The 144,179-nt window shown below is 38.9% G+C and overlaps 2 protein-coding genes across 2 annotated transcripts in view; one reads left to right on the top strand and one right to left on the bottom strand.

Annotated features, from left to right (window-relative positions):
• ACER2 (alkaline ceramidase 2) overlaps positions 1-1,258 on the top strand; it is an 18,727-nt gene extending 17,469 nt beyond the window's left edge. The window contains exon 6 of the mRNA XM_041485529.1: positions 1-1,258. This exon is cut by the window's left edge and continues 1,987 nt beyond it. The gene's annotated coding sequence lies outside the window, so the exon portion shown is untranslated.
• A 28,521-nt stretch (positions 1,259-29,779) lies between these two features.
• Positions 29,780-135,369, bottom strand: SLC24A2 (solute carrier family 24 member 2). The gene is made up of 10 exons (XM_041485524.1): positions 135,245-135,369; positions 132,580-133,633; positions 79,766-79,804; positions 78,598-78,706; positions 55,010-55,105; positions 53,294-53,379; positions 39,699-39,830; positions 32,687-32,776; positions 32,105-32,271; positions 29,780-30,063 (listed from the first exon to the last, which is right to left on the bottom strand). Exons 2-10 carry the CDS (start codon positions 133,489-133,491, stop codon positions 29,814-29,816), a joined length of 1,881 nt encoding a protein of 626 aa, XP_041341458.1. The 5' UTR covers positions 133,492-133,633; positions 135,245-135,369; the 3' UTR covers positions 29,780-29,813.
• Between the last annotated feature and the right edge of the window lie 8,810 nt (positions 135,370-144,179).

Below are 144,179 nucleotides of genomic sequence, written 5' to 3'. Positions count from 1 at the left end.
GTGTATGTAATGATGTTTGTTACTCTTTGAAACACAGCTGTTTTTTCCTTTTCCTTCGTCTCCCCTGATTATGAAATGCTCAGCTTCAAACACTTCTCAGGTATTAAAAGTTCTATTACTAGATCCTTATACAGATAGGATGCTGGCTGGAACCCAGCTAAGTTTTCTGATGCCTAACATGGCCTTACTTTGAGTAAGACTTTTTGATAATTTTTGCTAAATTATTATGTTATGGTAAGTAAGTTATTTTCAGTATTGCTTGGGAACCTAATAACTGCAGACATAGTGTACTATTCAAAAAGGTTGGAGCCTTTCTACTTAATATTTTGTTTGAAAGCAACCTCTGACTCAAAGGGCTCTAGTTAAACTGCTGTCAGTTGCTATCTTCTACTCTGCAGCATCTGCTCACAAAGAAGTAATTTTGTAATTTAAAAAGATCTCAGTAGGACATTCAGCTATTGAAGAAGTAAATAAATGCGGATAACAGGCCAAGAATCATCTCCTGTATTTTTATTGTCTAGTCTTTTTACCCTTTATGGGAAATTTTGTGAACAAAGGTTCACAACACAATGATGTGTTGCTCAAAGCTTCACTGTAGAACTGATTGGAATATTTCTCTGTAGCAGCAGCTCACCACTTTTAGATTTAGCTATTGCACTTTACATTAAATTTGTATTACCATATGTAACTGAAACTATATAACTACACTTACTTAAAAAAATAAAAACCATGCAATTTTTACAAGATTCAGTTTTACAGATTGCACCTACACAATAATATTAGTACTCAAAGAAGTATGTGATTGACATACAGAAGGATAGAGTATGCACAAGGATCATACAGATTGATAGAGTATGCACAAGGAGCTGTATTACATTGCAGTACAAAGTTATTTATATGCACCTGCAGGTTTTAAAGGCCCAGAATGTTTTCTTTCCCTGCCGGCAAGAAGTGAGTTAGTTCCTGGTGTTTAGCTTCAGTTAGTATTTTAGTGTGTTTAGTGGGATGCAATACTGTGTTGAGTGTACTGTAAATATTGACATGTGATATGCATCATCCCTTTAATGTTAAATTTAAGTTTTTTTATGAAAGGATGGTTAGTTTTCAGTGGTAGTAAACACCAATTCTCAATCAGTAACAACTCAAGAAGTACTATGTAAGGAGTGGTGTAGGTCTGGAGGTTTCTTCTGTCTCTATTTAAGTCTGTATACTAAATGTTTGTGGAAAACTTGTAATACTTTGCAGCATTAAACTGTATTTGGAGCAAATATTGTTTGCTTCTTCATGTATCGTGTTTGTGGAGAATAATGCAGCTGCCAGTATAATGCACTGAACTATAAGGATAATTGTTTCCTTAAACAATTATCAGCAATTCTGACTCAGAGGAAGAGAGAGACTACATTAGATAGAAGATCATTAATTAGTGAGATAGTGATTACTTTGCATATCAAACTGTTTTTTTAAATACTTGAAAACTGCAATCCTGTGAATCAACAAAGACAAGTAGCAAGAAATGGTTAAAAATGAGTGGCCTGTATTTCCACAAATAGACGAAACTAGGTCAGAGTGTGTACATCTGGGAGAACAAAGTCTTCAGTGTATGTTATCTAAGATTGCCCTTCAAACTTAAGGGAGTGAGATTGTGGCTACATAGTGGCCTTGCACCTGCCCTTCCCCTCCTGCTTCCCTTTTACCATGATTCCTCTCACTTCATATGAAAGACCATTTTTGAGACATTCATGAATACTCATAAGCAATTATAATCAAGCTAGAAATAACTGTTGTGTGAAAGCATAGCTGTAATTCAAGAATGCTACTCACTCAGAATTAATGTCTGTAGCTGCTAAAAATTCTAAAACAGCTGGTGGGTTGGTTCATACATTGTGTCACTCAGTCTGCTCCTATATGGAATTTATGGACGTGGTTTCCCATGGAGACGAGAGGAGCATCATCATACTACTGCACTTCCCTTATAGCTTCAGAGCTCCATGCTTATTTTGTCCAAATCTGCCAAAGGCAAGAGCCTTGGAGGTAATTTTCTACAAACTGTGCAAAAGGTGGTCAGTTAAAAAAGCCAGGCCTCTGAGACAAGCTGTTGTTAAAATAATAAAGAACTTACCCACGAAGGAAATCAAAGTAGTGCTCAGGTTCTGGTTTCGGTTTTCCTGTGGTTTGTACCAGCTACAGCAGCTGGAGCTCCTTACACATGGAAGGAATTTCACATGCTTCTGTTCCAGAGATAGAGGAACTACTTTCTTGTGTAACACACAGAGATCAACATTTTGCTCCAAACTTAAAAGGCAGAAACTCCCCCGAGAGGCTGGCTGGCAATGTCTTGTATTGCTATGCTCCAGGCTGTCAGTTAACACAGTGCAAGCTGAGAAAGACTGCAGTTTGAAGGAGGTGACTTTCATGTCACAAACTCAGGAACCACAAAAACCTGTTTGTAAACTTCCAGCATGTAGTGAGGAGGTGAGTAGGTGTTGGTTAAAAACAAGTTGTGTCTACCTAATTTAGTTTTCCTTTACAACAGGGTATTTTCTGTCCATGTGGCTATAGAAGAAGCTGTACTGTTAGATTTTGACACATAAGCATTTTAGCATGGTTTGACAGGACATTATTATATTTGCTAGAAAATCTGTTTTTGATAGAAGTTCTGTCTGTGGATTTGAGTAAAATTGTTTGAATAGCTGTTCCTGAGCTGTCCTAGGTGATCCATTCTAAAATAAGAAAAAGGTGTAAAGTGGACTTCAGCAGAGTCCCTCTTGGGTCACCTTTTGTTTAATTGCTCAGCAGTGCACACATAAAAGTTACTGATAAAGTCTGGGAAGATTTGTGAATACCTTGAGAAAGAAGTCTAAAATTCCAAGGTGGTTTGCTGAATTGTGAAAAAAACCAAGAACAAAAAACAAGAACAATGTATTGAATCTATACAGTAATTATTGACAATGCTGAATGCAGAATAACTAGGAAAGGAGAATTCTTAGTAGAAGAACTGAAGGATTATTGTTTATCAGGAGCCAAATATAATAAAATAAGACATCACCTCATTAAAAACAAAAAACCCAAAATCATTCTGAAAAAATCCCATAAGACACGAAGAAATCCTCTCCTTCAGAGAGTACCAGTGAGGAGCAATTGGAGAAGCTGTAGGCATTTGTATAGGACATGGACACTGCTGATCCTGCCTTGGGAGAGGGATATGGAGTAGTTGATTGTAGCAGCATGGGGATTTAGATGGTGGATGCTGCTACCTATTTCCCAATAAGCATCTCCTGTGGAAAAGCCACTTGGGTAGGCATTCAGACAAAGAAGTCAAGTCCACACACCACACTCACCACATCTAGCTCAGTGAAGAGAGGCAGAATGCCTTTTGTATGATAAATTCCAGCGAAGGATTATTCAAGCACGACAAAGGGAAATCAGCCACAAAAGACTGGGCCATGTGGTCTGCACAAGGTTAAGTAGGGGTCAGTAGCCAATGCTCTGAGGGCATGGGGGCAGCACAAGGGGCAGGGCAAAGGGCATTGGCCTACAGGGAAGACAGGGCTGGCCACTAGGGATACCACAACCAATGAGGAAACAGAGAAAGGAGAAACTACAAGAATTTGGGACATACGGTGAAGGCAAACTGCAGTGGATCAGTGTTGCAATGCTCCATGGGGAAGCCTTTTCTTTCAGCCAAGGTGGGAACTCTATGGTATATTCTTCCAGTGCAAGGCCCTGGGGATTTCCCTGGGGGGTTCAAAGCATTCCCTAGTTGGTAACAGTCTGGAGACTCAGAGACTTATATTTTTTTTCATCTTGCTGCTGTGTCCATGGGCTGGGCAGAACGGATTGTGGGCAGAGGTAAAGATGAGTACTTGGCCTGATTGCAGTGGCAGAGAAATACCACCTGTACATAACAGCATAATTGTGGGCATTACTGGAAAATAATTGCCATTGAAATTTGTGTAGATCCTTAGGTTAGGAAGAGCCCAGGAGCACAAAGGTCAAGGCATGATCATGCTTATGCGAAATCTGCTGTGACACTGACAGTTTACAAAGCACAGTCTGTTTGGAGAGCACAGAATACACAAAATCACACAGAATATTCTGACTAGAAAGGGACTCGTAAGTATCATTGAGTCCAACTCTTAGGCAAATGGCCTGTGTGGGGACCAGACCCTTGACCACAGTGTTATCAGCACTATGCTCTAACCAACTGAGCTAATTTTTAAAAATGGAAAGTCCCAAATGGCACTGGATATGTTGACATCAGATGGGACTCACTTTCCTCAGCAAAGGAGGAAGGAGGAGTCTGCTTTGGAGCTAGCGGGGCTCACTGGCAGAGCTTTAAACTAGACATGATGGGAGAGGGGGACAGTATCAGCCTTTAAAATACCTTTTTTCCCCCCAGCCCATCCCCCTTTCCTACCAACAGTGCAGGGAGACAGGGCATGGTAGTTTTGGGCAGTTTGTCACACAAGAACCTTTTCTGTTCACTCACGGAGACAAGTAATTTCTCTGCTATGGTGTGGGGTTCCTCCCACAGGCAAACAGTCTTCACAAAAGACTGTTGTGGCATGGGTCACTTGTCCACGGGGTGCAGTCCTCAAAGAATAGGCTGCTCTAGTTTGGAAGGAAAGGCCCTCTCTCTCTCTCTCTTTGGTTTTCCCACTAGACCACAGCTTTCTCTAGCATCCACCTGCTCCAGCATGAGCACTTTTCTCATGGGCTACGAGTGGATCTCTGCATTCCCCATGGGCTTTGTGCATTACAAGGGGACAGTTTGTTTTACCATGGTCCTCACAATGGCTTGCAGAAGAATCTTGGCCCTCACACTTGAAGCACCTCCTCCTCTCTTTTCCACTGACCTTGGTGTCACCATGTTGTTTTCCCTCACATGTCCTCACTTCCTCCTCTGACTAGAAGAAAAACTGCTGCTTATAGGCACCATTGTCAACAAGTTCCACTAATTCAAAGATTCTTGCAGGATTCTGCAGCGCCAATAAGTTAATTTTGTCTAGGTTATGTGTCGGGGAATCACTTGTCATGTTTCTGCTGCCAGCCAGGTGACCCCACCGCCATTGCACAGGCAGTGGTGGCTGCCGCAGTGCTGGTGCTATTGAACACCTCTCTTCATGTGGGGCGCCGGGAAGGGAAGCTGCCACCACTGCCACCCCTGCCCTTTCACCTGCAGCATGGCTGGCTAGGGCAGCCAGGCAGGCAAGGAGAAGCCACGGGCTGCGCCGAGATGGTGGTGGCTGCCGCAGTGCATTGCCATGCACCACACTGGGGATGGCTCCCGGTGGTGGCACTTTGCCACCCCTGGAAAAGAACTCCACCTGCACTGTTTAGGTTTTCTTCTTAAATACATCATCACAGTGTTATCAACATCACAGAGGTGTTATCAACCTTTCTAATTGGGCCAGCAGCATGTCTATCTTCAGAGCCATCAGAGATTGGCTCTGTCAGACATGGTGGAAGATTCTAGCAGCTCCTCACTGTGTCCTCAATTTTCCCAAAAACCAGGCTGTGCCAAACCAACAGTTAACTCTGTAAAACTTGTTTTTCCTGTAGCTCATGTGAAACATTCTTAGAATTAGAAAGTGATCTGTTTAATAAATACTAAAGAAGGAAAATATCAGCAACCTACAAAACCAAGAACAAAATTCTAAGGGAGTTGTTTTGATTCATATTCTTATATAACCTTGGTATCAATGAGGACTGTGGAGAGTTCAGAGAATATAAAAGCCCTGGAAGTTTTCTCTGGATGACTTTCATGGGACTGGATGAAAGGTGAAACATATTTTGATCAAGAAAGAACAGTGCAGTATGGTCACATCATGAAAAAGTATTGAAAGACACATCTTCAGCAACCATACAGGTACGAAATAAAAGCAAAAGCACTTGGATTAAAAAAATATGTATTTAATGAAAAAAGATAAAAGTTACTCGAAAACACTACATACACTCAATATTTATATAATTTGGTGTGGGACTTCATTCTGTTTGTAATGTATCATTTGTGACCACATTGTGTCAGGTACTCTTTCTCCGTGAAAAAGGAAGTTACAAGCCCTTGCAGATGCTAGTTTACAGTGATGAGTGACATGATCTCAAAAAAACATGTTTTCTGAGAGAAAGAAAAAAAGAGTGCATATTTGAACAATGAACTAGAGGGCAAAATCTGCACACAGCTGGGTATTGTGTTTGTAAAGAAGTGATACCTGTTATTGACATTAATGACTACTTGGAGAAATTATTTAACAGCTGGGATGAAAAACAAGTGCCTTACTAGACATTTGTGGGGAAAAGAGGGCTGTGTGATGGAGGTGACTGTCTGTTCAGGGAAGATGTTCTGCTGACAAGAGGTAACTGCTAAGTTGTCCATGAGAGATGTGGGAAGGAAACTGTGAATGATGGGCTTACTGGTAGGCAGGAGGGGAAAAGTCACAAGCAGACAGCTGCCTAGGGAGAGACTATGAAGGGAAAAACCTAAAACAAAATGTGGGTGTTGTAAGAGGACTGCAGAGGAGGGAAGATGACCTAGTTTTTAGTAGAAACCCATACAGCACTGCAATGTGATTCTCCACATGAACACATTTTGGAGCGATGCACTCCTTATAAGTCTGCCTACAGAACGGTGGTCTGCTTCTCTGCTGGTGGTGCACCAAGCAAGGATTGCAGTGGCCTAGGCAAACAAACTCAGTGTTTCCATATTGTGCTGTCAGAGCTGCACATAATATCTCCACAGTGAAGTGGTGCGGTCTTTCTCACTGACCACAGTATCTGGACCACATTTGTTAATTGCTAAGCTGTTTTGCTCAAAGGAGGGAAGTTGATCAATACAGCATCTCAAAAGCAGGCTCAGCCCTTCAAAAGTGCCTCAGGAAGGTTTTTGCCTAGCCTGTTGTTCAAAAATTCTAGTACTGTAGTAGCTACATTTTCCCTTTGTTCCAGTCACACAATCAGAAGAGACTAGTGGACAAAGTGCAAGATTTGTGCAGTATGAGGAAGAAGGATATTGCAGGGGAAGGCTTCCTGCTGGTCCTGCACTTACATGTCTGGCTGAGTCAGGGCTTTGATGGTGCAGAAGTCCCCTGGGTAACATGCTAGCTAGTTTGTCACCTTTGTGAACCGAAGTGAAAGGGATGGATCAGGCTAAGGGTGAGAAGATGCTAACTTAGGCTTGCCTTCTGAATTTAGCTGTAAAAAAACCCCTAAAACCAACCAACCAAAAGATACAAACCACAAAGAAAAAACAAAAAAGAACAACAACAACAACAACAACAAAAAAACTACCCAACTCCCCCCCCCCCCCCAAAAAACAATAAAAAAAGGCACAGCAGAAGTCAGTCAATATGTTAGTGGTGCCTATTACATCTTACTGTAGAAATAGAGAGGTGTAATCACAACAAGACTTTTACTAAGCCACTTCTGTAATCTGAATAAACCCTGATCCTGAAAAATAGAGTACATAATTTGGACTATCTTTGTAGTACTGTTATGGTATTTGAAATAAATAAAGAGGTGGTGATGTGAAGAAAATTTTAATTTGAAAGTTGGACTGAAGCAATCTGGTTCCAGAGCCCACATTAATTTTATAAATGGAATGGTTTACATTGGTTACTGTAAACTCTTGGCAGTTATTAGGACCACTGGAAGAATGAAATGTTAAACCTGTGAGCAGGATTCTCTATCTCTAGATGCCATGACTTGTGGTTTTCCTGGTAGTCATGAAGCTGCAGTGTTACAAACAGCTGCTGAATTGATTTTTTTCTCTGTGTTAAGGTGCTGTCTTACCTTTGAAAGTAAATCCTCCACTTAGCTGTGATGAATGCCTGACCTCAAATATACCTTTTAACTATGAATATCAGAATTTAATTGTAAAATGTGAGAGTTTTTTTGTTTTTTGTAAATGTTTTTTGATTCAATATTTTTGTACTTGTGTCATGAGGTGAAATCTTTTCCTGAAACAGTGGCGGGGGGGCGGGGTGCAGCACTTGAATGTGCTTTCTAAAGGGACCCCTTTGGAATTTTCCTCCCAAATCTGCCCTAAACCAAGACAACTTGGAAAACTGAGAATAAATATATGTCAGTCCTCAGACTGCATGTAACATGCTGTTTTATAGCTGATAATTATCTACAATATGAATAATAGTAAAGATAACTTAAAAATGCATGTTTTATCCTCATCAGCAATTTAGTGCGTTAGTTTTTGCCGTAAGGGTCTATGACTGTTTCTAATAAAGCCGAGCATTTAGATAAGCAAATAATGCTTACTATTTTAGTTAACCACATTTTATTTACATATTTACAGTAGAGAAGAGTATAACCTGCTGTTATTGCTATTTCCTTTTGGAAAGGTTAGATGTGGTGTTAATAATACAAGTCACTCTGAGATCTTGCTGATTACTGCAGCAATCAAACCTATGGTATAGGCAGGACATTGGCAAATATAACATAGTGAAAGATGGACCAGGGGAAATCACAGAAGTCTTTTTCCCTATTGGCATTTGTGGCAGATAGAAGTATTACATCACAGAAAAGACCCTGTGTACAGTATTAGTGATGTTATTTCTTGAACCTAAACAGCATTTAGGAAGTAATTGCAACCTTGGGAATTTCAGCCCATTTAGTATCTCAGCTGGAATGAGAAATGGAAAGGGCAGAACTGCAGTATTAGCTGTCATTTTTTTATATCATTTAACTGGAATATGTGGGTGATAGCATCTTGATAGTGTGAAGAAAATGCATAGAAAAAAATGCCTTGACTGTGGAACAGCTTTGAAATCACTGACACATTTGCAGCTGAATGACAGTTTAGGTGCTTGCTCCAGGGGACCTCATGTCAGGCTCTCTGTGAGAAACCAGCTCTTTGCTCCTCCATTCATAATGAAATATATGATTGACCCTTAAACTGTTCCTAGCAATAACTACACTGTCAGGAAAAAGTGAATATTCTAACAGAAAAAAAAAAAAAAGTGGAAATATTCTGCAGTGGTCTCATTTTTTATTCTGTTTCTATTGCTCCTCTCTTCTCTGACCCCAAATGTTCATTTTAGGAAAAGGACGGCTCATACAATAGAAAACTGTAAATGTAAAGCATATACTGTACATGTAAAGTATAGGTAAATGTAAGCATATATGGCATTATTTGTGACTGTATAAATGTGCAAGTGAAAAATTGTACAGTCCTGGACCTTGCTTTTATAAGGCCAAAGCTTTAAGAAAAATGGGCAAGATAGTCAGTACACACCATAGTACCTGGGTGCCAAATTCATGCTAGCTGTTAGAGTCTTGTTGATAGCATGCCAGATAGGTTCTCTGTTAGGCAGATTATTCATTCCTTGTGTGCTGTGTTTTAGTGGAGAACACCACAGAAGCAGCTTCTGAGAGAGAAAGCTCCTCAGAGCTTCTACTGTGTCCAGCAGAGCCAATCTCTGAAGGCTCTGACAATGGACATGTTGCTGGCCCAATTAAAGAAGTCGGTAACGTCTTTGTGATGACATATTTAAAAAGAAAAAAAACATGCAGTGTCCTTCTCCTTCAGAGGGATGGGAAGGTGCCACGGCCAGGGCCCTCCTGGTACCGCGAGCAGCCGCATGGTTGCTGGACCCATGTGGCCGGGGCGTTGCAGCCAGGACCACGCACCTGGGGCCATGTGGCCAGCGCCATGGCTCGTGGTGTAATTTGTCTGCTTAGCCACTTTTAACCAGCTGTGCTGCGAGCAGGAGGGCAGAAGCAGTGGCAGCAGCTTCTCCTTTTCAGTGCCCCACATGGAGAGGGGCACTGCTGCGGTGTCTGGCACTGCCCGTCTGATGCCGGTGGGGACCACGTGGCCAACAGCAAGGGGGATGGTGAGCAATTCCCTGATATGCAGCCCAGAGGAGATCAGCCTTTCAACACTGGAAAACCCTATAAGAATTTTTCAACTGATGGAACTTGAGAACAAACAAACTTGCAGACAACAATTTTCTCCCAAGTCAGAGAAAATAAAAAGTGGAAACACGTGAGGAGAACAACATAGCGACACTAAGGTCAGTGAGGGAGAGGAGGGAGAGGAGGTGCCCCAAACATCGGAAGTGAGATTCTTCTGCAAACTGTGGTGAGGACTATAATACAACAAACAGTTCCCCTGTATTTCTTGAAGTGCGGGGGGATGCAGGATTCACCCACAGCCCATGAGTAAAGGTGCTTATGCTGGAGGCAGTTGATGCTGAAAAGCTATAATCTAGTGGGAAACTCAAACTGAGAGAGAAGATAGAGGACCCTTGCTTCCAAACTAGAACAGCTTATCCTTGAAAGACTATCCCATGAACTTCTGACCCATGCAGAACTGTTGTGGGAAGACTGTTTGCCCATGGCAGGGACTCACGTTGCAGCAGGTCGGGACTGCTACTTGTGAAAATTAAAACCACTCTGGAGAAGCTCACAGAGAACTGTCTTGCATGGGAAGGACCCCACAGCACAGCAGGAAAAAAACCCCTCCTTTCCCTAAGTGAACTGAAGAAAGATTTGTAGAAATAACAAACTGACTAAAACCCCATGCTTTGTCTCTCCATGCTGTTGGTGAACAAGAGGGAGGGATTGGGGAAAAAAAGGTGTTTTAAAGGTTAAATTTAGTTGTCATTATCCTATTTTAATTTTATTAATAAGTTTAATCTATACAATTTAAATTTGAGCCTATTTTGCCCTTAGAGTGTTTCTTCCTGATTTTTATCTCAACTCATGAGCCCTTCGGGTTTTCTTTCCCCCTCCTCTGCTCAACTATAGCAGAGGCGAATGGGTGAATAATTTTTTCATTGGTGCCTGGCTTTTGGCCAGTGTCAAATCACCTTGCTTCAAGAAGGAAGGCTTTAAAAACAAATACATGGGTGAGAATTATGATGCAAATTCATCAGGACATTGCTAATTGGATACTAAGAGGAAGACAGGTTGCAAGGATTCTCCTGCTTTCAGTCAGCATTGGGGAAAGGCCTTTGGAAATGTCTTCTCAGCGTAATTATCTACCACTAGAGATCCGTGATGAAATCACAAGAAGTGGCAGATTACCACACAATTCTGTTGAAGTTTATCACTAGAGAAAGAAAATTTATATCTTTTGTCCCCCAGAACCTGCTTAGTTGAATTTTAATCAGAAGACTAGGAGTTAATCCAATAGGCAACCATTGGAGGAGGAAGACTTTACAAAACTGTTACCCTCCATCAGTATTAAGTCTGCAGTTCAAATGTAAAGGTTGGCTGTCTTTCTGTAGGTTTCTTTCCATATGTCCTCAATAGGAGAAAACAGATGTCAAATTTCCTTCTTGATATAGTCCTGATAGCCTTTTTAATAAAGACTGTGGAAAAACTTTCTAAAATGTAAGGCATTTCTCAGTCTATTTAATGTCTGAAGTTGCTTAGTATCCAGATGAAAAATCCTACCATGTTAAGCAAATTAAAGTCTCTGATAAATGTAAGCCTTCAGTGTTGTCTAAAATCTCCCCCAACATATTCAGGATACCCATATACACACAGAGGAATGAATTGAATGTTAGAATCATCATAGAGTCGTAGAATGGTTTAGATTAGAAACAGCCTTAAAGATCCTCTAGTTAGAACCCTCCGCCTTCCACAAGATCTGGTTGCTCAGAGCCCCATCCAACCTGGTCTTGAATGCTTACAGGGGTGGGCCATCTACAACTTCCCTGGATAGCCCGTTCCAGTGCCTCACAACCCTCACAGTAAGGAATTTCTTCCTAATATCTCATTTAAACCTACACTCCTTCAGTTTAAGATCATTCCCCCTTGTCCTATCTCCTATCACTACACGTCCTTGTGAACAGTTTCTCTTCAGCCTTCTTGTATGCCCCTTTAGGTACGAGAAGGCCACAATTAGGTCACCCTGCAGCCTTCTCTTTTCCAGGCTGAACAGCCCCAACTCAGGCTGTCCTCATAGGAGAGGTGCTCTAGTCCCACAATTATCTTCATATCCTTCCCCTGGGCTTGCTACTGTAGGGCCATGCCCTTTTTATATGTGTGTCCAGCACTCCAGATGGTGTTATCACTGAGAATAGCAGAGGGGCAGAATCCTCTCCCTCGCCCTGCTGGACACACTGCTTTGGATGCAGCCCAGGATGCAGATGTGTCTCTGGGCTGCAAGTACTGCAGTATAAAGCAGTGTAGTGTACAGTATTGCCAGGTCATACTGAGCTTCTCATCCACCACCAACCCCAAGTCCTTCTCCACCCTGCCTGTGTTTGTACTTGGTATCGCGCTGACCCAGGTGCGGAACCTTGCGTTTGCTTCATTGAACTTCATGAAGTTCACACAGGCCCACTTCTCAGGCCTGTCAGGCTCCCTATGGATGGCATCCCTTCCATCCAGCATGTTGACTGCACCACACAGGAGCCTTGCTGGGGGTGCACTCAATACCACTGTCCATGGCACTGATAAAGATGTTAAACAGAGCTGCTACGAATACTGACACCTGAGGAACACCACTCATCCCTGGTCTCCACTTGGACATCAAACCATTGACTGCAACTCCAGAAAATTCCTTATTCACTGGGTAGTCAATGTCTTTCCAACTGAGACAAGGATGTCATGCATGACTATTTACTCTTTAAAACAGGAGGTGGTTTTTCCCCTTTTCCCCCTTTTCCATTCAGTGGGAACTTCACCAGACTGCCATGACTTTTCAAATAAGATGGATAGTGGCTTAGCCACTTCCTCAGCCAGTTCTGTCAAGACCTGTAGATGTATCTCATCAGGTCCCCTGGACTTGTGGACCTTCATTTTCCTTAAATGGTCTCATACCCGGTCTTCTAGAGCAGGCAGCTCTTCATTCTCCCAGTCTCTGATCTCACCTTAAGCAACTGGAGCATTTGCTGGTGAAGATGGAGGCAAATAAGCTGTTGAGTACCTTGGCCCTCTCCATGTCCTGGGTAACCAAGTCTCCTTCTGATAAATGTCAGGGTGTTGAAGTTCCCCATGAGGACCAGGGTTTGTGAATGTGAGGCTGCTCCTTTCTGTCTTAGAGGGCCTCATTGGCTCAGTCTTCCTGGTCAGGTGGCCTGTAGCAGACTTCTGCTATAAAGTCACCTGTCCCTGCCTTCCCTTTATTGCTGACCCATAAGCTCTAAGCTCTTTATCCAGCTCCTGGTGCAGCTCCATGCACTCCAGATGGTCACTGACATAGAGGGCAAGACTGCCTCACTGCCTCCCCTGCCCGTCCTTCCTAAAGAGTCTGTTCCTTCCATTCCAACACTCCAGTCATAGGAGTCATCTCACCATTTTTGTGTGATGCCAGTAAAGCCATAGCCTTGCAGGTGTGCACTTGTTTCTTGTTCCTCCTGTTTATTCCCCATGTTGTCTGCATTAGCATAGAGACATTTAAATTGGGCTCCCAGTGAGGCTGACTTTTTGTCTGGAGTGGCTGGAATTCCTTAAAGCTGCCCTTCAGATGCTCTCCTGCTGACCACTGTATTGTCTCAACGCTCTGGGCATGTTTGAGGGCTCAGGCATCTACTTATCCCATTGCAATGGAGCATGATACACAGGTCGGGTTTTTCTTGTTAAAAAATTAATATAGTTCTTGCACTCAGGAGACTGACTGTATATGCAGCACTGCTAAACTGTTAGCCCTGCTGGGGAGCAATCACCTGGGATAATAATCAGTCCTCCACCCCCTCCTCCCCTTCCACCCCTATGGCTGGCACTGCCACTGAAATGGTGCCTACCTCAGCCCCAACCTGGGGTCTCTGTGTAGGAGCTTGTAGCAGGCAATCTGTGTCTTCAGAACCATACCCTCCAACACTCCAAGGTTTTGCTAACCCCAACCCTTGCATGACTGCTGCTACAGAAGAGGCTTTAGTTACTGTAAAAGCCAGCCAGCTAGCCAGGCAGGAAAAGCAAACATAGGGAGCTCCACAAGCTGAAGAAGTTTAACTTAGAGCAGTTCTCTGCCTTACAAATTGAAAGCCTTCATGTTGTTAAGGTATTTATAATGTCTCTGTCTCTCTCTCCCATGAATTCTCTATGCTTAAAAGTGCAGAAGGTCATTGACCTCTTTTTAAACAGGCACTTGATAGCAACTATTTGCTCTGCACTGAGGTAGCTGCTTCCATGTAGCTCATGGAAACTGGATTGCCTTTGGGATCTTCACCTTTCTGTCAAATCTGAGTGAAACTAGCCAATGAGTAAAATACAAGAATATGTCGTCACTGGAAGAGGCAGGCATCCTGTCATATTTTCTAAGGAAATCATATCAGACTTTTAAAGGAAAGAGAGATAACTGAGATACTGGGAAATATGTTTCTGTTGATCCCCTTTTGTTTTGACAGCAACAGACTACATACCTTCTGGATATTTCTTCATTATGCTTGGAAGACTGAGGTAAATGTCTAAAATCAGTAATTACCATTCCACAGGATGCATTTCGTCTTTTTTTTCCCTACAGCAACACAATGAATTTGAACTTCTGTACTGTCTCCCTAGCCCTTTTGTTCATGAGGAAGTACTGCACAAATTATACCCATCTGAGTGTAGTTTTAATCTTTTGTTGGCACTAATGGATTTATCTTGCTTTTAGTTCTCCTTATGCAATCTCTGAAAGCAACAGTCCAGCAAGTAAGACACAAAGTCACTCTTTTAGACTCACTCTTCATGCATCTACTTCATCTCTCACTGTGAAGAAAAAATGGGGATTTTGCTATGTCTGAGGGCAAGGCCAGTCCTGTAGACACTGTTCAGACTGTGAAATAAGCTAGCTTGGTTAACTCAGGCTGCACTACAAAATTAAGGGAATGGAGACTCCAGTAGGAGTAATGCAGACCAGTTTAAAGGAAGAAAGAACTGTAGACCTGACAGAAACAAGACAAGGGACCTTGTCATGAAGAAAACTCTTTCCCTTTTGTATTCTCTCCCTGACCTATTTGCAACTACAAGATGATCATCACTCAGGCAGCACAGCTGTACTGTCTGTGGCTTTGAACTGAGGGCTTTAGAGTGCCCTGTCATTGAAGTCTCCTACCTGAACTTTCCCCAGTTGTCCTCCTGACAAAGGCACTGTAGGTAAAATGAATAGATTGTTCTTTGCAGCTGCTCAAGGAGCATTTCCCCCTCCTTTCTGTTAATCCTATGATTCCCAGTATTGCCCTTGACCCAAATAACATCCTAGAGGAGAACTCACAGCAATTCTTCAGCTTCAAGGACTGAGCACTGATTATGCACAGCAGAAATACCTTCCTTCAGACAGTCATCATCAATTACAAAAATGTACTATGTGTTGCTTTAGGTGAGTGTCTCAGGAAGGAGAGGTCATCATTCCTCGTGGGTTCTCAGTCATACTGCTGTGGACAGCAATCTGAAATGCATGTTAGAGCTTGTGGTATCAGATTAAAGAAAAGTCAGTAGCAGAAATGCTATATCAGTCAAGTTGTCACCAAAACTGGGAAAAACAGAAACTCTCCAACAACATGTTTTCAGTGTTAGAGAATCAAGGCATTACTTTATTCTGGCCAGGTTGTGCAACTGATATCATTCCATGCTTCTTTACCAGACTTTTCAAATACCTATACCGACAAAACCTAAAGAAATTCTCATACATTTGTCTTAAATTACACAGTTCTTAGTATTCAATCTCCTTTGGTTGTCATTCCCTTCACCTTCAATGCTACTTTGGTCCTCATTTTTTGGTTCTCTTATCAATCTTTTCCCAGATCAGGTGTCTCATTAGGGGGTGATGTTTGGGGGTAATGTTCGTTAATGTTCATTTCTATTTTGTGCATCTTCTGGCTACTCCCAATCCACAGATCTTAAGCTCATCAGGTCTCTCCCTGAGAACAGAGTATTTTGTAGAGAAACTTCAGTTCCCCTGCCTCTGAGCAAAGGAGAACAAATCCTTTACTAAAGTTACATTAAATAATATGGAAAGTTGTATAATTTCCAACAAAGTCACCTATCTCAAACCTGTTTTGGCAGAGGAAGCTCTGCTGTTTGCCATATGTTGCCCTGAAAAATGAAATATATAGTGATTTCTAGCAACATTTTTTTTTTTATGGTCAAAAAATGCTATCAGCCAAATAAAAACATAATTGTTCTGCTAGATTTTGATTCTGTGCTATCACTTCCTAGTTGTGGGGATGTAAGGGCAGAAAGATGTCAACAGGGCCTGTCAAATGCAAGGGATCCAAGCGTTTCTGTCCCATAGGTTTCTATATCTCTTCTTGTCATAGTCCACAGAGAGCAGATACCTTATGCCAGGACAGGGTTTTGTTTAAAGCAAATGTTCACAAACATAAAGATGAGAATCTCTGGAAGATGACTTTCAATGGAGCAAAACAAGAGATTAACCATTTCATAAATCAGAGGAAGATGAGGAGCTGTAACCTCAGGAACTCGCTGTGCCACTGTCCACATGTCAAAAAATAGGCAGGCAAGAGTTGTTACACCAGGAAAACATTTATTACAGCAATCTGATGAAGGTAATGCAAAGGAAGTGTGTGGAAAATCACACTATGAAAAGCCAGTCCATAAAGGAGGCAGAGGAGTCCTGCAACTTCATTTGTATAAAGGGAGAGCACTTGTCCACTGGGGCATAGTCCTGTGGGATTTCCTTCTCTTGAGCTTTCAGAGATGCAGCTTCCTTTTATCCTCAGCTCTCAGCCACATGTTGCCCCCTTCCTTTTCACATTGGCTGAGGTACTAGGAAGGTACAGCCTTCCCAAACCAGTACCACATATTCCTCCCTTGAACATGTAATTTTCCTCCAATGTTTAAAAATTCAGGCCATCTGGGTTCTGCAATAGACTTTGTGTGGACCCATTTGTCTATTAGCCTAAAGTTCAGGAGTCAAACTAACTAGGTTCTGTAACAAACTTGTGCAGCTTGAAGGTCATAGAGACATTAAGATCCATTTCAAAGACATTAACACCCATTTCTCCTGAAGACCCTCACCCATGGAATTGTTTGTAAAGAGATTAGCACCAATCCTTCCTATCAGAAGCAGGGCATCAACTGAATGCCTGAAAATTGCAGCATGAGCTATTTTCCAGCAGTGCCTGTAAAGCAAGTTGTCAGACATGCTGTAACGCCAACATCTTCTGGTTCATGAGAGACAGGGACAGGGGAGGGGGTGAATTAAAGGGACATTGTTACATGAGGACAAGTCTTACTTGAAGTGAAGGACACTAAGTGCAATAAAGGCCAGATATATTTTTAACAATTTTTTTGTAATTCTGGTGGAAATAAACATACATTTGCACTATTCCCAATATTCTAAATAGCTGGATGCCTGGAATGGTTTTGTTTGCAATTTTATATTTAAAAAATTTACCTTATTCCACAGCAGATACTGTTGGAAATTATGCAACTTAAGAAAAAAAATTACTGTATCTTTAGTAAAGGGTTTGTTCTCCTTTGCCCAGAGGCAGGGGAACTGAAGTTTCTCTACAAAATACTCTGTTCTCAGGGAGAGACCTGATGAGCTTAAGATCTGTGGATTGGGAGTAGCCAGAAGATGCACAAAATAGAAATTATCATTACCCCCAAACATCACTCTCTGGGGAGGTCAGAGACACCTGGTCTGGGAAAAGATTGATAAGAGAACCAAAGAATGAGGACCAAGTCAGCATTGGAGGTGAAGGGATCAATATCCAAGAGGAGATTGAATACTAAGAACTGTGTAATTTAAGACAAATGTATGAGAATTTCTTTAGGTTTTGTCGGTATAGGTATTTGAAAAGTCTGGTAAAGAAGCATGGAATGATTTCAGTTGCACAACCTGGCCAGAATAAAGTAATGCCTTGATTCTCTAACACTGAAAACATGTTGTTGGAGAGTTTCAGATTTGGTGACAATATCTCCACATTAGCATGCAAAGCCGAACTACCAAGCAAGAAATTCATGCCCAGTTATTGTCTCCCAATTCCACAGAAAGGCCAGTTTAAATGCACTCACTTGAGTTCACCTAGTTGGGGTTAGACTGCTTTTTCTGGTGCCAAAGAAAGATGTTATCTTCTCTGACTAACTCTGCCCCCAATAAATGAGAAATGGAGGAAGAAGTACGGTTTAGGGTAGAAAAATTACTTCTCCTATATGAATTTGACTTTCCTGTTTTTTATTTCTTTCAAATTAGCTGCATATTAACTGAGATTAAAACCAGACAGCACTGTAGGAGAAAGAGAGAGGTTCATTGAACCTTCTCCCATTGCAGAGTTTCTAGCTCTGTGTAGCTTGACAAGCTTCTCAAAGACATCATATTTTTATTCTGCTGCTGACTCATTGGTCAGAACACAGATAAAAATCAGCAAGGCATTCAGATGCAACCAGTCTGGACAAGTTGTTCCCTGCAGTCTGCTGGCAGGTTGCATGTTGCACAGTGTGTTTGTGTGGCTCGGAATGTTGAGCAGACATGTGCTTTCACCCAGAGCCCTCCTGGAAGTGCAGAGACCTTCACCGTCCCTTCCCCAGGAAATGATGGGATTCACTCCATTACTTGGCATGGCACCAGAACACATAGGGAACAGAAGGAAATCTGTTGAATCTCAGTCTAGAAGGAAAATACAATCCACAGCTCTTCAGAGGCGTATGGTGGGACTGAGGACATTCACCCCATGTGAGTGTTAAGTGGGAGGACATTCCCTACATGGGTCCCTCCGACAAAAGGCAAACTTCCATCCAAGCCCAGCTGCTCTTTATTGTACCTTGGGCTGGTGCAGGAGCCAAGAGAAACCTAGAGATTTGTTTAGGTAGCAGCCCTGTATTGGCAAATGCAATAACTGTTTACTGCACTCTTTATGATCTCTATCACTGCCCTTACTCTTTAACGTTCAGCATTGAAATCAGCCCAGAGGAGGATGCTTTTGTTGCAATGAAGGCCAGCAGGGGTTTTGACTGGAGAACAGCTGCTGTAATGCTAAATATATATTTGGAACAAGGACATGATGAGATGTACTGCCCTGCTTAATGTCCTTGCCTGGCTGTGCCTTGCTCTCTTCCTGCATTAAGAGTTTTATTATATCTCCTTGTCAGCAGAGATAATTGCCTGCAAATGCCCGCAAGCACACCTGCTACCAGACACTTTGCTATTAAGGTAATTCCAAGAAAATGAAAGCTTCAGCAACCATGCCAGCACAAGTTATTAATCCAGATAAGCCACCTTCCATGCACTGAGGACATGACCTGTTCAGTCCTCCTACCTCCCCTGACATTCAAAAAGATTAATGTTTCTCTGGGAGATCACTGTGCTCACCTCTTCCTGATTTTGTGGCAGACCTGGTGACTAAGGGATTTTATTTATTTTTTCCCTTTTCCAGAAGTGTCCACTCACAAGGCATGCATGTTGGGGTCTGTTACTTTAGCAGCTCTAGACAAGTTGGTACAGATGCCAAAGCACCTTCAAGCCAGTAAGTTTCTTTCTGTAGGGCAGGAATGGTAGAGCTCACCTGGGCAGGTGAGGCAGTGGGTGCAGGTACATGGCATCACCTTCCTGTTTGGCACCCAGACTTTGCACAAACCCACTGTGAAACAGCTGAGGATGCCCTGCTTCTGCCAATTGCTCTCTGGTCCTTCCACAGTGCCTGGTGATCTGGTGGTGCCTGCAGAGCTGACCTTGCTACTCTGTGTTTAGCTGCCAAGTGATACTACAGACAGCTAGAAGTGGTGTCAGCTGTGGTGCCAGCTGGGACAAACTGGCCTTGCCTGGCCTGAGACCTTCTCACTCTGGGCATCACCTGCCTCCACTGGCTGGGGGACCATTTGTGACAGGAATTCTATTGGATGCTGAGCAGTGTGAGGAACAGAGAGGATAGGAGTGTAGAGGGATCCAGGGCAGTAAAAACAGGCCTGAGGACAAGGAAGGTTTGGCTTCACCATGCTTGTCCCAGCTCTTCTCAGGACAACACCCTGGCATGTTTTAAATAGGTTTTTAGCAGGACAGGTGGTAGGGAAAAGCTGTCCAGGTAATTTCTTTTTGGAAAAATTGCATATTAACAAGCATGAACCCTTAGCAATTTCTGTTTCCAGCCAGTTTTTGGTAAAAGCTTTGCTGAAAGTTACTCTTCTGAGTGGAAAGTAAAGTGAATTTTAGGGAATAATTTTCCAAAAATTCATTATATAATATGACAGAAAATGGGTTTACTAATACTTTTGACTGAGGCACAAATGTTGAATCCTACAGCACATTAGCCTCGAACAAGCTAATTTTTCCAACAGTCAAACTGATTTTTCTTCAACTGTCTTGTGTTTTGTGAACTTCAGTGAAACTCTTTAGAGATAGTTTTGGCCAGCAGTATGTTCTGGTTCCAGAGGATCAGACTACAATCTCTTAGTCTTGAAAATCCAGCTACCAAATTGGCAAGAGTTGGCTGCTCCTGTGAGAGGCAAATTCTGACCAGCACTGTGGCATGGTATCAAGGTAGGCAGGCAAGGAGGCAGGCAGTACATGACAAGAGCAGGTCCAGATCTTCACAGGGAATTTGACAATTCTGGAAGTAGTTTCCCTTTTCCCTCATACTAGTTGGTAACAAAGAATAGGAAATAAGTGGGGGTGAGGAGTGGGCAGTGGGAGCATTTTTTTCACTACACCATTTACAGAATCACTGAATTTGGTTGGAAGGCGTCACAGGTGGGCTCATCGAGTCCAGCCTCCCTGCTTACACAGTGTCCCCTAGAAGATGTTACTTAGGGTTGTACTCCTTCATTTTACAGAAAAATTAAACAGGGCTGCAGAGAGCCAAGAGGGAAAACCATCTGTTACATGTCCTTTTAGACATAAATTGTAACTGATTTTTATGTCAGTTTTTCTCATAGTCTTCCCTCCTGCCCTGCTCTCTGGATCACAGTGTTAAATGCACGGTCCAATGAAGTGGCGTGTTTTCCCATGCCAGACAGTGCCCACCCTCACACCCACCTCCTCCTCTGCCCCCTGTGCCCCAGTCAGCAAGCCCAGACCTGCTCTTTGCTCCGACACAACCCCACCGCAGGGAATCCTCCAACACAGCAGAGCCAGCACATGCAGTTTCACATTTTTAGCAGCAGTTGGTGGAAAGTTGTAGCTGAGGGCGGTATTTGCTCATCATTTTTGGTGGACAGGCAAAAAGTGATTGCAAGCAACTCAAGGGTTTGGGGGACACCTCTTCATTTGTAGTTTCTTTCATTGTAAAAGTGTTGTTCAAACATCCTATTTGCAGTGCTTTAAACTTACAGGATGCTGGTAACTTCTCTGACTATACTCATATTTAGCTAACAAAAAATGGTTCAGTTTGGGTTTGATGCCTCAGAAGCAATACTGTAGATTTACAACTAATTGCTAGCACTTCATTATCCTGCCAAAAAAACCCCTTGTCCACAAAATAGATCTGTTGTTCAGACTGTGATGTGAAAATCTGCATAAATAAGAGATGAAGGGATGAACATCTCTTCAGGGCTGAAATCTGTACTCTTTGCAAGTTTCTGGCACAAATATTTATTTCTCTGAGGTATGTGTTGACAGAAAAGGAATTCTTTGTTTTAAAGAGAAATTCTGAAGTGTTTCCAGGGAAGGAAAGTTTCAACTCAATTTTAACATGCACATTGCTTTTCTCCTTGTCAATTAACACTCCAAATGCAACTACTTGTAAAGGAAAAAAGTAATAGTAAATGCTTTTTTCAGCGCTACAGGTAAGGCAGTGAAGTACTTGCTTGTGGACACATAGTAAGGCAACTGGCCTTCATTCCCCCAGGCAGGATTGTGGTGGATATATAATATGTTTTTCTTTTCTCCCTGTTCAGCCCAGTCATATAGCATCAAGGCCTGCTGTGGCACTGAAGGATTTAAAATCCTCCATTTTACAAAAGTCACTGCAGTTGAGGAAGGGATCAAGTGTTAGCAAGCAGTAGGGTAAGAAAACACACACCCACAGAGCAAAGCTATGAGCACCTCTGTGTGTATGTATGCATGTTCACTTCTCAGATAAAACCTAAATGTCTTTTTACAAACTCTATCTCCAATCTAAATTTCAAAACATCCCGCATGTGCCTCTGTGTCTTGGAACCTACACCAATTTTAGTTTTTGTAGGATGTGTTTGACCTTGCTGTTTTTTGTTGTTTGGCAGGCATAGATGTCTCAGTACAATCATCGTTCTCAATTCCTAAGCTATCTGCAAATTTCTTTTGTTTCCAATCTAAAATTTAAGGCTCCAGTAAGGTTAAAGATGAACAAAAAACCACTCTCCTGAGCTCACACCTTCAGCATTGGCATGATGCCTCACAAAAAACACCTTACTTCACTGGGGAGGATGACTTCCTGGGGCTACTGTGGGAGAAATATTAAGTAATAATGTCCATGTGCAATGTTTTGTAACATGTGAAGATGGAAATTTTGGTTTACTATCAGAAAATGTTAGTATTATTGACTTTCTTGTACTGTAGTTTTTTGAAGATCATTCTTTTATTTAAATGCATCATTCACCACCCAAGGACAGACTGTTTACAAAAAAAAAAAAAAAAGAAAAAGCCTAGCTGGCAAGGACAATAGACTGTGCATAGACTGGAGATTAAACAAGGTGTCAAAATAAAGAATGGCATTCAAACATCTTGTGATCAAATGTTTCAGTAAAGAAACGTAAGGGAACTTGATCCAGAATGGAACGACAGGGCTCCAGACATACACAGCTCCAGGTAGTTTGGATTCACATTGGGTCTAGGTGAAAAATCCTTGTCCAACAGAATTTTAAGCTCACTGAAAGACAGGCAATTTCCTTACTCTTTGTATATGCAGAAAGTAGCACTGGGACATGGCAAGAGGCAAGCAGTGCAGCTTGAACACCAGTAATGATGAGCAGCACTGCAGACCATCACTGAACCTATGTTAGTTCAGTGAGAGAAGGTAGTTAAAATACTATTTTCAGAGCAACAGCAAACCCAAGACCATTAAGACAAAAGATTCTGAGCAAAGTGACACACTTTTCATTCTTTTTATTAGTATTTATTGTTGTTATTGTTATTCACACTTAGACAACTCAGTTACATTAAGTGATTTATATGAAGAACTCTGTATTAATATGATAAGGTGAGAAAGTGTACACGCTACAGTGAAACATTCTGTAGATAGTGAAGTAGGACCTTGATAGAAGGGATTATTTCCAAGAGCCTATGTACAAATAAAAGTAACTTTCTTACTATATACAAACTTATATTCACAGAGAATATACTGATTCAGAGATACAAGAGTATCATCTAGTGAATAATGATCCATACACTTAAACACATGAGAAAAACTGGAATTTTCAGGGGGTTGCCTGGACTTGCAAAATAAAAAATACATGGAAATGTATTTTTACTTTTAAAGTTTGAAATGAGTAAAGATGGGGGACTTCAGATTTTTCTTACAATAGGCTGAAAATGATGGATGATAAGAGTATGAAAACTACAAGTGAAACAAACATGCTAGAAACACTTTATTACAAAAATAGCCTCTGATTGTCAGTTATAACACACTACTATTTTCACATCACAATACCATGTCCTGATCTTGCCATCATAAGTGACAGAAATAATTTTAATTCATGTAAGTCAACTCCCCAGAGTCAGGATTGCAAAATTAAAACTGCAACAGAGATCGTGATAATGGAACACAAAACCATGTGAAATCCTTTGGCATTACTTAATTTTGATGAGGGATTAAAATAAATGATTGATTTCTATTGGATAACCTGACCCTGAAAACTTTTTGAAAAACTGATAGAAGCAACTCATCTCTTATAAACTTACTAAAACATAAGGAGCTTCCTTTACTGTGAAGTCAGTGTGAGAAAACATCAGAATAGCAGAATGATTTAATTGCTTTATTGGGCCTGACTCTGCAAGCATTTTATTCCTTCTCCTGGGGTGAACAAGGGTAGCAGGATTGAGTCTCTACTGCAAAGGTTGTGTGCAGCATTTTGTACAGCCCCACAGGAAAACTCAAGAGTATGAGGAGCAAACTCACCCAACTTACTCACAGTTACTAAGCATCACTAAGTCACTCACAGTCACCAGCATCACTAAGGTGAAGCCAGATCCTGCTTTACTCTACATTTGTTTGTCAGTATTTGACATTATACCTTAAACAGAGACATGGAATTGATTGTTTACTTTAAAATTAATGATCCCCTTACTTAGAAACCCCATAGTCTTCTGGGTTCTTTATGGCTTCTTTTTGCATTAAGACAACTATGTGACATAAAGTAAAAATAAAAATAAAATAGTAAAGTGCACGATCTTTAAAAATGTGTACAAATTTCATTGTTGGGATTTGTTTTGTGTTTCATGAGTGGAGAATTTACAACAAATCTACATGAATGTACAGTTCATTTACCAATCTTGAATACTCATTCTTGTCCTGGGCTGTTTCACTTATGGCTCATGTAGGAACAATATGGCCAATTATGTGCCTGGTCTACACACACTCCAAGGGATTACATGGCTTCTAGACTGGGGCTGGCATGTGTCTGGCTGGCTGGAGCATGGGCTCAGTGCCATGCTGTTGTGACAACATGACTTCTGGAGAAGACACGGCTTGCATCAGGCAGGAGCACAGGCAGGGGAAGGCTCAAACTGTCTGCACCCATCCAGGCAGACAAGTCCTGGGATGCTGCACACTGACAGCCAGCAACACACTGCAGAGCTACAGGATGGCCTGTCTGCAGGGCTGTGAGCCATATGTGACTGCTGCATTTCATGGGTGCACTGAACTGCAGAACTTCAATTTGGAATTTGACTCTCCCCAGTACCAATGGAAATGATGGATATCTCAATATCAATATTCCTGTAACTGATGGCAACACACCCAAGAAGGACAATTTTAACATCAATCAAGAATGAAACCCATGGCTTTTGGAGGAGTGGAGCAGGATTCTTCTCCACACTGTTGAGTGCAAACTATCCAATTTGATAATCTCAAATTCACTTTCTGCAAGTATTTTTCTTCAATTTAACTTTCCAGGAATAGCAGAAAAAAAAAAAATCATCTGCTCAAACCATGCCTCTTTCTCAGTTAGTTGTGTCACTGTTATTTACAAGAGGTAAAATTGTTTCCAAGAATACAAGTGAATGTAATTTATCTCTTTGTACATAGCTCCCAGGACAATTAGGTTTGTTATGTAACTGCATTTATGAAATATGGGAACCTAAGATAAAAGTCTCTATTTTGTCCAGGTTAATGGCAGAATTCTTCTGTATTTCATTGGGCCAGTTCTTAGAGAAGGGATTATTTCCTTGCTATAAATAAAGAAAACCATCTGATACAGACTCATACTTGACTCAGAACATAAGTTATATGGACCACAAGATGCTATTTTAAGGAATTACTGCTGAAAGAATAATAATTAAAAAACATTGAATATCCCCTTTTTTGCAAAATATGTAATGAAGTAAAAGACAACCAGAGAAATAATCCCTTAAAAAACACCCAAACATTAATAATATTTCTAAGCATCTATTTTTTCACTGTACTTGGATTAACTACATGTTTTACTTACCACTTTGTGGACCTTCATATCCACACACAACAGTACCATGAGTGACAGTGACCATAAACTACTTCATAGTAGTATATGTGGAAATTATATGGTAGGTTCATTGCCATTACGAACAAATGACACCTAGATAAGGTTGCTTGTCACCCACTGTGCTTTATGCTTCATGAAGTTTATGCAGTCAGCCACATCAACTGGATACATGAGCAGAAGCATACAGACACAAGAGCCTGTCTGCACTATAAGAAAGCACTAGCCTTCAGTAAAATAGTTAATTTAAAATACATAGAGCTTTGCTGAAAGACTTTTCCATGTCTACATGTAGTTCTTAAGGAGAGAATCTTCACACCACACTTTTAATCACACTTCTATAGTTTTTACCAATTGTGACCAGGGTGGCTTATGCAGAGGGAAAACAGAACAGTTGTAGAACTCCAGTGGTATTTTGCACCAATGGGGCCTATTCTCATATTTAATTCCAATGAAGTTAGTCCAGAAGACCTTTAAAATGGGCTACAATCTGAACCATAATCCTATTCAAATGCTACCAGAAATCCCTTCCAAAAATTTTGTTCAACATTGATTCCATTCAGAGATGATGGTGCCACAGAGGGTTGGTTATTTAACCTGAAGTTGCATTCTTATCTTACTTCTGTGTTTCCAAGCTAGTGTCCTGAAAGTGCTAAGCTAGAACAGGATCTTTATCAACACAAATTTTTCTATTAATTATTCATTTATACTTCATAAGGTTTATGCAGATATCAGTAGCGATTGAGTAAATGAGTACAGGCATACAGGCAGGAAAAGGCTTCAACACCAACCAGCTCACTATAGAATTTGGGCAGTGTGAAGCACCAGATCGCTAGTGAAGTCATTCAGAACTTTGGCTGAAGAAAATAGAACTTTGACTTCTAGGTGTGCAATGTTGAGAAGACTTCATGATCCTACGCTGAAATAATTATGAATAGAAACACTTTATGCTGGGAAAATTTGCTGAAATTGTAAAATAGGAATGTTGCAACAAGTGTGTGTGTTTCTGGCAGCATTGTGTCTGGACAACTCACTGGCATCCAGTCACTGGGTTGGAACAGCTTTTGACTGTTTTCTTTGCATTCTAGTTTAAGATTGAATTCCTTCTGTACAGGATAAGGGACTAAGCTTCTCCCTCCATCACACTCCTCTTTTTCTCTACTAGCCAGCAGAGCTGTTGTCTTGTAATCAAAGAGCACATCAGCATCCAAGTATCCACAAACAGTTTACCCCAGGAGTAAAAAGGTGCCTTGGCAAGTATAAACATTGTCTACAGACAGCCTTCACAGAAAGTACCACACAATTGAAATTTGTCCTATTACCCCTGGATCTGAGGTACCACTGGAACAGTTATTCAGCCATTTGAAAAATGATCTGCCCAACAGATAGAAGGCAGTGGGAGCCATGAGGTGTCTTATTCTGAAGGAGGAAAAGTTATTCGTAATACCTTCTTAGATAAAGATGTGATAGTGACAGACATGGGAAAGAAATGAGACACATTTTAAGACAGTATAGAAATGCCTTTACAGGATACCAGTCCTTAATGGTATACATAAAGGTCTTCCTATAAGCTGTTGATGCCAGTTACTCTCTACTCCCTGCCTGCCCTCAGTGGGGTAGCAGTCTCTGCTGCTGATGCCCTGAGTGCACCAGAGTGCTCTTAGAGCTCTGAAGGTCAGGTAGGAGTTTTCCTTTTCCAGTGTGGGAGTTGTTACACCATGATGGTATGAAGGTAAAAAACCCCAACAAACAAACAACAACAACAACAACAAACAAACAAACAAAACCAAACAAACAAACAAAAATAAAAACCACCAAAAAAAACCCCCAAAAAAACAAAAAAAAACAAAAAACAAAAAACCACTGTACTAAATAGAGATTGGACTCTGGTCTGGTTTCTTGATTGGAAATGTCAGATCAGTGAAAGCTGGGAATTGCAGTATTTTAGTGTCGCCATACACAGCCCTTCCTTTAGATCACTCCTATGTATGATTCTGCTTACTTGGGAAAGGATTGCCTGTTTTGAGCATTGTCATCAGAAACAAAAGCATTTGGTGACTCCTCTGGAATAGACTGTACTGTGGAGTCAGCTCTGTATTTTGGGACACACGTTTCGGTTGAGGTCAGAATTTGGGTCACCAATTGCTTTAGGCTGCGGTTCTGTCAGTAGAGGGCACCACAGTTGTGTATATACACCCACCTTTCCATCGCGTACACCCCTAGGAACAAATGTTACAGATGGGCAGCACTATCGTTAAGACAGGTAAGGATTCTGCACCAATGAAGGATCTTGAATACAAAGACAAGTTTTTGCTCTCAATGTGAGAAGCTCACTCTAAAAAGCACTAAGAAGTAAGAGATGTTGCTTGTTGTATGGTTAAGATCAAATAATGATTCTGCATGTAGCTAGGACTTAGGACAATATATGAGTAGCAGACATTGCAACTCCTAGTATCCTTCCTTTATTTCATTAACATCTCACTTTTTTCTTCATGGTATCACATAATATTAATATTCCTAATATGAATTTTGTACTGTTTTCTCTACCATTGTTTTCTGTCAAGTGCTTAGTTTCTAATGATACACTGTTACATACAAACACATATAACAGGAAAACAGAAAAGGACAAAGGGGAGGAGTGAGAAATGAACAGTGTGGAGCAGAGAAAAACAGACAAGCAAAATGTGCTGAGACTTCTGTTACACAGATGTGAGAATGGCATTGCCATTGTGAGCACAATACACATATAAAACAATGCTGAAACAGGTCACAGAAATGCACTGAAACTTCATGAACTCTTAATTGCACAATAGACTTGAACAAACAAATGATGATTATCTGAAATAATTTCTTAACATTCATTCCAGTCCTCTCATTTTTTTAAAAAAATCAGCCAAGCTACAGAAAGTTAGTTGCTTTCTCCCTTCTTGTTTTTTTCTGCTCTAGGTTTGGACCTTCTCATTCTCTCAGTATCTCAGAAAAAAGATGTTGCATTTTCACTCCTTCCTTTCTTTAGACATGTACACTTCCAGCAATACTGAAGAATTTTCATGTAAGTTTCCTGCAGCTCCACTGTATTTAAATTGTGTTTCTCCTACCTAGTTTCAAGATTTATAACAGCAAATGTGAACTTCCCCAGCTTTATACAACAGCTGGAGATCTCTTCCAGCAATAACTATATGTAGCTGTGAAGGTCCTTACACTCCAAGTAATAGTGAAAGCCTATAAAGTATATATCCACTTAGCAATTAGGCTGCCACTTTATAACTACTTCTATTTTCTGTATGAAATACTATGCATAAGCAAATTAGCCTTTTTATTCTGGCATGAAAAGGCAAACTCATAACAGCATCTGAAAGCCATTGGTACTGTTGATATTGCTGCATTAGAAAAAATGGTGTGTTCACATAGCTGTATGATGTCACTGCATGCTGCTTTGCTATTAGAGAAGAAAGATTATCCCCATTCTGGTCTTTGCATGAGAATGCAATGAAAATCTGCACCAGTTACAAAATGGTCAGGCATCATGGCTCCTTCAGTGCCAGAGTTTCTGGAACCTGAAGAGTTTTGCAAGATGTAAAAAACCACCATTAACATCCTGCTGATTGCCTTTACGGACCTGTGATGCAGATAATCAAAACACTGATGAATTCCCTGGATTTGCTGAAATCCCATCACATAAATCCACTTACATGAAGAGACATACAAGCCCTTCCCTGTTTGTGACTCATCACTTGGTGTATGCTTTCCACTCAGGAGTTTCAGCAGGTTATCGGAAAAATCCTGTACCAGGGTGTGTGGGGGGTGGCGCCTCCACAAAGTTAATATTAGCATTCCCCTTGGAAGAGGAGAGCTTTAAGAACTGAGCACACTGTGTCTGTGCATACTACGACAGAGAAGGAGAAGTCTGCGGGTAGGTACCGTAGGCAGAGGAGAAGCAGTAACTTTCGCTGTTGCCGTGAGTACGTCGCGTGTCCAGTGCTGAGCAGCGAGGATGTTCTACAGCAGAGGAACCCTCGGTGCACCCAGACTCAGCCCTTCAGTTACTGCACTGGCCAGCAGCAGCCATTCTTCAGGTCTAAGATTGACCCTTTGTATTCTTTTCTTTCTTTCACTCTTTCAAAATTGAGGAAGAGGAAATTTACAGATCCATGAGTTATTCCCGCTGCAATTTTCCACTGTGGTTTTTATTCCCCCGCTGTTTTGTTTTGATGTATGTATCTTTTCTTTAATAAATATATATGTTTTGGTTTCTCTTTTTTCTCTTTTTTTTTTTTTTTTTTTTTTTTTTTTCTGTCGAGAAACAGCACTTTCCACTAGATGGAGACAGGACACTGGATCACTTTGTCCTCCAGAAGGACACTGACAATCAGGAACACAAAATAAAGTCCAAACATGAGGAAACCCAGGATTTTATTCATCCTCCACTTGCAGGAAGCAATGGAGAGGATGACAAAGAGCAGCATGATGAAGAGGAGGACAATCGCACAGAACAGACCATTGCTGCTGACTGTCACTGGGGCAAAGCTGTTAACCACAGCATACAGGAGCCATGGAAGAGGAAGGCTGTAAAGAAACAGAAAAATTAATTTAAAACATTGCAGAAGTCCAGAAGGGAGCACTAGAAAGTTTCTGGTGACAAATCAAAACACAACCAAAGGCTTTCTACATAAAGTGAGGTAGGAAGAAGCTCAACTCTCATGATAATTGCATAAATATAAATTGTAAGCTTTCTCATGGTTCTTGGGGAGAACACACAGGATTTTTTGCCCTCCACTCTTCCACCAATTATACTGGTGAATTATATTTCCCTTGGCTGGCAAATCACCTCGCATCCTGTTTGTGAAGAGGAAAACCTCTTTCATTTGTTTCTAGACTTCACACTATCTGCAGAAGCTATTTGCACTCTTTCCAAGAGCCTGTCTGAGGGTTGGTTGGAAAGAAACATGTCCTTGCCATGAAGAACCAGCACTCTGCAAGCCACTGCATGCAAAATTTGACCCTTAAATATCTTTGTCCACATTCACTGTATAAACCTCTGTTTAACTGTGAACTTCAATTGAACTTCAGCTTAACTTCTATTTCTGTGTTTGCTGTCTTTGCATTTCTCATCTCTCACGCTACAGAAGGAGACAATATCCCTCTGCAAGATGTCAAGCTGAAATAAATATTTAAGACACTGACTGGAGCTTAGCAGGCTTAGAAAGCAAGACATGAGTTGTCAGAAGCTCACAACATTAAAACTTTGACTAAGCAGCTCAGGAGAGAATAATTTATTACAGCTGCAGTACTAACTACAGCAGTCTACAGTTCAACTGTGCCATTTCTGTTGTAAATGTAGCAGACTGGTGCAGAACAAAACCATTTCCTTTGGCAGGAACGTTAAACATTTTTTAAAAAGTAAGAAAGCACTGCAAAAGAGAAATAATTTTGTAATGCATCCTCTCTACTCCAAGTTGGAAGACATGGCTTTCATGCATTTTACAGGTTTGCTGCATATAGATATTTCAAAGACTTAATGCTTCTGGATTAATAGAAAATTGGCCAAGTTTTCCTATTATGTCTAAAGTACTGCCATTAGCTAACAGATAAAGTAAAAAAATATATTTTCTATACATTCTAACTTCAGGATCCTTTTTTTCTATCTTTGTGCAGTTGCTGGTATATTTTCAGCTGTGAAAACTAGGATCTCTTCTACAACCAGGCTGTCTGGCACTGTAACTATGACTAGACCTGTTCTTCTGTTTGTGTGTGATAGCAAGGAACAACCAAAGATGGAGAAATTGAAAGTATGGTCACGATTCTCAGTACCTCCATCCTGCGTTGAAGATGGGAATGTGGGAACAAAGACAGAATTTATCTGTGTATTTCCTGCACATTTTTGAAACACTGAGGCATAGATTACACTATTTCTGAACCTGATCTACCTTGGTCTCAAAAGATCAAAAAAGAATTTGAATTACAACATTATGCCACAAATCATTACCCTAGAGCTGCCATGAAGCAGTGAAGGGTAAGTAGAAAACTTCTGCACAATCTCATGTAGCTTCACATTGTCAGAGCTACAAAAAGGGTCCCTTTTTGTTAACAGATAATTGGTTTGTAATTTGGGACTTGTCAGGTATAGAAAAAAAAATTAAGCACATGTCAACAGCAGCCTAAACCAGTTACACAAGACAATGAATTTCTGTTGTTACAGCAAACATGTTGAATACTGCAGAGGCAATGAATTGTTCCTGATCATCATTTATAAAGAAAGCTCTAGTATAAGCACAATGAGTTGTAGCAGAAAGCAAAGAGCAACCTCACAAAAGTGTAAAAAGCTTTGAAATTCCTTTTCGGAACAATGCCCTTGCACAATTTTAAAGTGCAATTCACTTGCCTAAGCCTCTCTGTAACATATCAAAGCAAGGATTAAGCAAAAAATTTATAACATTTATTCATGCAGGCATCTATAAACTTCAGAGCACTTGCCACAGTAACATTCGCTTCGTATTTGCATTACTCTGCTTTTTAAAGATTGCTGCTTGTAGGCAATAACACAGCAATGTGCTAAGAACAAAAGACTTGCTTAAAATAGACACAATTTTCTTGATGTAGAACTTACCCCACTGTGATGTCAAATATGTTGCTTCCAACAGAACTGGATACAGCCATGTCCCCCAGACCTTTGCGTGCCACAATAACACTGGTAATAAGGTCAGGAATGGATGTGCCAGCAGCTAGAATAGTCAATCCCATGATTTCTTCAGTAATACCAATGGTCTCTCCAACCTAGAAGAGTATAAATAAAACCAGAAAAAGTGTCCTGTAGTGAAGAAATGTTTTCAACTGTCCTGGACTTTCCCACTAGTTTGGAAAATACCAGGCAAGATCAGAGAAATACTAGTTTTCATGGATTTTCCCATGTATCAGGAGAAAGGTAAGGCTTTCAAATAGAAGCATAAGGTATTGACAGCAGTTGCGGATGGTTCTGATGTTACAAGAATGATCAAGTCCTGTGGTCAGGCCAACCACAGCTCTCTGAACTACCTTCCATTTACTGAGTACTGATTTACTTTATCCATGGTTACAGCTCCTGAAATAAAGCAGCACCCAGCACGAGATAGATGGACTCTGACAGAAATGATCTTTTACAGTGCAAAACATAATGCAGTGCTTTTATTTTGTGACAGTATCACCTCCTTACCTGGTGTGCCCACCAGACCATCAAGTAAGAAAAGAAGGCAATCCAGCTGATAGAGCCAAAAAATGTGATAGGAAAAAATTTTCTTGATGTCTGAAACAGAAACAAGGAGAAACAGTGAAAACCTATATTGAAGGCTGACATGCCATACTCTCAATTCCTTTTCAATATGAGAGTGGCTTCTCATTTTTTTCTGATGGCCTGTTCTAAGCAGCTGTTCTGATCATCATCAGATGATCAAAATACCTGTCAAGAAAAGTAAGAAACAGATGCCCTGACATTGTACCTCATTCTTACAATTGCTTCAGTCATAAAATAAGATTTCCTAAGAACTTGATGAATGGAAAATTTGTTTGTAATTTGTTACAATGCAGTTTGCATATGTGTGTAGCACAACAGTGGTTTGACTTCTAAATTTGTTAATAATTTAATGTTTCTTCAGAATGAATGTTTTCAAATTGCTTCAACAGGTGTCCATATCTTTCCTTCCTACATTAGTAACTTTTTGAAACAAATTTCACAGTCAGTATAAAAAAGACTGCCATATGGCAGAGCTAAAAACATGTACACCTAAAATTTATTACAGCATTTACTCTGCTTGTGAAAACTACTCACTTTCTCAGTAAAAGATATGTTAAGCACATATTTTCCATACTTCATTTTGTAGAAAAATTTAATGTTATAATGTTATAAAAACATGCAAAACATACTGTCAGGCCCTTCAAAGAACTAGAAACTCTGTGTAATTTTCATTTTCACTGTCTCCCTTACTAGTGTCAGATTTTGAACAGACGGTGTTCTTGCAGCCAATGAATGGGTTATATTCAGATTAATGATTTATTTTGGTTTCTGTTCTTTCAGAAATCTTTTGCATTTTCCGTATTACCTATGGACTAACTGAATCTATGTAACAAAAAGAGGTCAAGTTAACTACTAAAGGAAGGAAACAAAATTGCAGTACTGCACCAGGTTAACACTATCTAAATCAAATCAGTACTTAAAATTAAATTTGTCCTGTGAATGAATTCTACCAGTCTTTCTTTATGGTCATTGACCTTCTGAATGCAGATCTTTCCTCAGATGATTTCTGACATGTGACTAGCAGAGTCCTACAAATTGCATGAATAACCAGTAGGACTGCCTGTGGAAGTAAGTTATACCACTCTGAATGCCTCTTATGGCTGCTGCTCAGTCTTGCAGTACTTCTTCACATTTGGTCCTCACTAAATCCACTTCCATTCCAGAATTTTTGTGCCCCCTTTCATTGCAGGTCATGCCCCTGCTGTATCAGGAGGCTCCTTAAGACAGTAGATCACTCCTAGGTGTTGTGGAAGTATATGGGATTGCAGGGCTTTCCCTCAGTGTGACTTTTGGACAGAAAATACCATTTGTTCTGATTCAGATTCTTCAAGCCATAACAAACACTTCTTTTTCTAGGGAGCTTACAGAGCTGCACAGTCAGCTTTCCTTATATAACAAACTCAGCAGACATTTGTATGAAACAGTTTCACAATTAGGAGCTGATCAGCACGGAACCACAGAGTGGCTGTAGACCAAAAGATGATCAGTGTATTGGGCTGGCCATTAGAGCTGGTCAAGCAGGGATGTCACTGTGTTTTGCCAGCTGAACCTGGAAACAGTGAGGCTGGGCTGCAGCTCAATGAGACTGGGTAGATTTTCTGCTGATGTAACTGGAACAAGCTCAGGACATTAACTGATGTAAAAAGGGTAAAGTCAGCAATGCCAATTGTGCACGCTCATCTACAACATGGGACAAATAGAAGGTCCATATCTGCTCCAGCGGCAGGTGCAGCTGCTGGCTGTGCTACAGAGCACTAACTCACTCCCTGTGTGTACTTTGCATAATGCTAAATGTCCTCCTGAAAACTGAGCATGTTGACTAACACGAGCTATACAATTTCATAACTGAATACACACAGGAACACACATTAAAAATGGTAGAGATTTAACAACACTACCAGAGGGATGGAATACCTCTTCTGTGAGGAGAGGCTAAGAGAATTTGGATTGTACAGCCTGGAGAAGAGAAGGCTTTGGGGTGATCTAATTGCAGTCTTCCAGTACCTAAAGGGAGCTTCTAAGAAAGATGGAGAGAGACTATTCACAAGAGCATGTAATGACAGGACAAGAGGACTAGAAAAGTAGAAAGAAAGATTTACACTGGACATTAGGAAGAAGCCTTTAGTTTGAGGATGGTGAGACACTGGAACAGGCTGCCCAGAGAAGTTGCGAATGCTCCATCTCTGGCAGTGCTCAAGGCCAGGCTGGACCAGGCTTTGAGCAACCTGGCCTAGTGAAATGTGTCCTTGCCCACATCATGGGGGTTGGAGCTAGATGATCTCTAAGGTTCCCATCCAACCCAAACCACTTCATAAATCTGTGATTCTAAACTCCTTCATAATATAAATAACTGAACATCTGTTGGAGTAAAAGTGGTCCAGTAGGTGTTTTAAACAGATTACCCTCAAATAACCACCACAGCACCTGGAAACATCCTTTTCATATAAATACCACTACTGTCACAAGCACTGTTTTTAGAAGTACTCATGGTACTTTGGTTGATCTATTTCTTAATTGCTTCTCAACTCATTACAGAGTAACTTTTTCAAAAGAGAGTTCTAAATTTTTATCAAACCAGAAAATATGATAATAAGCTTATGATATTTAAAACCTACTCAGATGGAATTTTAAGTTTAAAATCAAAATTTTACATGCATTGGGGGACAGAAGACAATGCGAAAGGAACACAATTGAAAGAAACATATCAATGGCTGTTATAATGATCTGACACCAGTGGGAGCAAAATTAAGGCTGGTAGAAATAAATGAATCTAAATAGCAATTTCTCTTTTAAAACTAAGCAGGTAGCACTTTTTTTTCACCATTCCTAGTCGTCAACTTTTCCAATTTCCAACATTTTTCATCTTCCTTGTAAAAGCTCTGATCTTTTGGCAAGACATATGGTAATGAGACAATGAAGCAAAAAAATTGTTGGAACTGGTCACAAAATCTGCATAGAGCACCATCTGCAGCAATGCAATTTGAATGATCACTGCACAATACTCAAGATTTAAGCACACACTGGCTTAAGCAAAACTAATACAATACATGCTGGTCAGTAATAGTTCTCTGATGGTGTGATTATATACATCAAATGGTTCTTGCAAAACAAGGAGACACTGCCTATCTGAGTCAGACACCCACAGAATTTGGATGGTTAAGAATTACGACTCAGTAACTTTGCAGCATGTGTACTCCTCGCCTGTCTTAGCTAATCCTCTCCCACTAAAATTAACTGATAAGCAGCAGTCCAAGATACTTTAATAGGCTTAACACTTAAATTATCTATTTTAAAAAGGGGAACATTTAAATTCAGAAAGGGCAAAATGTAAAGCTTGTACATTTTACAGGAGATGAAATAAAAAATGGAATCCGCAGATACTGCTATATAATGTGTATATAGATGAAAATTTGAAAAAGCCATAACCAGAACGCCGATTCTTTTTTGTATGCTGGATTTTATTCCAGACTATAACAATAATAATCATGCTTCTTTGGTAAATAGTTTCAGCATTCTTTTGAGATTTATGTAATTTCTACTCTCTAGCTCTTTGAAATACACAGAGCTGCCAATTCTAAGCATTTTCCTAAAAGAATTAGTCAGAGACAGCAGACAGCAATACTTCTCTCCATCTTTTTCAGTAGTTGTTGTGGTGGTTGCCTTGTAAAGACAGAGTGCAGAGTTTATTAGCAATTGGCTCTTTTGTGGTCCAAGTAACAGATAAATGAGAGAAGCCATGGCTCACTCAGTTCATATGCTATTTTCCCTTAAGAAAAGCAAAAGGATTTTGTAGTTCCACTGTAGATTAGATGGATTGGTACTGTTCCTGTCTATAAGAAACCTTAAGAACATTTTTCTTGATACATTTCTACATATTTATTTAGTACCAGTGTCTGAAAAACAGGGCTATAAGTAGCAAAAATAATCCAGGTATGAAGGCTTTTCTTCTAAGAGCTTGATCCTGGAAGGTAGTGTGTGCTGAATAATCTGGAAAGTAACTCTTTCGATTTTAGCCAGCATTATTACCAACATCTTTAACCTGAATGATTCACATGTTTGTCTTGTTCATAAATGTATCTGCATTGCAAAGTTTGATCTTTCTTTCACACTTAACAGTGCTTAACTCTGATTACTCAGAATCTGCTCTTCTAACTGGATCTGTACAGGAACATGTTGTGCTTGTCCCCTTGGTAACAGTGCATCTCTGTATGGCAACAAGAGTTCATGCAAGTTGTAGCTCTTCGTTTATAATGGGAATTTGCAGAGATAGAAGGAGCTCCCTGTTATGGGTCCAGTGATGGCAGGACTGGAGCCCCAAGGGCCATTTTTCTGGCCTGTAATGCAAAGGGATGGACAGTGGAGTTTGGTTATAATATAAGAGGTGGTGTTCAGCATCTGCTCCTGACCTACTGGGGCACCTTGGTCACATATTTTTTCTTTCAGTCTTTCAATATCTGTTACTCCAGGAAACGGGCAGTTACATATGTGACCTTTACAGAGCCACTGGGCAAACAAGCCATTAGTGCAGGAAAAATAGCCATTAGTGTTCAAAACACCTGAGCAAAAACTCAGGAAAAAAAATTCCCTAAGGGCACACCCACCCTTGGGATATGCCAACAACATTATTGATGTCACAGAAAGGATTTTAATATATGCTGGCTTAATGTGAGCAGGTGTTATTAAGGCACTAAACACATTAAAACATCTCAGTTAGTCAATCAGCTGGCAGTTAGCGGAACTAATGCATAATCTACTTTAAGTATACAAAAATCTGCATATGTGTGCACCACAGCATAATAAGGCAGCAGGATTTTGCTAACTTTAGAACCAGAGACCTTATCTACAACATAATTTTTCTAGCGCTCCTGGGTTTCATGGAACTAAATGTATCTCAAAATAGTACAAATAAATGCAGGGAAACCATCTTCTTTGTGTGGAGATAAAACACACACTAGAAAAAAACTCCAGATAGAAGGAAGAACTTACTGAAAAGTGGACACCCACAGAGGATGCCAAAGCTCCATATGGTCTTTCAAATCAGTATATAGCACAAAAGCATTCACTTTATATATGCATATGCTAATCTGAGCGTCCTGATGCAGAATTTGGGTTTCTGACTAAAATTACCACACTTGCAAATCAAGCCCCTGATGGCAGACCTATCTAAAAAGTCTAGTTGAGTATTATTTTAGGTTTGCATCCACTTTTATCTCACAGATATAATTGAAAATTGTTTTCTGATGCACACGTTGAGCTGTGATAGCAGGCATCATTTTTGCTAGGAAGAAATTAGAGGGGATGGCACACTGAAATAAGTGAGAATATTTTGAAGATAAATTAATGAAGCATACTTAAAATGTTAGATAGTTTATGCAACTATCTGGTTAATTCTTTGACAGCAATGTTCAAAGTAAGCAGCTTGTCATACTGATACAGCCCATTACCTCTTCCGTTAATCTACATGTAATTACAAACTATATTTTCGGGGTTTTTTTCTGTATAAACTACTCCTTTCAGTGAATGGAGTTTTAAAACCCTGTTTTTAAAACCTGCCTACCTGGAACATACATCCATGTTTATCTTTAGTACTATGGCAAGTGTATCTTTATGTGCTATCTTTTGTGCTATAGCTGATGGATGTCAGCATGGAATTCTGTTGTGAATGGTACTAGTGTTAATAATAACACGCAATAGTTGCAGGCAAGATATAATAGTTGCAACTTGTCAAGATATTCACTTACCAAAACTATTATTGAAAAAATGTTCTCATTTGTACAGCACAGAATATTGGATAAAGCTACAGGTCTACTTATATTACCTTCAGTTTTTCAAAATTCAAAATAAAGCCTATAAATATTTCTCACTAATTTTATATCAATTTACAAAAAAAAATTACAAGGATGGTTTTGAATGATGAAAGGAGGACATAAATTCAGAAATAAACAATCTTGAAATTCATGCAGTATGTTCTGTGTGTTATGTAACAAAAGTCACTTCCAGAGTTTTCTGGAATCTTTAAGAAAAAGAAAGCCTAAAAATTGGAAAGGGAAAAAGCATCAGAAGGGAAAGAAGGGCAAACGTCACTTTATAGCCTTTGGAACTTTTTATCTGAAAAAAAGAGATCTTATTTTAGCTTCTTTCTTGCACTGAATTGCAGTTTTTCAGTGTGTGGGATGGGAAGGTTTTTCACTGTGTGTGAAGAGGAAAGAATAATTCAGGGTGTTGATTTATAAACTTACATGCTGTGCATGCCTTTCTTGCAACAGTTTTAAACCCGTTTTTGATCCAGAAAGGAAAAGAGATTAAAACACCACTAATTTTTTTTTCAGGTCTTGATGCTCTCTCTTTTACTTTCCATGAGCTTTCCCAGTCAGGTCTATTTGTATATGTAAGTATAAAAGTGGTAAGCCTTGGTAACCTGTCAGGCTTACATTACTTCGAACTGTGTTTAGGACAAAACTAGCAAGTATTTTATACATGAAAGATCTCATCCTAGTATAAAATAACAAGATTATGGATGGAAGAAAAAAGTCTAATAGAATATAAATTATGTTTGAACTACAGAAAATATTTAGACAGCCCAAAAGCCTTCCAGTCATAACCTTTAGGGCACTGCATATAGATAGATACTCAGCACTCATGTGTTCTGCAGAGATTCAGAAATACAAATGTGAAGGCCTCAAAGAATTTTTCAGACTGTTCACTTTATATCATAAAGTACAAGTGAATACAAGTTGTAATCTTTATAGAGCTATTAACAACCAGCTGCTCTTAAACACCCATATGCCATTTGAAGATTTAAATACTAACATTGTGACCCTTTCTTCAAAGAAGAAACAATTAGAAAAACCTAATAGCTCTTCTTTTTTGGCATTTAATTAGAAAGCCACTTTTTTTGTGTAGGACACACTGACTTACAACAACAGTTACTTACAGGTTTTCTGACGTCTGGCAGGGTAGCCCACAGTGGAAAAACAATGGGTAACACCAAAAGATAGGTGATCTGCTTGCGTGGGGTTTCAGGCCAGGCCAGGCTGAGAGGCTGTTCCTCCTCATCCTCTTCATTCTGTAAGAAAAGCTCCAGTGAGCAGATTATCAAAGTGGATGAATGAAGTCAGGGATTCTTTCAAAAGGAGTTCAAGGACAATGTTGTGTTTCAGGGAGAACTGAAAACATTGCATTAACACCACACATACCTAACAACATTAGCAGGACACACCAAGACAGACTTTGGCCATACTGCAAGGTATCCCTACAGCACAAGCTGCCTGAGGATGTCCATCTGTTGGCAATGTGGGTGGTCCCTTGGGATGCACAGGGTGTCTCTGACAACTGTTCCCATGGCTCTCCCTTGGGATGTGGGCTCGTCTAGTCATGGGTTAAGACTTGTCTGGGCTGCATCAAGCCTGGCCACACAGACAGGAGAGAGAGCACATGTGCACACACGTGCCTGTGCACACACACACACACACATGCATGTGTGCGCACCTTAATGTGTGCATATAGATGTGTACGTGTATCTAACTCCTTAAGCTTTTGTGAGTAACTTGAAACCTTACTATTAAATATACAGGCATACATATATTGGTATGTGTTGTCTTCTCCACTGGGAGATAGCGTAATTCAGGCACCCTCAATTGTGGAGCTCTAGTGCTAAGCTGCTGGGGTCAGACTGGGCTGCTCAGGGCTCTGCCCATTCAAACTGTGAAACCAGCAAGGACAGTGACGGCTCAGCTTCTCCGGGCCCCAACACTGTTGCCAGATTGTCTACATGAGGAAAGGGCTTCTCCCTGTCTCTACCCAAAGACTCTTGTGTTCAGGCCAGTCACAACACAGCAGTGTTCCTAGCAACTTGGTGCTAAAACTGAAGACATTCCTCTCCAATTTGTGTCACTGATTTTCACATCGGTCCCTAGTTTCCATTTATGTGTAAGCTGCCCACCTGTCATCTCTGTTACAGAGTAGGTGTATAGGAACCCTCTCCTACGACAGCAAACATTTGGCTTCCACGCACTTCACTTTCCTTAGACTGCTTCTGCTAACAAAATGGAACAAGTATAGTGGGCATGACTCAGCCTTTTGCACATAGGTTAAAATAACTTTTAAATTGTTAGCATAGGTAGATGATGTCTCCAGAACTGCACATAAATTGCAGAATCAGGCAACTGAAAAAATGGCCTGAATAATACTTTCACACAGATGTATATAATGCAAATGCTGTTAAAACTTGGAAAGATTTCTAGAGAGCTCAAAGAAAGCTAAAAAAGTCTGAAAAAGAGCACCCAGTGAAAACTGTTTGACAATGTGAGTGATACGACTTCTTCAGGTAGTGTTCTTGGGTTTTATTTTTGAAAAAAAAAAGATAATAATTGAGACATGTTCACAATATGCATGTTATTCCTCCTGTAGATTTATAATCAGTTTCTTTTCAGTAATTGCCCGGTATTAAGATTGCTTACATAAACCTTATGACAATGCTATTTAAAGCAATCATTTAAATTTTAGCACCAGTTGTTCTTTTCTAAGCAAAAGAGTTATTGATGAAATGTCACCATATGTTTACACTGTTAATAACATTCTACTTACTGCTAATTTTGAAGATCTGGTCCTGATTATTCCACTATTATGAACTTCCAAATTGTTCAACTACCTGAGCTGATCAGTACTTACAGAAGCAAGCTCAGCTCTTAGCTTGGGATTTTTCACTATGAAGGTATCACCTGACATCAATGTACCGGAAACGAACTCCTATTTACCTCTTGACACACTAACAAGTTGCAGCAACTTTTGAGTTGTGTGTCAATGTTAACAGAGGACAAAATTTTGCTAACCCCTATACTTTGTGAAACTCCCAAGTTGCACAATTGTATGACAATAGTAAAGTGAACGTCATAATGGTTATAATAATTAAAAACATTTTAAAAATGTATAACCACAATTTGTAGCACTCAACACAGTACTTCAGAGACTCCTGAGCAGCTTAAGAGGCTAGCTTTTGCCTTTAGCTTTCAGCTCCTCTCTGAAATGGACATACTATGCTTCATTACTGGAAATCTACTGAAGCCTGACTTTAGAGGAACTGTGCTGGAGGAGAAGTTTGTGAGGCTACTTCCCAAACCCAAATCCATTCACTTTCCATTCTGGTTGATGCTTTTGGGGTGGGAAAATCAACGTGAGACAGGCTCAGCTTTGAATTATGATGACTGAGATAAAATTTGAGCACAAAAGGACCAGTTGAAGGGTTGCCTAGGTAACTCTTTCTGAATGGCCTCTCTGTAATTCAATCAGCCAACTCAGCTGGAAAAAAGCTTTCTAAGTGACTGCTGCATAAACAGCACTGAGTGGCAAAGTACTTCCTGAATTGCCATCTTTAGAGATTAGCCATGATTAACAATTATATTTAATCACAACAAAACTTTACATTAGTCTGAGTTTGCACATAAGTCTTAAAAATATCTAGACAGTAATGCCTATGTTGGTTCATGCAATACTGTACCAGTACGCACATATGGCTCAACACTGGGCCTTGTTCTAGTCTCATGTCTGTGTCAAACACCTCTGGGTGTGCATGAGCACAGAGGCAACGTGAGTGGCTGTAGCAAAGAACTATACAGAATTGCTTTTGGAGATTGCCAGATGTCTCCTGAGAAACCTTAATCTATCTGTTCAAGATCTTTTTCCCTTCCAGTTGTCCTACATCATCCCTTTCCCCAGGACAACTATCCGTAAAATAGAAGGACAAACACAAGCTCACAGTGCAGGCAAAACACTTTTTTTGCTAGTTTAACTCCAGGATACATTACAGATGTTGCAGAATGGATATTCTTTTCCCATTTTGTAAATTGGATTTGGCATCTGATTTTCAATGCTGACCTTCCAGAAATCAGTGGAAGTAATGAAGTTCAAAGTATTTGTAGATCTAGCTTCCATGAATTTCAAAGCAATACTAAATTATCCCCTGATGAAGAAAAAAATGGGAAATAATTTCAGTAGCTCTAAAACCACATAAATGCGAGTGTCATGCTGTGGACTAAGCAGCAATGACAGAAAATGACTCAGCACAGATTTATGGCAGAGATTGCATGCACTGTACTGGCTCTAGCCACGTACATAGTGAATATGCACTATCACAGTCTGTAGAAACTAATCCTGAAAATATATTTTTATTTCAGTCTATATAATGAAACTCTGTACTTGCAATGTTCAGTAGGATTAGATTCTGCAATGCTAAGAAGAAAATGCAATTATAACTTAATATATACTGAGGAATTCAATTGCCTGAACACATATGATGGTACTACTTTAGATACCTTCTGGTATCTGCCTTGACCTCCACATGCTCTAACAGAAGTGAAGGATATTCTGCTCACTTTATGACACACCTGATCTCAATTCTTTTAGGGTGGACAAAGTGCTACTACCTGCCCATCTCCACTCCAAAACTCATTCCCTGCTATGACTCAGTAGCTAATTAACTTCAGCTGGACTGGATATATGGGAAAGCTGCATCACCTGATATGTTGAACTCTGATGATAATCCATTAGAAAGAAATTGCCACATAAATGCAGAACAAAAGCCAATTTACATCAGTACCTTGCAATGGTCAGACATGGGCGTCCAGAGACTAAGTATCGGAATACGGCATATTTTTCATCTTCCACAAATTCATAGAATCATAGCAATATTTAAGCTGGGAAAAACATTTTAGATTATCAAGTCCAACCATAAACCTAACACTGCCAGCTCCATCACGAAGTCATGTCCCCAAGCACCATACCTACACATATTCTAAATACTTCCATGAATGGTGACACAACCACTTTTATGCTTGATAACTGATCCAATACTTGATAAGCATTTCCATGAAGCAATTGTTGTAATCTCTGATCTAACCTTCTCTGACACATCTTGAGGCTGTTTCCTCTTGTTCTGTCACTTGCTGCTTGGGACAAGAGGCTGACCCCTACCTGGCTACGCAGTCCTTTCAGGCAGTTGTAGAGATGATAAGGTTTCCGTTGAGCTTCAGTTTCTCCAGGCTGAAAAACCCATCTCCCTCTGCTGCTTCCCACAGGACTTGTGCTCCAGACCCATAACCAGCTCCATTGTCCTTCTTGGACACACTACAGCAATTCAATGTCTTTCTTGTAGTGAGGGGCACAAAAGTGAATACAGGATTTGACATGCCTTACCAGTGCCAGGGGTACAGTGGGAAAATCACTGCTCTGGTCCTGCTGGCCACACTATTGCTAATACGAGCCAGGATGCCACTGGACATCTTGGCCACCTCAGCACACAGCTGGCTAGTGATTAGTTGCTGTAGGCCAGCACAGAATCACAGCATCATAGACTAGTCAGGGTTGGAAGGGATCTCTGGAAATCTGGACTAAATGACTCCCAGGTTCTTTCCCACTGTGAAGTATTTCATTCCCCAGCCTGTAGCATTGTTGCATAGGGTTGTTGTGACCCAAGGGCAGGCCACAGCATCCGGCTTTACTAAACCTCATACCACTGGCCTCAGCCCATGGATCCAGCCTGTCCAACCCCTCTGAAGAGCCTTCCTACCTCCCAGAAGATCAACACTCCCATGTTGACAGGGTTCTTGATCCCTTCATCCAAATTATCAATAAAGACAACAAGCAGGACTGGCCCCAGTACAGAGCGCTGAAGAACACCACCAGTGACTGACAGCTGGATTTACCTCCATTCACCAGTACTCTTTGAACCCTGCTGTCTGCTCAGTGAACCGTCCACACCCAGTCCACTCATCCACACCATGGAAAGCCAGTATCTCCAGAGGAATGATGTGAGAAATGGTGTCAAATGCTTTACTAAGGTCCAGGTAGACAAAATCCATAGCCTTTTCCACATTTACTACATAAGTCAATTTGTCACAGAATGAGATCAGGTTGGTCAAGCAAGATCTGTGTTTGACAAACCCAGGCTGGCAGGGCATGACCCCCTTGATGTCCCGCATGTGCTGTGTGATGGCACTCAGGGTGATCTGCTTCATGACCATCCCTGACATCAAGGTCAGACTGAAAAGGTCTGTAGTTCTCTAGATCCTCCTTCCCACCCTTCCTGTAGCTGGGCATCACATTTGCCACTGGGACCTCCCTAGTTAGCCAGGACTGGTGGTAAATGATGCAAAGTGGCTTGTGAGCACTTCCATCAGCACCCCCAGTACTCTTGAGTGGATCCCATCCAGTCTCAGAGATTCATGTGTGTCAAGCAGTACAGTAAATCACTCACTATTTCCCCTTTAACTATGGGGGCTTCATTCTGCTCCCCATCCTTGTCTTCCAGCCCAGGGGTCTGATTGACCCTGATGACAGTCAATCTTGCTGTTAAAGAATAAGGCAAAAAAAAGGCATTCCATATCTCTACTTTCCGCTTATTCCTTGTTGCAACGTTTGCTATTGTATCCAAGAAAGAATAAAGATTGTCCTTAACCCTCCTTCTGTTGCTGATATCTTTCTAGAACACCTTTCATTTCTAGAAACACCTTTCATTGTCTTTAACTGCAGAAGACAAATTAAGTTCTAGATGGACTTTGGCCAATCTAATTTTGTCCCTGCATTACCTCCCAATATCCTTGTAGTCCTCCTGAGCTGCCTGTGCCTTCTTCCAAAGGTCATAAACTCTCCTCTTAATCCTGAGTTCAGCCTAAGCTCTGTTCAGCCAGGCCAGTCTTCTTCCCAGACAGCTCCTCTTTCAGCACATAAGGACAGCCTGCTTCCGCACCTTTAAGATTGTTTTTTCAAACAATGTTCAGCCTTCCTGCACTCCCTTGTCCCCTTGGGGCCACATCCCAAGGAACGCTATCAGCCAGCCCTGTAAACAGGCCAAAGTCTGCCCTCTGGAAGTCCCAGGCAGTTCTGGCACTTCTCCTGACCCCTTCCGTACAGCTTTGAGAATAGAAAGAAGCTCTCCTTTTGTGGTCTCTGTGCCCAAGATGGCCTCTGACCACCACATCTCCCACTAATCCTCTGTTCACAAGCAGCAGGTCCAGCTGGGCACCTTCTCTGGCTGGCTTCCTCACCCACTGTGAGAGAAGTACCAAGGCATGTTCCACACAGTTCAGAAACCTCCTGGGCTGTTCCCTTTCTGCTCTATTGTATTTCCAGCAGGTATCTGGTATGTTGAAGTGTCCCAGAAGAAAAAGGTCCAGCAATTGTAAGACTTCCTCCACAGCTTACAGTATATTTTTTTCTTCCTCTCGAACTGGTTGGATAGTCTATACTAGACTCCCACCAGGATATTGATTTTGTTGGGCTTACCTATAAATACTCAACCCTTTTATCACCATCATCAAGCTCTAGAAAGTCAAATACTCCATAACATACAGGGCTACCACACCATCTCTCCTTCTTTGCCCATCCCTTCTGAAGAACTTATAGCCATCTATTGCATCACTCCAGTTGTGTAAGTAATCCCACCATGTTTATGTTACTGCAATTACATCATAGTTTTCCATCTGCTCAATGGCTTCCAGGCCCTCCTGTTTGTTGTGCATGCTGCATACTTTGGTGTAGCTGCACTTTAGGTAGTCTATCAGTCCTGTCATATACTGGTTGGGAAGGAGCCTTAATTACTATATGACTGGTGTCAGGTGCTTCTGGTGTTTGTAATGGATTGATGATGATGAGGTCTTTGCAGCTGTCTATGGATCTTGACTCACCACCTCCACTGAGATGGTGAAGGTGCAATGTGAATTAGTGCAGGAACGTTTTGAATGCGCTTTGGCGTACTCAGCACACGACAGAGCAGACTGAAGGGCTGCAACAGCACACTGCTCCTCAAACATTGATGTGCCACTCCTGGGCTTAGCTCTAGCATGCCTGGTTTCATCCCTTTCTTCTTTCAAATCTAGTTGAAGGCTCTTTTACTAAGCCCTGCTAACCCTTTGCCCCTTTGAGACAGGTGTACCCTGTCTGTCATCAGCAGGCCCAGATTTGTTTAAGCCAAGCCATGATAAAATCCCCTAAAATTCTGTTGGTGATACCACTCTTGGAGCAAGTTATTGACCTTCTGAGTCTTCCTGTTTCTTCCAGCATCATGTCCTTCAACTGGAAGAATACAGAATGACATACTTGTGCCCTCATCTCTTAACCAGTCATTAAAGTTTTAGGCATAGCTGCATTAGATCTTCACATACAATAGTCCACACTGTGTTTCTATGAAATCCTTACTAATTCTGTCATAATTCTTTTTACTCTTTATGCATAGGATCCTCATTTCTTCTTGCTGATGTTTGAGACTGTCTTTTTGTCACAGAGACATCTGCAGTGCTGAATATCAAGTGTATACTAATGTCTAGATGGGATAATTGTGGTACCCTGGCATATATTTTATTGTTGTTGTTATTATTATTGTTAATGACAATAAGGAAATGAATCCTCTATTAGGAAAATGCTCTCTTTGCATCTTAAGAAATGAGATTAGAAGTGTTATTCTGCTTGGTGTTCTCTTTCACACATCTGTAACAAGTACTCTTTTAAACCAATCTACATACATTCAAAACTCTATTCTTGCTACTTCAGCTCTACTTTTATTTAAATCATTAAAAACAATTAAAAGGGTACAAAATCTATGGATGTTCCATATTTCACAGTTCTTTATGCATGAGCATCTATTAAATACTACCTGTAATCCCAGGGAAGAAAGCACTTACTGGTTTGCTCTAGGACTGTTCGAGTAACAGGGAGTGGTGTGGGTTAGAAGGGACCTTAAAGATCACCTTGTTCCAACCCCCCTGCCATGGACAGAGACCTCTGCCACTAGACCAGATTGCTCAAAGCCCCACCCAGCCTGGCCTCGAACATTTCCACAGCTCCAGTTAGGGCATTCACAACTTCTCTGAGCAACCTGTTCCAGTTGGAACACCTCACCACCCTCCATAGTAAGCAATTTCTTCTTACTATCTAATTTAAACCTATCCAATTTTCCCAGTAAAAATTTTCCAAACAGAGAAAATGACAGTGTGTTCACATTATGTAAACCCTACAAACATATGGTGACATTTAATCCACAATTATTTTGTTTATAAACAACAGCTTATAGCAAACTCTATCTGCCAAAGTCACAAGGTAGTCACTCCTTCTAGCAAACATCACAAAATCACTGTCTTCATAGAGGCTTACAGTCATATTACATTAGGAAAAACAGTTGCTTTTCTGGCACAACATGAAACAGAATTTTACACTTTTTTTCTACACATGAGGAGGAAATGGAAAACAAGTACAAAGAACCACCTCAAACTTACAGAAATACTGAATCTGCCACTGTTCACCAACTACTCATATTCTATAACAGTTCATATGTATAACATATGAACTATAAATACCATATTCTGAGGATTAATCTTAGTCCACCTAAGATGAAGAGCTTAGCTATAAATTCTCATGCTTGTACATTTCTTGTGCATTCTGACTGCTGATACAATTAATCAATAAAGAATTAGCATGAGGTCTCAAGAAGAAAGGAAACTTAAGACAGGAATTATGCACAGTTCAATTTGCTTATGCTATAGTATGAATATTGTACCACCTATAAAGAGGCAATTCCTTTCTTTGCTGCAAAGGACTGCTCAGGTCTTCTTTTGTTTTGGGGTGGGTTTTTGTTTGTTTGTTTGCTTGTTTGTGAGGGTTTTTTTTGGAAATGAGCTCTGTACAACCCAACTTTTCACAATGAGTAAGTCAAGAAAAACAGATGTGATTGTGATCTCAAGTGTTCTCTGTCCCAGAGGTATATAGTGATTTTCAAATTTGAGGTTTATTTTTTTCTTTAGAAGGGCACATCTCACATTAATCTACTTCACTAGAAAGGCAGAGAGTATAGGCAATACTCTATGAATAGCCTCAAGTCTCTGCCTTCTGCTTCTTATCTGTAAGCCACATCACTCATTTATGTTCTCCTACAAGTAATTTAAAATAAAAAAAAAAAAGAAAAGAAACAAGTTGAGATAGTAAGCTAGTACACGAGTATGCAATTTCTATGGGGTGACTAAGAAAGCAACACCTTTCCTCACAAATTCTTGAGTAAAATTCAAGCAGGCAATAATATCAAATCCATTAACTTTCAGAATGCATTCTGTATATGTGTATACTCTTCTTAGGACAGCTAATTTGTGCTAATCCTTGCTGCACCATCACTGAAAAGAACTAAAAACAACTGCCTTTAGATTGGACCCTATAGGAAGGAGTAAGGTCAGGTGGGTGTTTGGTTCAGATTCCCCTCTTGCTGCTTGTGTCCTCTTGGGCATTTGCAGAAATAAGTAAAACTACAGCTCCCGAAACTTATATGCTAGTTTTTATGCTATGTTATTGCCACCACTCTTTGGGGAATTTGAGAAGAAATTCTCATAATGTAACACACAAAACTGCAGTGAGCTCACCTGGAGAAATAACAGCTGTGGTATCATGGAGATAACTTCTAAAGAATAAGACTTTGTCTTCATGCCATTTTGCACAGTCCTAATTTTCAAGTAAGTCAAACTGGTATACAACAGCAAAAAATGTGGAGTAGGCAACTGGGTAGCATTGTGAAAATAAAGATCAACTCCTTTTGATAGCAGCATCTTCTCTTTAAGTTACAATGAGCAAACAAGATGCAGACATTTTCTTTAGACCAAGTGTGGCAACTGAAAAAGTATTTGGATGATGGAATATATCACAGTCTTACAACACAGGCTGCTCTAATCTTCTCTGTGCTATCTCTCCATGAAATAGTAATGTTTAACATAGCTCAGATTAATACCCTGAGACAGAGAATGCAATGCTACTCACATTCTCACCAAGCTAATTTTATGTGAATGGAATGAGTATTCCAGGGCAGGGGAGATATGTCCCAGTCAATGCTTTCTCCTAAAATGGTGCTGCTGCTCTTCTGCGGGGAAGGCAAAACATGCTTTGCCAGACTGTTGCTCAGGTAAGCAGATTAAATCCAATTCAAGCAATGAAGCCTTTGCACCACTCTCCTATGACACAAAAATTGCCTTATATTTTCATGGAAAAGTTATCTCAGTCATGGTTGGCATGTAAATACTTTCCAGAGGGGTTTCCACGGAAACAGGAAAAGCTGTGCGCATGTGTACATGTGTATGTGTGTATGTGCGTGCATGTGTGCGTGCGTGTGTGGGTGGGAGGAAAAGGTGTTATCATCAGATTGGAAACTATTTTTAGGTAAGCCACAGGTTAAAACAGCTACCAAATGCTAGTTAAGAAGGTGGCAGGGGGTGGAACTGGACTTCTCAGAAGGATCACATTCTGAAGGGCACTTTATAAAACATTTAATGAGCTAGTAAGTGTCCTTTCAGTCTTCCTTCATTTTCTTGTGCATGGTTGGTACCACTCTATGAAGTGTTATGTAACACAGTCTTCTCCTCTGTGGCAACCTGCTAAAGGTTAAGAGACAGAATGCTGTAAGTAGAACAGAATCCCCAAGGAAGATGCAATATCCAGCAGAAAGGAAGGCAATTTCTGACTTCAAATAAAGCAGTAATGTCTTACAGATGGTATGGTGGGAGGAGGTATTGTTCCCTCCTGTGCCAGCTAAGAAATAGGAAGGAGACCACAGCCGTCTGTCCTTCTTAGCTGATGATCCCAGTTTTATCAAAGAGTAGGATATCAGCTGCTACTTGTAGTAAAGTGGGGCAATAAGAGTCTCACTGTCTGGCACAAATGTTGCTGGGTATATTTTCTAGACACCCTTTTTGAATTTCTCTAAGCAGCATTAGAGTTTTTCTTGTTGCTTAAGAGCTTGAGCTAGAAAGAGAACAGCTGAATATCCCTGGAAGACAGTGGAGTAAGAAAAACGGGAGTTATAGTCCTAGGAAAAAGGGAAAGGGAAAAGCAATACAGTGGAGTTTGGAGGAGAGAAATGAAGAAATTAAAAACAAAACAAAACAAAACCACAAATAAATTAGGTGAAATCCACCTAGTCATGACACCTTGCAGAAGTCATTAACTTGACAGCATCCTGGCATCTGTCTTGTGTGGTGTTTCAGCTCTGTGTAAGCCTTTCCTTCTTTCTTGAAAAAGAAGCAAAGGAGGAAAGAAAAAGAATTTGGGAAAAATATAAAGAGGTTCCTAAAAAACCCCTAAAGAAACCAGGGGAGGTGTATGGAAAACTAAATCATGGCAATAGAGTATTATCCTTAAAAAAATATTTTACAAATATATGAAAATTAATATACAATACAAAAGCAGTTTTTTTCTTCTTTGCTTGCAGTCTTAGCCTAAGACCGTCTTTACACAAGGGTCTTTTCCTCAACTTTGTAATTTTACAATAATATGGAATTTATAAGTAAAATGGACTTATGTGCATATTCTACTTTTACTAGAGGAACATAGACTATTTAATGGACTTATTTTAAGATAATTCTAACTCAGATATAGAGACTGATATTCTAAAATGCTTGTCCAGGGATTTAGACCCAGACACTATAATCTGCATCAGTGAAAAGTAAGACAAAACCCAGAAATATGCTTATTTTGCAAGAGGGGAAAGCATGAAGACCATAGTGAAACTTGACAATGGAGAAGAAAGAATTAGATGTCTATGCAGGTCTTCTGTATCATCATGGCAAACATGGTTCACAATGACCTGCTATGTGACTAGAGCCATTTCACATCCTGCAGTTTTCAGGACAGCATTTTTTTCCCCCAAAGGCATACTTGAAGCTTTGTCAGCCCAGATTGGCAGTGCCTCCAGTTTTCTCATTTCTAAATTATCATTACCACAACATGGAGGCTCTAACAGTTTTTTAAAGGCATTTTTCTAAGCAGCACTTACAGGTCACAAAACCTTATCCTTAGACTATGCAAGTTGAAAACCAGAGACATGCAATTTTAGACTGTCTTTCCAAATTCTGACACTACAGCAATTCCTTTTGCATTAGAGTAAGGAGAAATAATCTAAATTTCAAGCTACTTGATTGAATTCTACTTAGAAGCAAATGGTATCAATATACAATGGAGAGCACTTGGTTACAGAAAGATCAAAATTCAAGACCATTTGTAGGTCAAGTTTTGAAAAGCTAAAAGGCGGCTTAGGAGGGCAATGACCAAGTTCCCTTTTTCAAATTTTAATATTCGTCAATGTAAACAGTCACAGAAATGCTGTGAGTGCCTTCTGTTGTTGCCTGCAAATTTTGTTGTCTTCTATAAATCAAGAGTAATCTTATTAGCATCCATTAAGTCAAAACACAGAGCAGAAGGAAACAGAAGCAGCCAGTATTACCTTCAGAGTAATGCTAGAGTTTGGAAAAGTGTTTAAGGAAGCTATGTACAAAAAGACAGGCAATACATTGAGGAGAGCCTCTGGTACACTACAGAGTTGGCAGAGACCCTGACAGTGAAGTAGGGTCCTAAGTATCATGGAAGCCCATTTACTTGTTCCATGGATGAGTAGACTATTTACATTACAACTTTTCAAAAATTCCAGTATGTGCTTTTAAATTACAAAACATGTTTCAGCAATACTCAAGCAGCCTAAAAAAGCTGCCAGGTTACCACTGACAAAACTGGAAAGGCCACTGGGGAGGAATCCAGCATGGACCATCTCAAAATGCTGTTAGGAGACTGCTAGTTTTTATTTTGACAGCAGATACCTGAAATTCTTTCATTTAGATTGATGGAGCTAAATCTGCAGACTCATTCCTCCACCAGTTACAAACCACCGTGCTTTGCTCTATTGTGCCATTCAGATAAGGATAAATAATGTATCCCACATATAATTCATCAGAATCATTGTTCAGACTATCCCAATACCTGCTGAAATTAACATAGAAGTTCCAAAGCCTGCATAACTGCAAATTTAAACTGTCCAAAGGGAGATGAAAGGAACTGCACATTGCTGAGTAATGTACTCTTGCAATAATTTTCCCTTCTTCCCCTGCAGTGGCTTGAGACTGAAACCATTATCTCAAATGACAAAGCTCCTTGACCTTGCAGATTTCTGAACAAGGCTAGGAAATGTTTTATTAAAATGTAAATTAAAAGCATGTGGACATTGCTGTGATATGTGATTGCTTAAGATTGCTTTTTCTTCATTGTTTTCACTGAATATACTCAGTGGGGAAAAAAATCTTATGAAGCAAATAACAGAAGGCACGATGCAGGAGTTTGTGTACAGGTCCTCTTTCACAATGAATTTTGACTATTTCAGGATGCACATCATGACAGGTTCTCTTAAGAGAACAGGTTTTGTGCAATATGACAAGCAATTTCTATTAGCTACATTTATGGCTTCAAACATCTTATCTGTAAAGTAAAAGTACATTTCCCAAAATAATAGATTTCAGACTCCTACCTTACCTTACACTAAAGGGCAGGAACAGAATGCAAGATCTTTTACATATGGCAAACTGTACACTGGTTTCAGGTGTATATGAAAACTAAATATCATGTAGACAGTTCATACTGTCAGCTTCTTTCTATTAAGATATTTACTTTCAGTGAAAAGCACAATCAAACATGCAATATATTTGCTAACACAAGAATAAAAAGAAGAATAAAAAAGTCATTAACCTCTTCAACATTATGGGCGATTCCATTTTGCACTGGTCCTGAATCACTCGGTGGTGTTACTGCAACTTCCACTTTTGCACCTTTCTCTGTGGCACCATCCATAGATAAGAGAGGGAAAACAACAGATCAGAATATTAAATTACAAATATACTATGAAAAGCTCTGTTATATTCAGTCTGAGCAAACTATCAAATACTAATGTTGAGTCAACACGTGTGTTAAAAGAAAGAAAAAAAAATTGCCTAGTACACATTTTCAATAAAAATCTTATAAGCAGTGAGCTAGCATTTTGAGAAATATTTAAGTTCATTGCAATATTCAGTGCTCTTTGTTTATGCTAAATGCACTGAGCCTAATACTTCAGGTAAAAAGTGACACACAGCATTCACCTGACATTATAGAATGCACTGTGCTGAATACAGGTGGGGGGATACATTCAGCGATAAAAGTTTTATAACACACTAACCCCTGCAATTAGTAAAGTTGCTTCCAAGCTGTAATCCTGCTGTCTTTCATGTAAAAACATAGGAAAGAGTAAACATATGGTGTAATAACATCTAATAATAGGGGATGATCTTCAAACCAGAGTCCTGTAGTCTGTGTGATAAACTTCCACAGGACTTAAAGGGATACAGTTAGGCCTTAGGTTTTTGATGCCAAGTTTATTAAAATTTATTCTTACTTTGACTCTCTCAGAATTCTCTAAGCGGCAATCAACTCTATAATTATGTAGTACATAAATGTGTCAATGGCCCAAAATCCCTTGGACAATACAACATAATGGGGAATAGCAATATGAAATGCCTTACTCAAGTTCAACATGCCTTATGGTATGCTCTTGTGCATAGAAGTAAATACAGCTGTCTAGTTACATTACTGCTATCCTGAGATTCTTCTAAATTAAAAATCTGAGATCACAGCCACAGCAGAGTGCCAGACTATCTGTAATTATTTCAGTATATGTGTGTTGTCTCCTAACCCCGCAGTCAGCATTATGGTTTATTAACAGACCGTCCCAACCAACTGCCTGATTTTGGAAGCAAAAACTATGTAAATATAACACAAGGTCAGAAAAAGTGTCAAGTAATAAAATTATTCAGATTTTATTGGACACATTTGTATCTGGTTTTCTAATGCAGATAATATGATAAGGTAAAGTAGAGAAAACAGGTCATGGTACAGATTTTCCTTTAGCATAGGAACTTTGGAACTAAAATAAAAATTCTTGCCTTAATGGCAAACTCTAGTAAGTTAATTTTCCACAATTAGCATAGATGGGCCTCAATGACTCCCAGAAAGTAGTATACAGACAAATCAAATCTTAAATATGAAGGTGATGCTTTTTTGTGATGAGGGTGGTACCATATAAAACAGATATTCTACTAGAGCATTTCAATAAATTAATTAAATTTTCCCACATATACTGCAAGAAAGTTATCTCTCTCTATCACTTCAACACATAACCAAAATCAGCTTTGCTTTTTCTTTTCAACCCACCTAGAAGGCTTTCTATATACCTTGACTGGCTTTCTATTCTTGCATTTAACTTCTGTCCCATCCATAAATTTCATATTCTTTGGTAAGGAGAATCAGAGTATTTTTACTAAAATTGCACACGTAATGTAGGAGAAAGTAATGATTAACAATTTTCAAACAAAATGAAACGGTGAAAGAGACTCTCAGGCACAGGTGATAAATCTGCAATGCTGCACTCACCATGATTAGCAGCTCCATTCTGCCTTTCACTGTCTTCCACCTGGCACTTTTTTTTGGCAATCTTATGCAGAATTGAGGCCCTTTCCTTGAACTTTCCTAAAAGAAAACATTGTTATTATTACAATGTAGCCATTTTGAGATGCAAAGTTTATTTGCCATAGCTTAGACTCCATAGATCACTGCTGATAATCCATTTTAATTCCTCCTCAAACAGCAAATATGCTATTAAACACTATCTCATGTTCCTGTATACAGGGTTGGGTTTTTTCTCTTTCTTTCTTTCTTTTTTTTTCTTTGTAGAAATAAAAATGTAATTTTTTTTTTTTTTTTTTGAGAACTCAGCAGTGAATAGAACAAGAAATTGAAACCTTGAAACCAAATCTATGATTTTTCTCCGGAAGAAGTCAGTAAAGTTTCACCCATAAATGTGCTGGTGTAAGATTTCAGCTGAAGCAGAAGATGAATACAGATGAATCAAGATATCATAAATAAACATAAACAGTTTCAGTTCTCAATTAGTAGTACCGTAGAACAGAATTTCATATTAACATGTATATTGCATTATAGTGAGTGTGGTCAGTTTTGTCACTTTGGACTTATTTATGTGTCTGTGACTTTTACTCACTTCAGGGCTTGGTAAAATTATGAAGAAGATTGTTATGGGAGTTACTAAAAAGAACCTGAAAGACAACACTATCACTTATCACAGCCAGGATGGCTTCATGAGGGGCAAAGTCCTGCTTATCAAACCTGATTTCCTTTAATGATAAGGTAGCATGTGCAGGTGATAAACGGCAACTAATGTATTTGATCTTTTTGGATTTCAAGAAATCTTCCAATAAATCTTCTGGACCTAATGTGCAGCCCACAGCTGGATAAACACACCATGGGATGGGTGAGCAGCTGGGTCACAGGTCAGCCACAAAGGGTTACAGTGAGTGGGGTGACAGCAGACTGGGGACCTGTCACTGGTGGGGTCCCACTGGGCCCCGTCCTTGGCCCTCTGATCTTCAACATCTTCATAAATGACTTGGATGTAGAACTGGAAGAAATACTTAGTAAGTTCCCAAAAACAGAGGAGCTGCTGACTCCCTCAAAAGGCAGGGAGACCCTGCAGAGAGGCCTTGACAAATTAGGGGTCTGAGCAATCACCAACCATATAAAGTTCATCAGGGGAAAGTGCTGGATTCTGCATCTGGGATGGGATAACCCTGGATGTATGGACAGACAGGGAACTAGATGCTGGAAAGCAGGGCCACAGGAAGGGACCTGGGGGTCCTGGTTGATGGCAAGTTGAACATGGGTCAGCAGTGCCCTGGCAGCCAGGAGGGACAGCCCTGTCCTGGGGGGCATCAGGCACAGCATCGCCAGCCAGGCAAGGGAGGGGATTGTCCTGCTCTGCTCTGAGCTGGGGCAGCCTCACCTCCAGTGCTGGGGGCTGGTTTGGGTGCCACAATATGAGAAAGACATGAAACTGTTAGAGAGTGTCCAAAGCAGGACTACAAAGATGTTGAAGGGCCTTGAAGAGAAGCCGTGTGAGGAGCAGCTGAGATCACTTGGTCTGTTCAGCCTGGAGAACAGGGGACTGAGGACAGACCTCATTGCAGTTGCAGCTTCCTTGTGAGGGGAAGAGGAGGGGCAGGCAGTGATCTCTGCTCTGTGGTGACAGTGACAGCACCTGAGGGAATGGCCTGAAGTTGTGTCAGGGGAGATTTATGTTGGATGCTAGATAAACCCCGAGGGTAGTCGGGCACTGGAACAGCTCCTCAGGGCAGTGGTCGCAGCACCAGCCTGAGAGAGCTCAAGACACATTTGGACAGTGCTCTCAGGCACACGGTGTGACTCTTGGAGCTGTCCTGTGCTGAGGCAGGAGTTGGACTTGATGATCCTTGTTGGTGCCTTCCAAGTCAGCATATTCTGTGATTCTGTGATTCATAAGGGGAAAAAGAAGTCTCCAGAATACATGATTTTCATATCAGATTATTAGAGGTAATTTTTCTTCTAAACCTGCCCGGTTGGAGTTTTTTTGTCTCCCATGAAGTTAACCACCCCGCTCAACCTCTACACTCTCTAGGGCAACACACTCTCCAGAGGTCCCAGGTTTTGTCACTCTTTATTGACCACTGTATCTAAATCATACATTAAAACAAGGTAATGTCAAAGATGTCAATATTAGGTGAAACGAAACATTTTTCTGCCTTCATAGATCTTTCTGTATAAGGACTCTTTGGACATCTTATGTGTAGAAAGTTGATGTATCTGCCTTTACTGATTTATCCTGATTGTTATTGCACTTTAAGCATTTAAAAATATTTTCTAAAAGTTTAACTGGTGGCTATTTTACTGCAGATTTTCTAATTAAAAATACTATTATGATACAGGGCCTGTAGCTCTTTTAATTCTTCATCTCCAGTTTAAAAATTCTATTGAAAACTGTTGGTGTCCCTGCAGCAAAACCAGCACAGACTTAAGACCAGAAGATATTTCAATGGACTTATATAAAAGTAACAGCGGAAAGTAAAAGTAAGAAGTCATTAATTAATTCAGTTATTTGGATAACAGTCACTTCTTGCCAAGATAAATACTTGGAAAAATTCCAAGCATACAAGGATAAATCATTAGTCAGGAAGGAAATCCTCTCTTCCCTCCTTAAAACGGAAGCTTCACACCCCTGTACCCACACTTTTGTACATGGAGGAGCATATGAGCAGTTCACAGGGACTAGCAGCTATCATTTGCTGGGAAGTGGAACTAATTTCTCAACAGCAAACCACTTGGAAAGTAGAAAAAAAAAAAAAAAAAAAAAAATTAAAAAAAATCAAAATTAGCAATTCACAATAATTCACAATATTTTGAAAATATTATACTTTTTGGCACCCAGAGTTAAATGCCTGCAGAACGGTATTTAAGCATAGAACACAATCATAAATAACAAGGCATTGCATTATTTCACTGCATAGGGCAAGACGTAGAGATTCCAGTTAGAAGGGAAGAAGTTAAAGAAAGAGAGAGTGAGAGAAAGAAAAATAATTTTCTGGACAGTAGATAAAAGAGAAGAAAACCAGAAAAAATATGAATCATATCCCCAAATATTTTAAGCTGAGATGCTGAGTCATGGTGGTTCCTAACTTCTTTTGAAAGAGAGAGTAGGGACATTTAAAACTGCTTATCCAGAAGAGTGAGTAGATATTAAGAGGTGCCTGATATAATTTCAGTCTCCTAAAGGATTATGCTAGCTTTCAGATTCCAACTCAGCTTTATATGTTTAAGAATTCAGCTTGTGATGCCACATATATAGAAATGCATTTTATGCAAGCAATGAAAATGATGCAGCTGACACATTTCTGAAAAATATCTGTGGAGCCATCCATGTCCCCACCTAGTCCAAGATGGTGTAGGAGCTTTCAATTAAATGTCCAGGTTTAGACGTTAATTAAAATGATGAAGAACCTGGGATATTCTAGTATTTATTTGAGACTGTGTGAAACTGTGTAGGTTTTCTTAACAGAGAAACATGGCCACTATTGAACTGAAAAGAAAATGTTTTCACAGAGATTCACACTCTTTCTGGTGTAGATTAGTGTAGTTTAATGTGTCCTCCATTTTTTTCACATTTACAAAAACCTCCCAGCATCTTTAGAAAGAATTTCTGACACTGATTTTTAATGATTTTAAGTTACACCATTTCATTCAGGAGATTGTTCCACTGTTGTAAGTCACTGTCATGGAAGTTAAAATCAACATTTGAAATGGAAAATGTCTTTTGTTTTATTTTTATTTCTCAGTAGATGCATGATTCAGTTTATATTGTTTTACATCATTACCTTTGATTAGATTCACTCAATGTAGGCAACAAAAGTGCAAGAAAATTATCAAAAAACATTATTAACTATCAAAAACATGAAACTGACCAAAGCAGTAGTACCCACCTGCATGAAGACACTGAAATGTAGAAAAGACAGCAGAGCAATGCCCCCTCCCTCCCTCTCTGCCTCCCGTCCTCCCTCCCTTCCTCTACCATTTTCCTCCTTTAAACCAAACCAAAACTTGTTCACTGAAGGGGAAGCACAGAGCCACCAAGAAAAAGGACTAACTGAGGATGTATCTAAGTCATTCCAATTTTCAAAAAGCCACTAAGGTCAATCTTAGGCACAGATTTTCTCTTGTGTCTTTTTTCTTATCTTTAGGTGGGGTCATTAAATAAAGCAAGCATTGGAATCCTATGCCACTGTTATTATTTCTAGAAGGTAGGTGCCTATGTTTCCTCCGGAACATTCCTATGTACTATGGTTTGTGTAACAGAGCTTTTCACAACAGGTGGTATAATGAGAGTTTAGATGAATGACAATGCATGCTTCCATGGACCCAAAATAGAACAGATCACTATAGAAAATTCTTAGTTAATCTAGGTTCACTGAACTCCAACAGATTTGGCAGCTTATTTCAGTTTGCAAAGAATGAAGTAGAAAGAAGAGGTGATCAAGGCCAGATGATTATCAAAGAAGGTAGCTTAAAACGACATTGGTTTTTGTTTGAATAGACACAAACAAATCAGTATTGTATAATGTAGATATGCGTTGATCTGCATGAGTAACTCCAGCTGGCATCCGTTGGCAGAGATTCTCCTCCTGATAAAGGATATATTAAAAAGCCAAGCCTTTATCTACAAAGTAAATTGCAGCCTACAGGCTCCCTGGGTCAGAAAAATATCTGATTTGATGTGAAAACCGTTCTTCAGAAATTCACTCATTTAAAAAATTCAAGACTCTACCACTTGCCTTGTTTTCAGTCTGTTATCAAAGGAAAATTACTGCATCCATCTGGCTATAGCCAAGCTTTCATGAGTCTGAACATGTCAGATCCGCGGCTGTTGAGCACTCTGAGTTGTACTTACTAATTCTGCTTATGACCTGCTGTGGAAGACAACTAGTGAGGGACTACCGATCTAAATCCAGAAATCCACCTTACATGCTTTCTCCTTTAAGATCAAGCAGAAGTATCAAATGAAAACACTTGCAATTTTGTCATGTTGTAGACCATTGGTGGAGCACAAGACTACAGTGAGGGTTTCTTCTCATCTTGCGGGGCACATTTAGTCTCTCAGTTTGACCTGATTAATCTAAAACTAATTTAAAGTCACTTTCAGACCAAAGAGAAACTATCAAAATAATAGAAATCAGTTTCTAAGATATGGAGTACAATGGCCCTCTGGCCATTAGGCTGAACCTGATTGTGTATTATAGCTTAACTATTAATTCTTGTCCCTGATTGTTCTGATGCAGCAGGAAGAATAAATGCACCTGAGTTTCTTCACTGGAGGACTGAAAGAATATTCCATATCTCCACTCCAGGCTTGAGGACTGGACATAAGGATGTTACAAAAAAAAAATCAATGGATTAGTAACTGGATTTATGTATTCCTGTGACTAAGTTGCTGTGCAAAAGGTACAAAAGCCTCAGTCATAAAAAGGAAGAGAAAGAAGTAAATGGGTAATGCAAGTAAGTGTGATGCAGAGTGGTAGCAACTAAACTTCTGAAAATACACACAGAAAGCTGAAAATATAGTACACTTTGGTCAAAATACAACTTCTGAAATACACTAATCATTACTTGCCTTGTGAAAGACAAGTGAAAATGATGATGGTTGTATTTGAGAAGGTAAACTGCATCATAGACTCTTGTCAGTGTTTCTAAAGAAAAAGAGCTTCCTTTTTATTTCTGCTACTGGATTTTTCCTGTTGCTACAGTATGGTCCTGAATTATTTATTAACGAGAAATGCATTCTGAGGTGACATTGAATATTAAAAGCATTACTTCTGCATAGGCACAGGAATAATATACATATATGTATGTATTATACTGCAACAGGTATTTCCCTACAAATAGCTACATTTAGATGTCAGTAGAGTATTTATGAATCTCAGAAGGCTACATTTGAAATAACAGATATGATACTTTACCATACAAAATAAAAAACTTAACACACCCACATTTAAGGCTACAATAAGAAATTATCTTTTTATCTTGATTGTAATGAAGATTGAGATAAGACATACTGCAAAAGCTTTATCTCTGGTAGCCATATCTGAGTGGCCCAGGTGAATGGCTCCTTACAGGTTCTTGAGAGGTGTATTTAAACAACGCAGACACCACTGTTTGACTGTTAAAATCTACTTTCAGTCGTCTTTTCTTATATTGGTACCACCCCGGTGAACTAGATGCTTAATCTGGGCAATGGAGTGCAGTGAGGCAAGACCATTCTACGAGGTCAGGCCTGCCACAGATGAAAACAGCATCTTCCAGCACGTGGTGCAAAGGTGCATGGAACCACCTCCCACTGCCAGCCCCAGAACCAGATGATTATACTGGTGCATCAACAGCAGTTTCAGAAAGAGGGAAACAGGCGTTACCACTTTCCATCCTCCCTGAGGAAGGGATCATGAGTAAGTCATGCAATGAAGATTCTCTTAAAATCTTCAAGATTACTCAACACTAGAAAGCAATTGTGTTTTTAAAAAGAGATAATTACAGTTATTTGTCTTAAATTCCCATGATTAAAAACAAGTAGGAATAGGTGGCTAACTTTTCTACAGGCCTCAAGATTTTCCTCATCCCCAAACATGCTGCTAATCTCTAAACTTAACATAATGAAAACATCTGTCTGGCATTATAATCAGAAAGATGGACAAGATGCCTTGATCCTACAGACAATCAGGTCTCAGTTCAGGGATAATTCCAAATTGTAGAAATGCTGATCGCACTAGGACAAAAAGCATGTGTTGGAAATTTAGTATGGAGTTAACTGCTTTCCTGAATTAGTATGATAGAACTGCAGTGCTTTTGAATCAGCAGAAAAATTTCCTGAGATTTCACTGAGCCCTGATTCAGGCCCTAATTACTTCCTTCTTGTATTGCTAGAATGAGGATTTCAAACTGCAAATTTTTTGCACTGCAATCAGGCATACAATTAATACTCCAGGAATAAGCATGCCTAGTTTTTAAAGGTTATTCATTGCTTTTCAATAATACAGTAAACTGAAGTCACTTAGCAATTGTTCTGAGTGATTTGAAAATCCATAAATTAATTTCTCTTCTTGAATGCATTGTAAAACACGGCATCAAATAAGTACCTACAATTGATGTTATAATGTGCCATATAATTTGCAAGTATGGTTTTGCATATGTTCTTTGCTAAAAGCATCCCATGGTATTTTCTTACCTGAAATAGCAGAACTGAAATGTTGAAAACAAAGACTTGAAAAAAGAGTTGTAACTGATTGAGCCACCAATAAACACATGCAAAAATGAGTTATTCCAAAATGGAGAAAATGAAAATAGGACCAAGAAAAACAAAGGAAAATGTAAACACAAAAAAGGCACTCAGAGGGCTTCAAAAAAAGCTCATACAAACAATTCTAAAATATTTCTTACCTTCTTCAGTCATTGTGTCATAATATTTTAGGTTTCCATATGATCCAAGCTCTATAACATCACAGTAAAAGACACAAAGATAAGGAACCAGCAGACATTCAAGAAATGTACATGTTTTTGCATGTGCTTCATAAACTGGAACAGTGATTATGCAAAACATTTTCCAGGACAACGAAACACAGATTACAGAAATGGCACTGCTTTCCCCCTCCAAAATTTCACAAGTCATTGACTTTAGCTAAAGTGTTAAACTTGCTAAAGTGAGACGTAGGAGAAGCACTGAAATCTAAAATTTAGCCCTTTCAAGTTTCTTGCCAATTTGGTGCCTTTATATTTGGGAAAAGATAATAAACGGTGAGAGTACCCAAATAGTGGTAATTTTGCAAACTTAGCTCATTTATCATTCCCCAGGTCAGACATTCAAATATGTCTGTATCCAAATTAAACAAAAAAGTCTCAAAACATAATTTTAGGAACTGTTCATAATACAGTGTCCCAAACACTGTTTTGATACCAGTGCTGATATTGACTGGCTTTAGAGGGGCTACTTAATTTAACCACGCCCATGTCACTTGTGAAATCCAAAAAAAAGTTACTTGCCTCATCAGCTGATATGACACCTAAATTAGTTAAATAATTCAATCTATCTGAATATATTGCATTATTAGATTCTATCAGGCCGAAAAAAGAATGGAATGCAGAGGTCTCCAGGTCTGTAGGGCTACTACTATTAGTTTCTGTGTGATAAAATCTTGCATGAGGTCACCCTTTTACTCCAGATGTGGCTTTACACTACTTTTCTTGAAGTGCTTTTTTCTTAATATTTGGCATACATGTTATTGTATGTATGAACACAATAATTTATATAAACCTACAAAACAGGACAATGAAAAATTAATCTCAAGGAGGAATTTGTAAATGGTCTGGCTGAGGAATTTGTGGATGAACACTCGTAATTTTTATGAAAAGTTTTGCAACGGAGTTTCTGAGCATCCAACCTTTGACAGAATGTAACCATTAAAAAGTGGATACTTAACAGTTTGATGACACTTTTTTCTTTGCAAATATTCTTCTTCATATTTATGAAACACCTTAAGCAATTAAATGCAAAAGTGATATTCAATTATTTTGTTTTTCAATGATGCATGATGATTTTTCAACAATCTTTCACAAAGGTGAATTTCAATTGAGACATGGCTATTAGTTTTTAACTGTAAAATACTGTCTTGATATCAAATCTGACACTTTGAGAGATACATTTAAAAATAAAAAAAAAAGAAATCTTACATCATTTGCAAAGATAGAGAATGCCTTATGCCATGTAACTAAAATATACAGGATATTATCACTGGGATTTTTTAGTAAGTATGAGTGGATTGTAGTGATTTTTCATAGGCATATTATAAAGAAACTTACAAGTATTCATATACTCTTGTTAATAAAATGTAGCGTCTTACTTGCCCATAAGTAAGCCCAATAGAATAGGACATTAAGTCTCTCTTAAAGCAAAGAGAAATGTAGTTTAAAGACAGAATTTAATGTATTGTTTTACTGCAATAAAGAATGCATATACTGTTTTGTAAAAATGTCTTGCAACAAAATCTTTGTAGCTGCTAGTACATATAAGCTATTGTTCTACTATCTTAATTTCACTCCTTACCTGGAAAGAGCTCCCAGTAACTTCAGTACAGGAACCCCTATATACAGCATTTGGAGCTACTTGTTGTATTTAATTAGGGCTCAGTATTTGCTGATTCTACAAAGCAGCACCTTTGCTTGTACTTATTCTCACTGATCTTTGCCTTCATGTGTCTGGGGTCTGCTTTGCTAGAACCTGGGCTGAGGCATTCACTGGAGACTGAGGACAGGACTGGAACACACATGCCAGAAAGAGTCTGCCAAAAGGATTGTAAAAGTAAATACAGAAATGGAGGCACGTGGAGAACAAAACGTTGGCTGAGAGGGACTGCATGAATGAAGTTGAGAAGAACATTGCACCACAGCAACAAATTTCAGAATTAACAGAATAGCATGAGGGTTCTGACTCAGCAGATGAAGAAGAAGAGATTTCAGAGGAAACTGACAACAACTGTGAATTATAAATCTCAAAACAAAACACCAAAAATATGGGGTGGCAGCAAGGCAGGACATTTCACACACTGACAATCCCATTTAAATCTATTTACTTCCCATCTGAAGTGAGAGATAAAAGACAAACAGTAGCAAAAAAAGGGTCAATCCGACCTTACAGAGACCAAAAAAGAAGAGAAACAAGGTGATGCATGACAGTGAATGATGCTGGTGATAATCATGTTCCTGGAACTTCAGCAATTCAACACACCAAGGATTATACTAGGTTAATTCCTGCAGTTAGCAAAATTATTTCCAGGAAAACTCCAATCTTGCTGGTGAGATTATGTTCTCCAAAGCTTATAGTCCTGTACCCAGAGTGGAATGCTTTATTCAATCATCAGCACACTGACAATGCACTACAATGATCCCAGAAGACATCAGCTGCATGTATTCACATGTATTATATTTTAGGGTTTTAAGATTACTTAGGTCAGTGCTGCTTGGCATCAAGACAGATCTGCCTCTACACAGTCTGCCTCTAATATATAGTACTTCTGCTGTAAAATTTGGACTAAATCTGCTCTTTGTTTTTGAGTTCTCCTGTTATACCAAGATACATATACCCTCTTTAATATAACTTTGAGTAAACAGAAAATTAAGTACTTTTCAGGAAAAAAATATTGCATTGGAAAAATTTCACAGCTTTAGAAGTAAACTTGTTTGAAATGGAATTGTAAAGGCTACTTGAAAAATTATCCCCAAATCCAATACAATTAAAATTTGACCATTCCGTTTTTGTGAACATGCCATGCAATTCCCATGGTGAGGTCATAGTAGATAGGCTGGATGGCAGCCAGTACCTGCATCCCTGCTTGTCACATGAAACAAAGAGGATGCAGAGATGCAGCTTAACAGCTGATCCCCAACAGCTGATCCCCAACAATTAAGTTACATAGTCATTGAATTAATTTGCTCCCTTCTGCGTATTTTTACACCAGAGCAGAACAGAAGGTTCCTAGTAATCCTGACTGACATTCCTGAAGTATTCCAGCAGCAGTCTTACTACGTACTGTTCTCTACTGTGTTTGTAGGTGTCACACCACATCAAAGCAAACAAAAAAATATTGTTGGTTAATGGGGCTATGTTATTTGTGATTTCAAATTACGTTCATGACACCAAGCACAGCTTCACCAAGAGAAAAGTCCTGCCTGACCAACTCAGTGACCTTCTACGATGGAGGGACTACATCAATGGACAAGAGAAGAGCTACAGATGTCACTTATCTGGACTTCTGTAAGATCCCCTCATGCTCCCTCTCACTGAAATTGGAGAGAGGTGTATCTGTGTTAGTGGGAAGAAATTGACTGGATGGTTGCATCCAGAGGGTAGTGGTCAACTGCTCAGAGTCATGATGGATGCTGGCAATGTGTGGTGTCCCTCTGAGATCTGTATTATTTAATATCTTCATCAACTACATCGACAGGGGAGATCAAGTGCATTCTCAGAAAGTTTGAAGACAACATCCACATCCGAAGGACAGGATGTATTTCAGAGGGACCTGGACAAATGGGAATGGGAGTTTCAAAAGGTTTAACAAGACAAAGTGCAAGATGCTGAACCTGGGCTGGAGCAACCCCTGGTTCCAACACAGGCTGAGGGATGAACAGATGGAGAGCAGCCCTGGGGAGAAGACCTTGGGGGTGCTGGGGGATGAGAGGCTGGACATGCCCCAGCGATGGGCACTCACAGCCCAGAAAGCCAAACGTGTCCTGGGCTGCATCCAAAGCAGCATGGGCAGCAGGGCCAGGGAGGGGATTCTGCCCCTCTGCTCTGCTCTGCTGAGAGCCCACCTGCAGGGCTGCATCAGCTCTGGGGTCACAGCACAGGAAGGACATGGACCTGTTAGAGAGAATCCACAGAAGGGCCTCCAAGATGATTAGCGGGATGGAGCACCTCTCCTATAAAGACAGAATATTTGAGTAGTTCAGCATACGGAAGAAAAGGCTCTGAGAAGACCATAGAGCAGCCTGTCATTTAAAGGGGAACTGCAAAAAAAATTGGGGACAAGCTTTTTAGTAGGAGTTACTGTGGTAGAAAGAACATAGATTCACACTAGACATAAGAAAGGTATTTTTAATATGGAGGATGTTGAAACAATGGCCCAGGTTTTTCAGGGAGGTGAGCCCCATGCCTGGATATATTCAAAGGCAAGATGTACAGGGCTCTGAGCAACCTGACTGGTTGAACATGTCCCTGCTCGTTGCAGAGAGATGATCTTTACATGTCCATTGCAACCAAACTCTTCTGTGATTCTGTTAAATAAGATAGCTAATAACTCAGTTTATTTTACACTCACTAAGTACAGTACATACTGTCTGTGATGAAGTACTCATTTCTGTCTTTTAAGTATATAGCCCCAGGCTGCCATAGAAGAAAAGCAGAACCAATATTGCTCTTCACTCTCCTGCAACTAAGATCTCAGGTACAGACTGCAGCTGACCCAAGTAAGGCTAGAAATGAGCCTGTCAGAGTTTCTAGAACTACTCATAAGCCATACAGCTATTTTAGAGACAGCAACCTGCATTACTAAAGGTGTGTATCCCTTCATGGAAAAGTTAGACTCTCAAATGAAAGAAACTAATTGTGGATTTCTTCAACAGGCATGAGACTCACTTTGCATAAAAAAAGTATTTGTATGAGAATTCATGTCACACTCCTCCAAGTTCATTAAAAGCTTCAAAGCTGATATATCTATTATTTAAAACAAAACTGGTAAAGAAAAATTATTGATGGCAATCCCATAATTTTTAGCACAATTACACGGCTGTATTTACTAGACACTCATTTTCATGACCTCTACAATCATGAAGGTGTCAAAACTTTTTTTATTTGCATTTTTTAAAAAGCAGGCAAAAAAAATGGTCAAAGGAGTTAGAGGAATTAATATGATAACATCAAGGAGCACAAAGATGTCTTTACTGGTTTTTTTCTGTTAGACATCAAGGTTTTGAGAAATTTAATTAGATGATCAGTCTTATCCAAAAAACAGAAAAAGGAGGCCACTTCAAAACTTTTCTAGATAAATTGTAGTGACTGTCCAAACTAAACTGGAATCAAAGTTGAATTTGGTTTCAGCAATGATGTTAGATTAGGAACAAAGATCTGTTGATGTTAAAAACTTGTGAAAGATCTAGTGAAGATTATCATTACAGTTTTATAATTAAAGTCCTAACTTCTAAGAGATCTTTAACAAAAGAAAATGCCTTTTTACTTGCACTACTAGAGGAAAAACACACAAAAAGTTCCAGCAACTGAAGGCTACCAGGAACTGTGAATCTTCCTAAACCTCTTAGCTTCCTTACTGAGTAATTATATTCTATCTGGGATAGACTGGGACAGCTGTGGGAGTTTGTATGTAGTATCACTGCAGAATGCAGAGGAGAGAAAACAAATATTCTTTTGAAAAGCAAAATACTTATTCTCCTACTACATCTGGATAATCAGATGATGTATCCTACATTTTTCACTTGTGGACCTTCCAGCTGCCAGTCCTTCAAAAATAGAGACTTTGCCACTGAGCTGTTTCTGTGGAAAATACAAAAAGATCCCTTTTGGATGTAAGTAATACAGTTAAAAATTGCATTGAATTTCAGAATTACATCTTTACTGCTTATACTACTACCATTACTGCTCTATTAACGGTCCTAAACAAATACAGAAAATAATATAAATTTAGTCTTTCAGGTATTTGGCTATTGGGCAGTACATTGAGAGTAACTAAATAATTTATTACTTTGTGCATCTGAGCTTTAGTAACATATGGTCACCTTTCATCTCTTTAAATTGCAAGCCTTCTATTCCTGTTCTCTCTCCTCATGTGTATTTGCCCTGTTATTTTAATTTTATTTTAGGCAGTTCTGCCCTAAAAATAATTTTATTAGAGTTGTTTGCTTTTATATAATTAGTTTATTTCAACTTGATAAAGTTGAAGTGTGAATAGAAATATAAATAAGAATTTTTACAATCATATCAGCAGAGTTCTGGGCAGCTTAAGATAGTGACAACATCCAAAAGTTAGATCTACCTATTACTCTGCTCCTAGTGCAACATTTAAAATGAAGAGCGAAAATCCACTGTTTTCAGTCCATACCATCTAACAAATCTCCTTGTAGTGACAAATGGAAATTTGTTGGGGCTTTAATTGATATGGGCTGAAGAGCAAATGTTTTTAAGGGGATGGTCAATGACATATGCAATGGAGCAGAAAGTAAACGAAATTACTATTGCATGTCAGACCCAGATTTTGATATTTTTAGGTACTTTTGTTTTGCTTAAATTAAAGAAAAGCATGAAATTGCTTGTTCCTTAGAGCTTTGTTTCTTCCATCATAAGACACCTTTTTCCATCTGCCATCAACTCTTGAAAACAAGTGCCAAACATTCTCTATAATGTAGTAACACCAAAAGACAACCAATACAACAGAATTGACTTGGCCTGGATCGAACACAATTTCTGCTGACGTTAAAGATGGTATTATCTTCCAACAATTTTCAAATATTAATGAAAATGGGAATTTCAAGGTGTGGAAGTGAAAACCTCATTCTGCTGATGATATTGGGAGTTCAGCAACTGATTCTGGATTCAACAACTGGGATCAAGGTTTCCTCGAGTGTCTCTTGGGCCAGACACTGTAGGATCTGGAAACCTACAACTCCAACTGAATAAATTTCAGCTGTTTTGCTTTCCAACATATCCAAGGAGAATAACAGAAAACAGCATGCTTTCCTTTCACTAGCCAGTCACAAAATCCAACCAACCCGTGGATGATGAAGTCAAGCTGTACTAAAGGAAATCTCCCACTTTTCAGTTTCAATGGAAAGCCCCTCGCAGACCCTACTATTCCCTAACCTGTACAGGTTTATCCATTGCTTAAGTTCTTTATTGTTCATATTTTTAACAAAGAAATACAGAGTTAGGAAAAAACTTTAAATGAAACTAAAGCCATTAAGCATGTAAACACATAGTCAGAACAGCTGTACCCTGAGCTGGGATCAGGCTTGTATTTAAATATTCATGTCTTCCTTGCATTCTCTGTAAGAAACCCCAAGAAGAATACACTGTCTGAAGAACAGGGCAAACTGGACAAAATTATGGACAAGAGAAACAAGAATTCTGCCTGCACTGTACAGCCTGAGTAGATTATAGTTAAAACAACAAACAGGGCATGCAGAAGTAAATTGTTGTGAAAACTAACAAAACCAACACAAAGATTACATTTCAGATTCAAAACTAAATTATAAAGGCATCTGAAAATTTTCATTATTTAACTTTTTCCACCTACAAAGATCAATACAGATTTTAAAGGGAGACCTATGCTTCAATTTTATGTAAGTAGAAATCGTCTCAATGAAACTAATGCAACACAAGGCACAATGAGTTGTGCCTTCTCTCTGAGTCTTGGGAACCTCTGAGGATAAGCAGATCTGACACTTACTGATACAGAGCTGGAGAGCATTAACAAAGAGCTGAGTTTTCCCACTGAACTGGCCTTTCTGAGGGAAATCTGCAAGGCTTTCATTGCCCACAAAGTTATGTATAACAAAAAGACAGTGACTTTTTAATATCTGTGGGTAGAATAAAAGTTGCAAGCCCACTCACCCTGTAGTCATGGAAGTGCAGCCTCTGTTACCTAGAAAAAGCAAGACCTACATGCCCAAAGTATGACAAGAATGAAATGGTTCCTGTATGTAAGCTAAATAGATCCACTCAGTAAAATAATTTAGACTTTAAATGTCTACTTTGATCATCACTATATATTTATGATTGACATATTAAAAAATCAGCAGAACCAAAACCTCATAATACAATTCTCTCCACTCGCCCAAGACATCATTTTTCTCTATGCCAAAATCACGTATTTTTATAGACAGGTCAGGTTCCACAGCTCTTACAGTGACATTTATGTCTTCTGTGTGTTACGTACAAGTTTGTAAATACAACTGCTATCCATTCTTCGCTTTGAAGTCCTAAGTGATACTGGAGGAAACAGCTATGATTTCTCTCTTTCTCTTTCTGACAGATATGAACTAGGCTATCTAAAATACTGTCTCTGCCTATTTAAATAGACGTGCCCTTAGCTGCATACAACCCATATGAGTTTCTACTCTACCTATGCTGTTACTGACTCTGGAATTATGGGGTGTTTGATGTTGGAGATGCTTTTAAAATACTCATCTCATCTACATTATCATGGAACCTCAGGTATCTAAGTTAGGAGCACAATTTTGGTGGTCTCTACCCTAGTTGAAATGTAGCGAAAGGTGAAAGAAGACCTTCCTGGAGAATGACGTGCCTCACTGCTTCACCTACCTCATTCAGCTCTTTGAAAACTTCCCCAGGAAAAAGCTTTCTTCTCGCAAATGGCTGCGTGGAGAGTCATTCCACCGAAAGCAAGAAAAGTGCCACTGCAGCAACGGTGACCAGCAGCACCCTTAGGGTGCTCCCCTAGGGAGAGCACTTCCACCAGGTCAAGGAGGATATTTTGCTTCCACCAGTGCTCATGAGACAGAGGTGCGTGCAGGGACTAGGCCCAGGCTCACCAGTATGGAGCAGTCATAGACATACTAGAACCAGTCCAGCACTGGGCCACAAATTATGAGTGGACAGGAACACTTCTCATCAGAGGTGAGGCTGAGAGCTAGGACTGTTCAGCCTGGGGGAAAGCAGGTTTAGGGAGCTCTTATCCCCATGTATAAGCACCTGATGGGACAGAAAGAACAAAAGGGAAAAACGCTTCCCTCAGAAGTGCCCATTGACAGGGGAAGAGTCAATGGAGACAAATGAAAAACCAGAAAATTTAATCCAGACACATATTAGGATGATAAGCAAACACTGAAATGTGTCTCTCAAAAAGACTGCGGAGTCTCCATTTATGAACAATTTCAAATCATGACTGGAAGCTGTCATAGTCAAGCTGCTGAAGCTGATCTTGCTTGAGCAGGGGATTGGACTAGCTGGATTCTGTAATGCAAAACATCCCTTTCAACTTAAATGAGAAAAACCACATCACTTTTGTGAAAGCTAGACACATAAAAAGAGTATAAGGATCTCCCTGACATGACACTACACTTTGCAGGTTAGCTTAATTGTCTTTTTCATTGGTTTCCCACCTTCATATCAGACTGAAATACTGTGGGAAGGAATTAAAGAGAAAACACTGCATTATAATTAATACCGTGTTACTACTGGGATACTACTAATATGTATCCCAGCCTGGCAGGGAGCCCCCATCTTCTCTGGCAGAAATCCCTTGCAAACATTTCAGTCTGCAGCTGAGAGGAGAGACAGAATGGTCTGAGCATCCTGCTCAGAGAACTGTTTTTCCTTGATGGGACATAAGAGCCAAGGACAAGCTGGGTGAGAACAAAGGTGCAAGAAGAGGGATGCTCAGCTTCTTTACAGGCCTTTGGGTATGCCTAAAGGATGCTCAAGAATGATGAAGGATTTAAAGTGGAGATAGTTAATAAAATACAAAATTACTTCTATAAATTTTGTCTAGATTTGCATATTTCTTCATGTTAAATAAAGTACTTTTTGTGCCTGTATAATTCTCAAGATGTATTTCTTTCTTCTCTGGCATGGTACTAGGAAGTGGTGAGGCCACACCTTGAGTGCTGTGTCCAGTTCTGGCCCCTCAGTTTGGGAAGGACCTTGAGACGCTTGAGTGCATCCAGGTGAGGGGTTTGGAACACAAATCCTGTAAAGAATAGCTGTGGGAGCTGGGGATGTTTAGCCTGGAGAAAAGGAAACTCAGGGGTGACCTTGTCACTCTCTACAACTCCCTGAAGAGTCGTTGTGGTCAGGTGGGGTTGGTCTCTTCTCCAGGCAACCACTGACAGAATGAGAGATCACAGTCTTAAGCTGTGCCAGGGGGAGTTTAGGTTAGGAAAAATTTCTTCACTGAAAGCATCATTGGGCACTGGAATCGTCTGCCCAGGGAGGTGGTGGAGTCACTGTTGATGGACGTGTTTAAAAAAGGCTGGAAGTGGCACTCAGTGCCGTGGTTTAGTTGATGAAGAGGCGTTAGGTCATAGGTTGGACTCTATGATCTCAGTGGTCTTTTCTGACCTAGTTCGTTCTGTGATTCTGTGATTCTGCTCTTCTGTGAAGTGCAGTCAAATCCAGCTGCATAACAGAATCAAAGAATGGTTAAGGTTGAAAAAGATTTCTGAGACCCATGTTCTGGAGATGAGGAACGTGGAAGTGCTTATGCTACTACAGCCATGCAGAAGCTGAGCATTACCCATGAGTTGGCGTAAGCAGAGTTGCCTGTCCTTACTCTCTGAGGATATAGCAAATAAACAGCTTCAGGCAAACAACGTTTCCAATGGTACCAATGGTAGTGAGCACAGATGTGATGGTGCATCTCACCTAGGCCATGGGAAGAGTAAGAACATGAGTTTTTTTTGCAAAATGAGACAAAAGCTGGGAGGCTGCTGAGTAACCGTCCAGGCAAAGGCTACCCAGTCTCTGCAGGGTGTCTTTTGGGTGAGCTGACAGTTTCCATGACATCTAAGAAAAGTACCCAAGCAGCAGGAGCAAATGAAGCAGAACAGTTCGTGGTGAATGGAAAAGCTGGAAAATTCTTAAGACCAATATTTAGGAACACAACAGCATCTACCAAGCCATTATAAATAATTCACTACTATGTCAAAAACTTTGAGTATTCTTCTTTATTTTCCTGAGAAGTATGAATGCAGGTTTCCTCTCTTTTTTTGTCAGAACAAAGTACTGTACTTTTCTGTGTTCAGTGAAGGAAGTGACAGAATTGTAAGCTCAGCTTTATGTAACAGAAGGTTACTTCTCTCACCAATAACATGCACCATATTTATATCTTTAAAAAAAAAAGTACAGCTTATAAGATAAACAATTCATTTTCTGCAGAAGTACGTCCTGTAGTTTTCCATTTTAGAAATAGGACTCAAGATGGGAACAGGAGAAAATTGCCAAAGATACCTACTTCTCACTGGGGACTAAGCCATGACAGAGATGTATATCACACCCATTTTCATGCAGAGGATGTCATTTGCGTATGAGTTATAGCCTTGTCACACAGAGCAAGAAAGTCAGCAACTAGCTAAATCCTCACTTGTGGGACATGTTTTGCTGGCCTGTGGCACCTTATCAGCAGGCAGAAAAGGGGTGCTATGACAATGAAAAGATCTCATTCTTCCTGTATCTTGATAAAGCTGTGCAAGAAAAACAATGTAGTCTCAGATGGCTCTAAATCCTCACTTCAGTGCTGGTATCTTCCCTGTTCAACAGAGTAGCTGTAGAAGCCTCCAGAGAGAAAATGCTCCCTCCACTTCTGAAGAAATCATCTTTACAGCAACCTACAGCTTATAGGGAGAAGGCAGGATTACTATTCATGGCACACTTTCATAAAAAATACTTACCATCTTATTCTTGCCCTGCTCCCACTGCAAAACAACAGCCATCTTCTATTAAAAAATGTAAAGAGATCTTTGTAAAACCTACACTTTCCTAACCTGGGAATATCCTTTTCAAAACTAGGGCAAAGGTATCTGAGGTACAGGACTCAGAAGAAAACAGCTACAAATTATCAATGATTGTCAAGATTTATATTCAGGTTGCTTGGATTTTGGATTGGGGTCTGACCAACACAGCAGGTCAGATGATGCCATCCTTATTCATACGGGTAATGTTGTTATGAACAGACCAGCTGGATTGCAAGACTAGCACTTAAGCAGAAGCAAATATGGCATAGGATTTCCTGGGGATTAATGACTGGCTGAGAGTTGATGATAGCCAGAAACACAGGCAGTCATTAATCTTAATCCTCAGGAAATTATGTCTATCAAGGTCATTATTTCTGTAATAAGATAAAAGCAAACAAATACCTAATGTCATACAGATATTTATATTTTTAATGAATTATGATGTCTCAGCTGTAATGTAAAATTCACATCTCATTAACAAACATCCTACACATTCACCTGCTAGAGTGGCTGAACTCTTATCTTCTTAGAAGCTTTATGCTGAGACCAAGATTTTGAAGGGGAGAAGCCTTCCTTGTCTAGACTGTCAAATCCACAGCATGAGCGCACACCTGTCTGAATATAAAGAGCCAAATATCCAGCAGCTCCCACTGATCTCAGATATTACTCATCTGTCAGAGGTGGGCTGAACACCTTGCAAGCCTGCTGATTCTGGAGAGTTTGCAAGTTGGCTTTTACAAGACAGGCACAAGCCATACAAAGCCACATTTATGTGAAAAGGGAAAAGGAAGGACAGGTTCACAAGTGTGTAATAGTATTTTGGGACTGCTCTGTTTATCCACAGTTTTGGAAAGTAAATCTTACTCTCTCATTTAATGTTATCCTACTTGCAATCAAGTGCATTTTTAATATGCTTTCAATTGCGGTAGAGGTTGGTTCTGACTTCACAAATGAATTATTCAGAAGTAAATTTGATGAGCTGGTTTTCTATAAATACACTGAATGTTAATGCAGTAATAATGGTGTGTAGGTCAAGCCGATCTTTAAACAGTCACATGGCCTGTTTATACACTCTATACAGCTTTCCCTACCAAAAGGATACAGATGGGACTTCTTCTCTGTCACCCTTAAAAAATCCACGTAACTCCAAATGACAGTGCATTGTGCCTTCTGATGCCCCCATTTCCCTTGCAATTGTTCAAGGGAATGTAACAGTGAATTTTATTACTGACTTAAAGAGAAAGAAAAGCTGTATCTCTCAGCAGCAGTGCAAAAATTAGAAATGTATCTTCTAAAGGCAATATTTGATCCAGAAGCCCTCAAGAATCAAGCACAGAGCTCCCAAACTTTAGCCACACTTTTCCTGCCACTGAAAACACAGTTGACTTGGCTGTGACAGCCGCAGTGTTGCTGGTGTCTGACTGGGAAGTGATCTGACTAACAGACCCAGCAGTGCAGAAAGACAGCAGGTGCTGAAGGAGCCATCTTATGGGAGAAGGCTGAAAAAAGGTGGGTGCAGGTGAGCGAGATCCAGTATGAGAAAGGCCAAGAAGTAAATGCTAGAGAAATGCAGAAAAAGGAAAGGCAACAAGAAGGAGGAAGATGTCAGGCGTACGCCCGAGTGCAGGGGCTGCCGTGTATATGTTAGCTTTAATAGGCACCTTTCAAACTTTTCTTTTATTTGAGAGTGGCACTTTTTAATGCTCTCATAAGCTGTTCTTTTTCAGCAAATCTAATAAATTCAGCAAATGATGCAATGCTTTTGACCTATTGATCTAAGTCATCATCTGGCAAAAATACTGAGGAAATGTAAGCTGACTAAAGCAAGAATGAAAAATTTTATAACATCTTTCTGCTATTCCTTTGAGTCTGATCTATACTTTCATCAAATTATTTGGAACAAACCCTTTAGCCCCACAGGTCATGCAGCGGGTCCACCATCACTCATTACATGGGTGCAGCAGAGCTAGTTTTCTTTCCTTACACAAAACTCAAAACTGTTGAGTCTTTTTCGTAGAGGAAAGGACATGTAAATTGGAGAGAGCCACATGGGCCAGAGAAGGCACCAGGTACTCTTTTACATTTCTCATCTCCCCATCTATAATGTGTTTATAGAGCAAAGGACTGATTTCTCAGCCTTTTAATAAATACTATTTCTTTCAATTTGTAATAATTAAATGCTATCAGCTTAAAAAATTACTTAGATGGCATGGTAAAAGACTCTTAAAATAAAGATGATGCACAAATTTGGTTCTTCAATGTCATTATACACAGATTAAAACACAAAAAGATGGGGAGAATTTGGTCAGTAAAATTCATGCAGATCCATGTAGATAATTAAAATTGTATACAGTAGGTACCCACATCCATTTGCACACATAGTTTTTAAGTGAATGTAAGATTAAAATACAATGACATCCAAATGTATTAACTAGCATTACCTGCCTCAAGCTGACACAGTATTTACATAAAATGGATTTTTTCTTTCATGAAAGTTTGCAGAATAAGCTGAATGCAGAATAATTAATACAGACACTCAAAAGGTCAAAATCTTGGAAAACAACATTGTTCAGTGGAGACATCCAGTACTCCCCATGTTTGCCCTAAAAGTATTGGCAAATAATTAAATTATTTCACATTTCAATTTCCTTAATGCATATGGAAAATGTTCATTGTTCTTTCTCTTTTCTATATAATTATCTTGAAAGCTGAGTCTGTGTACAAATGAGGTGGTGCTCAGAAAAGGTTAATAATGTGTGACAGAAACATGGATGCATTTTTTCTCAGATTTTTCCTATAGTCATAAGTCTGTTTATAAAAAGCTAAAACCAGAGTTCCATATACAAAAACAAGTGATTGAATGAATTGCACTTTCATGCTCTCATGAACTAAAGTTTGAATTCTGTAAAGTCAGCAAAAGCTTGAAATACTAACTTCTTTATATATACCAACTTAAATATCTGCACATACATAGGCTATTTCCCAGCAGCTTTTTGGACATTTTTTCATTGAAGTTTTGCATTAAAATACAGAGCTTACTGTAAATGTAGGTAGATTCTTTTTCCCCTTTGTAAATTTAACGCAGTGTGTTAGTTTTAATGAAATGTTCAGATAATGAAATGGCTAGTGCCGTGCACTTACTTGAAGGCCGGAATATATTTCTATTCCCAGTCTTTTTAAAGAGTATTACTTCCAGGACAAATGTAAGACTTTGGAAAGGAAAAAATCTGTCAACAGTGAAGTACTACATGCGAAAAAACCCTGAAGAAAATGTTACTGGATTAATTTAAGTAAGATTTATGCATTGCAAACATCTCTATCAGTCCACAATCAATCAATCAATCAATCAATCAATCATTTCAATTGTATCAATACTTTTACTGACAAAATGAAAACCAGAATTGAGGTACTTGACAAACTTAATTATAAGTAATATATGTTTGTCAGAAGTGTAGGGCTTTTGTCTCTCTCAAGATGAGATTTCAGATTTCAAACCCCTTTTGTCCTTCACTGTCATGAAGGGGGAAGCCTCTGGATCACACTACACAGTGCAAGCTTACTACAGCAGAAAAGTAGAGAGGTCTGAACACCGAACAAGCTTTGTATGGGAAACAAGTGAAATAAGCTTGAGCAATGGAAAAATACCTGAGAGATTATCTTATTCTCAATTTACATTAGGCTCAAATTTTGCTCCAGTCAACAATTCTAGCTTTGTTGTAGTCTTCAATCTGTCATATATGCTCGTGTGAAGTGCTATTCATAGTTTTTGGTCACTGAAGTTTGAAATGTCTGTCAGTAATATTTTAGTCTCTTTAGAACATCCCTATTCTTTCACAACTGCTATTTCTCAAGACAACTATTACTGCAGCAAGAGAAGTCCTATAGATGCATAGACATCAAATAACACGGCCGTGAATTTTTTTGGTTCTTCTACAAGAATCTGAGAGTCAGATCTCCCCACAATTATAAAGCCAATATGGTTTTCCTGCCAGCTTCTCAGATCAAAGCAGTGGTCTTGCTAATTTGTCAGAGAAACAACAAATCATGCCACACTTGGATAAAACAAGTAAACCGTTTACACACATGTAACACAGAGGTGTGGTGGCTGCATTTTTATTAATGCCAGCATTAAACAACCTGAAGTCAAATCAACAGATTCTCATTCTTTTCTACAGTGCACCATTGTGACATTTTTTAAAATAAAATCAAAACCAGCTAGGAAAACAAACAAAAACCTTTATGAAAGTACAGGACGATACAGTTCATGTAGTTTTTAGGTTGCTGCTGAAACCAGAAGAGAAGAGAATCAGTACTTATGCATCAATCAAGTGACCAGTTTTAGTTTTACTGTAATCAACACATTTCCTAAGTTGAAAGTCTTGGTGGGAGCAGGTATATCACATTATAAAAGTGAGGAACTCTCTCAGAAAATGTGTCTCCAGACACATTCAGAAAAGACTGATTAAAGCAAGAGATATGCAACAAACAGTTTCATGGAGAGAAAGGAAAACAAAGCATTTGTTTGTTTTTGCATCAGGGATGACAAAAAAAAAACCAAACCATACCTTCAGCAAGGGGGTCAAGTGTGTGAATCATAAGCTGGAAGATACTATTCCTCATTAGACTGTTGTGGAGAGATGCAGAGCTTCCTCCCCGCTGGAGACGTGGCTTGGTCTAGGGTAAAAAAATTAGTGAAGAATTTAGGGTCTTTTTGGTTTTTGTGTGGAAAGATGTCTGAAACAATATGAATTAATCTCACACCTCACTGCACAATGTAACATTTTGAACTATTGCCTGTAGCAGGTTATGTTAAACTACAGACTTTATCGCCCATTGCCATAACTATAGATAATTTCTCTGGAGGAGATGGATTGTCAGAACAGCCATTAGTCTCCCAGGACTCAGGAAAAAAACATGGCAAAAAGAATCCTTCTTTGTGAAAACTCATAAAGTGTTAAGAAAATGAAAACCTCATACTTGCATCAGGAAGAACTAAAATTTGTTTCTTTGTAGAACCTTTTGCTTGAATACCTGAAGTAAGTTATAACATTTATTACTTCAATACATTGCAAATATGCATATGATCAAAACTATGGAGAAAAAGGGCAGACAGTAGTACTCTTTTTTAATGGCCCTCAGTCAGAAACATGCTCCTTGCTTTGGCTGGGTTCACTGAAGTCTCATGGCAAAAAGAGATTGAAAGCGTGGTAAGGCAGTACAGACATCTACAGCAATGAATCTGATGTACAAGCACCTTTTGCATGCTTGTAATGAAATACAAAATATACTCTGAGATTCTGTTCCACATGCAATTGCCTAGTACAATAATCAATGCACTATATATACATATCTCACAGAGTAAGACTGTTTTGTGGTTGTTTGTTTCAATAAAAAGTATAGTGAGAGCCAACAGACTACTGACTAGAAAGACCCTGAAATCCAATTAGAGGGAAAAACCAACACTGAAGAAAATAATATTTGGCAATAATCCATGGATTAAGCTTTGGTGTCATATACATACAAAGTGATAAATTATAGAAACCAATAAAAAGATTAATTCACTGCTTTATGTTTGGAAATAAATTATTTAAACTCTGTAGCAGTATAGGAGGAGAAAAAAATCCCAGCCATTTAGAAAAATGTAGAAAAATGTTGATGCACTGCAAACTAATGTACGGCTTGCCTCACCACCCTCCTGAGAAACAAATGCTCAGATGCATAATTGCTGCCTACCGTCAACGTTTGGTCATCCTTGTCTCCAGCATTAGGTGACTGCAAGAATGGGAAAAAGAACAAAAAGAAATGTCAGATGGAGCACACAGGGAATGGAAAGGCAGTAGAACATCATACATGTCTGATCCTATGAATTCTGTTGCGACAGATTTTTGAACCACTCAAGGCATCCTACTGATCCAGTAAATCAGAGTAAATTCACACTGCAATGTGGAAGCGCCTCTTACTCTTGTCAGTTTCTTGGACAGGAACTGTTGTCATTTCGGGCCTGGCACAGCAGCTGGGCTGCAGATCACAATGTTCACTTCATACAAATTACCCACGGAGGCAAACTCCCTGTACAGGAACCAGTTTGAGAGAGTGAAGATAGAAGACTAAGGGCAACAAGGTTTGACCAACTGTTCCACAAAAAGCCTAAAAAGGAGTAACCTTCATATTTTGCAGGAATAGACTAGGCAAGGAAATGAAAAAAACTGTTTCAGTTTAACAACTCCCTACAAATAACCATTTAGCTCTGATTAAGGGCAACCAACATGGCACACACTGTCCTGCCATGAAAGAAAATGAGACTCTGAATGGGTCTTAAATTATTTTCTCCATCTCAAGGACTCCTTAGTGCTATGTAATACACAGAAAGCAAATTTCATTGCAACTCCTCCACGGAACTGCTCTCATTCAGTGAAACACGGTTTTTGGACACACATCAACAGTGATTTTTTGGACATGCCTTTCAGGTTAACTGACTTTGAAGGTCAAGTGGAAGGCAATCAGCCATGAGCAAACACTGATGACAGAGCAAATCCTTTATGTTCCATAATAAATACAAGAATAATGAGAAACAAACTCCTTGTCAAAAATGTACTGTTACAGCTCTGACTATTAACTCAAAGAAAAGATAATCAGACAAAGAAAAAAATCTTCATTCTAATAAAAGAACTACCTGTCACCTCTAAAATAAATCTATCCTTGTATAAGAAAATAATAGGAAAAAAGTATTATACTCTATTGAAGAAAACTATCATAAAAACAACTTTGAAAAGAATAAAAAGAAAAGGAAACAAAAAGAAAATACAAAATCTGTGTTCTAAAATGTCATTTTAAAAGTAAATGCATCTCAGAAAATGTTGGCCTAATGTGTACATATATATGGATATATATTATATGTACTCCTGTGTTTCAGATACAAACACACAAAAATGAGCAAATCCACAGTTTATATGTGAGTATTTTGAGAGACCTTCATGGGAAAAAAATCCATCTCACAGCAAAATTTGCAAGGAGGCAAAAGGGACAAGCTGAGAAAAGCTTTTATTGTCTCCAAAAAAAAGCAATTTAGAGTATCACAGAATCACAAAATAATGAGGTTGGAAGAGACCTCTAAGATCGCTGAGTCCAACCTATGTTCTAACACCTCAGCTCAGAATCTAGACTATAGCACCAAGTGCCATGTCCAGCCTTTTTTTAAACACATCCAGAGAGGGTGATTCCAACATCTCCCTGGGAAGAGCATTCCAGTACCTTATTACTCTTTTAGTTAAAATTTTTTTCCTAATATCCAACCTATACCTTCCCTCACGCAGCTTGAGACTGTGCCCTCTGGTTCTGTCAGTTGCTGCCCGGTGGAAGAGACCAACCCCCACCTGTCTACAACCTCCCTTCAAAAAGTAGTAGAGTAGTTGAGTCTTAAGGATCAGTGCTTATACTTATAGAAATAAAATCTGTGATAGACTGATAGATGTGCAGAAATGGAACTTGATTAGAAGTTAAAAAAATGTATTTCTGAAGATAGGAAATAATTTTTTTTTATTTTTAATTTTGAAAGACATGAGAATGTATAATTGATGAAACTGAGTAAATTGTACTTTTTACCTGACAAAGGTCTGAAAACTATGACTTTTCAAAATTGCGTGTTGAATGAAACACTTCTCATTTATTTGAAAAAGAATGAGATGGAGCTAAATGAATGCATAAAAACAGCTAGTTGATAATTTGCACCACATAATTCACTTAGTAAAAGATAATTATATAGAAAAGAGAAAGAACAATGAAACACATTTTCCATAAGCATTAAGGAAATAGAAGTGTGAAATAATTTAATTATTTGCCAATACAAATTGGGGCATACACCATGAAATGGATTTTTAAAATTATTTTTTCCACACATGATTAGCCATGCAATTGTTTCTGAGTTTAACTTGCCAGTCAAGTTATATTCTAGCAGAAATATTCAGGACAATTTCAAAAACAGGAATGTAAACAATTGTTTGACAATCTGGTGATACTAAATACTCCTATTTCCTGGATTCTATCCTGGAGAAACAATAAAAAACTCCACCTTTAAATAGTGTCTTAAACTATGGAAGTGAAAAAATTCAGTTGTGTTGCTGTTTACAGTGTTGGATGGCATTTTGTCCAAACCAGGATGGAAAAATTAAACTATTTTACTATCGTTCACAGCAAGTTTTGAACACAGTCTTTGCTATTTAGTTTTGGTATCATACACTGCATGGGAAAGTATCTTAAAGCATCATTTTTCCCTTGCAGAAACGTTAGTATTCAGGCATTTTATGCTGTCTTAATTTGAGGCAACATTTAAAAACTGGTCCAGTTGGTGGTGTTTCTTTGCACTGGGAGTGAATATTGCATTTGTGGACACATTCAACAACGATATTTAAAAGCAAATACATGATTTCTGTTAAAGATAGGTTTGTTCTTAAATCATGGCAACTCTTGCATGTTAATTCACTTAGGATCAGAAAGAGATGAAGGTTCCATGTCTTATAAACTACAAATATTTCTGAAGATTTTACTAGTAAAAATTATCTTTTGCAATTGCATACATTAATTTCTCTAAAACCATGAATTTATTATGATTCTGAAAAGTGAAAAAAATGCCTTCTAGCATACCTTATTCAAAATACTTGGGGCATAATCCATTATCCTGTTTTTATCAGAATTATAAAATTATTAATCATTGGACAGATGACTAATGTTTTTAGAGAATTCAGTGGAGTATTTGTTAGTTCTCCCCCATTCCTCATGGAAGGACATAGGAATTTGCCCATCCTCCTGCCTCCATCAGTGATCACATATTCAAGCTTGAATCACATATGATCACATATGATCACATATTCAGGTGAGCTAAAAGTCTTAAAATATTTTGTTTCAGGAAGGACACATTAAAAACCTCTACTTGCTATGGAAAAATGTTTCCTGGAATTCTTTTTATATGTCTCTCTTTCTCAGTGAACTAGGTTCATCAATGACTGAGCCTGACAACTTCCTTGCCTTGTTTGGGAACACATTCTTGAAAACTGAGTAATTTATGCAAAGGTGATGCCTCACTAAGTGCCTTGTGAGTCTCCCAGTGCTTTCCTTTGTCATAAAGGGCATCACGACAGTCAAAGGAGGAGCAGAATCTATAAAAAGCCCTAGGTATTTGACACAGAGCACCCCTGTTAACAAAAGATGGCTAGTAAATAGAATCATCTGTTAGAGTGTGTAGTCCACAGCCAGAATCAGAAAGCTGACTGTCTGCAGCTGACTGTCGAGCAGTTGTTGCCCTAATTGAAAGTTCCATGTTAAAGGTTCAGTAGCCAGAAACAGTGAACTGGACTGCCCATTCTCTTCTCCTAACATGAGAAAAGCAAGCTGTCAAACAAAATCAAGTAAAAAATGTAATGGGATTTCAACACCCTTTCTGCATTGTGGGTTCACATCTCTTTTCTGCTTGATAAATATTTTCCAAATATAACAATGAAAAGCTGTTAAAAATCAATCAATCAATCAATGAGCTTTTTTGGGAATAAAGGCATTTAGTGACATTTGTTGGTTCGCAGTGTGGTGCTGAATGCAATATGGTGTCTCCAATTATTGTATCATATGAGAAATTTGCATAATTGCCTCAAGATGCTTTCTAGCCCAGGGCTTCTCCTGCTCTCTCTTACGCCTGTTTTAAAAAGTGGCATCTGGACACAGCAACTTTACAGCTGGCAGTGAGTCACCACTTGAAAGTTCTCAAGTAAATTATAGAAGATAAGTTTTGTTGGAGCATTTGTCTAGGATTGTCTAATCTTACACTTAAGGTCTGTAGGGTATTTGTTAGACTGAACTGCAGAAAAATGAGATAGATTTCAAAGCCAGCCATTGAAGTCAATCTAGTTAACCTAAGACAGTTTAGTTAATTTCTAAAAACCAGTATCCTAAGGGGTGCTAGTAATGAACTTGGAATAGGACTGTTCTGCATTTCTTTTAAATTATATGGTAACTCAAGTTAAAACATAACTAAAATCCTAGCAACAAATTCAGCTAGGCAGATTTCAGAAATAAGTCTAATAAGCTTAGTGAGGGAACCAAAATACAAAGCTAATACTTTATCTAGTTCTCTTAATGCATACATCTTCGAATTTTACCAAATTAGAATCCCTTAGAGCTCCTTTCTGTGAATACTCCAAAACAATCCAAAGTTATAACCTTTGCCTACTTGATGGTTGGCTCAAAAGATCAAATCCTAGTGGTCTCAATATACTTACACTAAAATTCTAGATATCCATGGAAATTAAAGTCGACCATCACTACGTGCAGAACCTCTGTGAGGTGCTGCAATGGGCCCAGTACAACTTTAAGCTAAAGTAAAAGTCCTAAGGAGACACACCTCATTACTCCACTCTCTAGATTATTTCTCTAGAAAAGCTGTACGTGGCTGCAAGGGAATACATCTGTATTTAAGCCATAGTAAACTGATGGCAAAGATTTTAACTTATATGCTACTGCTTAGACATCAGTATCTGAATCCAGACTGTGAATTAACACTGCACATAGGACCCTGGATCTTATTAAAAACAGAGGAAGAAAAAGCTTTAGTAACTACACTGTAGAAAAATGTGCTGAAGTTATTTTTTAACTTTGCTTTCTTTTCTTTCTTTTCACCTTTCCCTTTCCTAAAAGTAAAATTAAACAGTGAGTTTTACCTAAAGAAGCATATTTCTGTATTGTTGAAGAAATGATTCAGAAAACCACATCCAAAATTAACTGAAGTTGTAAAGCTGCTATACTCATCAAAATGAGCAATTTATTAGAGGCTGAACTTCCAAAGACATTAACCTGGACCACCAAAATGGAATATCTGACTACATTTATAACTGCTCGTTTAGAGACAACAAGTGTGAAAGCTGTAGCTCTGGAACAAACAAAATGGCTTTGTTATTTCAGATCAGTTGTCTCTTTTATGCCAGTCTATTCATGCAATTACCCAATGTGCATACACATAGTGAATCCTCATAAATGTTCAGGCGAGATGCATCTCAGTTGATTTGAGCAGTGACAAATAGATGGTGTAAGCCATCAGTTGCTAAATCACATGCTAAAGCTAGGTCAACTGTTTTAATTCCAGATATCTGTGCATCCCACTGTGTGAAATAAGGCTCTTCTAGTCAGACTGTATAACCAATTATATGGTATTTAGTTACTCATCATGTGTAAGGAAGAGTCTGCCCCATGTCTCTTACCTTCTCTGAACTTGCTTAAAGTCAGGTATCTTTGGCTTAGGGTGGCAATGTAATAGCTCAAGCTTAAAGACTTCATGAGTTTTTAATCACCTTAGTGTCAAAAGTAATTATGCAGTTTTAAGTTGTCACTCTTATCCTCGTTTCAAGACTTACTAATGAAGTCACCTTTTGCTATTTTTTGAGTCAAATTAGCACCACAGTTCTGTATGTCTATGTAACTTTCAGAAGGGCAAAATAATCCTTAAGTAAATAAATAAATAAATCAATAAATCTAGCTATTTAGCAGTCATTAGATACACATGCACAAAACATGTGTTCACAAGTGACAGTTTAAGTACTTCAGTATGGATTTATGTGGATAGCTTTAAAATACATGGATTTAAAGTCTTTAATATGCTGCTACTGCCTCAACAACATTACATGAGAAAGCATAAGTGCATTAGTATAAGTTTTTGAAACTTAAGAAATTTTGGAAGTAAAATCACCTAAAAAACAAGAAGCAAAATCTAAGAAGGGGACTGGGAATGTTTTAATCTGAACTGTGACAACACCATAGAGACCACTGACAGGAAACGTTTGCTCTTCATTTCTTGTAACTCAATCAAACATGAGTGGCTTAGTAAGAAGCCAGCAAAAAAAGCATTTCCTGGTACTTCTCCTTGCCTAAATACACAAAGGCTCTGCTACAGATAATGGAGGTTTCAGAGTTTGCCTTAGAAGTGGTCACAATAATTCCAGAGGGGAAATGGTTTGACAAATCTCAGCTGTGGCTGTTGCTACGCTGATGTGCAGCTCCTGAATAAATTTCACTGCAGTCATTTGGCTGTATACTGCAGACGATTCATCACATGGGCAAAAAGGCTGCAGTTTCACTGCCTTTCCACCTCAAGCACCCTGGAGATCCTGAAGGACAGCTCCAGCTGCAGAAGAGAAACCAGCCTGCACAGCCCATAGGGAGGAAATGCTGAATCAACATCCTCAGCTGCCCTCGTTGTGTCACTGTTCCACCAAGATCTCACTTCTCTCATCTTATTTTACAGCTGCCTTTCCCCTCCAGGCGACTTTTTTGTTACCAGGATCTCGGCCGACTTTATTGTCAGCTGACAGAAATGCCTGATCCAGATCTCTGGATAAGCAAATGTGTGAGGGGCATGTACAATAATGAATGATTATGGGAAAACTAGTGAAGTATTGCTAACAGTGGATGTTTCCCACAGTGTTAGAAAGGGACAGAGACTAGAACATAGAACACTGACCAAAGGGAAAGTCTTGGCTATCCTGTGGTGCTACCTTTTCTATGAAACAGTAATAACATTAAAAGTGGTCTAATTCACACATTTAAAACCAAAAAACAGAGAGCAGCTGTAAAGGAAAGCATCACCAATACAGTTGGTATTGAGGTACAAACAGTTATTCCAAATACTGTGTTTCAAAATGTAAAATCATCGTCCCTGGGAGCATGATGGCAGCTGTGGGCTGCAGGAACATGGGTATCAGTTTTATACCCGTGTAACAGGCAAAATCTAGCAGTCAACTTCTGTTCCTCCATGTCCTCATTTGTTAATCAGGAATACGGACAGTGCTTGTAAAGAACTCTTTTCTTATGGAGAGGGCTGATTGCTTTAGGGGCTGGTTACTGGGTATGACTGCCCTCTCTACAGAAATTAACTGTGCTCTTTTGGGTTTTGCATTTCATGCTGAGCACAACCTACAGGTTCATTTCAATAAGATACAAAGCAAATCTTTGAGAGCAGCATCTCCAATAGCTATAGGTAAAGGATCAATATGTATGTCCTACAATGTTTTGTGAGCTAACAAACATTTAAGATTTTAAATTTTTTTTGTGCTGTTTATGTCTCTAATAAGTCTGAACCTAGATTAGGGTTTACAAGATTATATGAGAATTCATGTCATCAAAGCACACATAACACTTGCACATCCCATAAGATGTACAAGTGCTTTTTACATTCCGTAGGATGTGGACTAATTCCTCAACATTGTAAGAGGGAAACAAATGAAAATATGATGGTTTAATTTCTTTATTCACCCACCAACTGGATTATGTTACATGTTCTCAGTTTTACAATGTGAAACTAGACATCATGTCCAAGACAAAGTACTACTAAAAGAAAGTATCTTAATTTTACCTATTTGACTCAACAGTATTTCAGGCTCACTGTCCTCCTAACTGACACTGAATACCATTTGCCTCTATATTAATCCTTCAGATAACCATTTTCAGCTTTTCCATCGCTGCCTCTTAGGTCCTTCTTCTCAAATGAAACATGGAAATGCCATCTAAGGCTTTGTCTTATACCTGGTGCAGGGGTAAGAAATGGTAGGGAGAAAGTATTTTATGAAGAAATAGCAAAGAAATTTTACAGGAGAACCTGCAGATAAGAAACCAGCACTGTACTGCAAATGTGTCTGATGGAGCTCTGGAAAGAAAAGCAAGTCAGATTTCCAAATTTCATCTACAACCATAAAACAGAGAGTTTTCTTCAGATTAGGAGAAGAAAAAACAGGACTACATTAGCTTCTGTCTTACTCTGGTTACACCTGCTTTTAACTATTTTTCTACAATGTTTTGCTTGGCATTAAGATGAAAGAGATCTAATATTTGTGACTCTGAAATCATGAGCATCCCTATGTGCTGGGATTCTAGAGAGCAGCAGACATTGTCCAGACTCTGGACAATCTGCAGTAGGCACATTCCAGGTTGCTTTAAACTTTTTTAGAGCTAAGAGATGAAACTGAGGCAGAAAGATCTAAATGACATTGTTCTTCTTAAACAGTGGGTTACAACATTCAGACCTTAAATCAGACCTCCCCCATTTTGTGGGGCTCTCAGTGTCTGGATCATTAGAGAAATTGTGTCCTTTATGACATAACTGAGGATAGACAGAAAAGCTTTGTGCTCACCTTCCTTCATCAGTGCTATTTCACACTGCCTTTCACACTACTGATTTGTCTCTACAACTATGAACCAGATGCCTCCAGGGAAATCATTGCCAGTGTCTCTGTTGCTCTTCCCCACAAAATCTGGTCCTCCCAAAACAGCTTCCAATCAATATTTAAGCAAAACCTACAGCGCCAAGGATAATTCACCTTGTGATAAAAGAGAATAAGGCATTTGGTAAAGCAGATGTGCTGGAGTTAGGAAGGACTTACATGGATGTAATAGGAGACATTATTATTACATTAATAGGATGTAATAGCTAGAGGAAAGCAAGAAAGAGTTCATTGTGAAGTACAGAGGTGCTACTGAGGTACAGCTCTTAGCTGTGTTTCACCTCCATCCCATTTACAGCCTATGGCAAAAGCAATTCTTCACCTGTAAGCTGCTAGATGAGATTCATTGCAAAACATGAAGTTTCTCTGAGTCTTTTGCTGAGAAATGCTGTTTTGGACACCAGCCAAAATCAGAGTCTGCAAGGTCTTCCAATTAGCAAGAGAAGAGAAACTCACAGTAACTCTATCAATCTTTTATGTAATTCCATTCCACTACAATAAAAATTAAAGTCTGGTATCTCTAAGTCTGCAGTCTTTAACTGCAGAAGTCAGAAGAACAAGACCATGCCATTAGGCCTAGCTGTAAGCATCCTTTTAGCCATCAGTTACTCCCCAAATGCACAGCCTGTCTCTATCATAAAATCACAGAATCACAGAATATGCTGACTTGGAAGGCACCAACAAGGATCATCAAGTCCAACTCCTGCCTCAGCACAGGACAGCTCCAAGAGTCACACCGTGTGCCTGAGAGCACTGTCCAAATGTGTCTTGAGCTCTCTCAGGCTGGTGCTGCCACTACTGCCCTGAGGAGCTGTTCCAGTGCCCGACCACCCTCGGGGTGAAGAGCCTTTTCCAAACTAAACCTTCCCTAACACAACTTCATCATGTTCCCTCAGGTCCTGTCACTGGTCACCAGACAGATGAGATCACTGCCTGGCCCTCTGCTTCCTCTGGAGAGGAAACAGTAGACAGCGATAAGAGGTCTTTTCTTACGATTTTTCCTAAAGAACCTGTGCTTCTTTCATTGTATCTTAGACTTTCCTGGTGCATTTCTTTCTCCCATCTCATTGGCAGGCACATCACACAATGCCCATGGAAACCCAGCCCATCAGGAACACTTGTGTTTCAGGGACTGGCACACCTCTGTATCTGACAGGGATGTTCCCACTGTTTCAGCTATTTGCTTTTAATAAGTGCAGTCATAACTATCTGCACTTAGCAACAAGAGGGCTATTACATCCCACTACTTTCAATATTGCCCAGCCCAAACAGCCCTTCTTCAGTGTAAAAGGTACACCAAATGGAAGGACTGGGGAGAATTTTTAGCAAAAACTACACCCTTGCATTGAGTGAAGCCACCCAAGACAGAGGGGATTTGAAACTAAGAGCTGAACTTGCACAGTGAAGCTGGACCCTCATAATGAAATACAGTGGGTATGAATTCTATTATGACAAATAAAACCATGTTCTGAGACTTAGTATAGACATTTGCGGATTATTTAATAGCCAGTTCCTGTGGCTATGTTCTAGGTTAGCATGTTTTTGGTTTTAACATCCCAAAATAGATCTGTTTCCAGGTAGTGCACACACTGTTGGATCTACAAAAATCTGGTTGCTCCAGGAGGGAACAACCTAGCTCCCTAGGATACAATTTTAATACAATTAAATTAGTCATAAAAAGAAAACTTTTAGTTAAAGTAAAACAGAAATCACTATATGCTCAGTAATGTTAATCCATCTGGAAGTAATACATAAACTGGAAAACTCCCATTGCTATGAATCTACTTGTTTCTAGTTTTGCAATCACTCTGCAAGCATATAAAAACTTCAGTGAACAATGCACGCATGATTCTTTTCACGATATTCATCTGAGATTTGTACAACTGCAGTCTGTTTCAAGCTAAATTGTCAGTAAACATGGATCTTCCATGTGGGAGTAATCCACTCAGGATTTTATGAATGTAAGTTACTTTTTATTATATGGTCTTTATTTACTATACGGTCTTCATATTTTTATATATATGGTCTTTTACATTAACCTTTTGTGCTTGTAATGTTGACTAAGAGAGTCAAAGGAATAAATGTATTTGAATCTTGTAGAGTCATCTTTCCATTTGTAAAACGGTGTGTGGACAGAATGAGGAGAAGAACTCCCGAAGTCTGTCTGTCTCCTGTAGTAGCTTTGCTGGCAGTTTTACAGTAGACATCTTTGTGTATGTAGATTTTTAATATGCTTCATAAATCGTATGCAGTTAGTGTGCTGTGTGTTGTGGATATCAGTGGTGATACCTGAAGAGTGCTTGTTTTATTAATTTTTTTTTCTTTTGGTTCAAAAGCATGCTTATTGAAAGGGACAGAATCATCAGATCTGTCACTGTTCAATTCCTGCTAACAGTGTTCTGTTTGCAAACTTTCCTATTTACAGTCACAGAAATCTTCTCTCAAACAAATCACAATTTTCAATAGTTTTCAATATTCCAGTTAAATCTGAATTATCAAAACCTCTGCATTCTGGTTCACAGAGATTACATGACAAAAAATTAAGAAGATGAGGTAAAATCATAATCTTAATAAAAAAATAACAAGTACAGGGGACACTGGAATATGCCCTACAGATCAAAACAACAAAAAAAAATCCTGGCTCAAAGTCTGATTTCACACCACTTGGAATTAATTTCATGGCATTAGCATAAAACTAAATTAATTGAGAGCAGGATCTGATTGTGCATGCAGGAAGAGGTGGTATTTATTCCACAGCATGATGAAAGAAGGTGTCCATCTCATAGTTTGTTAGATATAAAGCAAAACCACAGTGAAAATAAAAGACACATTTTGCAATGCAAACTATGGTTTTATTATGGTTATAATAAAGTTTATCTGTAGGATATGCTCCCATTTCAAACCTTTTCCCAGACCTTTCCAGACAAGGGCTTTTGAAGTCTGTCACCCTGCAGATTGTTGGGATTTTGTCAGCTCAGCCTGGAGCCTCTCCCAGCAAACAGCCAGATGCAAAAATGTGAAGACTTTGGTGTAGTTTAAAGTCACAAGTGTCTGATACACAACACTGAGAGCTGGGAAAACAGAGGGTTCAAGGTCGACTTACTTATCCTGACAAGCCAGACCAAACTGCATTGATGAACTCTGGAGTGTTCAACTGCTCCAACAAGACCAATTGCCTAAATATTTCTGTAAAAAGCATTTAAGTCACTTCATATTCTACCTATGCTAGTCAGCTCTCGCAGCAACGGCTGTTTAAAAAAACAATACACGACTAAAATTGCTCTCGTAAGGCTATAGCAAACTGAGTTGTGCTAGTGCTTCTCTCAGATAAAGGAATGCCTGGCCACTCCCAAACGCAGCATCCAGAGCAGCTTCACACAGCACCAAGCAGTCACGCTGTGGCTCAGCCACGTGCCACGCCACTCACTGCTTTCACTCCTGGCCTCCACCGCAGCCAGAGTCACAGGCAAGTAAGGACAACCTTATAAACTACTCTCTGAGCTCATTAAAGGATGGCAAAGCAGGAACTATAACAGGATTCCAACCTTTTCGTGTCTCATTTCTAGCTGAAGGCTTGTTCAGGTTGGGTATAAACAAGAGCTGCTCCTGTCTGCTGGATTAGTAATGCCATCTGTGAAAAATGGACTGGAGAATAGACCTGAGGGATTTTGTTGTATTAACAGAATCTATCACAGCATTTCCAATCCCTATCAAGCTTTTGGGCACAGCTAGAGAACAGTAAAATACAGATTTGCATAGGGGATGGTCTGGTCATTTCACCAAAGACTTTGGACCTAAAAGCCAATATAGAATCAAAGTTTTGGTACACCCTTTAGAAAAACTGCTCTCCAGATTCTTATTAGTTCTGTGGAGAAGCTACATATATTAATTCCACTGATGGAAATAAATTGGCTAACACAACTATACCAGCTTAATTTGCAATCCTATATAATACAGAAGAAGACATTCTTTGGCTTAGGCCACATAAAATGACATGGTATCTTGGATGAAAACAAGTCAAGAGATGGAGAACTAAAACAGACAAAAGTGTTTCCAAGACACAGAAGGCACAAAATCTTGTGTGCCTGAAGAAAATGCTCTACTCACAGAATCAGTGGTGTTTTTCTCTTACCTATCTTCTTATTAAATAAAAGCTCAAATGACTGCCTATATTTTTTTGTTTGTAAAGTGTTTCTTTTCTACCTGAGAAGCAATCATAGACCCAGGGGCAGGCTAAATTCTAACTACTGATTTTTTGGGGGAAGGAACTGATTTATGTTATTTATCTCTCAGAAACACAGGACAGAAATCTTCCAGAGAAATGGAGATGTGTTGGCTAGATCTTCCCAACCATGACTTCCCAAGGAAGACTGATTCTGAGATCTATGATTGCATCTTTTTCTATGAAAACCATAGTGATCATGAAATATTTGTGGCACAAGTTAATCATAATTATGCCTTCTGGGACCAGCAAAAAATACCCAATAAAGGGGCCAGTGTATGCCTCTGACAAGGGTACTGTGAAAACCTAATAAGAAAGACACCGCATATCTGGTAGCTAAAGACAATTAAGTATATCAGAACACCAACAGAACTAGAAGTAGAAATGCTCCAAACAAACAAAACCTGATCACTTTTATCATACGTTCTGCAAAAAAGAAGTCATGTTACACACAGAGTTGTAAAACTTTGACGTGGCAGTGTGGATTATACTTACATAAAGTGTATTTAGAAAGAGCAGCTTTTTCCACTGGCACCACAGTAGTATGAATTTCCTATAATCATAACCTACTTGCTATTTAATTGAAATAGAGAGATTTAAAGCCTTTGCAGCAAGTCTTTTATTATCGATTTTCATGTAATTCTTCCAACAGATAATTGGAGCACTATTTTGTCTAATTACTTCAGGCATTTTGTCTCTCAGAATGTGTAGCCCTCTACAGAAAGGAGAATAGGAATAATTTCTGCACTTTTGTTTTTGTCATGTAGGACCTCACAGTTTATTGTGGTGCCTGCATGCCTGACTTTTGTAGAAAAAAAAAATTAGATTTTCTTAATTTATTTTTCCCTTCTTTCATTAGCTGAAGAGAGCTGCTCTGTGATCTAAATTTTATCAACTGTTTTCTCCTAAAAAAAGTATTTAATCTTCCAGGTCATATATGTCCTCAAATTTGCCTTTATCACTTACTCAAAGTCATGCCTAGTGTCTTATACCTACAAATTCTTCTGATTTCAGAAACTATGAAAGTGAGTCTCAGTTTGCTATTAACTTCAAGGTCAAGGGAACTTGGTCTATTATAAAAAATATCAACATCATAAAACAAAACAAAAAGCAAGGCTAGAATACACAGATGGCCACACAGCAGTTTAGGGGACAACAGCAGTGTAACTTTATCCCTGGGAAAACCATGGCAAACTAAGGGAGACGTACTGTAGAGTAGATTTGTGTCTGCATGTGAAGAGCTGGATTTCAGGATTCAAATGCCATTGAACAGACTTTATAGCCTGATATTCCTACTCTACGTGATGACTCCTCTTCCTCATCGGTGTCACTGAAACACCCAGTTTTGGTGATAACATCTACCACACAAATTCTTTTTTGGTTAGCATGAATGCAAAAATCCTTAGCAAGGGACTGAGTGGAGTGGAATAAGGTAGTTTTATAGGCCAACTGGCTCCCCTTGGGAATTTCTTGCACTTTCTGTCTTCTGCAGTATTTTTGTAACCACAGAATGGCTGTCTTGCAGAACCTAAAAGATCAGGCAAGTCACCAAGGGGCTCATACGAGTAAGAGTTTTTGGGACTGAGCTCATAATTTCTAATAGCAAATACATTAGGATTTTATAAGCTCAAAAAGACTTGTGAGACTAATAATCCATAAAGCCTATTAAGCTATTAAGGTAACCAAATAAAGCATCTGCATTTTGATCTGTCTCCAATCTAAATGCTCAGCATGAAGCCTCCTTAGCGATATAAAGAAGACTGAAGAAATCATTCTCTGTAAGACAATTTTTCATATTTCAGCTTCTGTTAGAAAAGAATATAAACCCCAGAAATTTCTTCCCTGTTATAGCAGTGTCATACTTTAAATATATGAAAATGCCTTCTCTGTTAAAATGATGTTTCATTTATTAAGCCAGAGGATAAAATACACTGCTTCCTTTAGCTTATTTATATATTTACTTGTTTGCACTATTTCACCTGCTGCAAAATGCGTCAGACACACTGCTCCCATGGTCAGCTCTGCTCCACTTACTTCTTGTGACTACTGCTCCACACTCTTTTCTGGATGTTCTCCACAAGCATTTGCTTCCTTTTTATTCTTCTCACTTTCATTCAGAAGTTGCTTAAAGACATATTTCGGTGCTCATCATAACTGGCAAGTTCAACAAAACTAAATTAAAATGAACTTTTTAGCTAATGTTCTTTGGAGATGTCCCAATGTTCCATTTTGCATTCTAGCTATTTTGTTTTAACTTAGTGAAGTGCTAATGTCCTCAGCCTTTGTCTTCTTTTGGTACATCAAGTACGGCCAGTCACAGAGGTATGGCTAGCTTAGAATACGTTTCTTATCATTTTTTATTGAGTGTCATGTACTAACATCACAAGCAATAATCCTAGCTTTTCTGCCATAAGCAAATAGGTGGATATTTGCTACCTTCAATGGCAGTCAATTAATTTATGTTGAAAATCTAACTTTCATGCCTCTGAACGAAAATGGTTTACAGTACTGGTTTTATAAATATGAAATTGGATTCTCAGACTTGAGATTTCATACACATATCTCAAAATAATCGTAATCAAATGACAGGAAAAATGGTAATGTATTCATCACTGTAATGCCGCTCATTAATTTCTCCAGCATTCATGGCAGACGTAAGTTTGGTCTTTCTCATCTGTAAAACTTTATTATTCCAGAGTCACAGAAAAGCTATTCTTTTGTCCTTTTAGTAAATATGGTTAAAATTAAGCCATTCAGTAAAATTATGTACTGTTTCTCACTTAATTGTGAAGTGCCCATTTTGGCAAACTATTTCTTTACATTTTCTTTAATTTTAACTGCCTTTCCTTTCCCAGCTCTGGGAAAGTTTAACTTTCAAGACCATGTGCAATTATAATCTAAAAATAACAATTAGAAATGCTTTACAGATAAGTCAACCAAACAATACTATACTGATTATGACTGGAAATAAAAAGATGAGTCTGTTTCCATGGTAAAATGTAACTACCATATTAGACATGGGTACTGCAGCAGTAAACAAAACCTGCACTCAAGTCATCTTTTGCCTGACTCCAACAACAGGCCAGGGCTGATCTTCTCAAGTAACACTGATTTTACTATTTTTCCTCTTTACTTTTTTCATGCCAGCTGATGTTGCAACAACACACTATGTCAAATGACAGTATGTGTCAGAAAGTTTTAGAGGACAAAGACTAGTGGTTCAGACCATTTGTTAGGAGGATGAACTTAGCAGACACAAAAATAATTCCTTTACCACATTTATAATTTTTATTGTCACTAAATAGTGCTCACCATCTGCACAGATGAGTAGTACTCAGAAAAACTGAGCATAGTGTGTTCAGATTTCTTGAGGATATATTATAAGCACTTGTTAAGTGTACTATTAAATGGTTTTCATATTTTTCAGATATAGATACTCCAGGTTTGGTCTCAACCACACAAAATTAATAAAAGTATTTTTACAGTGCAAGGTAAAATAAAGTACCCATATCCCAACACCAAGACTTTGATTTGTTCAGTCAGAGAGCTTTCAGGAGAAGAGACTGTAACATTGAAATTTCAGTAATTTTGTTTATTTTAAGCCTTATGTAAGTAATGTAATGATTGCGTTTATTTAACAAAGCATTTTTGAAAGAGCAGACTGAAAATCACTAAGCCTGCTCCTGAAGTTAAACTTCTACTGACTTTAACACCTTTACTTCTCTCTGTCTACCAAAGAAAATCCCTTTATTTCTCTCTGAAAGACAGCTACAGTTCACTGTAAAACAACACAGTAATTTGAGACAGAGAGAGGATAAAAAAACCTCTTGAGAAAACCAGGGCTACTTGGTCTGTATTTATTGAAGAGTGTAACAGTTTTCTTCATTTTTATTTACATTTTCACACACTGCTGTAGTATGTTGTCACATGGCTGCTGTGTTTCACCTGAATTTTGCCCATCTGTCAAGTGGCTTGTGAGGTACTCTACATCTATTTTACAATGTTCCTTATACTGAATCCTTTTTTGGATGACACGAATTGCTCCTTCCAATATTTTATTATTAAAAGACTTTTATATAAATCCCAGGAAGACTAAGCCAAATCTCAGTGGAAGCCCAAGTCCACACTGTGATTAATGAGGCTTCTTTCTTTGCTGTGTACTGCTTTTCATAGCATCCCTGGTACAGCTACACACAACCAAAGGCAGGAGTCACATAATTCTCCTTGTTGTGTCCCCTACATCTAAATACAATGAATGTCTGTGTAGATCGCCAGATTAGACTGACACACCAGAAATTTGGCTAAGGCTCTTTTACTGCAGTTGACTATAAACCACTGAAGTGAGAACGGGGGTAGTCCTCTATGGACTTGCTGATCTGCTGTTTCTCCCACACAGATGACGAGCACTGAAGGGGAAGAGCAGGATTAGTGAAGAAAACTGCAAACTGCTTCTACAGCCCTCTAAAGGAACCACAGAAACAATGATGAAATCGCACTTGCATCTGCATGTGGATTTTGCTGTGCCGGACAAGTTAGATAAATTCTAAGTAATTTTGCATAAATATCTTTCCTTCAAATGGAATAAAATTAGTAGTGGACTTAAGTCGCATTTAAATATAAGATCCTTAGGCTATCCAAATCACTCTTACCAGAGGTGCTTTACAGTCAGCTTAGATCAGCTGCGCTGTCCTTTATGCAAATGGAAAGGATAATCAGGATCTGGCATTTGACCAGACAAGTTTGTGACATCTCTTTCTTCCCTGAGATTTGCTGGGAAAGAGTTGGGGCATAACTTTGCCTGGCAGATGGGAGGGAACAAGACCTTGCTTTCATTTTGTCTATTAGAACAAGAATGTATTTATACCTACACATCTCCTGAGTGTACTAGCAAGGTCTGTGAGTACTGCAGCACCTTTCTCTTAAAAGCCTCAAAACTCATTCACATACTTTTTAAAGACAAAAGTTACTCCCACACCATGTGAGAATATCCATTCCTTATAGCCTTATGCGTGGTGTTGCATTTTAGTTAAATGGTATGCTCTGTCTCACCCCTTGAAAACGCACGGTTTATTCCAAGCTGTGGTCCTGCCCTGAACCATCATGTATCTGTAATCCCATTGGCCCAAATCTTATTCCGCGCCCACTTTGAATCTCCCTGTTAAGCTGTGCTAGTGAGACCAGACTCCCTCTTGGCCCTTCTCTCCCCTAGGCTCTCCCTCTCTCCCCCTCCCTCCCCCTTCCCCCCTTTTCCCTCAGTAATTGTGTTGTTCCTGGGGATGGGACCCCCAATAAACGCTCATCAATCAGCACCCTCAGAAGCTGTGTGGAGTCTCCTTGCCTGCCTGCTGCCACCAGCCACCTCACAACCTAGGGGGCCCACTATGTAGATACATAAGTGTCTACATTTCTGGTCTGCTGGGAGATAAGGGAGCCTAATGCTAGCTCCATAATAAGAAATGTCTCTTCCCCTCAATATACCCACATTTTTATTTAAACAATGTTAATTCACAACTTTACTTAGATGCCAGACAACTGTGCACAGAGGAACCCCATTCACCTCAGTAGAGCAGCCTCAGATTTCCCATGATGGTTACAGAACTCGGCTCAGTACACTGTATCTTGCCAACATTTTCTTCAAAAAGGGGGTACTCTGCTGCCAGTCTATACATTTTGGTCAGAGCTGTTTACAAGGGAAGGCAGAGTCACAGATTTGTCAGCTGGGGGAGTGGTCAGACAAAGCCCTAAAGTGGCTGCAAGGAGCGCACTTCCTACCAGTGCTTTGTAGGTTTGTATTTTAGCACTTCCTTCATTCTGGGCAGGTAAATGGTCTCAATTATGCACAATAAGGAAGAGCTAGAAAGAAAAGCGAAACCTAACGAAGAACGTGTCTACTTCTTGATCTTTAGATCTTATTTTCCTGTTTCTAGGCAGAAAATGGAATTACATTCCTTATGCTGCAGCTAAATTCTTGGTTTAAATTGAACAGATCCACACAGCACCAGTTAGTGCTGCTGAATCTTGTATGTCCTATCATTTCTCAACCTTTATAAGCAAAAGCAGGGTCAGAATTTCTACAATTCTGAGGGCTGAAAATGTCATATAAGATACTGAAAGCTTTCATTTTACAGTTTGAAAGTATCTAAGCAGGCGCTTATATAGAATTTGTATATGGATTTATTTAGTTCATTAAAATGTGAAATGAAAACCACTATTGATTCAATGATGAGCATTACTATATGAGGCAATATGGTTATATTCCTCTTAGGCAGGAGCTTATCTAAGGTCTTCTTCATTTGCCAATATATGGAAGGTTTAAAAATATTCTCTAGCCACTTTTTCTTCTCTTGCAAGGACAGTGGTGACCTAAAGTAGGAGCATCCTGGCTTTTTTGAGAATTTTATTGTTTATTAAGACAGGTAAGACTTGGATGACCTTGGCAGTCCTAGCAGAGGTGGAGAAGAGAACAGAGGTATTTACAAGTGCTTCTTGTGATATATCTAACAAAATACAGTAAAACATTGAGGTCATACAATGTTAGATGACTCCTAAAACCAAATCTGCCTTCTCCCTGTAACTGGCAAATTCTTTTTCCCATGCACAGGCTCTGTGGCCCTGAAGAATGCTTGCTCAAAATGCTGGAAACTGAGGGGCCTACTTTGAAACTGAAAATCTTATTAAGTGTATCTCTTTGATCCCACTAAAATGTTTGTTTAAAACCCTTTGTGAAGCAGGTCCTCAGTGAATATGCAGCTTTTTTGTTAGCCACAGAAAATATTACAAGAACAAGAGCAATCACCAAGAGATAAAATTGTCTCCTCTGGAATGATTTTTCTTCTGGAGAGTGTTGCACCATTGCTGCAGATTTAGAACAAACTACAGAGTTTTATATTTCTATAAACCAGCACTACTTACTGACACCACAGGGCTACCCCCTCTGATGTACTGTATTGCTGTTTCTGCAGATTTAAGATAATAATAATATGGGCTTTTTGCAAAGAGTTTGGCCAATCACACACAAAAAATGCAGAGAATGAACTAAGTATTGGATTAATCATCCAGCATCTTCACTACTCCCTTGTTGATAGATATTTCTAATTCCATCTGCTTCTAGCTAAATCTCATGCAACTTGGGCAGTGTTTTTTGGTCAGTGATGAAAACAAACATTTGAAGAGCTACCATTTCTGTGTGATGCCTAGAATGGTTTTTTATTGTTGCAATGTATGTAAAAATAAGAAGAGATTCAATGCATCTTAGAAATATTTTCAGAAATATTTATATTTCACTGTATGAAATTTGCAAAACAAACATTCCTTTCAATACTGTAACATAAGTCAGACCAGCAGCAAGCGTGTACCAACATGTTAACCTGTTATAAGCAAGGACGGAATCAATGTAAGCAGAATCATCACTAGAATGCTGAAATAAATATGTGTAACATTCTTTTCACATTTTCCAGAAGTTTATATCTCTACTTTTCAATTACTAAAATGTATGTGCATGGCCATAGCTTTTTCTTGCTCTGCACAAATTACTATATTCACAGGTGTATGCATAGTGCATCTTCCAATTGTTTGAGTGCTTTTCTGGCTTTACTTACGGATTTAAGGCTAAGAAAACTCAAAACTGGGAGGTTCTTTATTTTTGTTTTGGTTTGCTTTGTTTAAGTGGATAAATAAATAAATAAAGATCCATTCTCCCAAAACAACATTACAGCTTTTTTTCTGCTAAAACTGTCTTTTATAATTTTCTGGTTTGTTGGACTTCATGAAGAATACTGAAGCTTAAGTAATGCACTTGGTAGTATCAGTTGTTTGATGAGTTCTTTGTACCAATGATGTGCTGGTGTCATGGTTTGACCCGGAAGTAAGGGTTTGGGAAGTTATGGTCAAACCAATCAGTGGCCAAATTTCAGATTGGCACCTGGTGTGGCCACTGGGGACTCGGATACGCCTAGAGCCTGCTTTGTTCTGTTCCCGGGTCACATCTCACAGTAACCATTTTTGGGAATACACCTCTCATGGGGGCACTGGCACTGTGCCAGTGTCAATCCATGACAGCTGGAAATCAGTCCATGTTGTTCCCTACATGTGTTATAATATGGCTCTTGCTGTGAGATAAGGCTGACAACACTGACTAAAGTCTGTCCTTGTTTGATTAAAGCAGTGCAGATGTTCCCCAAGGGACAGGAAAAGGTCAAAGAAAGAGACTGAATGTTGCCTTGAAATACTCAGTTATACTCAGATATTACTGTTTTTCACTTAAATTGTTTTGTGGCACTGAAAAAGGGAGTGTATGAGTTAAGAGATGAGTTAGACTTTTTTTTAATTATTTGTAAAGCTTTTGATAATTTCACAGAACCTACTTTACAACCTTATAAAAAGTACATGTTGGTTACAAAATACGCAGCAGCAACAACACCTGTGAGAAGACAATGGAAAATAACAGTCTGTTCATGCTGTCTGTCCTTAGACACTTACTGGGGCAGAAAGCTGCAAATCAAGATATATTGTCCCTGTCTCACTGCCTAAGCATTTTCATGCCCTTCAGTACTGATAAAGCCAAACCTGATTCAAATCAGATCTGTGAACTCAGTAGTCTTGGTTTTTATTACACATTGTTAAAAGTCACCAAAACTATAATGGAATTCTTTAGCATGTTTTCTAATGATGTTTTGGTGCACAGAAGAACTTCATTGGCTTCAGCAGCTTGCTGTTAAAATAAGGATTGCCATCTAATTTTGAAATTCACCTACAGTAAGTGAACAGTGAAAATGATTGAAATTAAATTGGTAAGTAAATAACTGATCGCATATTTTGGATAGGTCTCTACAATTATGTCCATATAGAGAAAGGGTTTTATAAAGACATTCCATTACCTCACTTAGCAGAACTGATTAAAACCTAGGGAATCACAGTCCATTAAGTAGCAACATAACCATTGCAAGGAACTTTCAGTAAGAAATTACAGAAAAGGAGAAAGGTCATATTCTGTCACAGGATGATGATGAGCCATGTACATTTTCACTGTGGAAAAACTAAATGCTAGGATGTACCAATAAAAGTGTTTCCAGCAAAGGCTGGCAGCCCTTCAAAAAGGCACTGACAAAGGCTCAACTGCAAGATGGTGAACAGCTCTAGTCTTGTGCCTAGAGGAAATACGGGTTCTGACTAGGGCATGTGCTGGGAAGGGCGCCAGTGAACAGGAGAAAAGAGAAGACTTCAAAGCTTTATTTCTCTATACAGGAAACATGGGAGAATGAGAACACAAAGGCATTTTCAAAATTCATCAGTGAAAAAAGGACAGAAGAAAAGGTTGTAAGCTGGTCGTAGAAACAATTAATCTTGAAAGAAGAAGGGGTTTGGCATATGGGAAAGGTCACGTTCTGAGCACCCACACTTGAATCTGCCTTTTTTTCCTGCGGCTTTGAGAAGTGTTTACAAAGGATAGCATAAAATTGCCTCTGATTGCACAGGACAAGTCCACACTGTGCTATATTGTCAGGTTCTGCAATGAATACTTGCAGCATATCCCGATGAAAAACCAGGAGTAGATTTGAATTTTACTAGGACTTATCAAAAGAGCAATTCATCTACTTGTGGATATGCAAGTAACAGACTTCTTGTTAACTTTAACAGCTAATATTCATAAAAGAATATTCAAAACATGTAAGTAGACACTCCCTCTCCAACCTCCAAAACACTACATTTTGAATGAAGCAGAATTTGTGGTTTTGATTTGGAGGCTATTGTTGTTGTTGATCTTTTTCTTGTTATTATTATTATTATTATTACAACATTTTATTTTAGTAAGGAAAATTTCTTTTTCTGAATTGTCTTCTAGTCAACACAATTCAATGGTGATTCATCACTTCAACAGTTTTTAGACTTCTGCATACTCCTGGTAGGATGGGATCTTGTCACTGTTCCCCACTTAAAAGTATGGTAATGGGGAAGAGAAGATTGAAAAACTGGGGTAAATTATTTCCCAGGAAGGAACTCTGGACAGAAAGGATATTTTAGAAAGCTTTGTAGTCATCTACAAAAATAAATCTCAGTGACAGAAAGTGAGTACATTTTTGCATCTCAGGGATGCTCATGTGTCACTTTGAGAAATCTGCCTAGTTTCATGATGGAAGAGCAATAAGGTTCATACAGTTGCTTTCTCTATGTACATTAAATTACAATTTTGAAACAAAAGCCTCTGCAGGTTTTTACTACAGTCAGAATTACTATGAGCAAACTAGAAATAGATGTGAAGTGACAATCAGCATTAATTCAAGATTATATGTAATTCCAAGTCTACCAAGGTGGGATATTTTGTGCTTAAGCCATGGAACACAGAGACTATTTCAAGGACTCAGCAGGGTATAACACACATATTGACTTTTAAATCCTTCCGTCACAGCAATTGTAAAAGGCCATCTTTACTGTGTTATACTAGCACTTAAAATTAAGGGCACTACATATGTACATATATGTTGCAACAGTAATAATTTCCTTGGAAATAATTTGGTTGACTAAATCAAGTGTATAAATGCAATACTATATTTAATTCATCACAATGTATGTCCACTAAAACATTTAGCTATATTGATAAAATACTAAAAAGTCACAACAAAAATTAAAAGACAAACATGACTTACTTAAACATTTGCATCTTGACAATATACTTTGAATTGTTGTGTTTAAATGAGAAGTCTACCTAGTACATTTTGTGAAATAAACCCACATGGCCAAACTAAAAATTATGACAAAAAGCCAAAAAAAATATTACTGGAATGATTCAATACAAACCCAGTTTATTTAATTTGGGTTTTATAAAGAAAATTAGTAGGAATGATACTTAAGGATGCAATTATTAATTTGAATACAAAGTGGCCATACTGATATGATATGCTTTCATAAGAAATAATGACTTTCAAATACAAAAAAGAAATAAAACATTGCACAACAGGAGTATTCAACTGCCTTGAATACTCTTATTTGAACATGAGACTATTAGGTAACCCTTCAGCTGGAAGTCTGATGTGTCAACCCCTTATTCCTGGTGTAATATACAGGCACTGGCACACTGCTGTCCATGGTATTAAAAAGACCTAGCAAAGCCAAAAAAACCCAACTCATAAACTCCCATTTAGTTCTAATGAGTCAGTTTTATCTAATTTTATGAAACATCAAAACCACTAATGCTAAAGCGTGCAAGCACCTAGTGCTTAATTGCTTAGATTTAAGTCCAAGTGATGCTGAGAAAATGTACCTTAAAAGAGTGCTAAAAGATGAAGATGTCACCATTTCTTCATTTTCTTTCCATTTAAAAATCCCACCACCACCCCCAACTTCAATTTCCTGTTTTAAACCAAGCATTCAGTGTACTGTTCTGAGTCATACCGCTGGGGTCTGGCAGGCATCAAACTGTGGAAACTAGATGACATTTAAAACTACAAAAGCTCAAGCTCCTAAAGGAGCTTGAGTGGCTGAAGACACCTCTAAGATATTGTCCCATTTTGCCTTGCACAGCAAGTACCTTAAACTTCTTCACAAACACTTCTGCAGTCTAATCCATGGATGCTAAGGATTTAAGAAATAAACAGATGAGGAAACTGACTCAGAAACCTTCCTATCTGTACCACTTCCTCCAGAAAAACCCTCATTCACTTTTCCCTAAAACTTCTGATAAGGCAGAATTTCAAAGCTTTAGAAATGGGATCAACGAAAGTTCAAGCAGATGCATCTTTGGGAAAAACTGCACATGTGATATGAAATTCCAGAAGAGAATATTTCTTTTTTCCAGCGGCCAAATGTCCTTCTGTCCCAAGCCACTTCTTCAGAGACCGTTCTCTTAGGTTTTATCTCTCAGGCAAAAAAAGTAAGGGTTAAGATTTATCACTAAAACATTAACTATGTCTAAAATTTTCCTCCCCCCATTCCCCGCTTTTTCTATTCTTTCCCTCTTCAGAAGGGAGCAAAAGTTCAATCCCTGCAGCTCAGAGATTACTTGCTGCGAGGCTTCACTGTGTAGCAGTGTCTATCCCTTTTTCCAATTGTTTTATCTGCCTGTTGTTTAAAGATGGTGTTACTGCAAAAAAGCTCTTTTGAAGATGGCATCTACTCGCTTTGTTATGGCATTCCTACAGACTTATTTCAATGTATAATTGATTTCTTTTTAATCCTTGACTGAAAATCAATTTAAGCAAGAATAGCAGCTAAATCTGTGTTTAAAATATACATATATAGTCCTGGGAAAAATGCATAGCCAATCTACTTCTTTCACTACTTCTGCCTTTATATTCTTTTGCCAGCAATACTATTGCAATATGATCATGTGGCATCGTAGTAAGTTTTTGGCTAAGACAGAGACATGGACTTCTAGAAAACAGTGACCTTTGCTTTAATATTTCAAAATTTCAAAAAGCATGTATAAAGCTATTACAGAGATGGGGCAGGGGGAGGGAGGAAGCTAGAATAGATTGTAGCAGTGAACAGTTTTGTCTCGGGAGCAAGGAGAAGGAAAGAATTAAATCAACACATCAGAAATTATGTCCTATGAATGTTTCTTTAGAAAAATAATGGTTTAGAATGCCTATTTTTCTTTTTCAAGGTCTGGTGAGAGAGCCTGATTTATATTTCATGATTTTTACAATGAGCTTCAGACACAAATTAGCCATTGTGCAACAGCTTTCTGATGATGCCTGCTCTGTGCCCTTCCCCTAGGACCTCCCATCAGATCATTTTGCTGACGCAGTATCACATATAGCAACCTCCTAATATTATTAAACCCCTAGAATGTTGCATCACTGGAACAAATAATTCATTACTGTTATTTTAAAAAAGGAGATACAAAATGTGCTAATGAAAACTGCTGCACATTATTGCACCTGAATGTAAGAATGCATGAAGTGAGATAAAATACAACCACTTCCAAGCACTATCTGACACTGCGCAGACACAACTTATTATTATTGGAAATAATTTCACTTCCTGTGGTTTTAACATCAATAGCATCAATAATTTATAAACTTGTAGATGTCATAAAAAAGAGGGAGAGGGACTTTTCACACAGGCAGAGAGCAGTAGGACATGGGGCAATGGTTTTAAACTAAAAACCAGAGAGATTTTGATAACATTTTGGGAAGAAATTATTTACTAACAGGGCAGTGAGACACTGGAACAGGTTGCCCAGAGGAACTGTGGATGCCCCGTCCTGGAGGTGTTCAAGGTCAAGTTGGATGGGGCCCTGAGCAGCGTGAGAGACTGTGAGTGAGTGAATGAGTGAGTGAGTGTGAGTGAGTGAGTGAGAGTGAGTGAGTGTGAGTGAGTGAGAGTGAGTGAGAATGAATGAGTGTGAGTGTGAGTGAATGAGTGAGTGAGTGTGAGTGAGTGAGAGTGAGTGTGAGTGAGTGAGAATGAGTGTGAGTGTGAGTGAGTGAATGAGTGTGAGTGAGAGTGAGTGAGAATGAATGAGTGTGAGTGAATGAGTGAGTGAGTGTGTGTGTGAGTGAATGAGTGTGCGTGAGAGTGAGTGTGAGTGAATGAATGAGTGAGAGTGAGTGAATGTGAGTGTGAGTGAATGAGTGAGAATGAATGAGTGTGAGTGTGAGTGTGAGTGAGTGAGTGTGTGAGTGAGAGTGAGTGAGAGTAAATGTGAGTGAATGAGTGAGTGTGAGTAAATGTGAGTGAATGAGTGAGTGTGAGTGACTGAGTGAGTGAGTGAATGAGTGAGTGTGAGTGTGAGTGAATGAGTGTGAGTGAGTGTGAGTGAGAGTGAGTGAGTGAGTGAGTGAGTGAGTGAGTGAGTGAGTGAGTCAGTGAGTCAGTGAGTGAGTAGCATCCCTGCCCATGTCAGTGGGGTTGGAATGCCGTGATCTTTAAGGTCCCTTTCAAACCAAACCATTCTGTGATATGGTTTTTCTGCAATGCCTGAAGCCTAAAAATCTGAGCAGAGAGGAGAGATCCTTTCATGTGGATACTCAAAAATCATTGCAGTTACTGGCAAAAATGGAATTTCACACTTCAAGAAGAATAAATGAACCAGTTCAACATCAGAGCTGGTAATGGGGAGCTCTGTAGGGAACTGTAGCTCAGTACCTCCACAGGTGCACTGTGGTGCCACAAAAAGCACTGGCACAAGGAGTTACATGCTGTTCAGCAATTATTTATGGTAACACATCAGAATGCACTAGTTGTATGAAACAGACATTGTAAAAAGCAATGGTTTAGTAATCCTGGCTCAGAAACCTGATGTGAAGTCTTTCCTGAAAAAGGAAAGACTTTTTTCTCTTTTCCTGAGAACAGGAGAGACACTGATAATTTTTGTGTGAATTAGAAATATGTGGATTATTGTGGGTCTGCTGTATTACCATTTTAAAGTAATCTTTTAAATTTTAATTATTTTTTAACTAATCCTGTTGTTAACAGATCCCAAAGAACACTTTATTAAAAAAATAATAAATTAATATTTTAAAAGTAAATATTTCCACAACAGCTAACTTTGAATCAGTTTTATATAATAATATTAAAATATTTTGTTGAATATGTAATTTATAAAAGCAGTCAAACTCTAACCAACTGTATTATTGCAGCCTGTTATCTAGTAAAATAGATTGTAATCTTACCAATAGAAGAATATTTTATGGCCAATGTTTCAATAGGAGCAGCCAGTTAATTACTTGCATAAATCTACTAAGGCAATTAATATAAATTGGAAAATCACATGAAGCACTGTGTCATATTATGGAAAAATTATTTTACCATGAAATAATTTTACTTAACATCTACAATATTCTCTATATAGGAACACAAACAATAACATTCAATAACAGAAAACTTTCATTTGTAAACTGAGTTCATGAATTACAAGTGAAAAGACCCAGGAAATAAAATAAACATCATAAAATCAGATACATTGTAACAATAAATGCAATATAAGCATAGCTTTTTTTTTTTCACATCTTACAAAGAGTTCTGCTTATACTTTGGACATACAGGAGTTACTCATAAAGATGCATACCATTAATTCTTTGCAGAATTTGGAAAATCCTCAGTTAAAAATATTGCCTCCAAGTGAGCCAAGAACTTCTGGAGTTAAACATGCCATCTCATTTTCTTGGAACAGGAGTATTAATTTAAACTATCTTGCAATTCACACTGTAGCAAAAACTGCCATTGTGAGCTATTTGAGGCCTGATTAAACTATTCTATTTTAAATGAATAAGGAAAAAAAGCTGTTTGGCTCTTCCTCTGCAGGGTTATCAGTTTCTGAAAGTAGTGTCACCTTCAATAACCTCTCTTTCCACATCTTCCCTTACTATCACGCAGAGCACGCAAACAAGTTGTATTGCAATAAACACTGAGCAAAAGCATACTTGAGATTACACAGTTTTGTGGACAGCTCCAAAAGTCTTCAGGCCCGTGAACATAGTTTAGAATTATCAAACAGTCTGGTTGTAAGGGACTTTTAAAAGGTCAAGTTGAACGCTCCTGCAACAAGCAGGAACATCTTCCACTATACCACATTGCTCAGAGCCCCATCCAGTCTGGCCTTGAATGTTTCCAGGGATGGGGCATCCACAATTTCTCTGGGCATCCTGTTCAAGGGTTTCACCACCCTCACTGTAAAAAAACCTTCTAATATCTAATCCAAATCTACCCTCTTTTAATTTAAAACCATTACCCCTTGTTCTATTACAACAGGCCCTGCTAAAAAGTCTCTCCTCATTCTTCTTGCAGGCTCCCTTCAGGTACTGGCAGGCTACAGCTAGGTCACCCCAAAGCCTTCTCATCTCCAGGATGAACAATCCCAGCTCTCTCAGCCTTTCCACAGGGAAGAGGTGCTCCAACCCTCTGAGCATCTGGGTGGTTTCCTCTGGACCCTCTCCAACAGGTCCATATCCTCCCTGTGCTGAGTACTCCAGAGCTGAATACAATACAATACTCCAGGTGGGGTCTTACAAGAGTGGAGGATCTTAGGAACAGAATCCTGGAACCAAATTCCTAACTGAGGCCTACTGGCTTCACATTCAGTGCATGGAGCAAGAGCATCAAAATGAAGTCCTGCTCAGTCCATGTTCATGAGCAGGGAACCTACTGGGACAGACAGTAGGACATGGGGAGCGTGGTAACACAGACAGAAGAAAGTTTTGTTACCTCACTCTTCCTGCCAGGTGGCGAGAAGATGCACTTTTCTGTTTCTGTGCCCCACCTTATGGCGGGATCCTGAATGTCAGCCCTGGCTCTGATAAAGCTCCCTTGCTGAAGAGTCACTTCTGTTACTGCTGCCCACATTTCAGAAGCACCCAGAAGCACTATGGTGCAGCAATCCACTTCAGAGTTTGCAGGCACCATGCAACCACCACTGCCACTGCTGCCAAGGTCCCCGGGAAAAACACCAGCAGTGCAGCCCCCCCAACCTTGTGTTCACCTCACTGGTTCTCTGCATTCTCTGCCTCTCCCTTGCCCACAAACAGAGCAATCCAGGTACATAAAAATGAAGGATTAAAAAATTATGAGGTGCAGACACTTCTACATAAACTCTTAATTCACTGTAATTCAGAAATTTGCTCTTGGCTAACATCACTCACCTATGAGTGACCAAATAAAATTGAAGTTTCCAGAAAAATCAGCTCATGAATATAAGGAATCATACTGCTGTTGTTGGCTTATCTGATGGTTAGAATCAGCACAATACTGAAATGAGATAACAGATACCCTAATGCAGCAATTTAGTAATTAAAATGTTCATTGTTTCTATTGAGAGACTCTGTAGCTTCTATTGGTTCTATTGAGAGACTCAAACAGCAGCTTGACTCTATGGAAGAATCACCCTTCCAAACTGACAGTGCTGCCAAATATAGATTTTAATTAAAAAACAAGTAACAGCTCCTGATAATGTCAACAATTCCATTCCAAGTTAAACCTACAGAATGCGGTGTTTGTTCAGGTACCAGGAACTGTGGCTGCAAGCTGCTCTACTGAGCTCCACTCAACAAAGTGGTGTATAATTCAGTTTACATAACAGCACTGATGAATGCTAAGCCTGTGTAAGGTGCAGAGCAGCACCTAAAGTAGGAAGAGATTAAAATTATACTAAATCAAGTATCTCTGCTTCCTGTTGGATGGCTGGAATAAATGATGTTTCTACAGAAAGACAAAGGCATGTTAAAAGACAGCTTTGCTTTGAATCACCAGGACACACTGACCTTTACAGAACTGGATATTCTGTGAAACATGATTTTCCCTCTCTTCCTGGTTTTGTTAACCAGCATAAGTTAACCTGATAGGTATGTGAATACCTGCTGGTTAATAAAGCAATTCAGCTTTGAATTTCTAGATGTCATGTATGATACTCACTTGAAGTAATTACTAGACTTTTTATGCTTTTAATATGACAGAGGGATCATTATCCTTGTTGGCTAGCTTCCTTAAAATTAATTACCTATTATTCATCAATGTTCCACAGATTTTTGCAAAGAATATGATGATGTAGGGTCTGAGGCCTCCTTTCCTGTACCGTGATGAGGACTCCTTAAGAACCTTTATTATAAAGTTGTCTTCACCTCTATATTCTCCTCATTCTATGCCTCAGCTATCATACACAAATCTTAATAACCTTCTACAAGAAACTAAAATTATTAAGTCTAGTAGGGGTCACAAATGGAAGGTGGTATTGCTTTGAATGTCTCTGTTTTCATATTGTGTTCTTTATACAGGGTAAAACACCACTCTCCACCTGTGAGGACAGAAAGATTATCTTCTACCCAGAGAACCACCAAATAACTATTTGTATTTGTAAGAACCTACTTCACAGATATTTTGCACATTTCCATGGAAGAAGAAATAAACATAGTAGTACTTAGCTCTTGTCCAAGAATTAATTTTCCCCAAACATTTTCAGTCAGGTATCATACAGTCTTAGCTCACCATTACCCTCATCCACTGCCTTTATCTTACAGTAGGACATAAAGATAAAATGCCAAAGCATCCTCAGATGCGTTTGGGCAGGCTTTTACAACGATACTCCCATTTACATCAAATTTGAGTGACTGCACACTGCCCATCAGCATGGGGCACCCTGCCACTGGCTGCACAAGCTACCAGGGAAGGACCTGGTCCTACAAACAGCAAGTAGGTCTTGTCACAAAGTGTCCTTGCTTCACAAAACTACAACAGTGCATGGGGGAACAGATACATTTCTGCCACCCTTGCTGAACAACAGCCCCATAGAGCCCTTTACTTGGTCCCACTGTAATTTATGCAGCATGCCTAGTTAGCTCTAATTCAGTGAGGCCTCCTACACAGCGAAATCTCCCTGCTAGAACAATATAAATTTTACCACATTTGAACAAGGCAACTGCTTTAAAATTGCCCCTTGATTACTGAATGCAAAGAACACTGCTAGGCCACAGCAAGCTGCTGCAGACAGCTGAAACCACTACAGTGCACTGAGTATTGGTGAGATAGACATAAACAAACCACAGTTTCCACTGCTCTCAGCATCATGTCCTAGTGCTTATAGTGTGCTGTCATATCTATGGAAATTTAAGCACGGTTGTATCTACAGAGGATTTCTTATAAATACTTCCGTATTTAGGACATAGGCATAAAGCTGTGAGTAGAAAAACCTGAAATAAGTAAACAGCTGTGTGTGTCTATTTCAGCCAAGGTCACAACAGCCAATGTTCCTGCCCATTCCTAAATTACTCATTACAACTGAAATTAACTCTTGTGCTTGACACCTGCCATTCATCTTGTTTAACTCGTCTGTAAACTAGTTCTATTTTCACTAAGACTGAGGAAATTTTTCAATCATCAGCATACAGAAGATAGAAAATAGCAATGCTACAACAATCTACCAGCTGATTTTTCTACTCCCTCTTCCACCTCTCGATAATTTACAATTTGCATTCAGCAGTCACTCATTGCTAGTCAATTATTTTAATCCTTTCTACTCCTCCTGATGTGGTGATGTGCTTTCTGCTAGGGAACAAAGGGGATGGTAAATCTTTGTGAATTCTTGAAATCCTTGTGGCTCTGTGATTTAGATAGAGAAGGTACTTACCACTTTCTTACAATAACTGAAATTCAGTCTGATTTAAGGGTTCATGGAAATGTGATCCTAATACCTGCCACACATTAGCCAGAAAACTGTGTCCTACCTGCCCATCATGGTTGCTAGCTAAAAGAATCCCAGACACAGGTCAATCCTGTATTAGCAACCTTGATCACTCTTCTGAGGACTGTTTCTGAAGCCATGTCTGAGGAGTCTTCCTGGGCAATAAGGCAGACCTTAAAAAGGTGGGGTGCAGCACCCCATTGCACCTCACCTCATGTCTCACATACCTGTTCGATTATCACATTTATGTGAAAGGATGTTCACATTTGGGGACTGTCAGACGTGGTCCAGTAACTGGAAGGAAATCAGCTGATACTGGAGCGATTCAGTGAATTGAAATTAGCCCTGAAATTCCTTGACATTTCATTCCTTGTAGAGAGTACATAATTATAGACAAACTTTGCTCGGGTCACTGAGATAGTTTAAATGTAGTAATATGACTCTGATGAACCTTTATAGTATCCTTGCACATCACAAAATAAAAAAAAACAATTTCTTGGTGCAACACAGGAATTTTTGTCATAGATAAGCATTGCAGATGCATTTACTTCTATCCATGGACTATAGAGAAAGTCAAGTCATAATATCCATCTACAAGAGTCTTATGCCAGATAATTCTCATCTTAGTGTACATGAAAGCAAGCACATGTGGCTTTCTATGTACTTTTATTGCCTTCCAAAATTAAATGCTGCTGTAACTGTGAGTAAATATAATGTATTATAAAAGTATATAAAGTATTTTGATAATACAGTATAAAGTATTTTAATCTGTGAGACTCAGAGGATAAATAAGCTGTGGAAGAAACAGTTGATAAAATAAAGGTGATAATAAACTCATTTTCATATCATAAGAAAAATATCAGCTTCTCAGGAACAAGCTCTGTTACAAGTAATTTCAACCAAAAAAAAAAAAAAAATGGGGGGACGTGTTGGGCAGACCTCTGAATTTTAATGCTGTTTAGAACTGCTTGGAAGTCCAAGTTTTCAATGAGATGTCATTTCTATGGAAAACAGACCCATTGAGTTAGTCCTAGTTGATACTTCAGATTGCTGACAGAGAAGGTGTTTGGTTTCCACTGTGACACTCATCATGACAAAGTAATCAAACGACTCATTTAGTTCTTTATGTTGTGCCTGAATAAAAGTTCATCAGAGATTGGTACATTTTTCTATAAGATTTGAGAGTAGGTAAAAAAATTGCTTACAGAACACAGTCACATCATTGTTTCATCTGTTTTCTCCTATGGCTGGCCAGGTACCAAGGTATGATTCTGCAAGCAAAATGTTAACTGTTGCCATTTCATACAAGTGTCTACAATTTAAAAAAGGCAAAATTTCACGATGCTGCCATTAGGCTGAATGGTTTAAAATATAACCACACACACAAAAAAAAAAAAAAAAAAAAAAAAAAAAAAAAAAAAAGTAGGTTTATTCTCAGTTAAACTTGTTTTGTCATAATTGCAAAGATATCTCATACCAGGCTCATGGAACAAGGGAAATCAGAGATATAAAAGGAATCTTATAATGGACACCACCTCTTCTAGAATTTGGCATTAGTGGTGCTTTAGGGCACCCTGTTTTTTGTCCAAAAAATCAATCTCTCAAGCTCAACTCAGTCTCTTTCAGCAACTCATCTCTGCACTACTCAAGGTTTCTTCAGCAAGAGGCTGTCCCAAGCAAGACAGCCAAAGCAACCTGCAGGAATAGGTTTGTGCTATATACAAAATAGCATATCTTAAGCATTTTCAAGAAACACCTTTTACGTATTGGCCCTGTAAGAAAAGTACTGCATTTCCTACTCATCCACATTTCATCTGCATCAGAAGGACAACCTGTTCAATTCTGGCTTGTGTCATGTTCTTGATGGACATCAGTTAATGAGTTCTTTTATCGCCTCTCCATAGACTCATTTTTTGATGCTTTTGCTACGATACTACAAATCGGCAGCAAGAAGTCCAGATCAACATTAAAGTATCTCTCCATATAATGCTCCCAGACCTCATGCTGTGCAGAGCAAGTTAGCCCTTTCCAAACAGTTATTTAAGCTGAAACACACTGGAATGAATTCATTCTGCAAAATCTAAAACATTGATCTGGGGAAAGAGCATTTATAACTTAATACACAATGTGCAAACACATGCTGCCCTGGCTAAAAGGTAGAGGCTTTGGACTTGGAGGTTACCACCAAGAATTCTGCTTGATACATACTTGGTTACTTTGATGCAGTGTATGTAACCAAGCCTAATCTCCTTTCTTCCTTTTAATTTCAAATACAAAACAAATGTGAGGGCATTCTGTATAAAATTAATGGTGGGATCAAAAAAAAACACAGAAAATTAATACCCAGCATGAAAATAGCTCCTTAAAATACTGACAGTTTTAGCCTCAGGAAAGAGGCTGAACTCTTGAATTTGCCCATAGGAAAGAAAAAATAATTGCCTGCTTCCATTCTAGATGTTCAGGGTAGTAGGCAGAACAGATCATGTCATAGGAAGAGAGGCTGAGCGAGCTGCGCCTGGTCTGTCTGGAGCAGAGGAGGTTCAGGGACAGCTTTCACTTGTGTGTAAGTACCTGACAGAAGGGTGTAAAGGGGCCAGACGCCCTCAGCAGCGCCCGGGGAAAGGACAGAAAGCAATGGCACGGACTGAAATACAAGAAATTTTTCTTAACCTTTGGAAGAAAATTATTTTGAACTATAAGGGTGGTCAAACAGAGGTGCAGATTTCCTAGGGCAGTGTGGATCCTCTCTCCTTTGAGGTTCCTAAGTCCAACCAGGTATGGCCGTGACATGACCCATAGTAGCTGAGCTGCCTGGGGTGGGCTGAGTCTGGACAATCTCCAGGGGTAGGTAAGCCTCAACCCAGGTGTGATTCTAAATGGAGAACCTCATTAGAGATACTTTAATGAAAGCTGTTTATTTCAATAAGCTTGCTTACAGTCTCTGTGCTCAGAAGGGCAATATATTCAATCAAACTTCGTCAATAACAAAAGAAAGCTAAAAACAGAACTTACATTCATCTTGTCTTTCAAGCTTACAAAATTTAACACAGGCATCTGACTTCCAGAATTTAAGGACTTGAAGCACAAAATACTTTTGCTGGTGTGTACCTTGCAGTACTATTTTTTACCACTGCCATTAAAAAAAAAAAAAAAAATCATAGTGTTTGTAAGTATAGTCTTGCCTGTTAAAAGTTCTTATTTATTTGCACATTTCTGTTCATATTTGCAATATTGGTAACCTACTGAAAATCACCCCTCATACATCTGGGCCTTTATGTGAACTTATTTGCTGTATGCAATATACCTGATGACTGATCTGTGATGGGACTTGGTACTTTCTGGCCCAAAGCGTGGATAACTAATTATCTGTATAGACAGGTGAATGTCATTTCCTATTACAAATGACTATAATTACAGAGCAGGAAATGTGATACCATATTTTATAGTAATAACAGTGTACATGCAATAGTTTCTTCTACTTCAGATCTCAACAATGTCTCCTTTACCTCTGCCCTGCTTCAGAAAAAAGAAGGTGGAGAAAATGGGAAATATATTTAGGAAAAAGTTTAAAGATGATCTTTTGTTTTCCAGCTGCTGCTGAGCAATTATCTGATGCATTATCAGATTTCATGTCTTGTCTCTAAGTAGGCCCAGCAGGGGTACAGAGATCTCCAGGCAATCCATCTGCAAAGCTAGGGAGTTGTATTTTTATTTTTTTGTGGCTCTTAGCAGCTGAGAAGTTGAAAAGGATCTTCAGTCCTATTAGCTCAGGATCAAGCAAGAGACTGAGAGCCAATGCTTGCAGCAGTGTGGAGAATCTGCTGCTCCCACAGGAGATTAAGCCCCATGACAAATGCCATGACAGATCAGCTCTAATCAGCAACAGCGACGCTGGCCTGTACAGGAGGTGTCATTTGGCTTGCTGAAGAAACAGTGTATTAAGAATAGTCTGAATTCCTCACCAAACTGAATGGGTAGCACAGTTCTCAGCTGAAGCAAGAAGACTCATATGCCTATCAGGATATGTAAAAATTGTATTTTTTCAATATCAGTACCACTAGAGAAACAAACACTCCAATTTTTTATACATGCTTAAACAGCATACCCTCATCTATCTCTAATGGGTTAATAAAATATCCTCTTGATACCTCTAAATTTCGAAGGAATTTGAATCAAAAAAATTAAATCTAAAGGCTTGTGTTCCTAAGTGGAATGCCTTATACTGAATCACATATTTTCACTGCACAATCTGAAAGAAGGTCACCAGATGGCACTATTACACATTGTCATCCTGACTTCAGTCTCTTAATACACAGAGAAAGTTTTTAATTGTGGAAGAACTGGTGTTATTATCACTGTAGCATTAAATCTATTTGGGGCAAGTGTGACGAGTAGCATCACTGTTTTAATCTCTGCAGCTGTAACAAGTTCTTCCAGAGGAACTGTCCTCTGAGAACTAGATGTTCTTGTGCAGGTTTAAATACAGACATAAAAAGAGGAAAGGTACGGACTGTTCTGTTATTTATGTATTTCTCTGCTCAAGGACTAGCATGTAATGGGAGCACATCACAGCAGGAACACACACACATTTGCCTATGCTGACTTTTCCTCTTTGGTAAGCAGAAACCCTCTGCTGTCATTGCAGGGAGATTAAAAGCCCTAGGCATACTTTTAATACTTACTTTTGTCTATTACACTAACAGACAGCCAGCATATCCAAGGTGCATCTTGGACCCAAATAAAATGTGTCTGCACACCTATCAGAAAAATACTGCACACTATGAAAGCTGGCATTTGAACCTCTCTTGATTGTCCTCAGCTCATCTTTTAACAACATGAGCAGAAATATTAACCTTAACACTCCTAATTGCCACAGCACATACAAATGTTCTGAACAACTCCTGATATGTGTATTTTACAACAGAAAACCATTGTTCATTTCTACGGCTACTAACCTGTGATCCCCTGATATGTGTGTCATGATTAGTTCTACGGCTTGTTAGAAGCATAATTTAGAATAGCAATTTAGACTTGCTAATGCTTCAAGGTTGTAGCTGTTTTTTAGTTTCATTCAGATACAGCTTTGTTGAAAGTTTATACAAGCTGCCTAACAGTTCTTTCCTGACTCACAGGATAACGAATTAGACTCAGTAAAGTATTACTTTGCTTTCACATATCCCATTCATAACAAATTTTTTTGTTAACTATATTTTGTACTTAACAAAGTCATAACTGGTGAAACAGGAAAAAAAACAGGCCATGAACTTTGGGTGGAAATGGTCAACTCCTACAAGAAGTCCTGACCCACACAAGGTTGACTGAATTTTTTCTGAAAGAATGCAGTCACCTTTTCATAATCTTGAACAGGATTAATGTGATAGCAAAATTAATGAAAGCAGTTTACTTCATGAGAAGTGTATTTTTGGCATACATCCTGCACTGGAGAAGCTAGCAATCTTGCTGAAGAAAAACACTGGCTAACATCAGAAGCATGACTGTTTGTGCTGATAAGAAGCCTAGCTTGTCAATATTGTAATCTAACATTACTGGTCATCTGAACAAAAGGTTTTCTCCTAAATTCCAGTTTGGAGAGTTCATCCTTCCCTGGACATTCAGTACCCACGTGGAACTAACCAAAAGCAATGGAATAGCCACCGCAGGCCTGGGAGAGCTCTGCCAGAAGTCCCCACACATAGTTCAATCAGATGGAAAACATGTCTCCTGTATTTCTTTTATAAGCTTTCATGCATTTTACAAGGAATAAATTCACCAGCAGACAATATAGCAGCACCATATTTTGGAAGCAAACTGAAAAAGGCAGCAGCATTTTTCACAGGAAATGGTGCTGCATTTTATCAAAAGTAAAATTCATAAACACAGATACATTCCATACTTATTTCTGATCACATAAATTAGCAGTTCTACTCAACACTCAGCTTTATATTCATCCCACATATTTTCATGAACTTAAGTAAGCTTCTTATATCAGGAGAACTATAGTAATCGTTCAAGCCTAGAAAAACTGTGTTTCTATCAAAATTCCCCTTGCTGGAGGGGTTAATATTGGGCAGTAGAGCTCCCCTCCAATACAAAAACTCGGAAAGGTACAGGACATCATTATGAATTAGGAAATACTGCTTCATTTTTCTGCAACATTTGATGCCAAACAACATCATAATGATCAGCACTTTCTACACAGAATACGCTGCAACTATACAATATCCTTCTAGCACTCTGAATCTATCTAAAACCCATTAAAACCAACAATGCTGATATCCATCTACTGTGAGCAGAAAGCCAGTCCCATGCAGCTGTTCAGCTCTCTGCAGTGCACAATCCCTGGCTGACATTTGGAGTTGAAAGAACAGATCCTTTTGCTCTTGATGTCAAGATGCACTTTGCTATGTGGTCTTTCACAGAGAAAGCATTTCTCTGCTGAGAGAAAGCATTTCTTGGCCCACACTTTGGAAACAGCGATGCAACAATCTCAGTCCCTGACAGCATCTGACAAAGCTGACACATTGGAGCAGAAATGTCAACATATTAGGAAATCAGGTAAGTAATGGCTCCTTGACCAAAACCTGATGGTTTTCTTTATTCTTCCCTTGCTCTAAGAGGCTTGGTGAACAAATTGCAAACAGCATTGGCCCTAGAAGAGATCAGGGAGCAGGGACTGAGGCTTACCATCGGCCAATCCCCCACACCCACCCTCTAAATTTAAAAAGAAGGTACTCATGTCTCAAAGGGGTGATCGGCGAACGGAAGATAGTAAATTTTAGGTTTTTCATGACAAATAGATATGTATGGTACAGTATCAGTGGATGAAGTAACACAGGCACAACAATGAAATGTGGCATGAAAAAATACACATTTCTCAATACTAATCTCCTCCACTTATGCCTTATTCTTTTACCTTTACACTGATGTGACAGGGTAATCATTACTTTGACGATTCATTCACAATGTCAAAATAGGGTGATGGTCAGAACCACTGCAACAGGAAGAAACATGCTCTGTATTTCATCAGTGAAATGTCACTATCTTCTTGTTTCACATAGATGTTGTAATTGATTATTTTAATGAGATGACATCCAATGACATTCAGGGTTTGGACTCTTTTTCACAAAATGAATAAGGCAGGCATAGGATTTTACAACTGTGAGAAGATCCGAGACATTGTAAAATCAATTACTTGCTGAAATTCAACAAACAAGCTTGAAAGAGCCATGACGGCAAACTGAGTTCCTTTTGTTAAGGACTGTATGTACACACCTCCTTACAGCAGGCTCTGTTCCCTCACTAAATTGTGAAATATTTGAAAACAACAATTACCATTTAATTGTGAAGAAAAAACACCCAAAACCAGCTATAAGCAGATGGAGCAAGAACAATGTAATCTGAATTTTTATAATTAACCACTCTTTTTTCCATGGGAAGCTGGAGTTGCTGGATCCTAACAAGGGTTTCCTTGCTATTTTAGGAGCTCTATGCAATTTCATTAATTTGTTGTAAATGCTCAGTCATCCACATGGACGGTTAGAAATTTGATCAGTTAAATAATGGATTAAGTAGTTCACCAATACTGTAATTCTATGAAAGTTAAAAGGATGCCTCATTTTAAAAAAAAAGATAATCCAGAACAATCTGCTATGAAACATGTACATTAACAGTGTCTGTGGCTGCAGTGCCAATAACTTCTCTATAAATAACAGTAAGACTCACTTAATACCTTATTTGCCCCAAGTACCTGTTTGAAACCATATGTAATATCTACATACTGACCTGAATAAAAGAGAGCAAATTAAATGTCCACAGACTAGATTAACACTTAAATGTAAGCATTTTGTTTTCTTCGTGGCATAGAAAAACAGTAACTTCAAATTACCTGTATCTCAAAGGTGACCCTGTGCTAAATGACATCAGGCTATTACCCTCACACAACCTGATGTAATTCCAAGTTTTAGAAAAGGCAGCACTGTGGTAATTACTCATGGTATTGCAATAAAAGCACAGGAGACAGCTTTTCAGGTTTTACCGATCTATTGCTGCGAGTGATAGCCCAGATTTTTGCCCAGTTCCAGGTCAGGAGAGGATCAAACATTACAGTAAAGATCCTGGTGGTGGAGCATTAGTTCACAGCTAGTCGAACATGAGCCAATGTGTGTCTGGGTGGCCAAGAAGGCCCCTGGCGTGCTGGCCTGTACAGCAATAGTGTGGCCACAGGGCCAGGCTAGTGATTGTCCCCCTGTTCTCAGCACTGCTGAGGCCGCACCTCAGATCCTGTGCTCAGCTGTGGGCTCCTCACTGCAGGACAGACATTGAGGTGCTGGAGGGTGTCCACAGAAGGGCAACGAGGCTGGTGAAGGGTCTGGAGCACAAGTCCTATGAGGAGTGGCTGAGGGAGCTGGGGTTGTTCAGCCTGGAGAAAAGGAGGCTCAGGGATGACTTACCACTCACTACACTAGCACTACTAGCCTGGAAGGAGGGTGTAGCCAGGTGGGGACCATTTTATTCTCTCAAATAACAATGGATAGGCCAACAGCAAATGGCCTCAAGTTGCACCTGAGTACTAAGAAAAATTTCTTCACTGAAAGGGGGGTCAGACATTGGAACAGGATGCCCAGGAAAGTCTCCATCATCCCTGGAGATATTTGAAAACAGTGTAGATGTGGTGCTTAGGGACATGGTTTAGTGGTAGAGCTGACGGTGTTAGGTTAACAGCTGGACTCAGTAATCTTAAGTGCTTTTTCCAACCTCAGTGAATCTATGACACTATAAAAATGCCCATTTCTCTGTAGTGATTACATAAGTAACATGAGGAGACTATATTCATAGGTCAAGCAGCACAGCTAAGCCAGGTGAATCTGCAGCCAAGAGCTGGGTTCTGCAATTGTCTACATTTTGAGCTTCTCACTGGTAATTTTGAATGTAGATCAACTAAATCTGAAAATTAGTCTTCATATTTTTACAGAGTAGTTTTCTATATGAAGAACACATAATTCACAGAGAAAAGTTTCCTTCCACTTGATCACTCACAAAAATGTGCCTGTATGTGTACCTAATCAACAAAATAGCTAATAGTTTTCCCTACCTTTCGGAAAGGAATTTAACTTTTCCCATGCCCACTCTTCCCCTTGAGAGACAGACCTCTGAAAAAGGATGAAACCAGCAGTGGTTTCTAGCAGTGGTTTGGGAAAAGACAATTGTGATCCCACTACATAATAATTGCTTTGAAATTTATCAATAATCCATATGACTGGACAGATCATGCTGTGAAATACTGAATGTCCCTTTCCAGTTTGAGTCCAAGGGCAAAGGAAGCTGATAAAGCCTGTTTTGCTTGCTACAAGTGCAAAAGAAATTGCTTTCTTTGTTTGCTAGCGATGATTTAATACAGAAGGAGAGCAACTCAGAGGCTTGGAATCATACAGTGGCACACAGAGATCAGAGAAGCATCCAGATCATAAATGTCAATGTCCTGACTTTTGGACTTAGTTTCACTTTCATCAAAATCAACAGGAAAACTTGTCATCAACTTTAAAGCTACATTTCATTGAGTTTAGTCCTTTTCCTCACAAAAGAAGAAAACAAAGTAATTATTGCAATTATAAAAATCTGTACATATATTTATTCAAGTTCCATTTGACTTTTTTCCCTACTATCCTTCCTAACATTTTAAGGAAGGACAATAATGTTAATGATGGGAAGAATTCTTAAGCAGAAAATGTACTAACATTTACAGCTTTGGCAAAGAGGATATGCTTACCAAGATGCTTCAAAACCAGCATGATACAAAATGAGAGCCTTATGTATGCTGTCTGGTTTCTTTCCACCAAGTCTGACCACCTTTTTCTCAGATGTCACCATGTTCTTGCTTTGCCTCAAGACCATTTTGCCATCAATACATTGATCTTTTTCTTTCTTGCATACAGTAATCCAATTTAACAACCAGAAACAAAATTTCCTAGAGTACACTGTACAACGTTCTATCATGCTTGAAAACCACAGGTTTCTAAAACAACTAAATGAAAGAGAGAACCACATCTTGATCCTTAAATCCAAAGCTAAGGCATGAGTTTGCAATTCAGTCCAGCCTGTTACTAAGCTCATTGCTGTTACTAAGATGAGAGTCTGTATTTCTTCACACATGTCTATGTATGAGATTATAAATCAACATTTATTTCCCACAGCCCTAAAAAGAAGAGGCATGTTTTGTTTTGGGTTTAGTTTGTTTTAGTTTGGTTTTTTGTTTTTTTTTTTTTTTTTTTTGGTTTTTGTTTTTTTTTTTTTTTTAGTTTGGTTTTTTGTTTTTTTTTTTTTTTTTTTTGTTTTTGTTTTTTTTTTTTTTTTTTTTTTTTTTTAATGCTAAATATATAAACACTATATTTTATGGAAACACTTATGGTGTTTTGAAAATACTGATTTTTAAGATTGATATTTGTAAATAATTACTAATATATTTGGAAATGTAGGAGATAATTAAGGAATGGGTGCAGAAACATTTCTATTACTTTGCTTAAAAGGACTTACACTTTACAGGTAACTTTAAATGAAGAAAGTAATATATCCTCACCTCAACTTTCTGCACAGTTTCTTACTTATGAAACAAGTTTTAGTTACTGTAATTACAACTGTTGGCCTTTCACCTAAATAATAAATGCCTTTTCTCCGCATGAAATTTCATGTAGCAAAGAACAGCATCATAGGCCATTCCCATTATAGAATCAAATCATGATTACTTCACTGTAAAGCAAGAAATCATCCCAGTACAGTGAGGTAGACCTGTTTCTATCTCTGTAGAGGTACAGGATAAAGAATCACTAATGTGATACTTTAGGTACACTAAAATATGTCCATAGTTCAGTACATCGTGTGCTCGGCCTCAGGCAGGATTGTTGTTTGTTGCTTGGAAAGAGTCCATATTTAAGAAGAAAACACAGACATTTTTCTCTGAATTACTAACCTGGAAAAATCCTTTGAGGAATGTGCTGCTCACAAACTCTAAATATTTGAGTGAGTCTTACGGAAAAGGGTTACTAGGCAGAAGACAGGTGAAATGGTGTAGGAAGCGTGCGAGTGACCATCCTAGAGAGCTGCACCATTTCTGATCTGCCTCCTGCGTGGCGCCTTTCAGACTGCCGGTGTGTGCTCCCATGCACATGCACACGTAGCTGTGCCCACACACACACACGGACGGGAAATGGCTCCGGTACAGACTGACAGTGAGACAATCAAAGGGGTACAAAATCACTTCCTTGCAATGTCCAGAGTCTAGTTCGGAGCGGCAGCAAGTAGTGATTTTATTTCAGAAATGGAACACAAAAACAACGGCAATATTCCTCTGCAATGTAGTCCCAGGATCATTCTCAGACTAAATTTGAAAAGAATTTTGCCAAGAGTTTTGAGAGGAGACTCAGGTATTCTGCCTGTGACTTCTGGAGATAAACTAGCATTGCTGTATCTGATTCCAAAAAACTCATTCAGATCTGGAAAACTTAACAGCTTTCCAGCATTTGCAATATAGAGAGGACACACTAACCACTTCTTAACTCAGACTTTGCAGAGTATTTAATAATATTTATATCACTGTAGCATTCAGCCAAGATGAAGACTTCAAACAGAATATGCTTCTACCCAGAAACATTCTAAATTAAAAGAAACTGTGTGAATAAATACAATTAATACTAGGAATAAAGCAGAAAACCAGGAACATTTAAATGAAAATATATTGAAACAAAATTAGCTGTAAGACAGTATGATGCTTCCAAATTATTTTAGTTGACTTTAAAAATCCATAAGTAACTAATAATATGAATTATTTCAAACAACTCCTGAACAAAGAAATTGTTGGGGTTCTAAAATCTGTGGGTTTTCCACTCAAACATTTGATTGCCGTAAATTTTTTAGTTAAATGATAACTTTGTGATTGTGCCTGGTAGCAATAGATGGACCTTAATAAGTAATTTGATAAAAGCTTGCAGCACAAACAAACAACAAAATTAACACCTGATTAATCCCAAAAGAGGTGCTCTCTAATGTTACAAACCCTGCAAACTTCAACCTTCTCCCTTAGGCAAAAGTCTACATAACTAGACCGGGCTCAAATGATGCCCTGAAGGTCACCAAACACAGGCTGCGACTGCAGACGTGCCTTTTCCTCAGTGATCTATATCAGCTAGAGGTGTTTTACAGCAATGTGAGAGGGTGAAGAGTTTACACTAGCTGGTTATGCAATAAATGTCACTGGTATTACTGCTGACTTCAGACTAGACTCACAGCATTAAGCAGTTAAGAGGTGATAAAGCAGGATTAATTCCTCAGAAAAATTTTTATTAATTTGTCAGCACAGTTTCTAGTACAAATTCCCTACTACCTTTATTCTTCCTCATAGAGGAAAACATTTTGCTCAATCAGTTATTCCCTTAAGAGTAGGACTTCATAGCAGTTTTGATAAAATTGCACAGACACACCTTTAAGCCTGTTTTCGCACACTCACCGTAAAGGAAGTCATCCAAGCTATTTATGGCTGTTCATGTAAATCACAATATGGACGACAATGGAATAGCTATGGAGCAGTGCAAAACACAGTAACTTGGACGTAATTGTTCTTTGAGCTGCCCTGACGAAATTGTACCTGACAGGGACAGTAAAATCACCCCAAGTGAGTGAGTGGTTAGGGCAGGGCAGTAGCTATACCACTAGATAAAGCTGCTTCAGAGCAACGTGAGCTCTGAAACCTCCACCTGCTGCAGAAACAAATACATGATCAACACACTGAATTCTCATTGCTCTCCCCAGCCCTGAGGCCCACTTCTGTTACCAGCAAGGCAGTGGCTGCTATTCCAACACAGCATTTTGTTCATTTCCTTTTTTCAGATCAGAACACGGGTAAATGAACAAACCACAAATGAGAGCAAATAACTAATTTCCTCAAAGATACAGGTATTGCCTGTAAAATAAGAAAATGTGGTAATGTACTACAATATATATTCTGTCAGATGCAATTTGTTTGCCAAAAGTATGCCCTAAGGCTGCTCTAACTTAGGATTTTCAGTTTGCCTCTGACACTGACCCGCACTTAACAATACAATTGCAAGAATTTCAAATATACATTTACAACAAGGCCAAACTAAATCCAAACCATCTGACCTGACTATTTTCCCCAAAATCAAAATAGAGCATCAATAATACTGTTTTGACTTAGATCCTGTAATACAAAAAGGTGCTGCTTTCTACCAGATATTTCATTGATGACACTTGCGAAGATCTATTGCAAGATTATATAGAGAAATAAGCTACTTCTTTAAATCACCTCTTGGACATCTATGTTTAATAAATAATCAGCAACTCAATGACAGCTTGGATGAGGAGGAAAAGACTGATGGTATGCTAACTGTACATAAAGTCGTATACATTACAAATCATATGTGAATCAAATTTATCTTTTTCCCATGATGAATTTCTTTCCACTGAGGAAGGAAACTGTGATTTCATACAGTTATCCAAGCACCTACTCTAGGGGATACCAGGTTATCATCTAATTACTGTGGTAGGAAAATTAAAAATAGTAAAATAATATGTGCCTCTTTCAGAACAATAGTCAGGAGCATTCTGTAAGGCATTCTGCTTCAGAGACCAAATTTCCAGCATTTTGAAATGCACAGCTAAGTATTATTAAGGTATTTGGTTTCTACTGATAAAGGAAGATAGTGATTTTCAGTAGTACCTAATAAGTGGTTTTGAATTAAAAAAAAAAAAAATCACAAAACTAGTTACCTTTCTTTTTCTAAGCCACCTATATCTCATGATACATATCTGTGCACAATAAATTAATTACAAATACCCAGTATTTGGTCAATCTTGTCATTGTAGGTTCTAAAAAACTTGTCAGTGCCAAGAAAGCATTTGAATCTCTGGTTTGTGCCAATAGCACATGTACAGCTGTAAAGATTAATGGAAACAGCCATTAAGTTATATAATAAAAAGTGATGTTTAAATAAAACATGGCTGATCTACGTTAAGGTGAAGGAAACATCATTTATTTTACAGAGTTATCAACATCACACTAGTCACCATTTGCAGGTTAGAAAAAAAACTTGGTACATGTCTGGGGAGAAATAAGGAAGTTTTATTTTTTATATTGAAGTTTACTTTATAAACAGTAAAAAATAGGTTGTTAGATAGAATGTCTTAAGAGTTACAGGTTTTACAGCTGTTCATTTACACTCATCTCTGATACATCTTCCCATCTGTTCTAAATGCCATGTATAAAACATTTTTAATACTCATTCATCCCACACAGATCTTTCCAAGAGAAGCATGGCACATACCTTTTTTTTTAAGAACTTTCATGATCTTCACTTCTTTATCACTTTTATGGCAGGGCTCTCTTTGTTGTGAACACACTATCCCTTACCACTACAAAATTCAAATTGGTTATAATCTTATTCTATAGTTACAAAAGCAAAATCCATGAATTCTTGGGGAAAAAAAATCAGAGGAGAAATGACACACTAGAGCTCTTTTCACACCTCTACAGCTGGCAGGGGAGAACCGACTCCTGCTAATAAAACCAACAAAACAACAGATCATTAGCAGGGAAGAAGTACTTCATCAAACCTAATTTTTTGGCCTGTGGCCCTGGCAGTGTAGTGCTGGCTGCCTGGAGAATGTCACCACTCAGAAAGGTCAAGGTAACTCTGAAGTCAGCAGTGCTCAGAGCATCACACACTCCAAATGTGGCACCCTCAACACTGCAACAAGCACTGCCCTAGGGCAGCTTCCACTACCCACATCCCACATCCACAGCCTAAAACATATATTGTGGAGTCTAAAACATACATTGTGAAGTGGTCACTATTGCCTTTTAAAACAAGACCAAAAAAGCAGAGGAGTCAGCTGTGCCTTGCCTCTCAAAAATTCTACACTATGAGTGCGGCACCAACTTAAAATGGGCAGGGAATGTGGGAAATCTATATGTAATTTCATAAAAGTTGAGCACTCTCATCCCCAGAATCTCAGGACTTTGTAAAAGCCTTTGGATTCTGTTAAATATTTACCTGAGAGGTAAAACTGGAGGACTATCTTGGGGAAAAAACTAGAGGAATATGGGTCAGATGGAAAAGCAGTACCATACTGCTGCACCTGTGTCTGGCACATCTGAACAAGCCTGTAAGCAAAAAACAGATTTCTGAACCTCTTTTTGATTTTAAAGTAAAGCTACTCCAGAGATTAAGCATCCCAAAACTGGCTGATATTTTAAGGTCTGGTATACCGATTTGGGGTGAAATTCCACCTACAGTCTCCCATAGCTCTCACATTCTGTGAAGGATCTGGAACTAAGTATTCAAAACTGAGATGATGGAGGAAAAAACATTTATAAAGTCCCCTGATTTCCTCTCTTTGTACAGCTTCTGCCACAACAAATTTAACCATGTCTGGAGCTCTGAAACACAGCATGGTGAACATTTGGTGAACACAACACGGTGAACCAACACAGCTGGTTTTGCACAGCCTCTAAGATGTATCATTTGACTTCTTTTTAATTACAGATGCTTTTTATTTTTAAATATATTGATGGATATTTTTCCCCTTGCTATTAATTAATGGTGGCACAGTTCTAGACTTCCTTTTCCCATCATACTTAACAAGGGCGGTATGTTAGTGGATGGCCATGTGTTAAGAGCATTTAATCTACACTACATTTGCTTGCTGTTACTTTTTGCTCATTACGAAAGTACATACATAAAAAACCAAGAGACTCCAGTGGTGAGAACTATAAGCATTGCTTTGTGATCAATAAATTACTGAGAAGTGCTAAAAGAAACTGAAAATAGTATCCATTTCACTGCAGTAATGGTTCCATATGTAAAGTATCAGCTTATGGTTTTGTTAATTAATAGTCCTAAATTGAAACAACAATGCTAAAAACTCAAGGCAAATTAACTCATAGTTAGTGCTACTGGAGTAACATTAAATTAAAACAGAAGTAGATTGAAAGTTTTCTGAAAGAATAAAAGCAGATAAAACATGACACAAAATGAGAGATATATCTAAACAAGAGATAGATAGTTCAATGGCAGTGCTGAGGCTTATGTTTTAAACATGTAGTTAAAACAATGCAGCTACCTTGCAAGATCCAGATACTCATAGCTCTGTATTCACACACATGCTTGCACAAGTAGACCAACTGAGAAATGTCCCTAGAATAAAAGTCAAATCTTCCTAAGAACAGTTAAACACTATGAACTATGAAAACTATGAAAAAAAAAATCTTTTCTTGGTAGTGAGCAAAAAAAGGTTACTCTATGGATAGAGTTACAGTTACTGGGTCTGTTGATTCAAAATTAAGAAGTCCTGGAAAAGGAAGTTTCAGTTTTTCTTGTATTCATGCAGGTAATTTGGGTTTTACCTTGAACACATATTAGATCAGACATTAGAATAGTGAATGTGCATGTGCAGTGCTAATACAACCACCAAGCAGAGAAGTATCTAAAATACTGTTACTTTCCTTTAGAATGCGAATACTGCCATTAAGTACACCGTGGCAACACTAGAGATCAATGTGCATCTTAAAATATCACACACAAGCTATTCAAGTTTCTTAAGACAACAAAATTGGCAATAAAATAATAGTTACGCTGTGTTGGTAAAAATAGCTCATGCAGTTCTCTGTAAATGTAGAAAAACTGCAACTGTCTTGTATATACCATAAGCTATTTATCTAAAATGGTACTGTCAGTGAAACAGATGTCATTGCACAATATCCCTGCACCACCCACTTCTGTTCTCCTAGTTGCCAAACAGAACTGTTTTGAATTATTTACTGAACAATCAGATTCAAGCATTTCTGCAATGATCTCCATGCTACATCAAAGGGAAAGAAGTACTAAAAACTGAAACGTAGTTCCACATGATGTTTTAACGTGACTTAATACATTCAACATATCTTCACCAACACAGATGATGAAGAATAGACTGAAATCTTAGCAGAAAGTTTAAAAAAAGTCTTATTTTTAAGACATTTGTCCATCAGCTTCTTCTGTTTTCTTCTTCCTGTCTATTATAATCAATTTCAGGCTTACATTTTTAAATCTCTTTGCTCAGCTGAGGAAGACACCAAATTAACACCAAAGTCTCCACCTCAGTCCTTACCTCTCTGTTCTTTGCAGGACAGCTACATAAAATATGAAAATCATACCATAGAATAAGTTAAGCTGGAAGGGACTTCTGGGGATATCCAGCAGCGGGATGGCACTTACTACTGTAGGGCCCATCCAGTGTGACTTGTAGGGACGCATCTTGATCTGCCTATGCCATACGCCATCCTACACTGTAGAACTCAACCATCTGGTTTTTATCTTGTCTTTTAATGCTGTCCTGCTTTTTCATCTATCCTCCTTTTTTTTCATCCTTTTCACAGTGATCTCTCGAGTTCATCAGTATCAGACTGCCATCAGGCTTCCTAAGGGGTGGCATGAGGTGCAGAACTATCCACAGTTCAAACAGAGCCTTGCCAGTGAACCCTATGAACTCTAAATGCAAAAAGATTTGTAGTCTGTTCTCATCAGTGCCACAAAATTGTTCTGAAAATTAAAGCTACCAGATTTTCTCAACCTGTCACTTTAATAATCCTGTATATGTTTGATAGCATGTGAAGAAAAATGGTGAGCACAATGGAATTCGTATAGAGTACTCTCTCTGCATTCACATTTGTACAAGCAGCCAACACACTAAAGAAAATAAGATCAGAAGTTCAAATAGTCACAGTCTTCTAGTACAAAAAGATGTACTTTAATTTTTAAGAATGGGGATAGGAATCTAAAAGGCATCTACAGAGATACACATGCATTCCAGAAATCTGTTTAATACACCTACAGCAAATGAAAGCTAGACAAAAAAATCAGTTAATATCTAAAGACTTTCCTCATGGGAAATACTGTCCTTGAGAACGTAAAATTTTCTTCAACCTCCCAAGTCAACTGAGAATAAAAGCATTGAAATTAACATTAAAACACATTTTAGTACCTCAAGAGATTTCTCATCTGATCAGTTTTCTACTCTTTGGTACTTAATAAGCCACCTAACCCTTCACTATCCAGCTTTATGATGCCTTATTTAGACTTCTCAAATTTGTTGAGCTGCTTTCAGATTACAACAGTCTTAAAGGTAAATATGACACACATGCTTTTTTAGCAGAATACTTGCCAGTTTGGCAGCAGCAGAATCAACAACAGATAGGCAGAGGGAGTTTTGGTTAGAGGAAAGAGAATTTTTTCTACTGTCCTGAAATTAAAATATTTCAAGAGACTTTAACACACCCAGCTCCAGATAGCTGCCTAGCAATTCTCTGGCTCAGTGGGGGAAAAGAGAGTGAAAAAGTTTCCATCAGAAAAAACTGAGATTGCAAATTCTGTGTTCAGTATACTAATTTGATACATACAATTGTACATACACACTCTTGATGAGTGGGAGCAATCTAGGCTAACAGTTAACACTGTAGGAATTAAATATTTTTTTACCTCCGAAAGCCAAGACTATCACTTCTGTGATACTTATAAACCTCAGAGTTTAGGAAATAAACATTCATATGCATTGCATTCACTACAAGGCACCAGACCTCAGACTATAAAAACAATTTATTCTTTGCTTTAAGCAATAGCTTCATGCTGAAAGTCCTAAGCACCTCTATAAGGCTTAGGACTACATGTAATAGTTTGGGGGTTTTTAGGGTTTTTTTGGGTTTGTTTTTTTTTTTTTGGTGGTTTTTTTTTTTTCTATTTTTTATTTAAAAAGCAATCCAATAACAGCAAATAAATTAAGACAGAACCTCACTGAGATTTTATCCAACAAATATAATCTGTGACATCCTTGCTATAAGAAAATAATTTCGTTCGTCCTGCTTAATGCTGGTCAACTGAAGAATAAAATAATTCACAATGACTTATCATTTCAAAGAGTAAGTGGAATATTCAAAAATATGTCTTTACAGCATAGCTCATGGAGTAAAAACATGGTCTGACACCCTGAGAAGCTATTTTTCCCAGGAAGCAGAAAATACATATTTGCTAAATTGCAACAAGATTAGAACATCTTTCATCTTTCTTCACCCTTCAATGATTTATGAATACATTATTTTATCATTTTAATTAAATTTAATTCAGGAAAATTATTTTCATGAAACATATAATGCAAAAGCTTGTGGTAGTAGCCAATTTTTGATTTTTTCACCCCATCTGAAATCTGTGTACCTGTATCATGAACAAACTCTTAGTAATTAAAATGTTAAACAATAAATGAGTGGTCCTAAAGGTATCCTTTTAAAATCAACTCCATCTAGAGTACTTCAAATATAAATAATGTGCAATATGGCTCACAAGTGATTTATTCTTCTGTTCAGCCGAAAATAATTAAGCACTAAGGGAGCTATTTTCCCTTACCTTGTAGCCTGGACAACACACGGCAGTTGCTTTTCATATTGATAATTGCTTCAGACCCATTACAGATTTATATTTTCTGTCCAGTTTTGGACAGATGAAGATTGCTTTGTATACCATAGTCTTTCTGTCATCACATATTTTTAGCACTAGCTGTCAAAGGACATACAGTGCACTATGAACTCTTAGATTATTTAACGAACTAATTTATATATTATTTATTATATATTATTTATAATTATTTATTGTAACCAACTAATGTAGTTAAAGAACCCCTTGCTAATTAGGGTAAGTATTTTGTTGGTATTGACTCTTCTTTTCATTTACTTATAAAATCCCAGTAATGCATTTTGAGAAAGACAAAGATGAGCATGCTGATTTTGGGAAAAAAACAAAAAGGAAAAGATAAAGTTATAAGTAGGTGTACAGATTAGAAACTGGTTAGAGAATACCAGGAAAAAAATGATATTTTTTTGGGTTTTAATTTTGGTGGTTCTTGGTTTGCCCTAAAACTGAATGTGTCTGTCACACCTTTTAAAATATCCTGCTCTGGTATGTCTCTGTCATCCTGTTTATGTGCCTGAGCACTTATATTGGTGGATTATGCCTCTTCTGAACTACTTCATATATGACTGCTAAACAAAAGAAACAGAACAGTGAGCAGCTAGGTCCTGATAATTAGAATAATTACTGCATAATCAAACTTTATCTGATGAATATACCCAAAGTTATATAAAACCAGACATTCCAACCAACATATTGCTGTGTGCATAAGTATTAACCAGCTCGGCTTCATAGGTCCCTTAAATATTGCTTGCTTTAAGAGGAAAGCTGTTTAAAAGATTATTGTAATTGCTGAAGACTCAACAAGCCCTCTGTGCATAAATTTCATTATATACTTGTGGACAAAAATTAGTTTGCATAGCTGCAAATAGAATATGGGAAACCATCCTTCTTAAACAGAGAACCTATGACTCTTGCCACTGTGGTCACTCTTTTCATGAGTTTTTTTCATGTAAGTGCAACTAATTACAACAGAAAGTTAAATTGTATTATCAGCATCCATAGATGAAAAACATGTATAAAAATACCTTTGTATACTGTTCTGAATTATTTGCATCTTCTCTGAGGAAGAAAGTGCATTGAAAGTCTTTAGAAAGCCAAATTTTGTCACAAGATCCTCCCCTGATATTGTCACTGCTTAATCCAAAAGCTTAGGGAAAAAATAGCTCAGACCTCATCAAATATGCCAAAATGCTGAGTAAAGGTTTCTGTCTTTTTGCTGGCATTTTATTTCTTGCTTTCTATGTGATCAGGATAATTCTGGAGTTAAAAGCTATTGATTTACTAGAAGGCTATTTTTTTTGTTATTTTCAATAACATCGGTTTGATTAAACAAAAAGACATTTGAGCAAAACATGCAACTTTTCTACATTGACTACCGTACTGTATTAGAACCCTTATGCTACAGAAGGACGTATCACTTATAAGGACATTAGTACATATAATTCAACTAAAAATTGACCAACCTTTCCTTCAGCATCTGTTGTTACCTTCTCAACCTTGTTCCTGTTTAAAAATTTCTTCACCAATTCTTCTACTTGGACATTGAACTTCATAAACGTCACATAGCAAAAATATGCTGTCAGGAGTGTTATGCTTTCCCACCACATTATGAAGTTATCCAGAAAAAAGATGATTAGCAAGATCAAGTCAATGATGTAAAAGGACATATCTCGAAAGAGTGGCCACCAAGTAAGGTTCAAGATCTCTTTAGAAAATAAAGCACACATTCCAATAACAAATAGGATATTGAACACGGCAGATCCCACTATTGTACCAATGCCAACGTTGCTGTGGGATATAAACACTCCTATCAAAGAAGTGAAGAGTTCTGGGGCTGACCCACCAGCAGCCATGAAGGTTGCCCCTGCCACATCATCAGAAATGGCCAGTTTTTCAGTGATGACAGTCAAGGAAGGAACAAAGAACTCATCACAGACTATGGCTAAGGCTATAAACATGTAAATCATTCCAATTATATGGAGGATCACTGCTCCCTGTCTTCTCTCCTCAAGAGAGAAAAGGTCCTCGGGGTACTCTCCCTTCGCATGATCATCTGTTTCATTGTTGTGCCCATGTGGATCTGGAGTGCCATTTTCATTCTGTTCTGTGAAATCCAAGAGAGTTCTTTTGTGCCCATGCACCAGCTTTTGGCTATCTAGGCTGCTGACCAGCGCCATGCTATGTGGTTCCATCTTGAAAAAGGCACTCATTGAAAGCGAGAAAGTACTAATGGCCACTACACTGACAAGGAGCCCTACAATTCGTATCAGTCTCAGTTTTTTCCTGACATTCTGGTGCCACCTGCAACCGAACAGCGGTTCCGCCAAACACCACTCCTCCAAGACACCAACAACAGTTTTTTTCTGAAGAGCCATTTTGTGTTCTGTGCAAGATGCTGAGGGAGTCAGATGGACTGTTCCTTCATACTTTTCTCCAGCTTTGAAGTTAGAAGTGCTGTAAGAGTCTTCCCAGAATCAAGTACTTTTACTCTTCACAGGATGTATTTTCTTCATTCGTCTTAAAAGGACAAACATTGATATTAGTTAAACAGGAAGTGATTAGAAACTTATGAAAGCATTTTACAGACTGGGCTCGAATCTAAAATTTGAAGCAGAATATGTAACATATACCACCAGACACAGCAATCATATGCTTGTTTAAGCAGTAACCCTGTGGATAACAATTTACCAACACTCATTTTATGCCTCTCATATGCCTCTGAGCCACTGCTCTCCTCAGTTGCTGACAAAAAAAAAATCCTAGTGGAAGGCAAAAACCATCCCCAGATGTTGCACAAAAATGAAGAAACTATTATTTTAAGGGATACACCAAAGATTATTACCTGCTTAATTACTTTCCACTATGAACATGTAATGTCCAAATCCCAAGCGCAGGGACAACAGTGCCAGGAAAAGCAATCAAAGTGCTAACAAGTATCTCATCAGACCTTTAGGCAGCTGAGGCAGCATTAATTGAAATGTTACGTGTGCACAGAGCAACAGTCATTGATGTGTAAGTAGAACACTCTGATGCTGGAACAGGATTGAAATCAGAGTTTCTTTAGCTCCACTGTAAAATCAACTCAGGTTTATAGAGAAAACTTGGTTTCCTTCTGATCAGAGCTTAGGACACTGTCTTGGATGAGTCAAGACAAAATTTCCAGTCTCCCCTCATTTTGTTTCGATTTATGTCATGCATTCAGAAATAAATGTAGGCTGTTACTAAGAATACCTATGTGGTACCTTTTAGAAGTGCTTCTCTTACTAATACTTAAGAAAATTGCTTAAATTTACACAAGATCCTGAAACAAATGAAATGGTAAGGAATTATGCAAGAATGACTATTCATATATGCCAGAGATGAGCGTTCTTGACTAAGAGCACTTCTAATACAGGGAAAAAAAATCTCAAGATAATAACAGGTGTTTTGGTTAATGAATTTGAAGAACATTTGTAATGCAGAAGTTACTTACATATATGTCTTTCACAGTTAGTTGTATTTTATATGAAACAAAATATAAGACATTTTCTCAATAAAACTGAATGTTAGTCTTTACAATTACTCCCCAAAAATACTTTGTTACTTCTCTTATTCAAGTCATTTGTAGCAGTAGCTGAATTCTGAACACTCTATCGATCAGCAGAATAACTGACTTTGTATTCTCAAATACAGGATCACAGTTATTACATGCAGTTATCTCCCTAGAAGTTATTAAGTCATTCTCAGTTTCTCCTGATTTTTTTTCAAACAGTTTCCACACTAAGATGTCATAGAGACATACTTCATCCGCAAGATGCAGTAGCACAGCAGAGATATTTATCTCCCACCCCAGAGTTAACACTCGACGGACTGCCACAAAAACATTTGGCAGGAAAGATACCGGAACGGCACCACCGCCGCTGCCGCGCACAGCAGGCGGCGACGGGCCGGTGTCCGCGCTCCCTTGACCATTACGGGATACAGGAGAAGCGCTGGTGCTGTCCCCTGCCCTGGCACTCGCAAAGCAGAGCTCAGACAGACCGCTCCCGACACGGCGGACCCCAGACCCCGACGGAGCGCAGCGCAGCCCCCCGCCGCCCCGCCTTCTTCCCCGTCCCCCCGCGGAGATGCCGCAGAGCCTCGCCTAACTCAGCCCAAGTTCGCTCCGCTCCGCCGCGCTCCGCGCCGCGCCGCACAAACTTTTTCCACCTCCGAAAGGAGAGCGGGTCCAGCCCCAAGAGCGGAGAGCCGCGGCGGCACCGACCGGGGGCTCGGGGCACCGGTCGCCCCCCGGCAGCCGGTACCGCCCATGGAGGCGGGAATTTGCGGATGGGAGTCCCCGCACCGCCGCAGCCCAACCCCCGCCCGCGCACTCCGCCGGCGCTCACCCGGAGCTGCGCTGCGCTGCGCTGCGCGCCGGCCCGCGGACGCTCGGCAGGGCACGGGAAGGAGCGGGATCGGGATGGGGACGGGGATGGGCGGCCCGAGCGCAGCCCCGCGCGGCACCGACTGCGGCGGGCGGCGGCAGCGGGATCCGCCCCGCGCAGGCGGGGCTGGCGGCGCCCCGCCCCCGCCCGCCGCGCTCCCACGGGAGCTGGGTCACCGGCCAAGCGAGGGGGGCAAGGAATTTATCTTTTTTCTTTTCCCCCTTCATCCTGGGTTACCTGGCGCCGTTTTAAGCGAGGTAAAATTCAGCGCGTCTAGCAAAGGTAATAAGCCTCGAAGAGCGGGGCTGTTTTAAAAAGGTGAGGCCTTCTGATCAAAATGTCCTTTATGCCAAATGAAGGGAAATCAGGAAATGAAAGACAAGGACGTTTCATTTTGGTGTTGATTTCAGGAAGACAACATACCCATGATTAAGTTGTTTGTCATGATTAATTTACTGCTGAACAGAAATTTCTTCAAACTGCATTTCAAAGTTGCTGAAGAGAGCAACAGCGATGCCCTGTACACATGAGAAAACAGGGGAATTCCTTAGCCAGAGCTGTCGCCTTCTATTTTGATCTTCTGTTTTCAACATTAGTACTTCCCCAGTAAGCTGTGCTTCATTAAGTAAATGCTTCAAAATTCACAAACATTGAAACAGTTACAATGCAGCTCTGCCATAGCTAATTTCCTGTGATGTATGCTGGAGATTTATGAGAGTACACAGGTGATGCTCTTTTGAAATACCAGTTGCACTCCTCCTCTACGCCATTGTTAAAAAAACCTACTTGGTAATCCATGGATAAACCAAAGCAATCCAGTGTAGGCGGGCCAACATCCTGGGAAGACCCTGATTGGTTCAGGGCAGTTTAAGAACTTCATGTGGGAGTCCTTGAAAAATGCAGAGCCCAGACAAGAGCAAGGATATTTGAGCTGGTTGGATAAGAACAGCCATTGAGATATGGGAGAAGTTTGGTAAACAGCTCACTAACACTTCTCTGCTTTCAGTGGCATACTTTGCCCATTCTGAAAAGCCCTACTGTAAGAGGTGAACTCTCAGTCTCTTTGGGGTAAATAACAACCTCTTACAGTTTCTACTTTCTTCATTTTGTACTCTGATTTCATCCTTTGGCAAACAGAAAAAAACTGTTAATTGGTGCTTCACAAAGAATACAAAAATGTAAGGGTTTATCTTAAGTGATAATACACAGATATTATAAGTATTATTAGGACATCACATGAAAAATAAGGACTGTTAAGATAAGCCTGGCATGCACAGTCTGTTTATATTTCTACACTGGCATTTTGTTGGACCTGAGCTGTTTGGTTTGCCCTTGGCATTAACGGAAAACTCTTAAATTCTAAAGATTTAGGAGATGGCAAAATGAGATACACCAAAGTGCACCAGGCATCTTAGAAACTATGTAGCCACAAAAGAGACGTAAATGGTTACGAAGATATTTCCAAAATTTCAATGGTTTATAGTGAGAGCCACAGCTGAGTTGCACACACAAAGTGCACGTTAAGGCCAGAGTCTGCTCATGCGGTGTACATTTATTTCGTGTTTCATATTGGGAGGTGATCATTAGTGGCTGGCAATTGATGGAGGGGTCTGTGTATTATCACAACTTGCCTTTGCTCCGTCTCAGGATGATGCAAGGACGTGTGGAGATTGCTTTTAACCATTCTTCTAGAGACCCCACATAGATGAAAATAAGTTAAAATGCGGATTTAATTCTGTATCCTCATATGCAAGACCTAAATGAAGTAGCTGCATCTCAAACATTCAACCTGTGCCTGCTATGCAATGTGACAGGGATTAAGGGTAGGTATGCTTACAAAATTTCTTGTGACTGCTGAATTGTTGGCTTGCAGTCTATGAGAAGTGGCCACTTGAAAAATACCAAAAATGGTTTTACGGCTTCAGAGATGGTCCAGAGGCAGGCTGAGATATGTGTGTAGTATCCCCGTTTTATCAATTTATGAATTAAAAATTGAAAGTAGGTGACTTTTACAAGTGACAACAGGGAAAATATGTAGAAAATCCCCTATAATTATGCTATTATATTCCCTATAATGATATCTACTATCTGAAAGTCCCTGTATCTGAATTCTAATATCCATCTGTTTCTCTGTAGTTGCGAAAATTTTTCTCCCAACAATAAAAATGTGTTGCAAGCTAGGGACAATAATATCTGTAACAAAAATTATGTGGCTCACAGAATGGTATCTCTACCAATGACTTAAGAATTTTGAATCAGCTCACCCATCCTCATATAAATGCTGCCTACCAATCAGCAGAATATTAAATAAGCACGGTAACATTGGTATAAGAAGGACAATAACAATAACAGAAATCCCCCCTTTTTTTTTCTCATGAAATGAAACACTAGAGTATATCCTGATTAAATACAGAATAACTAAATTATTTGACTGGAACAATATTTTCCTCACAGCTGTTCAATGTTTCTGCTTTAAAGAGAGAAGACACCACTGCTAAGTGTTTGGATTCTACTCCTACACATTTGTAAGTGTGACTAGGTTTTCATTTTTATTTATATTTATATTTATGCTGAATATATACTTTTTATTATCTTATCTCTAGTTTACTGCATCATATGTAAGGAGTCATCTGAATTCATATACCACTCTTCTTCACCACTTCCTATTTCCAGGAAGCTCCAAGAAATAAAACATTTTTGTTGTTGTTTTGGTTTTGGAACAGAATTTTTGTTTTGTCTATTTTCTTGCTGGTGTAAACCTTTAACTTGGTAAAAGCAAGCACAGAAGTGTTTTTGTGCTGGAGAGGGAAGGAGGAGGGAGTCAAATGAAAAATCCTAAATAACAACATCTCTAAGTAGCCCAGCAGTACCTTCTAAAGCTGGAAGATAAAGCTGATGAGGAAGTTACCATGACTACAGAGGCGGCATATTTGAATGAAAATGGATGTTAAGCTTTTAAATGCTAATTGCAGTTGGGAACAGGTGACATTTGAAATATCAAAATTATTTCATACTTTGCCATTTTTAACAAGTGAAACATGATAGAAAAGATGACAACATAGAATTAAATTAAAACACTCATTCTGGTTTCAGCTGGGATAGAGTTAATTTTCTTTGTAAGAGCCACTATGGGATTATATTTTGGATTTGTGGTGGAAACAGTGTTGATAAGTCAAGGATGCTTTATTACTGGTTTTATTGCAGAGTCAAGACCTTTACTGTTCCTCACCCCACACCACCGCAAGAAGGCTGAGGGTGCACAAGGAGCTGGAAGGGAAAACATCCAGACAGCTGAATGCCATTGACCCAAAGATATCCCAAATCTCATGGTGTCATGCTTAGCATATGGAGCCGGGGGGAGGGGGGCTGAACAAACAAGAAGTGTTCCTAGTGATTGTCTTCGTTTTCCCTAGTCACCATCACATACGACTGAGGCCCGCTTTCTTGGGGATGGACAAGCTCTTTCCTACCCATGGGAGATGATGTTTGAATTCCTTGTTTTGCTTTGCTTGCATGTGCAGCTACTGCATTATTGTTTAAATCATTGTTATTGCAAACCCATGAGTTTTCTCACTTTCATCGTTCTTATTCTGCCCCCAGTTCTGATGTAGAGTAGTAAGCCAGTAGCGGTGTGGGGCCTAGTTGATGGCTGGGGTTAAACCACAATAGTCCTTTTGTCACCCAGCATGAGTATTAAAGGATGCAAGTTAATGTTTGATTGGAAAATGCTAGATTGAATTTATAGCAGTTAAGCTACTTAGCTATTAATCAACAGGCTCCTGTGCTTGCCGTGGGGCTGGCTTGCCTGGCTGTATATTAGACTCTAGTGCTTGTTAGTGACTGCTTTTTGCTTTCACTGCTTGCCATAGGGCTGTGCTGCGGATCATGTTATTCTGCTGGGCTTGGATTCTGATAACAGCCGTGGTGATGCGCATGGGCTGGCAGATGGCCAGGGCATCTCTGCTCATTCTGTGCTGCTGTACTGGGCAGGCTGGAACTCCACCGCAAAATCAACTGAGAGGCACTGTGACCTGTGAGTGAGTGCACACGGCAGGGAGCAGGGCACCCCAAAGTGTCTGTGGCCATGGATATGCCTGTGCCACAGTACGTACATCTTGATGTATCTGTGGCCATGGTTTTGTGTGTACCACTGCAGATACACCTCTGAGAGGGCTGTGGCCCAGGGATTAATCCATGCTGCAGCAAGAACACCTTGAAGTGTGCATGAGGTCATGTTGGAGCACCTCAATGTGTGTGGCCAGAGACAGTAGGTATGTCCCATGAGGGAGTATGCAGCCATGGGTAAGGCTATGTTGGAGCAGGTTAGCTCCTGAAAGGATGGTAGCTGTGGGTGAGGAACCCTTCCTTCTCCTTCCCCCAGCTCTATATACTGAACATGGTGCCATATGGTCTGGAATATCCCTTTGGTCATTTGGGGCCATCTGTCCCAGCTTTGTCCTCTCCCTGCTCCTTGTGCATCCCCAGACCACTCACTGGTTGGCTGCTGTGAGGAGCACAGGCACCTCACATAAAAGGCCTGACACTGCTTAAGCCCTGCTCAGCAGTAGTGAAAGCATCCCTGTGTCATCAACACTGTTTCCAACACAAATTCAAAAGACAGCCCTTGTAGATAACTCTATCCCAGACGAAAACTGGAACAACATGGATATTGTCTTCATTATTAGTATGTTGAACAATTTAATTGTTAATGATAATAAGCAAACACACTGCATATAAATCATAGTGTCTAAGGAGCAGAAACTGTTTATATTACCTGAGTAATATATTCTTGAGGAATATATTGAGCAAAATTAATCAAACTTCTTTAAATTAACTACAGTAATAAGTTTCCAGTAGCCAGTATTAAAGAGGACATCTAAAGTTAATATTCAGAAAGCAAAATTCTTAGTGATAAGTAAATGCTACAAGTGCCTTAAGTTAGGAGTGTTACTTATTGGCACTCAGTATATTGGGGAACAAAATATGAGCCTATACATAATGGTACATATTCTTCACTAGAGTCAATACCACAAGGTAAAATGGCATGTAGACCGGTATCACTCTGTAACTATTGTAGTTTGCTGTCTTACCATGATCTAGCCTGACTTTGGAATTCAGCTGTAAAAGATGCAAAGTATGTGCTTTACCTTCAACTGTTAGTATTTGCTTTCTATTAAGCTTCAAAGATCATCTGAGATTTCTGTTTAATTTGCAGTGGGTTAAATATTACTTGCTACCACACGCATTTTGAAATAGGCTTGGTACTATTATTATATATCATGATCAGTTGTAATGAAAACATTAATAAAAAACCCCCACATTTTAATGTTTTTAAAAACATTTAATAATAAATAATTAATTTAAAAGTCTTTGAGAATTTTTGAAGAGGTTTTTTGCTTGTTTTTAGTTGGGGTTTTTTGGGTTTTTTTGTTTGTTTCATTGGTTGGTTGGTTTGAATTTTTTACTGGGTTTTTTTAGTCTATTTTATTTGTTTGTTTCTAGAAATAAAAAAGATGAGAAATCTGGGGACTGTACCTGTGTACGCCGTAGTTACAATGAGCACCATGAACAACTTTATAAAGGAGGTAAAACTAACTGCTTTTTTTTTTTAATTCCATTTTCTTCTAGTGAATAAAGTGATAAGGATATATAAACTGAGTATAACTTTAAACACAAAAGATTTTTGGCCATGTTTTCAGAACACTGAATAACATGGGTTTTTAAATATAATATTTAAAATACTACTTAGACATAAGGCAGTTGTAAATGTTGTCATTATAACATGCCAGTCCCCTTAAAGGACAGTCTAATTCAACGAAAGTATAAATCTTCTTTCTCTTTACTTAGGCTTGAGAGGACCATCTCAGAGCAGAGCCACAACAGCTTAATATTTAGTGCTATGAGAGAAGAAAATACTCTGTGGAATATCATTATTGAATTCCTCTAAAAAAATCTGGGTATATTATACACAGATGATTATTTTTAATTACAGGGCAATTCCAAAAAACCGAGCAGTATGGAGCAGCATGTCTTTAGCTTTCACATGGGATTAGTTGCCCCTCTAAAGTGCGTTGTATCTAATGTAACTCCAGTGAGCTGCCCTGAAATCACCAAGCATGTTTATTTCACTATAATCTGTGCTCCACCAGGTCCATTTATAAGAACACCTGCAAGGTGGCAAGTCAGTAGAGTTAGCAACAGTTGTTGTTTTGGTGGATGAACTCCAGCATCCTTGCCAATTGCCCAGCAGTTCCACATGCCACATTGCTTAAAGCCTCAGCTCCCAGTGACTGAGGAGTGCCTCAGGAGCAGGGGTCAGACTTAATACTAGCTACAATTCTTGGTTTCTCACACAATATATTTATGACTAGGCCATTGGCCAGAAAGAGCTGGAAGGAAGGTCTCCCACTGATCATACTCCTCTCACAAACTGAATTGTCTTTGTTGCTATATCATCACACAGAAATTCCTTTTCTACTATTTCTCTATACTTATATTCTCATAATCCTTGCACTCAGTGAATTATGAGTTAGTTGTCTTCATCTCTGCAGTAATCTAGTTTTCAGGTAAATTCTTACACTCTTGGATTTATTTCAGGGAAGTAAATATGAAGTAAAAATTGTTGTCAAATAGTGAGGTTTGAAACAGTGAGAATTTATGAACTATGCTTAACTATGCACAGAGTTGGAGTAGGGAGGAAACAAAATGAAAGAGATAAGAAAATCTTTTTATGACTGAAGTCAATGCTAACCCCTTGACATTGCCAATGAAAAGAAAAGAAATCCACGAGTCATTTCCTTTTTACACTGCTAGGTCCTTGTGTGTGTAGCACCGATTAGTATTGCTCAGTTAAAGAGTCCTGCACATGTGCACTGAAAGTGCTTATATCATGGACTAATGCATGCCCAGGCCATGCAAGACAAGAGACCCCATCTATCAACAGAATTTCAAAATTCGCAGTGATTGCAAAAGGAACAAAAATCTTTCAAAGACCAGCTGACATAGCGGGCTTTGTATTTGGTAGTGGTCAAAGCACTGAGTTGTGCTATATTGAATTTTAGAGTAAAGTGAAAAAATTATTTAAAACAGCATGAAGGAATTAGTGTCATGAAAAGAAAAAAAAAAAAAAAAAACCAAAAAAACCAGACCTGTCAAACTAACAATGGGATCTGGAACCAGAATATAAAATAGAAGTTGGAACCAGAGTAAACTGATGATCTGAGAAATTTTCAGAAGACAAGACACACATATTTTTTTTAAATGGAAGACTCTCAGTCTTGACTTTAATAATTCAAGTGTGTGTAGTCTTCCTTCATTCATTAAGTGCTTTCTGGAGAAATACATCCCAAATCTGTTTAAATTTCTGAAGCTTACAAACCTGTATTGTGTAGAATGATTCTGATCACAAATGAAGAGCAGTGATCTTTTTTATGTACTGTAGCAGCTTTTTTAAGAATTAGGAAAAACAGACCAAACCAGCATAGTAGTCCAAGAGAAACTGCATAGAATTGTTTCTGTAGTTGAGATTTAAGACAAAATAAAAACATGAGATCTGTAACTATCCATATGTAGTGATTGGGTTGTTTTTTAATCCATTTTGGCTATTATGCAGTCTAGTGCACAGACTAAGGTAGAAATAAACAAGTGAAACATAATTTGAAGGTGGCTTAAATATTCAAGAAGCTTAAATGCATCACCCATTAGACATTCTAAAGGTCACTGTAATATGTTCATTACATTAAGAACAATTTAAGAAGACAGATGCAATTACTTAAGCTGTGTTTGTTTTTTGGTTTTTCTTTTCTCCCAGATATGCGATCTTGAGTGCTAAGAACCTCTGTTCTATGTCATATCTAAGGGATGTTGACTTTTGCAGCTCTCTGCAGCTGGACACCAGCATCAGTTCCTGCAGAACCTAAAGGTCTCCCACAAATAGCCAGGGCTACCTTGAATGCAGTCTCCAGTGATATGTACTTTTTGCCAAAAGATCTGAGAAGGTGCTGCTCCAGACTTGTTTTACTACTGCTTTCAGGCAGTTTTGGACTGTCTCATTGATATCACTGGCTTGAGGCATCTTGGTTTATTTCCTTAGCTGTGTTTAAAAGACATGAAATTTACATATAAGTTGAAAATGTGTTAAACTTAGCTCCATTTTAATGCCAAGAATGAGTAAACATCTTTACTGATTTCTGTAATCATTGGGAAAGAGTAGCCTTTTTATGGCTCTTGTCATTTAATAGTAAATTATATGCACCACGCCCTAGATCAAAGGAGACTTAACATTTACACACACAATTAAAATGAAGCCAAGCATTATAAGTGTAGTATAAAATGCACATTGATTCCCTTATAATCTTGGTACTCCAGATTTGTATTTCTCAGCACTAGCTAGGGCAAGCAAGCTAAACATATTCTTATGAAGCTTTTATCATACACATCCACGATAACTTCTGCAGGTGAAAGTCCGTACTTGTAAGAAACAGGTATGCCATTGACTATATAATGTTTCGGCAGGTAAGTGAACAGTTTTAAACTTGATATTTGACAATAACAACTTTAGATGCATCAGTTTAGCTAAACTTTAGGTGTTCTGAGAAAGTGAAAGTGGGTCTAATCAATGCTGTTGCTGAACTGGGGTTGACTACTCCCAGGTGGGT

The sequence above is a fragment of the Pyrgilauda ruficollis genome, unplaced genomic scaffold, assembly GCF_017590135.1.
Source record: "Pyrgilauda ruficollis isolate IOZ18807 unplaced genomic scaffold, ASM1759013v1 scaffold71, whole genome shotgun sequence".
Classification (NCBI taxonomy): domain Eukaryota; kingdom Metazoa; phylum Chordata; class Aves; order Passeriformes; family Passeridae; genus Pyrgilauda; species Pyrgilauda ruficollis.
Note: the sequence above shows the minus strand (reverse complement) of the source record. Positions and strands in the feature narration are given on the sequence as shown.

Bases quoted from the DNA above. Each gene is read 5' to 3' on its own strand.
- SLC24A2 (XM_041485524.1), bottom strand. From the start codon at position 133,491: ATGGCTCTTCAGAAAAAAACTGTTGTTGGTGTCTTGGAGGAGTGGTGT. The intron at 78,707-79,765 runs GTAGGCAGCAAT...TTTTTACCCTAG, and splicing joins AGGATGACCAAACGTTGACG to ACCAAGCCACGTCTCCAGCG. The intron at 39,831-53,293 runs GTTAATGACTTT...CTTTTCTTACAG, and splicing joins TCGCCCATAATGTTGAAGAG to AATGAAGAGGATGAGGAGGA.